The sequence below is a fragment of the Dermacentor variabilis genome, chromosome 10, assembly GCF_050947875.1.
Source record: "Dermacentor variabilis isolate Ectoservices chromosome 10, ASM5094787v1, whole genome shotgun sequence".
Taxonomy (NCBI): Eukaryota; Metazoa; Arthropoda; class Arachnida; order Ixodida; family Ixodidae; genus Dermacentor; species Dermacentor variabilis.
The window spans coordinates 94731178-94863102 of record NC_134577.1 but is presented as its reverse complement, the minus strand read 5'-3'; the positions used below and the strand labels follow the sequence as shown (position 1 = coordinate 94863102).

General features: G+C 46.3%; 2 protein-coding genes across 3 annotated transcripts; both read right to left on the bottom strand.

The window, feature by feature from the left end:
- Nucleotides 1–7340: 7340 nt before the first annotated feature.
- Nucleotides 7341–8567, bottom strand: LOC142559667 (uncharacterized). Its single transcript, XM_075671236.1, has one exon. It carries the CDS (start codon nucleotides 8411–8413, stop codon nucleotides 7433–7435), a length of 981 nt encoding a protein of 326 aa, XP_075527351.1. The 5' UTR covers nucleotides 8414–8567; the 3' UTR covers nucleotides 7341–7432.
- Nucleotides 8568–41325: 32758 nt separating this feature from the next.
- Nucleotides 41326–103610, bottom strand: LOC142560830 (FGGY carbohydrate kinase domain-containing protein). Of its 2 annotated transcripts, XM_075673207.1 has the most exons (12): nucleotides 103119–103608; nucleotides 95585–95690; nucleotides 93511–93662; nucleotides 91101–91326; nucleotides 80772–80900; nucleotides 74485–74576; nucleotides 73319–73426; nucleotides 72190–72254; nucleotides 69543–69693; nucleotides 58569–58643; nucleotides 47294–47414; nucleotides 41326–43895 (listed from the first exon to the last, which is right to left on the bottom strand). In XM_075673207.1, the coding sequence occupies exons 1-12, from the start codon at nucleotides 103290–103292 to the stop codon at nucleotides 43633–43635; spliced, it is 1662 nt and encodes a 553-aa protein (XP_075529322.1). In that variant the 5' UTR covers nucleotides 103293–103608; the 3' UTR covers nucleotides 41326–43632. The 2 variants fall into 2 exon arrangements, with proteins under 2 accessions (XP_075529322.1, XP_075529323.1); XM_075673208.1 differs by lacking the exons at nucleotides 93511–93662; nucleotides 95585–95690 and having other exon boundaries at nucleotides 103119–103610.
- Between the last annotated feature and the right edge of the window lie 28315 nt (nucleotides 103611–131925).

Sequence of the window (131925 nt, the reverse complement as noted above, 5' to 3'; positions counted from 1 at the left end):
CCGATTCCTCAGCCACCTCGGCTCTGTTGGCTTTAATAAATCCGCTGACCTTAAGATCACCTTCTGAGTTCGCAGCAACGATAGACATATTCTGATTAGTAGCGTACGCTGCCGCGTCGACGTACACCACGTCCTGAGAGCGTTGGAATATCCTCTGTATAGCCCTAGCCCTTTCCTCCCGCCTTTCTCTGTGGTGTTCGGGACGCATGTTTTTGGGCACCGGTGGGGTAATAGGCTGCTTCCTTATGCCTTGGGGAATGTCTACTTTATGCTTTTTATGGTTTTTAAGCTTGGAAGATTATACGTTCGGTATATATTCATTCATCTGTAATTTCATGCAATTCGCATTTGAAAGTATCCCATAGTACATATACATTATGTTCTTCCGCCAGGCACCGAAAAACAGGCAGGTAATCAAAAAAAGTATTTTGTTTTTGCATTCGTAGTCGGCCTTATCACAGAAAAACGCCTTTCTGTTCTCACACGAGATAGATCGCTTAATCTGGTTCTAACTGTGGCAACTACAGCTTAATAATCGCTCATTACTATAGTGTAAGTGTAGCAGAACTTAAGTTACGCAAGCCTGAGAACAACACATCTCGGATACTGCCTCCGCGTGTTGGTTCGTGTACGCACTCTAACAGGATAGACGTGTCTACTACCTTTTTCATTTCAGTGTTTGCAGCTCAACGAACATCGATGTGACAGCGTTTATCACGCCAGCACAGGTTTCGCAGATTGAGATCACCACCGCACAATATGACTTCGCCAGACACCTCAGACACAACTTCGAGCAAAGTCTGCAATCTGCCCCAATCACAGTTCGGCGCTCGTTAAACAGCCCCAACAACAAACCTAGAACTGTTAGGTAACACAAGCGCTCACCAGACTGTTTCAATAGCGTCATGACACGTATACAGAGCACTAGAGCGTAATGTCCAATGAACAAAAAGAAAAAAACGCCTCCGCTGAGGCGAGGCCTATCTTTGTCATAGATTACCTAGCCTAGCGGAAATACTTCGCTATCACTAATTGTTGGATTGAGCTAAGATTCAGTGCCCATTACGATATCTGCCTTTACTGACTCTATCAAACCGATAAGCTCACTTTGTTCACTATGCTCCTGCAGTAAAGTAATAAGACCACTAGCACCCATTAGCACCATTTAACTAGCTCGTATTATTCATTGAAAATCAGCTAGTCAGATTGCGAAAACTGTAGTGAGCAAACGACGGCCTTGGATTTAAAGACAAACCCTGCAGGACAATGCCATTGCGTGAAAAAGTTAGATGGGGCGAGGGGAGCAAACCGCTTTTTTGAGATTCTGCACCCGCGTTCTCCAAGTGCGACTGGACCTCTTTGTACGCCTATCAACTCCAACAAAACTGCTGATTCGCACTCGATCAGCAGGCCGCTCGTTTAATGCGAGCGGCGAATAACAGATTAGACACTGCTGATTCTGCCTCTGTGGTGAAATTGTTGACGCGGTCCCGATTTTTTTTTGCTACGCGTTTTTTGTTTTCGTATAGTACGCTGCATGTGCCATTGCTATAATTTTGAATCTTGAATGTCCGTACATTGCATGGTGTCAACGGTTTGTCCGGAATTACTGGGGTTTTACTGCGAGTATACGAACAAGCGTCAGTGACCGGACGCAGACGACCTCATCACACGTATGAGCGAACTGTAAAAAGAAGGTGCACCCTGACCTAAAAAAACGAACACTCATTTCTTTTTATACCAAAACGGACTAACCATGTAACTTTACAGTTTCTAGCCTTTTCAGATCAGTGCAGAAAAGAAATATTTAGTTTCAGAGAGCACGACAGACGTTACTGCCTATATATTGCTAAACGTTTATGCGATATACTACAACACAAACGGCAGTGCGGAGTTGCCTATAAAGGTAGAAAACAGTTAAGCATCGTACCAGTACCAGTGGAGCAACGCCGCGAACAAGTCCTTGCACCTTTCGGAGATACTTTCTGCGCACCAACACTTCCCTGTTTTAGAGCGCTGGTCTTAATGGCCCGTTTCTGCGGCGGCGGCGGCGTAGCCGAGCGAACGCGCACAACAGCGAAAGTTGAAAGAGCGAATATGGAGTGGCAGATGAAAGAAGCGAGCCACGAACGGTGAGAGCGGCCTCTGCAGTGACATGTGCGTGGGAAACTGGTTTCATGTGGACCTGGACGACCACTCGATGCATACTTATATCTGATCTCAGCCGGACCGGTCGTTTCGTACTATCGCTTGCTCGCGTCAGCTCTCACTCGCCCTTGTTTGGTTTGCATGAATTAGAAGGGTTTCGGTGCAAGCTAGTTGGCACAGGTCATTCATTTTAAACAGCGCCAAAAAAGACATGGACAAGGAAGAACACAGGACCAGCGCTCACTGCCAACAACTTCTCTATTGAAGCTCGCACAAATACATACCATTCGGAACGGGCAGAAACAGAGAAAGGAAGAAAGGGAGAGCGAGTCATCGTCAATCCTCCTGCGCGTGTGTCACAAACATAAAACTATACAAATGCAAAGTACACAATGTGGACACAATCGTTAAGGACACAAAGTTAAGGACTTAAGCTCCTTAACTTTTAAGCAACTTAAGTTCCTTATCGCAAAGAGCTCCCCTAAGCTTACAATCATTCAGATGTTGTGGAGCGCTCCGTAGCCCTGGGAGCTCTAAGAAATAATGTCGTTCGCTCTTGCCCCAACGTGATATCCAGCTGCTTTGCTAACCAAGTCCGTCGGCTTAAGGCAAGTGGCTATACAGCAAAACTGAGGTCATCCTTGACGAAAATATTATTGCAAGAGGGTCGTTCCCCCATGAAACTGCGCGAAGTGGTAAAGGACATAAGCGAGGCTGTTGTGGTCCCCTGTATACGTTGTGTGTCTCACCACATCAAAAAAGCCGCCGGCCGGGCCGGTGTTAAGGTCGTGTTCACCGCTCCTAGCAAGTTGGGAAGGTTGTGCAAAACAGTCAGCTATAGCCGTCAAACGCCTGGACTGTATAGTGAGCGACCTACCACCAAGGCCGTAGATTGGAATGCTAATGCAGTTTATGCCATTCCCGCCTCTTGTGGCTGCACTTAAGGAAACGGGAGGCTGCCTTAATGAACTTTTACTTGAGCATGTGTACTGTGTCAATCTGAAGATTTGTAGTAATCCAGCTGTTCCTTGTGCAATGTGTGGCTGTTCATCCCACTTAATAGACACACGTGTGCTAAGAAGGTACAGCGATCAGATGGCCAGGGAAATTTTTTAGGCCTTTTTGATTTGTGAGTTAGGAGCCGCTTGAGTAAGCGCCCCTTCTATAGCTCTTTGCGTTAAGGAACTTATGTTTATGTTTATTTGTATAGCTTTACGTTTGTGACGCATGAGCAGCAGCAGTTGACTGACGCTTACTCGCCTTCCCTTTCTTCCTTTCTCTATTTCAGGCCATTGCGAATAATATATATTTGTGCGCGTCTCAATATGTTGTTGGCAGTCAGCGCTGGTCCTGTTTTCTTCTTTGTCCGCCTGTTTTTTGGTGCGGTTTAAAATTAATGGTTTGCATGATTTGGTCTCGTTCGCGCTTGTTTCGATTGCAATGGTTGCGATTTTTTGGGTAATCTGATGGTATGCGCAGCGTGAGTTCTGAAGTGCTTTCTGAAAGGCAAGAGCCACCGGTGATTGCACTGTAACCTTCGTTGAGTCATGTATAAAAGCCGACACGCTTCACCCCCAGATCAAATTTTCAACAACTGCCGACTCTGCTACATGCCTCTCTTAAATTGTTTGTCTCAGTATATCACGAAGTGAAAATACGCACAGAGCTGGGCTCAAATTCCGCTTTGGGGAGTACTGCAATCGTCCGAGAACTCCGGCTCGCTTAAAAGGTGCTTTGTTACTTAAAAAAAGAAAACCTGACGCGGCTAACTGGGCAGGTTGAAACTCGCGCAGCGCAACTATATCCGTCATTTCCTCACTGAAATCTTTGAGACCGATATAAATAAAGCGATTGGCAACACGGACCCCTTCCGTTTCCCCGAAACACGTTGATTCAAAGCCGCAAAAAAGAAACGTGACCGCAGCACCAAGCGAAAGAGCCACCGTGGCCCTGAATGTCGTAGCCATCGTTGTTTACTTGGACACTGTTAGATACTTTTTGTCGCACTCTACCTCTGACCCGAAATAAGCTGACATGGTCTTGCTGTGCGACGGTTTCTCTCGTTTCCCTTATGCGCCGCTTTCTACCCCGGCCTCGCATACTTACCCGGCCACTTTCTGACCACATTACTTCTTACCCGCCGTCATTTTTGATGGCTGTTGCTACCCGCCGCGATTGCTTAGTGGCTATGGTGTTGGGCTGCTAAGTACGAGGTAGCGGGATCTAATCCCAGCCATGGTGGCAGCATATAGATGGGGGCGAAAACACCCGTGTACTTAAATTTAGGTGCACGCTAAAGAAACTCAGGTGGTCCAGAGTCCCCACTACAGCTTGCCTCATAATCAGATTGTGGTTTTGGCAAGTAAAATAACTTTTTGAATGGCTGCTGCTAAAATATGGTCAGGAAAACGAAAAAAAGAAAAACTAGGAAGACCGCGCAAAACACCCAATCCTCGAAAAGAAAAAAAAGGTTTGACTAAAGCCGTATTTGCATGGTTCATGTGTCAACCTAAAACGTGTGGCCACAACGAATGGCATTACGCTGGTGCTTTATGCGCCGACAGAACTAGAAGGATTGTTCAAAGGCATAGCAGGATAGAAGAAAGAAGCCAGCAGTGGCTGTGGAAAAAGACAACACACCACCGTTTTCAGAAAATGCGCTTCTTATGTCGTTTATGATATACCTCCCCGTTGGAGTGGGTTCTAAGTTGGCCCAACATGCTGCTGGTGCATCAATGCGCCGAGGAGAGAGGGAGAATAGCGAGGAGATAGCGTGGTAAAACGGGAAGACAGATATATGAAGCTTTCTACATTAGAAACCTTGGCGCCAAGTTATGTGGGAGAGAATGATTAAGGCACTTGAATTCTGAAATCTACTTCTAAACATGCCACACTAATAACCTGCCGAGATCCAGGGGTAAGGGTGGAAGGGAGGAGGCTGTATGACCTAGTTTTCTTCCGTTTCTTTTTTTTTGCGTTGTTTTCAGGCATGCGTGGCGGCAATCTACGGAATTCGTTCGCAATAAACTTAGTTTGCGTTCAGCTTTATCCTGTGCGTTTCTTTTTTCGAAGTACTCGCGTCTTTACGTGCTGGAACCTTGACAATTTCGTCATGGACTAACTAGCTCACAAAACCACCCTACTCTACATTCCTCGCTTGATAAACTGCTAGCCGGAGCTAAGAAATTTCATTAAAATTATGCTCTGCGTCCATAGCAGCAAGGCACTGACGACCGTGAACGAAAATCGAATGGCGGTGAGTGGAGTCATCCCTGCGCGTGGGCAATGCACTTCTAAAAGCTTGACTCTGTCGACTTTTTGCGCGAATGAATTTCTTTTATTCTTGCACGGTTAAATTTTGCGCACGTTTTCTCGATGCTAATCTTGTTTTCCTTCTATGCTTGTAAGCGTCAATTTTTTTCACGTTTCTCTACGTAGTCAAATCGCGCATAACTGTTTCCGTGTTGTGGAATCGGTGCGAGGCCGCGCAAGCTGCTGTTTGACACATCGTTCATATTGCATCTTGCTGCGATAGCCCTGAAGCAATGCATAAGAAATGTGTAAGTACCATTTCATGTTGCATCATTAAGGAAAAATATCCTCCAAATGGTTTCCGTACCAAGAAGAACCAAAGAATTACAGCTTCTAAGTGTGCAGCCGCCACTTGGCCTCTCGCTAACTGAGCGCAAGCAGTCCTCGAGATCGCCTCTGTACGGCTGCTCGCTCAAAACGCGCCAGCGGAAGCCGAAACCCTAGCTACTCTCTCAAAATATTCCTTAAAGAACTTATGGGGTTTTCCGTGCCAAAATCACTTTCTGATTATGAGGCACGCCGTAGTGGGAGACTCCGGAAATTTGGACCACCTAGGGTTATTTAACGTGCATTTAAATCTATGTAAAAGCGTGTTTTCGCATTTGGCCCCCATCGAAATGCGGCCGCCATGGCCGGGATTAGATCCCGCGACCTTATGTTTAGCAGCCAAACACCAGAGCCACTAAGCAACCACGACGCCCCTCCCCCCCCCCCCCCAAATATTCCTTATGCGCTATCACTTGGCAGGAGCCGTTCATGCCAGGGGCGGTGGTGAAGCGTAGGAAGAAGAAAGATAAACTGCAGAAGTCAAACGGTGAGGATGGCATAGAATGCAGCATTAAAAATATTATTTGTAATCGCGATTCGAACCTAGGAACTTACAGTAATTAGCGCAATGCTATCGTGCGGCGCCACGAAAGACCCGCAGAGAGCGAGCCCCTCCGGGCTATTATACGCTGTCGCTTAGTGAAGCTCGGCTAGGGACAAACAGATCAAAGCGCGTTCTGCTCCGCGGTGCTGTAGTACCTAGTCTAATGCAGATTCTGAGAAACGAAAGTCCCCAAATGCCTATCTCGCCGCTGATGCATTCGCACGACGCTGGGACAATCACGAGAAAGGTGCCCCTCAACCGCGGCGGCCCTCACGAGGTGATTTCAAGGTTGACAACCATCCATTTATCCAATGTTTTGTTACAAAAGAAACGTAAATGGGAGCTGCATAGGTGAGTGTAGACTCTAGAATATGCATGGCATGCTACATTGAGTGCTTAGGGTTGCAGGAACAAAAGGCTGCGGTTTGGATGATAAGTCAGTGTAAACAGGCTGCGGTGCATAATACTGCCGGCGAAAAGTCTGAGTAAACTTGCGCAAAACTGCTGTAATCCGTTGGAAAATTTACTTCCGTTTAAAACACTTTCCATTTAACAGGCTTCAAGGTTGACAAAAAACCGCACTAAGATAACATTGCACGATAGTTAAGATATGCAAGACTAGATGGTGCTAGCAATAAATGAGGACTTTTACCCGCACGCAACCAGCATGACGTCAATACATTGGGCTAAAATATAGAAAACGAAAATGAACGGACACAGCGAATACAAACACGCAGCGTTATCTAATTGGCGGCGGCTGGTTCTCGCAAAGATGCTGGTTAGATTCGAGCACACGTGAGTAGCTTCTTACGAAATCAAATGGTCTTCAACTTGCACTGACATTTGTAAAAACGTTCGAAACTAATGTTCGCGGTGCGAAGTCATCTGTCCGTCACTCAAACTCGACAATGATGTTAAAGGCGTTCTTATGGATGAAACCTTCGAACTCAATGCGTTCCCAACTCTCGCCGTCAATCATGGGGTGACCTTCGTTGGAAGTGGCACCAAGTGGAGCAGGTTTCTCAACTCTGTCCCTCTTGAATATCCAGACCTGGAATCTCATGTCCTTTTCCTTATTGCTAGGGTGTGTAAGGATCACGGTCACGTCCTTGCTGAAGGGCCATTCGACGTAACTGTCCCACTCGCCGCTGCGCAAATAGAGAGAAAAGTACACTTCCACTCCCCCGTGCTCTTCTTCCTTGGTGAGTGTGCACTTGAGCGAAAAAGGGTAGGCGCCCTCCGCGCAACCCTTTGTGACAGCCGAAGCAGCGTACTTATATCGGAGCTCCTCATATTTCTCGTATATGTTGTCGAACCTGCACCACGTGCTGAATACACATGGCTTGGAAGTGGCGTGGTGAGCTCCGGGAGCAACATAGCTCGAAACAGGCCCGGCGGAGCATGTATCGGGCTGCTTCCGCTGGACGTTCTTTTGGCGCGAATAGAGTGTGTTCGGTGGTCAGTCACACATTCCGCCAAGCTGCTGTCAGCGTTTTTCTCGAATCCCTGCCGGTCGACTTGTTTCCCTGACGCGTGTTGGCGCCACTTCTCGACGTCCTCCACAACGGCTCCCGGGTCTCCCTCCGCCGCAGCGACTTCGGCAGCTTTTCCCGTAGGCCCCGCGAGCGGCATATCGGCGGAGCACTGTCGGGGGTGATCGACGGCCGCGTTTTGAGTGACGGCACTGTCGCAGTTCTCGCATTTCACCTCATCGTTGCCGCACTCGTACACGTGGGCGGGCAGCTCCAACAGCTTGCCGACGAAGTTGCAGCGTTGGCCGCTGCCGCCGCCATTGATGCAGAAGACGCGGAGGTGCTCCAAGTCAGGCAGCTCGACGGTCTGGGACGCGATGTCGTCCTCCTTGAACTGCATGCCTTCCACGGGGCACCTGACACCGTCACTCGCGATCTGACTTTTGCACAGCCGGCACAAGACGTGACTGCATGGCAGCCTCACGGACAGGGACGACACGAAACCGCATGCACAACAGACGTGGTTGCGAGGCAGCGGGTCGACGAAGGCGATGCGCTGTCGCTCGAAGAAGTCGCCGAAGCCTGTGAGGATGTATTGCGTACGCTCCATTTTTCACGGATCTTTCGCTCGACAGGAAGCGAAACGCGGGAAGCTAGCGTGCTGCACCCAAGATGCTCGGCGCGGACGCACAACCACAAGCGCGCAAATGGCGAACTTAAAGAAGACCGAAATCGTCACTGGCGGGAAGAGCACCGGCGTACGCCACCTATTTCCGCGACAGGCAATGAAGAGGACGTGATGGTTAGAGTGGCAAATCGAAGAAACGGGAGAGTGGGTGCAGGATGTGATGTCACTGGCGGTTTGAGAGGGTGGTTCCATTTCGCCCACGCTCTCCGGTGACGTGCCGTGATTCCTATATTCTATGCCGGGAGCGGAAAATCCTGTTGCGGAAGCAGAGAGATAGCTTTGTCTCTCGTTGGTTCACACTTCTGTGTACGTGATCGTTTCTGTTTGGTTGGGTGGCCTGAAAGTGAATATCCGGGGACTTTAGGTGTGCGTGCTTACGCACGTGATGGGTATTAGAAGAATCAATAACTAAAAAAAAACACCGCAACTAGTAAACTAGCATTCCCTTTCCTCAATTCGCACACAATATGTTCGTGCTGCTGGCCTCAAGAATGCAATGACGACTAATCCCAGTATGTTCGTGCTGCTCGCCTCAAGAATGCAATGATAAATAATCCTGCAAACAGCTCGGAACCAGCCAAAGTGCAGCCCCTGATCGGGCAATGTACACGTAGCGCGAACGTTCTACGATGCTGTGTGGCTGTGTTACCCTGTTACGTGTACCAAAGTCAATCACTCTCTGATGGTTAATGTAAACCAAAAGACGCCTGCAGGCCACGAACTAACGGTATGGTTTGAGCTTGTAGAAGTGTGCTTGATCATTTGTGCCTATGTATTCGTAAAGTCAAGTTAAGGAACCAATGCCCCCGGCTTCTAGGTGTGCGTGCTCGTGCGCGGGATGAGCAGAAAAAGAATGTCAGCTATGTAATGTGCTTTGTCTGGGAATGCACTGTTTGTCGCTCGACCTTTCTTCGATCTTTAAGTTGCTGCCGTATGATAATGCCTTACGTTGAGACCCAAGCATATATCTCGCTGATAGCTTACGTGAAGGGCATAGGCGCGTAGTGTAGCGGGCCCGCTTTATAGCACGATAGCGTCGTTGTGACGTGGCATTAGCATAAATGTAAATCTGAACAATTCCGAAACCACTCCATTGCGTCTTTCTGTTTACAGGTTCACCGGCGCTTGCAACACTTGCCCAACAGACACAGCAAAACATACACGTAGTACTACTGTATGCCTAGAAGCCGTTCTTCCATGACGTTCTTATGGGCAAAAGACGTCCTGATCAGTTTTCTTTCCGAGATCCAATTTTTGTTCCTTGTATATATTTTATGTGGTCACTGCTGCTCCGTCTGAAAGCTACTGATAAGTTGCTGACTGTTTTTATTCTGTAAGCCACTATATCTGATCAGAAACGACCAAAAGTTTTATTTATTTTTTTAGTACACCATATTGTTCGACGAATATTTAGATAACACATAAAAACTGCGCAGGCCAGTTGTTGGACTAGCTCTTTCAATGCGTTGAAGGAAAATGAATCGCGAGTATGAACAAATGAGCAAGAACGAACTAGCGGGAAAACTTTCAGCTGCTTCATTTCTATCTGAACTCAGAGACCGTTGATTTAAACAGTACATGTACGCAGCGCGGCAGGAAAGAATCACCGTTGTACAAACAACATAAACTGGGGATATAACACGGCACGGGATCGGTGTGTCACTGCAATATTAGACAAACGCCTTTAGAAAGAACTACTTAGGACCTCCGAAATCCTTCGTTTTACAGATGACTTTGCTGTATAGATAGCACACCGTACCCCTCACAACAGAGCGGGCTAAGTACATTATTTCCACGAGAAATTGAAATGCACTATCGACTAATAGGCAAAAGAAATTCACCAAATAACTTTCGAAGTAATTACTTAAGGGCACATGCTGCAATTTACTCACTGTAGCCGGTGAATTCCCAAGTAATACTTATCCACTTAGAACGAATTTTCAGGATGACCCAAGCTTTGAGATATTCACTTCCAAGGTCTGGAATGTTATGCATGGGCGTTGCAGTTACCGTTATGTTTGAATAAATAAAATGACGATTTGTCGAAAGGTAACTTGAACACTAGTGCATTTTTACCGCAACTTTTACGGCTTATATCTCGGATTCCATACAATCCTTAGAATTCCTAACAAGTACATCTGTTCCGCAAACTCCCCGGCTGAAACTTATAAATTGCAATATATGCTGTAAAGCAAGCACTTAAAAAGTCATTAGAGCATTCTTGTAAATTAGTCGATTATACATCTCCATTTATCCTGAGAGTATTGTCCTCCGCTTCGAGCCATCTACCTCCAGCAGACTCCCCTTACACTATCTTCCACAGGCTATGTAAATATATTGTCGCAGCACTACGCGGCTGAGGCAGAGAAAGAAGAAGTAGAGTGTGCGCGCGTGATCTCGGGATACTCTGCGCCGGCTGGGCCTGGCCTGTTGCTTCCCTCTCAGACCTTGTTTCCCCCTGTAAATCAATATCATTCGTAACATCTTTGGTAGAGGTGCGGGGTAAATCTTGGACGATCCTGGACGAGCGAGCTCTACTAACTGTGCGACGGAGTAGACGCTTGGCCGGTTTACGACCACAAGCAGTGGACATGGCTGATTCCGGAGAAGGCAATGACCACCCCACCTGCGGCGGACCAGACAGCAATCACCCAGGTCAGGCTGGCTACTAGACACCACTGCGAGAGCGATCCACCATATCGGGGAAGGCGATCGAAGACGACGACGACTGGCTTGAACACTACAACAGAGTGAGTCGCCACAATAACTGGAGCACTACGAAGCAGCTCGATAACGTGATTTTTTTTCTCGCTGGAACCGCGCTCCTCTGGTTTGAAAACCACGAGAGCGTTCTGACAAGCTGGGATAATTTTGTAGAAGAATTCACCAAGTGCTTCGGGGACTCAATCTCTAAGAAAAGAAGGGTGAGGAGACGCCTTCCTGGCGAGCTCAATTACCTGGCGAAACGTGAACAACGTATATAGAGGCTGTTCTGAAATTATGCGGAATCGTCAGCGCTACTATGACAGACGAAGACAAAGTAGGACTTCTGCTTAAAGGAATCGCTGAAGATGTTTATAATTTTCTTATAACGAAGAAAGATCTTAGTACTCCATCTGATCTGAAGAAACACTGCCGGGCGTTTGAAGCGCTGAAAATGAGAAGGATTGGACCAAAGTTTGGACGCTTGGATAATGTTACTACTGTTGCAAGTGTGTCCGTCCCAACAAACGACGACATCTCGGTGATTCGGCAAGTGGTTAAAGAAGAGCTTGAACGCCTTAAAGTTGTAGACGACGCTCATGTGTGCCATCAATGTGTATTTGATCATCGCTCTCTTGTACCACCGGCCACTTGGGCACCTCAGGTTACCGAGAACCTCGCAGGACCTATGCTGATCGTACGGAGAGCAGCAACTTGCCACCGCAACCGACAAGTCTGGGATGCCGACAAGATGCACCACAACGGTTTGTTCTCCGGGCTCTTCCCTCCTACAACCAGCCTGAGAGTACGTTTATACCTATGACACCCATGTCACCGGTGTCACCCGCGACAAGCCGCGACTCCCACATTTGCTACAGCTGCGGTATGCCTGGGCACATTGCTAGGTATTGCCACCGCCACCAGCAGCGTGCTCCATGGTTTAATCCCTACACACCCCGCGTGCCCGCTGACGAGCCCTGGCCGTATCCCAGTTCCTTCCAGCGGCTGCAGCAGGGACGCGCGAACCGCAGTGACTCCCCCGTTTCCGATCGCAGCCTCACACCAACACCGACACGACAACGACGCCCTCCATCACCTCGTCGTCGCTCGTTATCACCGCCGCCGCTGGGAAACTAGTTGGTGCGACCGACGGGGGTGAGGCCACAATATGTTCATCTTTATCAGGACCCCCTTGTGTAAAATCGTTTACAAACAAAGGGTGCGTTTTAGTTGACAATGTGAGTGCTTTTGCTTTCGTTGACACCGGGGCGGCAGTTTGTTATAAGCCTGTCCTTCAAAAATCGTCTTAGACAAACGGTTTTGTTTCCTTGGGATCGGAACGCTACCTTTCGTGGAGTTGGCGGGGAAATGTTACGCCCACTTGGGGTCTCTTCTGTTTATGTTACCATAGGGGACAAGACATTCCGAAGTGAATTTACTGTTCTTGCACGTACAACCCATGAGATTATTTTAGGAATTGATTTCTTGCTTAGTGGGGGCAACTTTGGATTGTGGAAGTGGCGCGATTTCTCTTCGCCGCGACGCACGAACTTCAATGACATATAGCACCAGCGATACCGCCGACGTTCTCTCCGTGTCACAAGATGTTTGTTTGCCCCCTCAGACTGCAATCTTTGTACCCGTCTATACTTCTCGCCCTCGTACAGGTTGTTGTTGTGGTTTAGCCGAGCCTGATTTTAACAATGAGCTCAAGAAAAATGCGATAGTCCCTCGCTCCCTCGTTGTCACCACTGATGGGTGTACACGTTTGTCGACAGTGGACGTTTCGACCCAATGCATAACATTGCCGCTAGGACTTAAACTGGCAAATGTTGATGAACAAGCCATTGTCAGCGTCTGAACGGTCGAAATGTCAACAGCCGAAAAAAAATCCACTCCCGATTCCAACCATGATAATTTTGCTGACTTTAAGCGCATGATTAACAAGTCGCTGTCTTCTAGTGGGCAGTGTCTGCTGGAAGCTGTGCTCGCTCCCTACGCCACAGTGTTTGATTTTGCTCAAGGCCAACGAGCGTCCCATACACCACCGGCGTCTCGTATCCAACACCGCATCCACACAGGGCAAGCAACGCCAATTCGTCAGAAGCCCTACCGTGTTGCACCGTCAGAGAGAAAAGTCATCGCCGAGCAGGTCGAATAAATGTTACAGAAAGGAGTGATCCAGGAATCATGTAGCCCTTGGGCTGCTCCTGTGATCCTAGTCAAGAAAAAAGACAACTCATGGAGATTCTGTGTGGACTATCGCCGCCTAAACACTGTCACAAAGAAAGACGCGTACCCCCTACTACGAATAGATGACGCCGTCGACTGCCTCCACTCCACGTCGTATTTCTCTTCTGTTGATTAATGGTCAGGATATTGGCAAATTCCCATGCACCCCTCAGACAAGGAGAAGACAGTCTTCGTGACACCTGACGGTGTCTTTGAGTTCAACGTTATGCCCTTTGGCTTATGCAACGCTCAAGCGACATGCGAGCGACTTATGGATACCGTGCTCCGCGGACTCAAATGGGAAATTTCCATGTGCTAATTAAACGACGTCATTGTCTACGGCGAGACATTTCACGAGCACAATCAGCGCCTGTCGATCGTTGGTGAGTGTATCCAGCAAGCTGGCCTTATTTTAAACTCGAAGAAATGTCATTTAGGTGAGCATCAAACACTCGTCTCGCCACTGTCTTTCGTCCCTTCTTGTGCGCTAAAAAACCTCAGTTATGGAATACCAACACGCCCTAGCCTACGCTCTTTCAAGTTACTCGTCTGGGCTTTCTGGTCGACAAAGACGGCATACGACCGGACCCTGAAAAGATAGCAGTGGTTCCCAACTTCCCACAGCCACAAACGGTGAAAGATATGCGAAGCTTTTTGGGCCTTTGCTCATATTTCCGGCGTTTTATCAAGCATTTCGCACAGCTTGCCTCTCCCCTCACGTCTCTCCTTCACAAACACACCCCATACTTGTGGACTGCAGACTGCAAGTCGGCATTTCAACAGCTGAAATTTTTGTTGACTTCTGGACCAGTACTGCGACATTTTGATCCGGAGGCATCAACTGAGCTGCACACTGACGCCAGCGGTGTGGGTATTGGAACTGTGCTTGTCCAGCTCTGCGGTACCCTGAGCATGTCATTGCCTACGCTAGTCGACCACTTACAAAAGCGGAGACAAACTACACCGCTACTGAACTCGAGTGCCTAGCAGTCGTCTTCGCCATTCAGAAGTTCCGTCCGTATCTACATGGCCGCGCATTCACAATAATGACTGACCATCATTCACTCTGTTGGCTGGTTGGGCTGCGTGACCCGTCTGGCCGGTTGGCCCGCTGGGCTTTGCGCCTTCAAGAGTACAGCTTTTCCGTTAACTACAAGAGGGGGCGCTGGTCACACGGATGCTGATTGCCTATCCCGTCTCCCTTCGCCGCACACTAAAGCTGAGGATGATGACTTCGATGACTACATAGTTTCCATCTCTTCGGACTTTCCAGACCTGCGTACCTTCGAGAGCGGGCAACGTTGCAACCCTACCTTGAAATCCCTACGGGCAGCTGCACATGAGCGAGCAGGAACAACACCGTTTACTTTTCGTAATGGCTTGCTTGCCACAAGGAAACGACGACGGTGCCAGCAGGCTATTTACAACCAGTTAGGCCACCGATGATACCGTATGAAAAAGTCGGCATCGACTTGCTTGGCCCGCTCCCAAAGACGTCAGCTGGCTACCGCTGGATTATAGTATGCGTAGATTATCTTACCCGCTGCACGGAAACGGCGGCACTTCCATCTGCTACTGCAGCAGACGTCTCTTGATTTTCGTGGCATCACGACATACTCCGTCACGGCGCTCGCCGTGTTGTCATCAGTGAACGTGGACGGCAATTCACCGCCGACGTCGTTGAAGAACTTTTACGGCTTTGTGGTTCTGCACATCGTCATTCCACTCCTTACCACCCACAAACCAATGGCCTCACGGAGCGGACGAATCGAACCCTTACAAACATGTTATCAATGTATGTTGCTGCTGACCACAATAATTGGGACGCCGTCTTATCTTTTGTAACGTACTTGTACAATAGTGCCAAGCACGAAGTTACTGGATATGCGCCGTTCTTTTTGCTGTACGCAAGCGCTCCCCAGAGCTTTCTGGACGCTATTCTATCTTTATCGTGCCTAGAAGACCCTTCCATTGCCCAAACTCTGTGTCGTGCTTAGGAAGCTCGTCGACTGGCGCATCTTAGGACGTTGTCCTCCCGAGGCTACAGCGAGATTCGCTATGATGCGCGGCATATCCCCGTCAGCTTTACTCCCGGTGATTATGTTTGGCTGTGGATACCTGTTCGTAAAAAGGGATTGTACCGCAAGTTTCTCGCCACTTACACCGGACAATTCGTTATACTCAGCCGCTTGAGTGATGTGAACTATGTCGTCGCCAAAGTGACGGCAAGTAATCGGCGTTCACGGGCGACGCAAGTTGTTCACGTGGCCAGACTCAAGGAGTGCCATCCCAGGTACCTTTAACTCGCTCAGCGAGCTTCGTCTGCCCCTGGGGATAATGTCCCAGCACTGCGTGGCTAAGGCAGAGAAAGAAGTAGAGTGTGCGCGCGTGACCTCGGGGTACTCTGCGCCGGCTGGGCCTGGCCTGTAGCTTCCCTCTCGGACCTCGTTTCACCCTGTAAATAAATATCATTCGTAACAAAATTCTGTATGGTCTAAAAGAAGAAAGGAAAACCCCCTCTATATTGTTGCAGTGCCACTTCCAATTTTCGAAGTCTACTTACGCTCCCGCTCACGTTGTAACTACGGGAAATGCCGATTTATTTTAGCGCGCGAAATTACCCGCAACCTGCGCCAGCCACCCGACTCCGACTATAGTGCACGTTTATCCCTAGAGCAATGACAAGCTTCAGTCCTGCACATGCGGCTTAGGTGAAGTTTAGGTGACAATGAAGGTTAATTGGCAAATTTAATTTCATTGTAGTGCGACTGTTTAGCGACCATCGCGTAATATCTCAGTGTAGCATTAATTTTTACTGTGCTGTTTTAAACGCCCAAATGAAAACCTGCGCAAAACCATGTAGTGTAGGATAAAGCGCGCTATTTTGCCAATGCCAAATAATTGACTCAACGAACGCTGGTTTTTATTTATGCTCTCGAGTTGTTTTAGCGTTTCGGTTGTTTCCTAATCTCTGCAGCAGGAGCGCAAGAGATCGTGGCTACAGCTGAGAACATAGTGCGAGCACGCGCACAAATTTTTAATGCGAGAGCATTACTTGGCTCACTGCGTGACCTCGCTATGATCAGGAACCCGCAGCCGAAAAACAGCACAAAGATTTCATCACCTTCATCTAACGAAAAATAAAACCGCTACTTGGCACTCGCCACCTGCGCCCACGTCGCATGCGTAGCAGCGGCGGCGTCGGCCGTGCGGGTGGACAGACACATAAAGAACCAGAAAGCTCACCAACGTTCATCCGCGGTTGCGCGGTAATGAGGAAGTAAGCGTTTCCTGTGGATTGCGCCACGTACGTACGCGTATGATGCCTCTGAAACCACGATGCGTTTAAGGCGTCTGTCGTACGGCGCTGCGGAGTCGTCACCGTGCACATTTGAATCACTCGCGTGTGCATCATCAGGTGAGACAGCAAAGCGTGGCCGGCGGCGCAAGTTCACTCCCGACAAAGTACAAGACCATCGCAACGCAGCGATGTTAGTACGATCACAAGGCCATGCTCCTGTTGATGAACATGGACTCGCAGATGCCGTCGTTGCGGCTCGTGGACGATTACGATGAATAAGATGCAACGCACTTCAGGAACCCATCGGATGACGACTACGACTCCCCCCCCCCCCCCCCCATCCCCCGATTATAAGGTGAACTTCGTCTATGACTCCGATGAAGAACTGTAATGCCAACACAATGACAGTACCGCTCGGAAAAGTACTGTCATCGCTCGGCACAGTGGCGTCATCGTGCTGAAAGTGGTGTCATCGAGAAATAACACTCAAAGCAATGTGTGTTCAATGCTACTTTAATCAGAACTGCGCAAATAACACTCAGCTGAGATCACAATAAGGCCGGTTTGTCATCTTGCGTTGTTTCGAACTCCTATTTAAGCAGCAACACTACTCTTGGAAGCACAGCAAAGCAGCACTAAACTCAGCAACATTTCGCCCCAACGCTACACTTGGCGACATAACTCAGCCACACACTCAGCGACAAATAATGCTCTCACATTTCTTTAGCTGCCCCATAGTTATTTACTTTTTTCTGCAGTAATGACCCAGGCGGTAAACTAATACCCGTTGTGCTAAGCAAGGGCCAATCATTCAACCGTGCTAGCGCCGGTGAATCATGGGTCGAGGAGGAAGGATTAAATGATTCATTGATTTATTCTTCCAGTCATTCATTCATTCAATTCAACGGCCTCAAACAAAATGCAAAATATTGAATGATCCTGTAGTGGACGAATCGGGATGACAACTCATGGCGTTCTTTTTACTCTCAACTGTGTGCGCGATGCGCGATGCGCGAGCGTTTCTGTGTTCCGCCGCCATCGTAATGCGGCTTCCGCTGCAGGAAATCGAACCTGCGACTTCGTGCTCAGCAGCAGGACGCCATAAGCCCACCGACATACCCATGCGAGTCGCTCGATGCGGCGAACGACTGAATTTTGAGAAAGTTGGCAGGCGCTCACGCTATGAAAAGTAAGGCGTGGTATAGGGATATGCGAAATTCTATAAATGAGCTTCTCCACACACATTGTCTGTCCTAACCAAGATAGCGGACCTCGTGCTAGACGTCGTGCTATGTGGCTACATGGCGTCGATGTGCTTACCGGTTCGCCATGTGTCCCCGCACCATCGAAACTTTCAAAAATTGCGTCTCAGCTTTAACTCTGCTTGCAACGGAAATGCACCCACGTTGGTGTGGACAAGTTATGCATGAGTAAAATCCCGCTTACATAATTTCGTGTACGCCTTACAGCATGAACATAACTACAGAAACGTCTATAGAATCATCTATGGTGCGTTTTCGCAGCACCCGTTGTAGTAATAACCTTGCGGCTCCGAGCAATTACTTCTTGCGATCGAGTAACTTACAAGTCTACTATTCCGACGAAGAAATAAAAATCAGGTTGTGAATTTTGTTGAATGTACGGAAAGTTGTTCTTTGCCTTTTGAAATAAAATAAAGGCTATATTATCCAGAATAATATAAATAACTTTTCCTGTAACTTAGGGAAGATATTCATTTGTGAAGTGGCGATTTTCTGCTTTGTGCAAATACGTTGAAAGCCTACGTGCTTCTGTTTTGCTGCAGTACTATTGTTTGCCATTGTGTATGTGGCCCCCAAATTAGGTACGCGATGTCAACAGAGAAAATCGGATTTGACAATGGTTCCACAATGTCGTAGGTGCGGCAAAGCTGAAGGTGCGGTACTCCCTGATCGCGTTCTGCAGCCGGCGCCTTCTAAAAAAAGGAAATTGCCACGTCGCAGGGCAGAGGCCGGCGCAATGCAGATGTGTTTTCGATTTGTGCGTGCACCAACGAGGCGCTCAGTAGTGTCTTCTACGAGTTCTTTGTGCTGGCATCGACAGGAGCCTTCTGCAGTGCATCCTGTTTCTCGATTTACGCCTCTAAAGCAGGGCTCGTTCACACCCATCGCACCACAGCGGGCGGCGTGGCGCAGGGTCTCGACGAACACAACCCTTTGAAGATACTGCCGCCAAAGAAATGACCTATTTGCCGTACACTTCCGTATTGTATGACTGTCGACAAGAGCAACTCGCCTCTTGTTACTCACGTTCCTCATGAGACAAAGCGCTATGGTTTCACGCAGTAGTAATAATTTTGGTGCCTGTGCATGTGATTATCTATACGTTGTTATCAGTAATTGAGGGCGTGCGTAAATGTGCGACAATCCCTCATTCGTTTCGTGAATTGATTGCGCTTTCCAAATAAACATAATTGCATAACTGGTACACTAATTGCACTTATTGCACTTACGACGCCCCCTATTTTAACCAAATGTAAACACGTGACGCAGAGTCATTTCGGAATATCCTTACGGGACATGGGAAAAGACAGCGCACAAAAGCCGCAAAGCGCATTCGAACACTTGATGATTAAATTTTCGGTGAAGGAATGAGGAGCTCCAAACAATGAACCTTGCAGACACGCTTTCGCATGTTCTCAACTTGGTCTACAATTTAGCGTACCGTTCCCCGTATTATCGTGGAATATAAACAAAGTAGCTGAAATAATTCACCGACGACATCGGTGAAACAGTCGACTAATGTCATGTAACGTAAAAAAAGGGAGAAAATGGGTCAGATATTTATTTGCAAAACACGTGACCAAGCCAGAAACGCTGAAGTTGCGCCAAACATTACCTTTAACTTCACCTTCTCTTGTCACCAAGTGAAAATTCTGTGCAATTTAGAATTCTCTCGCGACACATGTCGACATAGCTGGTATTGGCTACATTACGTTTTCGAGCAGTTACTTCATGATTTTTTTTTCGCGAAGGATGTAATTACCTCGCACTCTAAAAAAATCACCCAGCAGCTCCTGTGGGATTTGACATAGTAAGCATAAACAATGTGTCAGATGCTCATCTTCACGCAACCAGGTGTCATATCAATGTTAAAAACGTGATCCGGTCAATACAGCCGACAGCGCTGTGGCGACACGGACTGGTGCACACGCAAGTCCCAGTGTCGCTGATTACGTTTCAATCATTATAAGCCATTATCAATTTTTTGCGTCCTATCCATCCACGTCGAACGGTTGACAAAGCGTACTCGCGTGGCGGTTTCGCATGGCACCGTCGCGCAGCCCGCACCTTCATATTAAAAAGTTTACAACCTTAGGGGCGTTTCCTTGTCGCACTTGTAACAGGCTTACCGTTAATGGCTTGCAAAATTTTATAGAGGCCGACAACGAAGCTCTAACTAGACTTGCGATGACAAAAGACGTAGTTGGAAACTGTGTAATCATTCTGACAGCCTTGGGTGCATAGAAAAATCCGAGAAGAGAATTTTACAGTGAGATATGTGAAACTTTCCTGCTGGATATTTCTGTACGCCCAAAGCTGTCAGAATGACCACAGCTTTAAACTATGTCTTTTGTCATCACGCGCCTAGTCAGAGCTCCGTTGTCGTCCTCTATAAAATTTTGTAAGTCATTAACGGTACGACAAGAAAAGGCCCTTAAGGGTGTAAACACTTTTACGCTATTGAAAGCGATTTACACTGCTGACGAAGAATTCCGGGTGCTGATAGCTTCCCGCGCTGTGTTCTCGCCGCCTTCTTAGCGTTCAAGAGAGACGTGCAGGCTCGAACCTTGAAAGCGATCTCCGAAATTGGCACAGTCAGGCGGGTGCTGATATCCCGCTGAGTAGTGGCGTAGCCAGAAATTTCGTTCGGGGGGGGGGGGGGGGGGAGGGGGGGATCACTTTGCAGCTCGGCCTCCTCCTTATATAACTTATCGAGGGATGAAATACATTAAACAATAATGACAGCCGCGTTGCCATTGGCAAAGAGACTACAAATGAATTCTTGAACGCTACGCACTCTCAAGACAAGTAAAATATGATTTTTTCGTAACAGAATATACTCGTAAGTTTAAAAAATTGTGCCCGTAATAACTGATATCAATGCTTCTATGTTTTCTGTATATTTAAGAAGTAAAGCAAATATCACACGAACTTTAAAACTATATCAATTTGAAACCAGCAAAGCAGTGCATGGCGCTGGTATTAAAAATGCAAAGGTCATGAAATGAACAAGTTGAGGACAAATATTAAAAAAAACTTTGTTAGCCTCCCTGCATTTCTCACATTTGCATCTCTCTCTCTGACATTCAAGGACCTTTTTTACATTTCTGTACGTATGCAACGACCAGGGAAAAATCTCACTGACGCTGTCTTTTGTTAGAATGTATTCCACAGGAGCAGCTGCCAGCGGTCGTGTATTGTGAGTAATTCCTCCGGTTGTGTAATGCGAGTAATAGCGAGCACATATACGAGTTTTGAATGAGTTTGAATGAGTATCATTTTTTTCTCCTGTTTACAACAGAAAGGAAGCAGAAGCTAAAGCAGAAGTTTTGCAAAATATGCGAGGGCGAGTCAAATGAAAGTGAGCCAATGCAAATATATGACAAACGCGGTACTTATTCAAAAGTAGCCTCCATGAGCATTTAGGCATTTGTCCCGCTGACTAACGAGTTGCGCGATTCCCGAATGATAAAACTGCTTGCGTTGCTCTTTCAAGAAAAGTCTGTAACTGATTTTTTCACGTCATCGTCTGACACGAATTTCATTCCCTTAAGCTGTCTTCTTTTTTTTTTCTCAAATGCTCCAAAATGTGGAAGTTGCAAGGCGACAAGACTGGGATGTAGTGCGGATTTTGAAGCGTGTCCCACTTGAACTTTGCCAGTTTCGTATTAACCACATCAGCGACGTGGGAACGGGCATTTTCGTGGCGCAAGATGACCCCATTCCTCAATTTTCCACGTCGTTTGTTCTTGATTGCGACAAGGAGCCGATTCAACGTTTCACAATATCGGAAACGATTAATAGCCTCTCCAGGTTTTGCAAATTCGATACAACAATGGCCCCTGACGATCTAAAAAAAAAGTCAACAACACCTTACCGTCAGAAATGACGAAATTTGCTTTTCTTGGGGCGATGAATTCAAATCTTCCCACTGTAAGCTTTGCTGTCGTGTTTCAGGCTCGTAGTAGTGGCACCATGATTCGTCCCCGGTCCCAATTGCAGACAAAAAGTGCTCACCCTCATCGTGATACCGGATTGGATGAGTCAAGAGCGCCGAATCTCTAGGTCGCCTGCTGTCGGCAGTTCAAAATCTAGGGAATCCATTGCGCACACGAGAGCCGATAACCGAGATGTTCATGAATAATGGTTTGACCCGAATTGTGACTGATGTTCACAAGCCCTGCCCGTTCATCGATGCTTATCCTCCGTTTTTGTCTAGCCAGCCTTTGCAATGGTGTCGGGGGTGGTTGCACGGTGGCTATGACCTGTATGGTCTTGGATCGTCTTTTAAACTTTCACGTCCTTCTGTGAACCGTTTGCTCCAATGCTTCACAGTGGAAAATGAAATGCAATGTTCAAAGTACACTGCAGCCATACGGCGGCTAATTTCTTTTTGGGAAACATCTTCAACTGTCAAAAACCTCATGACATCACGCTGTTCAACTTTTGGAGTGTCCATTATGTCACACAAACATGTCCAACCCAGTGTATGAGAGCATTAAAGAACCTTGAACCTCACACCTGCGTGTCACTTTTGTAAATAAGAGACGCCTCTGTGCCACGTGCATGCCTCGCAGATAGTGAACCGAGCCATTATTGCGCAGGGTGAGTGGCTCACTTTCATTTGGCTCGCCTTCGTACATTAGAAATGCGAAGATACAATGGAATATAAAAATGCGAAGTAACAGCTTGATAAAGGTCAGAAAAGTGTCACTGGAAACAAAGTTCATTGCACATATACACAAAGCCTCTCAACAAGATATTTAAATATACGTATAAGTCTCCAATAAATATACGTATCTAAGAAAAAGTCACTATATATGATGCGTCAAACAAGGCGAATAAACATGTTGCTTGTGGTCGGGGTAACACGAGAAAAACGCATGCGCTCTGGCTGGCTCTCACAGCACGCGCGCAGCGAGAACAAGAAAATTGAAGGGGCTCAGTGTATCCTCGCGAAAAAAAGTCCAAGTAGAAAAATAAATACGAACATAGTTACCTTTGCTGGCTTTAGTGTCCTGACATGGATGCTTTGGCGCAGATGAAAATAAATGTCGATATTCTTTTCTGTGGACTGACGGCACAAATGAACCACAACAACGCTTCGTCTCATCAGACCTCGCCGCGTGATTTGTCAGCTTGTCTCATAGTGTGTTGATTTCGCTTGTTTCGTTGTATGGTCCGATGTACGACTTTAGAAAAGTCAATGCACCTTTGGCGTCATATGTTTATAACGACGGCCTTATAATGTAAAACCATTCCAATATGTTTTTATTCCAATTTCCTGACGTCAAGTTTGCATAACCGTCGACGCAAGCACCGGGCGGTCACCCACAGGGTTGTCTGAACAGACCACTCAAATGCTCCCCTCGTTCATAGGAGGTAATTTTTCCTTGTTTGAAAAACGAATAACATTGCCTACATCAAGCAGCTTGACTTATCTAATTGTCTCACAAGAGGCCAGGAGCACGCTCAAGTGGAGAGGGATTCGATGGGGCCAAGCCACTGCACTGAAAATTGATAACCGGTGAAGAGGGTGGTGCCGACATCTGCGATTGGTCCGCTCTCTATTACTTAGCTTGCGGTGGCACGTCGTCAATAGCGGCCGCATGCAACGGAAGCTTAACAATACCGCTAAAACGGATCGTCAGCAAAGAATAGTAGGCAGAACGAGGTCGTAAACGGGCCTAAAATGCTCGAAAACGTTACCCGGATACGCGAAAACCTTTATTACACGCAAATAAACCCGTGCTCTCCGGCAGGTGCGAATTCAGTGCCTGAGTGATCGGCGGCAGCCATCTTTTATTCCTTTCGGAACGGGACAGCCTGCAACTATTCAGAAGAATATTCAGCTTTGTTCGGCATATTAATGCATCTTTAACGCGTACACGTCACTTTGACGCGGTGAGTTTTTGCAGTTTTGTTACGTCGCGTGAGAGACAGGCCAAGTGGGTGCAGCCCGAAAACTTTTGACGAGTAACCAAGGGGTAATGGAGAAAAGGCGCCGAATCAGAAATAAATAGTTTTCTTTTGTTCGGTCAAATCATGCATAGTCATTTTGTACACGCCATATCAGATGGGGAGACCTATGCGCTTTTCGTGACGTCGCGTGAGAGACAGGTGAATTGGGGGTGGTCCAAAAAAGTATTTGTCCAATCGCAGAGGGCTGATTGCTGAATTTAGGAATAGAAATGTTTGGAATAGTGTTACGTTATAGCGCTCCAACAATAAACTCGCATAGTTCCGGAGTTCAATATCTAAAGCACGACTTTGGAAAAGTCAATGCGCCTTTCGCATCAAAAGTTTATGAGAACTTTATACCCATAAAGTTTCATAGTTTAAATCCAAGCGCTCCCTATAGATTCCGCGACCCTCGCGAAATGCCGCTATGAGCCCGCTCGCCATCCAAACGCCTCTGAAACTTTGTGCTCTGATGGAGCTCCTTGGCGTTAGAATATGTGACTTCCGGTGCATGGGCGTTGCCGCGAAATCCAGCCCGATTGGGCAATGTTCGCCCTAAAATGTCTTTTAGAGCGTGAAAAGGACATTCAAGACAAAATCGAGCATGATTTCCGGCGCCGGGGGTTGTTTTGGTCGGCGGGGCATGAGAGTACTACATCATTTCGGGGGGAAGAGGTGAAGCCCCATTAGCCACCTTAGCCTCCCTGGCTAAGCCCATGCCCGTGAGCGGCGTGTTCTCCCCGCTTCGTTGGCGTTGAAGCGAGCGGCTGCACGAAGGTGAATCCGCTCTCTGCTGCGGCACTATCTCGAACGCGGTCGTCTTACAGGACGGACGGAGAATGCTTTTATCGTTGGGCAAGCATAGAAATGCTCACGCACTTACAATATCGCGATGCATTACACATAACGCGCCCCATTTTTCACGAAAATGTCAACTTTGTGGCGGTCGAGTTCTTTCAATATATTGGGCAAAATTCCTGTGTGGTTCGTAAAATGCACTTGTAAAGCTCTATCCCCCATGCCAGGGTGCCGATTCTGTGCAAATGTAGAATTTCTTACACCTTTCAGTGTTTTAGGGCGTCCAGGAAACTTTGTGAGCGCTTGAATAACAACCTCTACACAGCTCCAAATAAACCACAACAAAACAGCCAAAGTTCAATGATCGTTAATTAGTCAATAATGAAGTAACACACTTGAAACTTTTCTGTCTACTACAGCTATTGCTCCCCACATTTCTTCTATCCCGGTGTCGCAGCCAACCTGAAGCAAGATTCAAAAAGAAAAAACAGAAACGAACCAAGATCACTTTAGAAATTATAACGACTACGAATTACCGGTAATCGTGTGCACTTAAAAGCAACTTTTCTTTATCACTGAGCATTAAATAATTATTTTTATTGGGTCGAATTTTCATTTATTGCTTGAATCTCAAGCGCGTCAATTATAAAGACGCAAAGAGCCTCAAATAACCTCGGATTCGAAAATTTTTTGTGCTTAGGTTTGTCTTGTTCTTTTTGCAGAGATTGGCCTGCAGAGATAAGTCTGATATGCCTGTTTTGGCAATGTTTCTATTGGCTCAGTGTTCCATGCTCGAGAGGTGTCCAGATTATCTTCAAGTATTCACAGATGCATCTGTACACAACGACGGTCAAGGCGCCTCTGCAGCTTTTTCTGCCCTTCGACTCAAGTACGGCGAATCGTTCAAATACCTCATCCAATTTCGTCAACTGCGGAGCTAGCAGCGATTAATGTTGCACTGAAATACGTGCAAGAGGAGTTAACTACATCGAAGATTGCCATCTTTACGGACTCGCGCGCTGCCCTGAGCAGGTTACAACGCAGTGAGGTTGATTGCCCTGTTGTGCGCAGCATTACCGACTCTGCAAGCAAAATTTCATCACGTCGGCTATCTCTCGTTGCTCAATGGATACCTTCACACGCAGGAATCGCCGGAAATGAAGAGACTGATCAACTCGCTTCAACTTGCGCTCATAACAACTGTGACTGCCCAAAAATTTTTTGCGAGCTTGATGACGCTCGTCTGCTGATTCGTCACCACCTACTCAAGGAGCATCCAGACCAGCGCATCGCAAATGGAACGTTCCAGCCGCGTGTTCGCGGTCGAGGCTTGCCTCTTCGCGCTAGAGCACCACTACTCAAGCTGAGGGTTGGCTGCGTGAAAGTGCATGAATGTTTATACAGACAAGGACGTGGGGCAAGTCCATTGTGTACGTCTTGTGGCTGCTGCGAGACACTTCAGCACCTTATATTTGAGTGTCCCGCTTTGAGTGCGCAGCGCATGTTGCTAGTGAGAGACTATCATCTCCTTGGCCTGCGGTGTACGACACTCGACGAATGTTTGTACTCCAGTGGTTGTGCGTCTAAACCAGATTAGGCGCATTGCATTCGACTTACCTTTATAGATTTAACTAATTTATGTTGATATTTGTAGCATCGAAACTATTCTATTAAAGATTCTGTAGTAGCGTGACCTTCAGTTACAGGTCCTACTCTGTGTGATCGGTACTGTGTTTTACTTTATCCTTTCGATTTGTCCTGTTGATCTTCCTTTCCTCTTTCCTCCCCTCCTTCCTATCTTCCATTTCTGTGTTGCTGTCACCTCCCTTCTGTTGAGTAGGCAAGTGTTGTGCCCTTTCCACGGGCAGTCCCTAGCCTTCTCCTCGCTTTTCCTTCCTTCTTCGTTGTATATATGCGTTCAAAACAAATTTGCACAGGAAAAACGAAAGCCTACGGAACGTGACAAATAACTTCACCAACGATTACAATACTCCCTAATGCGAAATTTGAGCGCAGCTGTATAATTGTTTCCATTTCGCGATATATAATGGCTGGCGCAGACAATATGTCGCGAGCGGCACGCTGCAAAGGGAGTGAATTGTGGCGCGACTACCTCGCTAATCGGGAGATCGCGAAAGGAAGCACGTGAGTAAAGCTTGGGCACGATCACCGCAGCCGCCGCAGACAACCTCCGCTCTTGCAGCGCTTTTGTTTCCTTTGAGACGACCCGCGCTACTCTGACGCCGTCTCTTAGCCATGGTAGCCGCAAAGCCCCTCGTGCGCGGCAGTACGATTTTCTTCTGACACTTTCGCCATACCCTCCCCCTCCGCTTTCCTCCTCGCCTTCTATTCGCTCTCGGCGCTTTTTTCATCCCTCGCTTCCCATTCGTTCTCATCTTCCGCTGTGCTCGTTTGCTCGGTCGGTTACAAGGTAGGACACCGACGCTCGCCGCAGGAACGGGCGCTCAAGACCTGCGCTCTCAAATACCCGAGAATTACGATGCTGCTAAAGCGCGATTTGAGCGCAGCTCTATACGTGTTTTCATTTCGCGATATAGTGTACTGAGGCATCGCACCGATTACCGCACCTAACGGTGGAGCCACTACGCGCGGCCCAATATGTAGACCGGCTACACAGTAGCCGTAATCTGCCCCAAGGTGAACTTTCTGGTTCTTTTATTTTCTGAGCTGCAGGTAGCGCGGCGATAAATATGATGATGATGATAATTAATTGGCATCCCCTTTGAAATGGTGCCCTGACAAATAGTCACCTAGCCTGCTTGAATTGGTCAGGTAAACTTTAGATTTCTTTTTAAAATCTTAGCATTTTTGATTACATCTCCTTCATCTCTTTTTTTCTCGAAACTTCTCTATCGACCATGTACCGCTACTTATGTCGGTACATGTTCCTGACATTGTCTCTTCCCTGCTTTTTTTTTTCACTAATTCTCTGAATGTCTCATGCCTATCTCAGCTACTAACCGGTTGATCCTTCCATCCACTTTAATTTCAAGCGCTTCTGGAAACTGTACGTTGCGTATTGGTTTCGCTGGGTAAATCCCGTCGCATGCCACTAGGATGTGCTCAAAGATCTCCGGATTTTTTCCTTTTTTTTTGCAGTATAAACATGCCTCATCTAATTGCGAATATTTGATGCGCGGAGGGGAGCACCATCTAGCGGTGCTTCAAAGTGGCTTCCTTCGCTTTCCTCCTCGTGCTTCCGCTGCAAACTCCTTCATTGCTTTCCTCCTCAAGCTATCTTTGCCCTCGCCATATCTCATCACCCGCTTGCCTCCACGTACGATTTTTTATCTTTGGCTGTGCTCGTTCGCCTAGTTACGCCGCCGAGGCACGCCGATGCTCAAAACAGGAACGCGCGCATCCAGGACGGGCCAAGCAGGAAAGCAGGGAGCGGCACAAACCAAGCTGCTTTTCAATGCGCCGTGGCGGGGTCTGCACGCGGAGTTGTTCAGACCGCCCGCCGGGACTAGCAGCCTGCCGCCACCCCTCATGCCAATTAAGTTACGACATCCGATTTTGACGTGGTCTAGAGGCGCACGGTGCCATGCATATACAGAGACCTTCACCGTGTTGCGTCACACAAGGACGGAAGCCTGCGTGTGCTGGTTTAGCCCGAATGTCGATGGTTCCGCTGATGGCTACGCATGCACTGAACAACCTCTTAACCACACGGATAAAACGTATCTATGCGACGACGCGACAAACAAAAGCATGTATAGGGACGGGTTCCCTGTGGACTTACCATTAACGCCAAGATCTTATGCTATTTTCTTCCATATTCGATTCTTATATTCAATGTCCTTGTACTTGTCGTGTGTCTTGTGATACAGCGTCGGGTAACTTGATTCTATTGTCAAGAAGAAGAAGCGTCTCGCTGTTGTGCCATCGTATAAGGAATACCATAGAGCCGCATCGCCAACGCCCGGCTCGGCTCTGCTAACGCTGCTGGTTGCTGGTGTCATTTTGGACATTTCTTCGGGCTGCCTCACCGCTCCCGGTAGCTGTGCCCTTTGCATATAGAGCTGCTAATAAACCTCTTCTCAAATTGTCGAGGTGCTTGGCTTCAAACCCCGTCGCTTGAAACCCTGGAGCTGCGATAAAGAACGCTACCGCCCGCCATGACCGACAGCTCATCCCAAATGGCGCCGACACCACAATCCGTCACCTGCTCCGGCGTTCCACAACGGGACCCTAAGATTTTCAGTAGTTCCTCCTCCCACCCTCTATTCCATTGCCCCCTTCCCTTTAAACAGGGATAAATAAAGTTTTTAATCATCATCATCAGCTGTGCAGACGACGAAGACGTTGAAAACTGGCATACGTCCAACGAACAGGTGAGAGCGCACAACAATGGATGACCCAGATACGTTAACCCACGTCATCTTTGATCTGGCTGCTCCTGACAAGGACAGTCTAATTTCATTTCACGAACTAACCCACCATTTCCGCCTTCAACGAAGGAGGTTTCCGCCCCACATAATAACCTCAATAAAGAGCAGCAAAAAACTTGGTGGAGACTACAAACACACTCCTTCCATAACCGGGTAGTTCTCTCCCATATGTTTTGCATCACAGTTTTCTTCCGATTGCATACTGTGCCATGAGACAGCCACCCTCAACCGTATACTCTCGGGGTGCAAGGAAGATCGCCCACCTCCACAATTAGGGTAAATCCTGCTTGCAGAAGACTGGATGACGCCGCTGCGCAGCTCGGATCCGGGCATCCAACACCGGATCCTCAAGCGCGTCCATGAGGTCGCCAGTAGGCTTGACCTGCTTGCCATCTAGTAGGGCAATGTACTCCGGCCCTACATAAGCATCCGGCTCAATAAATGTTTCTTCTGTCTCTCTCTCTCTCCCTCTCTGGCATTGCTTAACTCTGGTTGAACAACGCCAATGCGCCAAGGCCAGCGCTAGATGCGATGGGTGGCATCGGAGCCATCTATGGAAGAAGGCGACGACGAAGGCGCGAATAGTGGCACGGGCGCGAGAGGCAGTGCGGAAAAGAGAGAGAGAGAATCAACTTTTGTGCTGAGCCCTTAGTGACGGTTGGTGCGCGCTGGCACCAGATGGGGTGGAACCTTCTTCTCAGGTCCCATATGCGTCCAGCAGTTCCTGGCCCCTAGCCTAGCCGCAGTGCGGAAACGCTGGCACGATAAGTGGCATCGGCGCCAGCTGTGGCAGACGATGATAACGAAGGCGCGAGTGATATATTGAGGCAAATAATTTTGCACCGAAATCACCGCACTGACTGGCAGTGGGTCACTGCCGTCAGTGCCGACAGCGCCTTCGCTGTGCTAGAAGACAATGACGAACGCGCCACTAGTGGCACGCGCGCGTTTGCGCGGTTATGCAGACGCTGAGACAGTGAAGAAAAAACTATCTTCAGTGATAAAATAGATTATTTTCATGGTGGAGCCGTAGTCGAAAGCCCCACTGGCCTCAGCCGCCCGTCCATCCCGGTTGATCAGCGATTGCTGCTCGACAAAGTCAGAGCTGGACAGTCGCGCCTCCCACAGATCCAACCTGCGTTGTGCTGCCGAATCTGTGTCTTTCAGGTGTGGGGGCTGTCTTTAGCAGCCCCAGGTAATTTCATAAAGTGTAGGGCTGCCTTCGTACCAGGGACAGGAACCTCAATTGCAAGTGGGGAACATGGCGCATACTCTTTTTAAGTGTGGATAAACCAAAGTTTCATTTTTGTTCTTCAATTGGTGGCATCCTCTCCTGTTAGATATTTATGGGGAATGGTGTGTACTTGTCGTGTAAAACTCTGATAGGCGATCAAATCCCTTGCGATTATACTGTTATAATTATTGATTAGGGGATGTGGTTTGGAAGTGTTCTGAGGGGGCCAATGTTGCTCCTCGGAAATTTAAGACGTGAGCCGGGGCGTCTGCCCTCTAATTTCCCCCAACCCCTGGTTTTCTGGGCACCAGAAGATCGAGTGGTGGTTACGGAAGCGATGTTGCATTACAAGGCTACAGCCTTTGGCAATTGTGCCTCGTAGTAAAAGGTAACATGCCGCCTGAGAGTCCATGACGATGGTACTGTCAGGTCCTCTACTTTGACTCGTGTGTATGGCAAGCGCGATATCTCTTGTCTCCGCTTCCATCACTGAGGCCTCTCTGATTGAGATAGCATTTAATGTTTCGCAGTGTTCGTTGACCACCACAACGACTAAGTGTTCGTAGTCATGGCGTGTCCTCTGTGGATTATCTTGTGTGTTGGGAGCGACTTCGATCTAGTAAACGTCCTTCCAAGTCAGGCGGCATAGTATTGCTTGTAGCTACACTGTGCGAGCCCTAAATATCCCTTTGTGACGCTTTGGGTGCGTGTTCCTCGGCGAAAGGGCCAAGTATAAGTGGTGCCTGTCGAGGGACCAAGCTTCCCGAGCTTCTTTGCCACGTGCTGTGGGTAGGGCGTTATTGCAATCTCCTTTAACATGTCTCGACCCGCTGTGGTCTGGCTGAGTTTGTAGCGCTGAGTGATCAGAGTTGCCGCAGCGAGTTAACTGTAGGTATCGTAATTGCCCAGCGCACGTAACTTTTACCTTGATGTGTTTTGGGGATGGCTGAGTGCCATTTTTAAGGTGGTCTAATTATGGTGTCGGCGTGGGATTCTTCGTCTTTGACGCGTGATAGGGAAGGTTATAGATGACCTGTTGAATATTAAGGCCTGCACCAGCGTGGTGGTGTCTGCCTCTTTCATTCATAGTTTGTGATAGGTAAATCGAGGTATAATTTTCGCTACGCTCTTGGTCGCCGTTCGTATGGCCCCGATCGCATAAGTGGCCCGCCCATTCTGCTGCAACCAGAAGTCCAGTATTCCGAGTTTGGGTACCTCCTGTATGCGGTGGCCTCTAACGAAAATCTCCACAATTTCCATAGTATTTTTAATAATGCTACGCGGGGGCAGTATACGGATGAATTCGGAGTTTTGCTGTGCAAATTGCAGACCACTCTGACGCGCAACGGTAGACACTGTGTCAGCGTCCTCATGTCCATTACTTGTCTCCAAGCGAGCCTTTAGAAGTCCATGAGATATCATTTGCTTATGGGGTGTAGCCTAGGTCTGGTATTTGATCTAGTCGTATACAGATATGGCACTTTGCTTAATTGAAAGGCAAAGCTGTTAAGATGGCCCCCTGATTAGGTTCCCATGTGTGGCATTTCAACATTTTCTAACCGAATGCTTCCTAGGCCTATCGCTGCAGTTGTTCCCGCGAGGAAGTTGTGGATATGCGTGAAGACGCGTTCACCACAATTTATATCCTCGCGCGCACGCAGAATGGCCCCGTGAGAGACTGTCAAATGCGCCTTTCAAATCCAGCGCTAGTATTAGGTTTTCTTTTCCAGGTATTGCATTGTTAAGCGCTTGCTCCCTCAATAGAAAGAAGGCATCAACCCAGAAACTACCGCCAAATGGCTGCGCACTAAAAATCAGGGAAAAGATTGAAACTACCGGATCGTGTACCTGCGTAGGTAGCGGTACAAGGTAGATAGAGAAGATTTGAGCAAGAAAATAGAGATTAAGGAGATGTATACAAATATGATACGATGAAAAACATGCATGGCATGCTTGATTTAATCATTCAGGCTAGGTGACAATTTGTCACCGCCCTGTTTCAAGAGACATGCCAGTGAATCATCATCATCATCATCCCCGCAGGTTGAAACCATCTTGACTCGCCCATACCGTGTGACAGCAGTATTACGGTTCCTTACCCTATGACATCACTCTACTCTTGCGTTCGCTTATTAAGCTAGCGCTATTACACTACGTAGCGCTTGCACATGGCTTTTTACGAAGTGTTTTCTGCTGCCTGCAGGCTCATATTTATCGGTGCTGCATGTAGGGCGCCCTTCTATTGTCTTATTGGTAAACGAGGATGTCTGCTAAGTTGACACCATCCGAAGATGCATGCACTTGTACTTCTCCCTTGCATGTGGTTCAGGGAGGAAATGCACACCTGTTTCCATGAGCCCTTCTATTACTATTTAAGAAAAAAGAATAGCGCCCGTAATGAGTTGCTATATTTTTCGTTGTTCTGTGCTGTGTCATCAATGTACCAAAGGCTAATGACATCAAGAGACTTATTTCGTGCTAGCGAAATTCTTAAGTCTTCTATTCATTGTGTTGGTCCCATGTTAGTGGCCTGCTGCCATGGCCCAGGCATGAAAATGGGTTCCGAGCGCAAGTATTGCCTTGTGTATGTCTTGCCCCGCTGTATGGTCCTTCTTATAGTGGCAGGCGTCATCACGTTACCGCCAGGCCATATGCCGAGTGGTCCCGGTATAAGATATTCGCAAAGTACTACAACTCAACTACTTTGAAGAATGGCCATGCGATGTACTGAGGCAGGACTGCTACGATGATCACCTCCGTGCAATGGCGTTCTAGAGCAGCGACTCTTGGGACAACCTTTAGAAGTTTTGAATCCAATGTAGCTGCTCTCGTCACAAGCGGTCCCTCAAGATATCAACCAGCGGCATGGGTTTCATTATTAGGTTAACAGCTGTTTCCTGACCTTTATTTGAGCAACTGTGCACCTCAGTGTAGGGGCTAGGCAGTATTGAAGATTTGGAAATATGTGTATCAGCAGATGCATTATCAATACATCAACTGAAGTATCGTTTATTTTAATATACAAGATACACCTATCGCAAAATCAAGGAAGATGGTCAGAGTCACTGAAGACTCGCGAATGTCAGAAATAAAGCTTATTCGAAAGGACGACGATCTAAGAAATCAACGAGACCATGAATATGCAAAAATAACAAAACAGTGCTAAATTAAAGATCCTCATTTTCCATCTCTAGGGACGTCGACGGCGAGCCACATCACTTCATAATAAGATTAGCATTTGAGGGTATTTTACACATTTTTAGGGTTTACAGTGTCAGCCTCGGTGCCTAACCTCTTTCTTGGCTACTTAGGCCGCTGGGTAAGTTCGATTACATGGCCTAATAGGTAAAACGTCTGGCTGCTGCACGCGGCGCTCCCAGTTCGAAACCAACCGTCAGACGAACTTGGGCCTCTTGGTACGTGATATTGGGCATGTGCATGTGATGTCAAGATCGTCGAGTACGATTTATTCAACTGAGGCAGAGCATCATTCCCGGAAAGACGAAAGAATTTTTTCTCAAAAGCAAAACTTATACTCATTACGATAAAAAAGAAAAGAAGAGAATAACAAAGAGCACACAAAAAGTACAAGATAACAAAAGTACACTTGGCCGCGTTAGTCCAAGCTATGAGTTCAAATTACTCACGGTGTGAAACAAGAAAAAGGAACTCGGCATCGGCAGTCTTAGTTACTTGGGTGGCGATGCGTTGACAGCGATTGCACTTGCGCTGACGGCGGTAGCGCCGTGGCGGCCCATGGCGAACGAGGGACGCGGACACACTGCAAATCCAACCCGAGATTTCCGAGTCCAAGGCCAAAGTCCAAGGCCAAAGCTGTCGGAGCCCAAGGCCATCGAAGTGCGACCGCTACAGTTGAGCACCACCTGTACCGGTTCCTTGGCTCACGGTTCTTCCCGAGCACTTCTCGCTAGCGTTGCCTCAGGCCTCTGGTCGCCTCCAGGCAAGCTCCACTCTCCGCACGGTGGCTAAGGATCAGGACCACGACCAGGATCAGGATCAGCACAAACAGCACCAGGTGCAGCTGGAACAGCTGAGCCCTCCGCTCGGTGGATCTCTCCAAGAACAGGCGAGGTCATCCTGGTTCTGTTGAGGCTTTCGGGTTCGGGTCTGGGCCCCTACAACAGCGACCACGACACCAGCTATCTTCCAGCCCCGTTCTCGAGCGTTCTCTTTTTTTAACTGGTATTCGTGACGTTTTTCTCTGCTCGTCCGTGTTCAATTGTACGCTGGAACGATGTTTCATAATGCGTTCTCTTCTCCCCACATTCCAGTCTGGGCTCCTTTCTTCTCCTGTTTCCTTATCCCGCTAGTTTCGTGTCGCCGCCTGATTGAGTGATGTTACTTCTCCCTCGTCCGACATCTCGCGCCATCGCCCGCCAACATCATCTTTTTTGTGAGCCACTCGAGGGTATTTGGAGCTACCGGTGTTCCGCAGTGGTTTGTGACCGCACTTTTAAACAGTCTGCAGCAGACGCTTTCTACACACTCATAACAGTGTACTACTTGTGTGACTGGTTAAGTGACACTTCGTATGTACCGCTGTTCAATCTTTCCTCCTAACATTGGTCACTGGGCAATGTTTCGAACTTCAATAGACCTCTTTCATGACAACGTGTCACTAGGAACGTAGAATTTATGTTCCACTCTTCAATTAACTTCTTTGCATCGCTTGGTGTATGCCGTTTAGTACGAGCCCTTCTTTAATGACAAGAAACATTTGTTTAATATCTCTCCAGTGGTGGGCGGAATGAAACCAGGGAAACAAATATTCAGATAAATTTGTCTTAATATGGATACAAAGAAGAACTATGGCGCGTCTTTGTATACGAAGTCCGCGTATGCATGCACGGACTTCGTGGGTGGTGGTGCTAGATAATACAGCATGCCCATAAGTTGCACTTTGCGGCTACATTATATACGAGGTGGTGGGAAGACATCGGGAAAGTGTAAAGCTACCAGCGCTATAATACACAAATGCTATTATGTGCTATATGTCGGAAATCTTGTCGGGGTTAGAGATTTAACAGATGGCAGTGGCCCGACAAACTTTGCTTGGGGCCCACAGTAAGATAGGAAATGAGGCATTGGAAAGATGACATGGGCTGACCTTCTTTCGACGTAAGAGAAGCTCAGAGCAAGAATAGTTTTGAAGGAAGACTAATAAATGTAAATTAAAAATAAATGGCCGGCTAAATTTCACGAATATCTGGACCTGAAAAGGGTTGATGTAAGAGGTCAAGAAAGTTGGCAACCAAGTATAGGGTAACTAGACGTGTGTATAAACAACCAGAAGTCATTAAAGACGTACGAAATAGAATGGCGGTAAACTGGATGCAAAGGATGGAAACAAAGAAAATGATAGTGGTTTACTGAAAATGGCAAAAAAGAAATCGGGAGGGAAAATCTGAATAATAACGCATAATGTTTTGCCTCACTGTTTGGGACCCGAGCTGGCTGCCTGAGGACATAACGTACTGAAGGAAATATGCACTATACAGGATGAGGCAACGACTCGGCCCACAGTAAAGGAATGCGACCCGGCGACACCCGTAGAGAGCATCCACCTTGAACAATTGTTGGGATTCAAAGAAGATGGAAAGAATAACTGGTGGGCAGTCAAGTAAGAAAATACTATTGTATTGGTGGAAGAAAAGCAGAAAAGAGTTTGAAACAACCGGAGTCATTACAAGTGTAGGTAACGGTACAGTAGGGTGATGAATGTTTTGTATAAGAAATGTAAGATAAAGATCAGATACCGAAAGGCTCTAGCCTTTCGTTATCGACAGATGTAGTAAAACGTGATAAAATCAAGCAGGCTTTGGGACTGTTTGCCCCCGCCTTATTTTGCAGGGAATGCCAATAAACATCATCATCGTCCTCGGAAGCGCGAAAAAGGAGCCAAGCTTCATACACGCCTCATACAAGATGCATTTCGTCAGTAGAAATATGGTCTGTCGATGCATGCCTTCAATTTTTATCTCATAATGTCGACATTGATCGTGACATTGGCTCTGTTGTAAGTTTTTTTTTATTTGCATTAGCTTTCTCGTGACATCTAACGCTATTTTCGGGTATGCTTTCGGGTGTTCGTAGACGTCTACTAATTTATGTCGCCAACCGTATTGCCGGAACCTTCAGTCTTAGGTAGTCCATGGTAGAATGGACAGTGCGTTGGGCCACTCTGCTGAGAGAACATGATTCGAAACCAACCTTTGTATCAACTCGATTCACTTGGTATGAGGCCCAATGCACCTATGCACGCTGTTTCAACAAACCTGTTTGGGCCCACATAGTTCTCTGAGGATAAGGGGACTGCCGATATGTGGCTCTTGCAATAATCTCTTTGATGCTGACTTCTAACAATCTGTGTGTGTGATTCGGCCTGTGCTGCTCATCAATGAACCTCTTTGATACCAACTTGGGTCACTAAGGTTGTAGCCGTAGGTGCGTGCATCGCTCCATAAACGTCCTTGACGCCAACTTGGGTAACTAGGAGCCCTATAACGTAAAACTATTCCAATCGTTTTTTTTATTTCTATCTCCTGACATCAAATTTATGTAAGCACCAACGCAAGCATCTGGCAGTAACCCGCAGCGTTGTTTGAAAAGCCCAATCAAAATCGCTTCTCGTTTATAGGATGTCTCTTTCGTTTGCTTTCAAATCGAATAGAACTGCATACGTTGAGCAGTTTTTCGTATCTAATTGGCTGAGAAGAGGCGAGGAGCACGCTCAAATTAAGTATTTCGATAGGGCCGAGCCAGCGCAGTGAAAGTAGATAGCCGGATGAAGAGGGTGGTGCCGGCGTCTGCGATTGGCCCGCTTCCCCCTTGCTTAGCTTGCACTGGCTGGTCGAAATTAGCAGCGGCGTGTAACGGAAGGCTAAAAATGCCATTGAAACGGATCCTCAAGAAAGTAAAGTCGAAAGAGCTATGTTGTATGCGTGCCCAAAGGTCTAGATAGCGCTATACTAACACACAAAATTTTATACGGAAATAAATTCATGCTCCCCGCTGATCCGAGCAGCCAGTGCCACAGCGATCGGCAGGCAGCCAACTTATATTCCTTTTGGAACGGGGCAGTGTCCGACTATTCAGAACATTTTTCAGTTTTGTTCGTCGCATTAATGCGTCTTCGACGCGTACACGTCAATTTTACATGGTGAGTTTTCATGGTTTTGGGATGTCGCGTGACGGACAGGTACAGTGCACGTAGCCCGAAAACGTTTGACCAATAGAAATTGCCTAGACGACGCTTTTTTCGCAATGGCGAAAAAAGGCGTCGAACCAGAAATTATTTTCTTTCGTTCGGCCTAATCATGCTTAATCAATGTACACATATCGTATCAAATGGGACGTTTTCGCATTTTGCGTAAAATCGCGTGACAGGAACAGTGGGTGCTGACTGAAAAATTTTTGACCAATCGTGGAGGCATCACTGCAGAATTGGAAACGCTTGGAATAGCTTTGCGTTATAGCGCCTCAGGCCATTGGGAAGTGGAAATGGGAGACTGGGATTATGTCGCTTTGCAATGATAAAAAAGACCCTTTTGTTTCTCCGATGCTTGGCGGAATCAATCCTGCCCCCAGCGTCAACTTTACGGCGGCATCGCTAAATGGCGCAGCGTGTGCAGTGGAAGCGCTGGATAGGAGTGTGGCTGCATTTCAACGAGCGTCACCACCCGATTGTCGTCATGCTGTCGTCCTACGCCGCCGTCATCACACCGCTGCCATCCTTCCAGAGTAATCATCCCATTGCTGTTATGCCGCGGTCGGTGCTCCATTGCTGTCGTTCCTGCTTGGTCATTTCATTCTCGTGATGCCGTAAAAGTCCTGAATAGTTGGCGCTCTGTCGCAGTCATTTCGGTATCTTTACGTCGTTGTCTTCATCCCATCGTTATCACTTAACTGTCGGAACGCCGTTGTCGTCACACGTACGTCGAAATACGTGGGATTCTCATGTTCGAGCGCCACATCTGTGATACACGCGTTTTTTTTTTTTGGGGGGGGGGTCAGAATTTGTCCAACGTGATGATTGGATCTATGCTTGGAAAAAGCCGCTATACAAGACCCCAGTTCTTTTCAAGCACCCAATGAAAGCTTCGCGTTGACCTTTTCCTATAGTGCGTGTGATCCCCCCTTTTCTTTGAATATAGGCTATGGCCAGGGGGGGGGGGGACACTCCCCAGTTCCGGTGGCACAGGAAATTGGCGCCATCTCTGTAATGGGCCACGCAAAAATCCGTTTCCCTTGAACGGCCTCGTAGATTGTCGCGCGCACGCGCGCCGATCCAGGTGGCCAAGCCCTTCTCCTCGCTCAACTCCTCTCCCTACGCCCTCTCTCGTAATACCCTCTCAACTCCCTCTCCTTCGACTGTCTACGCGCCCGCGCCGCCGTGCCATCCCCGCCGGCCCGGCTGCTGCTTAGTCCGCTACGTAACGCTTTATTTTTGTTATCTACTGTCATCGAGATGCGTGCGCTGCTGTGCGTTGACCGACGTGGCTAGTTTCGTCAGTTCTGTGGTCCTCGGTAGCTGTGTGCTTGTGCTCCGCGATGTTTCACCCGTTTCACGGCTCGTACCGCTCGTGCATCGTGCAGTGGTGCACAAATACCTCAAAAACAAGTCCTGCAAGGTTGTTCCGGATGCTTAAAGACAACAGGTGAGCGCTCAGACCCAAGGTCATCAAAAGGCGCATGTACACGAATACAGCCCTGTCCATTTGTGTACTCCATGAGGCTCCGGACGTCGTTGCGCCTTGATTGTGCTACACCAATTGCCTCTTCCGGGTAGAGAAAGCTGACAAATAGATGTTCCTCCTCATTGTCACCTGGTCTGTGACTTGTGATTTTCTGTGCCAAGTCTCATTCTGCAACTTCAGTAACTTGCCCAGCTTTCCATACCGCCCTCAGTGCTTTTTCTGTGTATCACGTTCTACAAACCAACAAACAGCTGAAAAATTACTGTTAGTCTTTGTGTACTATCTCAGTAACCCCCGATGGGAAAGCCGCGCGAAAAACCTTCATGTGTAGGCATGATACGCTTTTTTTCCTCTGGAAAGCATGAGCATTGCAAGTGTCCTACATGCAGATTTTTGCAGTGCGTGTTTATTATACAAGGGAGAGCCCAGTAGGTACGACTTAGTGCCTTAAGGGACGTAATTTTATTGCTAAGCATTGCATTCGGGTAGAAAGAAAAGTCGTGTTGGCCTGTTTTACCTGGTCTTTGATTGAGGAATAAGCCTTTCTGCGAATGTTTTCTATGTGCTGCTGCAAAAGCCGACTATCTTCTGTTCCCCTTGCCACCGTTACTCAAGTTGTGGCCAAGTGCAAAATAATGTGATAATGTGTGTTTGTTTTTAGTACAATGTTATTTTTTTCTGCCATGTTTTTTTTTTCACTTTGTTCAGCAGTAATGAACATGTCAAGCATTTCATATACTTTCGTGCAGATTTATAAGTAAGCTTTCTTTTGGTATGACTCTCAATCAAACAATGTTAGCATTTTATTCTATCTTTCAGGTATTTTGCGTGTCATTGTTTTTGCCATTACTAGTGAGTTTTCCCTTTTTATAGTTGTCATGACTATGTCATACACGTCATCCAATTTAGTGCAATATCTGAGTGCACATATCAGGAGCTCGTCTACATTTAGATCTTGAGGACGTTATATAAAAATCTTGTTTTATATGTGTGTACATGAAATGGCCTTCGCGTTTTCTAGCACTTTCTTTTATTATTTCACCATCTGTGAACTCTTGTCTTTAGTACTCTTGCATATGTCATGCGCCTCTCACTTTTGCTCATTTTTTGAGCGTGTATCACACCACGTTGTAAGAAAAATCTCTTTTCGGAAACTAAGTCAATAAAGCGAGACTAAACATCTGTTTTGTTGGAAGTGGAATTTTTTTTTTTATGTCCCGGCACATGCTGGTATAATATAAGTATGGGCAAGACTACGTGCGTGCCAACGCATAGCCCACGGCGCACCACGCGCCAGCTCGCAAGCAATGCCAATGCGCGGCGTAGCGCGCGCATTGCTTGCGAGCTGGCGCGTGGCGCGCGGTAACAAGCGCGCTATAAAAAAAGAAAAAACGCGCCGTTTACGGGTAAAAACAAAAAAAAAGTGAGCGGCGCGCGCGGCATGGGGGAAAGGGGGAAAGGGAGTGGAGCGGGTCGGCATAATAAAAACAAAAAGGAAAGAAAAACGTTTGGGAGAGGAGGTGCCGCGCGGCTGCTGTTGCTGTTGCCATGACAACGTAAACAATCATGTGCGCCGCCATTTTGCTTAATGCGTCGCCCATTGGTTAGGGCCGTAACTGAAGGGGACCTTGGCGCTAGCGTCGAAAGAGCGTCTGCTCGAAAACGGCCAATGGGATGTATACGGAGTGTCCCCCCCCTGCTATGGCTTCTTGCCTACAGCAGAAATGAACATTGTTTCGCGATTAGCGCATGCGTTTTCTGGTGTACGGGATCTCATGCAATATATTTTGTAAAGTTCAACTCTCACTGTCTGCCGTGTAAACGAGGGATCGAAAATTGTCAATTAGATTGGCACAATTTTTTTACGTTTGCTTTGTACAAAAATTTGCGGATCGAATAAAATTGAAATTGCTATATAAGTTACTGTCACAATTCAAGACACCATTAAATTTGCGACTGGATGCGCTGGTACCAAGTAATATCTTGCTTTGAGAATTTTTTTTTCATCATCCGTGTTTACATTTGCTTGCATTCTATTCGCAGGCATAATTTTGAGTCGCATTCTTTACACTTACGCTATAGTCCCTCTGGACTGTCTGTTGTACAGGATTGCATAACTACAAAATAAATTAACAAATAAATAACTAGATAAATGTCCATAAGTTGATCAATTGGTGTACGTATAATTAGAAAAAAGGACAAGGACAACACGGGGACAATATAGTTAAGTTTATTTTTATCAGATTGTTGGTCCGTTGGTTATCGTAGGCAGCAGATGAATATCACCATGAAATTGTTTAGACAGGGTCATTCACCCATACTTCGGTGCTTCTGAAGAGCTACGGCTCCTCGACGGTAAACGTTTAGAGAAACCAAAGTTCATGAAAGCGCCTTTTCATACGTATAGTCCAGGCATACTGCGGCGGCAGCCGCAGAACTGCAGAAATGCACAACATCTTTATTCCCTTGTAGAAACGTATACCTCTACAGAAAGAGTAAACAGTAGTAATATTTTCGCCAAACTAATGAACCATGACATCGCAATCGTTCGCAAACTATTTCTTGGTGTATGTTTTGTGTTTTCTTTCGTTTCTTTAACTCTAGTGTTCAAGTAAAGACCAAGTGCACAGAGTTTGCAATGTAATGAACCTTTTTAATCTGAGGCACGCTAAATGTTTCTGCGCATACAAGAAGTACCTTGCAGAGAACAGGTATGCACATAACATTTTTATTATGTGTAGTGTATGAAAATTAACTCGACTGGCATAGCTATTTATTTAGAGAGGTTCTTCCCTGAAATGAGGTGTCTTGCAGCCACTAGCGAAACGCTGCCGTTAGGCATGTCCGACATCCTCATTGAGCACTTCGGTTTCTTTTGTTACGTCATATCTGGATCTGATGATCTCATGGAATTAATGACACCAGCTAGACGAACAATTGGGAAGCTACGCTCTATTTTGGCACCATTTCTGCATGTTCCCTTCAGGGGCACTCTCCTTGAACAGGTGCATGTAAATGGCTATCATTATTTGCAATAAAGAGTACCTTCCGTTCGTGCAGGCGTCATCGAAACGACTTAGCCACACAGATTGATGATGAACACCACAGTCGCTAAAATTGTCCAGCGCTAGTTTTGTTGGCATTGGTTGGCACACTGTGGCGTGAAGTCAAATAGTGACGAAATTTACTCACGTAGCAAATACACCGCGGACATGTTAAGGATAATCTTGGTGCCAGAAAATTGTCAAGCTATATAATTTCCTGATCTACGTAGTTTACGTTGGTTAGTGCACGGATTTTCTGACTGCACTGAAAAGCTCACCTCATCTTCCAATCCTCCCTTTGCAAGAGACGACACTACTTGCATGAAATGGCTGTTTCCCCGTTGCAAATCTTGCCTTTCAGGAGCAATTTCTTCACACCGATACATATCTAAGCTGACTTGTCACTGACGGCGTCCCTGCCACTCCGTGTGCTCTTACAAGCGAAAGCATTTGTACTATCAAGAAATTTCAGGAAAAGTATTATTTAGGCGCATGTTTCAGGAACGTCAAAAATATCTTCTCTTCAAGGAGCATCACGTTATACCAATCAGTGTCAAGCAACGCCAGCACTCAAGAAGTAATAGAGCCGTTTTTCCCTGAAAGTTATGAGAAAGCGTCACTATGCCATTCATGGTTGCCCCTCATGAGTGTCCAGCTAAGCAGCAAAGATGTTGCCAAGTCGAGAATCAGTTGCAAGCAAGCTACGATGACAATCCAATTAGTATGACATCCCGGAAACTATTTTCATTCGGTTTCGCAAACGTGCACATATTGTAGCATCATGTTGCAGATAGCTGCGCAATGTGACGAGACGGAGGAATATCATAAAAACTGGAGAGAAACGACCGATTGAAAATTAACGACAATCAAAATCCTTGTGTGCTTGAGACAGAAGGAAGGCTAGGAATGTGTACTGTAATGGGTTGTGGCTGCAACGCACGTACGCATATGTGTTTTTCTGTAACAGCTTCAGCTTCTCATAATGGTGTTACAATCTGCGCAGATTAACATGACAGTACAAGCTGATCACAATGACTTAAGCATCGACGCACTCACGGGTGGCTTCGGCACAAACGTCCGTGACAGATTAAGCATGAACACGTTCAGGAGTGGAACGCTTAAATGATACCGCTTTTCAGACTGAGGTATAGCTCCTTACACAGCAATCCATATTAGAAGAGAAGCAGCTGCGAGCGCGCCTCCGTGATGATAAGGCATTCTCTTTCACACTGCTTGCACTCAAGTTTCTTTTGTCCACAACTTACAACTGGGAATGTAGAATAACCATGGAATAAGCTCATCACAAAGATATCTGCTGTCCGAGAGAGTAAGAAAAAAAGGACTTCTTGGTTGACTGCGCGACTGAACGATCAGGAGGCCTCCATCGGCGCCACGCATTCGTATTCTTCCTTTGGATGCCGAGTGAGGGGGTAGGGGGGCTGCATCGAGGTCGTAAAAATAGGAGCGAGAATTAAGGTCAAGAACACGAGGATGATGGTCTCCCACCGGGCGACATGATCTCCCTGAGGCGTAGTTGGCAGTCGAGGAGCGCGCGGAAAGCGGCGTACTTGGCATCGTGGAACCGCCGCTCGCTCGAACGCGGCGCCAACACTTTGCCCGAGCCGCCCATGCGGAGCATAGCCTCCGTGACGCTGGAGTAGCGACCACTTGCGCTGGCCGCCAGGATGGCGCCACCGAGCAGCACCGACTCTGTCTCTGAGGGTAGTAACACCGGCAACCCTGCGTAGAGAGGGCAGCCATGGTATTAGAGAATTTTTGTACGTTCAGTATTCCGGCAAGCAGGGGCGGTTTGCCGGATGAGCGGGCGCGTAAACGGGAGTGACCAGATCGGTGGCTCCATCTGGTGGTGCAAAGGTCAGCCACATAAACACAGAGGCAATTACTATACTCTGCTTAACTCTTGGTGTAAATTTTCGAAAGCGACGCAATCGTGTTGCCGAAAATTTGCACCAGCTGCGAAACAGAATATAGTAGGTTACTGCAACTTTAGCTGAGCTCTACGCCACCAGGCGACTGCACCGCTCTGCCGCTCACGTTTACGCCCCCGATCATCCGGCAATCCGCCCAAACGACCCCCGTTTGCCGGAATAGTGGACACTTAAGAGTCTATTACTTTGGACGTCTAAACAGCGTGCACAAGTAAACTTGCGCTGATGGCAATGGCCATTGTCAGTACGGAAGTTTAGCCGCCATTCTGGCAGTTGCCTCTAGCATTCGATGTGGGCCTAGAAGCTGCCGTAGTGCCACCACAGCATGTGATACTGTAGTTAAGCGTACACGAAGCATGGGCAAATCAATCGCTGCTCTTTTGATTGCCCGTTGAATCCACTGAAGGTTTCTGCAACATATGTTATTCATTAGGGCAAGTATTCCGCTGTACCAGTATTGGCTATGATTTTTTCATGCAGAATCAAGGGAGAAAATAAGCATATTTATTAATTTGTAAGCATTCTTAGGCATGTACCCCGGCAATTTCGTAAGCTAAATCCTATCCGCAACGCGTAAAGCATGACACTTTACCACTAGCGATGCGTACGGCTGCCTCCAAAATGCACGGGGAAGCCTATAGTACGGGCGGGCCAACAAAATTTGGGGGCGGGTCAGCTTTAAATTTGGAAGAGACCCAACTTAAATGTTAAGGTGGACTAACTTGAAGTTTTGGGTTGGGGCAACTAAAATTTCGGAAACAAAAGGAAATGCTAAGCAAAACCGACCAAAAGAGTTCTTAGGCATTAGCGGTCAAATCTCAGAATTCCTGTATAATTTTTTAACGTCGGAATCCTTATTATTCGGGTAGCTGAAAGCAATAGCTGTGGCCGATAGAGCAGTTGCGCTTTGCACGGATTCAATAAGGCAACCCTAACGTAGTGCAGAACATATAGAGCTTGTATCCCTTGTGATGCAAGGTCCATAGAGCCAATTATTGCCCATCTGTACTTTTCTTCCGGGTAATGTGAAAGTTCTTCAGAGACAGAACCCTGCATACCATCCTATACGTTCGCTAATCTTTACAAATGGTAACATTCTAATATCAGAGTTTCATGACTCATTCTCTTTGGGTGCCGATTTATGCCCCGCAGATTGCCTCCTATTATGGCATGGTAAAGTACAAGCAATGAAATATATGCAAATATACATCATGGCAGTCTAGAATGGCACACAAAAGAGATTATTATTTTAATCGTGAGCTGGAAATGCTTGTCTGCCCATCCACCTAGCACGCTTGCTGAGAGGTTGGGCAAAAGTTATAATATACACAAAGGACGTAGAAATGGAAACAGCACACCCAATTCACGAACACACACACGAAAGCTATGATCAGTCTCTTTTACATTTGCAAAGAAAGCAGTTGGCTCACATGAAGATGGAGGCGATGTTATTAGCACAGGATAAACAAGGGAATCCTCAGACACCAGTAATGCACATTGGTTGAAGTCCTGGACCCATAGGCCCGGTTCAGGTTTGGACAAGCTGAAGTATCTACGCCAACTATAAAAAGGTACAGCCGTGAATTATGCGCAAAAAAATAAAATTTGTAAAATTATTCGTGTCGATACGATCATTGTAAACAAGTTTTGCAAACGATGCATTTTGCGAAAACATCTTAAACGTTGGCTCGTTTTACTGCCACGGCGAAAATATGCAGTAGTAAATGTCGCAGAAGTTTCGAGGACAAAGTTCTTGAGGCGAGCTCACACATAATGCAGTGCCACTGTGCTCCTTGTGTGAGTGGAGGATTCCCATTTTATGAAGGTCTCCATCTCCCTAAAGGTATCACAGAGAAATAGAAACATCGCCGAAGAGCACGGCATCCGCAACACACCAATGTGTAGGAGCTCGTCGCGGGTGGTTCGGCCTGGGAACTCCTGCTAAATATGACTGGAGATTCAATTCGTGCCACATCAGCCAGACATGAAGTGGTATCACCAGGTCGCCACCCCGCCAGTGGAATGAACATGCTGACTTAGGGCGACAACACTCTGCAAATATGCTACTAATATATGATTATACTTGTTATTGCTAATACAAATCAAATACTATGGCTTGACAACTAACATATAGATTCAAAAAATTCGTTGTGCGTGCAACGGGTGGTTTTCCAGACCAGAACACTCTTTTATTGTTCTTGCACACGACGTAAATGATCGCAAATGTTGTTTCTTTCACTCTTCATTTTTCATGCGAAGGCATGATGTTTCGTAATTATGACACTCTGCTGTGTTGGAGCTATCTGGTGTATGGATCCACCATTGTGTCTTCTCGTATATTTTCCTAACAACTCCCCCGGCTTTCTCTCTGCAATGTTCAATGTCGGAAATAAACAAAGTAAGCTAAACGAGACATTCGCCTCCTTTGAGAGTCTGTTTATGTGCCTGCCTAATGCGAAAAGGCAGGATTAGGCGACTTTGCTGGCCACTAAAAAAGCATGACATGAATATAGTAGCTCGTAAGCCAACCACGAAATAGTTGACGCCTCATATTTTCCAATTCTACAGGCAGTCCTCAAATAAATGACCGCGGCGAAGCGTGGCACATAACAAACGAAATAAAACAGTTACATATTTCGCACCTTTGACTACCTTTCTACATACAAAGCTTGCATCGTTCGAAAAACTCAGTATAGAAACAGCATTCTTTGGACATTCGAACAGATCCTAAATTTTTGCGGACGAACTTACCAAAGCGCCACACTGAAATACTATAGACGCAATCGGCTTCTTTCGATTCATTAGAATTGTTTCGTTTATTTAACGTGCACTGAAAACGCACTGCAAAGACGTTTTTCTTTACTCACCTCCCTCCCATCCACAGTGGGAGGCGGTAGCTATGGGCAGGCAATGAAACGGCTACCGCATGCTAAGCAGGAGGCGGTCGTGGCGGCTGGGACGCCTCGGAGAGTACTGGGTTTTTCCAGGATCGTAATTATCGAAACACCTGCTGGAAACATGTTGAATGTACTAAACGCTTAGCGTCACCTTTATCATCACCTTTCTTTACAAACACCTCCCACTAGCGTATGAGCGAGTACTGTTGCAAGTTGCGCAGCACTCGTTCATACGGATGATGATGACGACGACGACGATGATGATGCAAGTGCATTTATGTCTTCCACTCACCCGTAGCGTCTGCGTGCAGCTCAACGTAGAGCGGATTCTTGGCCAGGCCCCCGCACATGAGCAGGCTGGACACTGAGTGACCCGTGTCGGCCAGTGCGTCCATGATGTGGCGTGTCCCGTACTGCGAACGAGCCAGATTTCGAAGTAGAGAAAACTGGCACTCTATTCGGAAACAGTGCCCTATGAAAGAGAACGCACGCGAATTACACAAAGCAGGGTGAAATGCCGGACGCGGCGGCCGCATTGGCATGGGAGCGAAATGCAAAAACCTTCCGTCAAAGATCCCCTGGTGGTCATAATTATTCCGGGGTCATCCGCTACGGCGTGGTTAATGATGAAATCGTAAAACACTTGATTTTTGAATTAAATTCAACTACAGGTGTTACAGTTAACAATGAGGCTGCTTGAACAACAAATTCAGATAGTGAACAATTGTATAGCGAAGCCGTCTTGCAGGTATCGGTAAATGTTGGTGGAAGGTTCAATTCTAAAGAACTATACTGAGCCAAATTATTCATTTACGGCTATGTTCGGACAAATATGGCCCATTAAAACAGAAGACAGGTCTTCGAAGAAAGCTACAGAAATCGATCCGAGTTACAGTTTCCCTGGCCTCGAAAACAGCACTGCGAAAAGGAGGCGGGAAGGGAAGGCACTGGTCGAGGTGCACGCCAAATGTCGAACATATTGAAGTTTTTGTACTGCCGCGTTTACAATGCAGGCTAACGTTCTAGGTCTTGAAAAGACCACAGTTTTGGAGATTATTGATCATGCCAAGTACTCAAGATGAAGTTACAGAGGCCTTAATCGCAGGAACCGCCATTGGCCCATTTCCCATACTGGGGAGACTACGCGAAACAGGTGTTCCAGCTAGGAACACAATGTTTCGATTTCGAATGCCGTTGCTACAACGGATAGGATGTCGACAGCGCCTGGTGAACGCGACGCAGAGCAAATGCAATGCACCACACTTGTTCGCCCATGCTTGCACTCGGGAGACGGCCGGAATTTGATTCAACGGTTAAAATGCGGTACATCACATGGCGCTCCAGGGAATTTGTATACAGTCGAGAAAAGCCATCCGCCATTCAGAGGAATCATCAAAATTATGCTCGCTTAAGCGTCTACCGGCTCATTATCGATCATCCCACGGTGCGTACGTATTAAGTGAGGGATTACATGTTCGGAATTTTTTGTGTGCGTATCGTCAAGCTGTGTTCAACCATAAATATGAGTGTCGTCACAAAAGCCAATAATGCAATAAATAGCCGGCTGGCTGGCTTAAATTTATTCCACGTGCATAGCGGCTCGTCGCAGAGAAAAAGAACAGCTTCCCGGATAGCGAGTGGGCTTTAAGCAGTGAAACAGATGTGTTCAATCAAGAAGCGCTGTATCTTGATCAACTCATAGGAAGAAGGAAGACGAAAATCGCAGTTGAGGCAGACAGTATGACAAGCCCATCAATTAATACCTCAATGCTAACATCGAACGTCATCGCGATGTGAAACAGTGTATGTAGAGGACTGTACACAGGACTTGTTCACAAGTGCAGGTATCAGAATCCTCTCCAAACTTCGATGCAGTACGCATGCGAAAGCGTTCTGGGAGTGTCAACGTGAGCAATGCGCAAAGCTCCTATGGTTTTGCATACGGAGATGCGCGGGCACTAAAGACGTCGTTTCTAACAGAGAGCGGCATCCTGGCGCGTTTGCCAAAGACACTCGGGAGCACGGAGACCGAAACGGCCATGGGAGCGCGCATGCCGGAGCACAAGACGAATTCATGACGCCGCCGCTACCAAAGACTTCCTTTCCAAAGGACGGCTTGTGCCTACAAACCAAGCAGAGCAGCCCACGAGAAGCGTCGCGTGGGACTGTGCATGTGCAGCGTGGCTCGTGACGAGCTGGTAGTGAAACTGGTAGTGAAATGAAGTGGTAGTAGAGGTTGTGGTGCCCGTAATGGTTCCATACCAGAGTTGTAGAGCCGTGTGATCTTCCTGACAGACCGGCGTCAACAGATTAAGTGCGACAATGCGTCGGGCGCCCTTCAGTGAGGCGCCGCTTCGGCAACAAGCACAAACCACGGTAGTGTGGATGTAGTAGTTTTATTGAAGACATTTTGGCGTGCAGGAGCACGCGCAGTTGTTTGCAGGGGAGATGTGGTAGCAATGAAAAAGAAAATGATGCATTTTCTGCTTAAAGACGAAACATCGACGGCGATAGCAAATTATCAGACAGCTGTAAGAAGAAAGGATAGCTTTATAGGCCGTCCAAGCGTCTTAATTTCGCTTACTAACTAAACTAAGAAGCATGCTGTCACGTGTACACAGGCAAACACGAACGAATTTCACTCGACGACCCCGGCCGCTAGCTCTCTAAGCACTGACGTCAGGAAGAGCGTAGCAACAATTTCCCTTGGTACTGCACCTTGTTTTAACGCGAACAAAGCGGCGAGAACACGGCGCACACAAGCCGTCAGTCCTCGGCACGCCTAGACTGCATTCACCGCAGATCGCTTTCGCTTAGCCGCGCAGTATGCAGCGGCAGCCGGAGTAGATGTGACTGGTGGAAGACGCTGCGCTTCCTCCGCGCTTTTGTCCCATGTGCGCGCGAAGTCAAGCCACCTTCCTTCTCGGTTCACTCTCGCAAGCTTTCACTCTCACCCACAGCACACGGCGCACGAACGCTGCGTTATCGCACTTAAATTTTATACAGAAGCTCAAGGTGACGGCGACGACGGAAATGTGCCTGAATTGTGCATATAGTTGCTGTCGCAATAAGAGCTTTCGCAAGTGTATGACAATCAGGGTAACTGATGCGTCAAGTAGAGCGCAGCTGGGTCTCAAGTTAATAGAACTTTATTTCTGCAACGCCAGTATAAAGCCTGCGCCGTCCTAGCCCAATCATACAGCACTCCTCTTTAGATTTTGTCACGCCAGAAACATGACACAGCGGCTGAATTCCGTTTCCGTATCAGTGGTCATTTGCAGGCGAATATGAGAAGCGCCATCATTTCCGCAGCACCATGGCAGGCGCCGTCACTCACACGCCGTCTAGCACCGCACTCGACTGTCACGTAAATGCACATGCAACCACACGCCACAAACTCACACAAACCCAACACGCTTCCCCCTTTGAGGAAAGCCACCTCTAAAGTTAGACATACACTTAACGCTTGTTGATCGCCTCGGAACCACGACCTAATGTTGCTCCGAGGGCATCTGTGCTCGGTTTAGCTGCCAGTCGAAATCTATATCCCACGAAAGGTTCGGCGTTGGTTCGATTTCTGCCTGTTATATCACCTCGGTACATCTTTAGTCGATTCAGAGGTTGTCTACAGGTGGTTGTGCCACCTGTAGACATGATCCATGTCTACATGATCGGCGACCTAAAGGTTTCAAGAGAAGATCCGGGCCCCAGTATGCACCCTTTCCGAATTGTTTTACGAATAAGAGTTCATCTGCCTGAAATCTTGTTCTTGGAGAGCAATTAATTTTCGTCGGCAGTTCTAACTTCCTGCACGAGGAGATTAATGAGTGTCGGTATTTTGCGGCCAAACATAGCTCCAGCTGGTGTAGCTCCAATTGTTTTATGCACCGTAGTATGAAGCCGAAATAAGAATCGCGAAACTCGAAGGTTAAGAAATGGTGATCTTTCTCTCGGCCGGCCCACTGCTTTCTTCAGCTCACCAGGATATATTTCACCTTGACAGTTGGTTGCGGGCAGATGAAGTTCATAGGTGACAGCTTGCATTCCTTTTTTCTGTACAAATCTTAGATTTCTCAGAGAACTAAATGAGCAATGGGGCTCGTGATCTCACACTACCTTGCGAGGTCAGATAAAACACGACAAGGTGGGAGAGAGAAATTCTAGAAGATGAGCAACCCGAGAACAAGGGGAGAGCAGGAGCGAACGTTTCAACAAGTTAACTTCTCGAAACGTTGGCTCCTGCTCTGACATTCTTCTCGTGTTGCTCACTACCTTTCGAGGCATTTCTAACGTCGCAAAAAGTGATCGCAGCTCACAAATGAGCGCTACTGAAGTCAGGTGGTTAATTTCCTCACTTCCACCCACTTGGTAAAGACGTACACAACTACGAAAAGGGTGTGCCCTTCTATAGGCCCTTCAAAATGTACGTGCACAGTGCGCAACGACGTTGGTGGCTGTGTCCAGTGAGGAATCGGAATTTTGGCTCGATCTCCTTCTCTGTGCTGGCACAGCGCAAGCTCGAACGTTTGTTCCAAGGCTCGGCCACCACAAGTAACTAAGTGCACAGGCATTCATCGCAGCTTCTCCGCGATAACCTGCATGAACAAAATCCATTGCTTACTCTGGTGCGGCTGCTGGTACAAGAACCCTACGGTCCCAGGCAATGCACCCGTTGTGAACGGCGAACTGTGTGGCTCTTCCTCGATACGGAGCAAAGTCGTCTCCTTCTATCTGTGTGTGGTTTAGAGTGTCTTGTTCAAGAGCAGTGTAGGCTCTCGAGAGAACTTCATTCTCAGTCAAGGTGGCTAACTGCTCCGAAGTAAGACGTGGTGCTGAAAGAGCCTTGAATGTCGCCATGGGCATGCAGTTATTCAAAGTACGCTGGAAATGGTAGGCTACTGAGGCCATTCAAATTCTGATGACGTTTCCCTGATCAATATTTCATCTCATAATCGTACGTTGCAAGTTTGAGACACCACAGAGCCATGAACTAAGACAACAACACTGGTTTCGAAGGGCCAACTATTCCTAGAAAGGGCTGTTGGTCCATGAAGAATCTGACCTTCCGCCTTGCGATGTACGCGTGAAAATGAGTTCACGATTGCCAGTCCACGATTTATTTGAACGTTATTCGGTTCTGCAGCACCCAAGGTTCGTAAGGCGAAGGCGAAAACAATCGTTGCCTTCCTACCCAGAACGTTCACGTGAACTGACACTGCTATGACATGATAGGGTGAAGCATGACAAGAAATGAATAGCGGCTTGTACTAATGGTACTCAGAGAGAACAGTTGTTTCAATAAGAGTACTTCGATTTATTGAAAGCCTCTTGGTGTCTTGGCTCGAGCGCCATGGTACGTCCTTCTGTATCAACTCACATTGCGGGAATTCGGCCACTGCTTTTCCTTCTAAGGAATGATCCTAGAAGGCGAACATCCCCATAAATGACTGGAGTGTATGGTTACTTGTAGTAGCCGGCGCCTTCAGCTGTCGAGCATATTTCAAATGGAACAAAGTGTGCCTCCAAGAGCTTGGGCTTCGCCTTTTTCAGTCAGTTACAGGTTACACTGCTGCTCCTACGTGTCCTGCGATTTCTTAAGAGAACACAGACTGATATTTCTGAAGCATCTGTGTCAGGTTGACACTAAGGATTGTCAGTTGTGTGCCACTCACTGTCATTCCTCGCTTTTCAAACACAGTTGCCTCCCAGTAGGTCGCAACCACTTCCTTGGTTTACAAGCAATGACAACTTGTTTGACTAATGCTTGCGGCACTCAGTCACCACGATAGATCCGGGCACTCTGAAAGATTTTGGTGACCACTTGCGAAGATGGACGCCCTCCATTTCAAGATGGGGTGGGTTCGTAGGCCAGGTAGCGCAATATGTGTTATGGCTGACCACACAGCAAGCCGCGCCTGATCCAACCTAAAAGATCACCGATTCACTATTCACACAGCCTGACTGCAATCTTCGGGGCAGTCCACTCGCCTGTTATAGCGTTCGGTAATGAAGCGTAGACAGCTGTTGCTCGATCGGGCGTTCTACAGAAATATTGTGCTGCGAGTTTTTCTTCGAAGTTTTTTATTTTTATTGTGTCCCTTTTCGATCTGTGCTTTTATTCGACTGCGGCCACACGCGTCTTTCCCTAACTAGCACATATTTGGATTATGCCAATCATTACAGTGCCAACATCGCTGACACAACTTCAACTGGCTTAGTTGGGGAGCTTTTGCAGCGTTTCCGTGTGTTCTGCTTCTCGCAGCCTTGCTTATACAGGTAGTCCTGTCCTCCCTTGTCGCTGAACAGTGGGCTCCGCGCTGACAGCAGCATCAAAAACCTTGTCACAGGTGAGATCTTCCCCAAGTAACCATCACTGAGCATTTGCGCCACGTAGGCCACACACATACCCGTCACGGAGAAATTCATTTAAATGGTAAAATTGTCGAAGTCCACACCAAAGCAGCTGATGTAGCTGTTGATATCAACGTTGACTCAGCAGTAAAGTGTCCAGTTGGCGTTGTCGTTGTTGGAATCGCCGTCGTTGCTATCATCTGTGGTTGAATACCCAAGTTGGAGCGCGTTGCTAGCTTACGTAGCACTGTTATGTAGTCGCTCACAGATTTACCCGGCCGCTGATAACGTTTCTGGAATATCGCTCTGCTCCATTGCTATGACGGCCTGTGGAAGGAGTGTTGATCAAGTGTTGCGGCATGTGCTCTTACCTTACGGCGGCTGGCGTGCTTGGCTGTACAAGAGCATACACAATATTGTAGCTGTGCTCACACCGCACACGAGTTCCACGTGATCAAACTCGCAACCACACGTCACGAACAGAAACGAGCGAACGCAACACTGCCTAAAGCAAGGGCTCATTCACACCGGCGACTGGCAGCGGTTGCGTGCCCAAGCTGGCCGACGTTTGTTGTGCAATTGACAATACAGCCATCGCAAGTACTGTCAAATGGTCTTTTTTTCATAAACTTGCAGTTTGGCCCAAAAGGCGGACCATTGATTGCGATAGCAAATGAGTAGACAGCTATACGAAGCAATTAAAAAATTATGGGGTTTTACGTGCCAAAACCACTTTCTGATTATGAGGCACGCCGTAGTGGAGGACTCCGGAAATTTCGACCACCTGGGGTTCTTTCATCATCATCGTCATCATCATCATCATCATCTGCCTGGTTAAGCCCACTGCAGGGCAAAGGCCTCTCCCATACTTCGAAAACCCCGGTCATGCACTAATTGTGACCATGCCATGCCTGCAAACTTCTTAATCTTATTCGCCCACCTAACTTTCTGCCGCCCCCTGCTACGCTTCCCTTCCCTTGGGATCCAGTGCGTAACCCTTAATGACCATCGGTTATCTTCCCTCCTCATTACATGTCCTGCCCATGCGCATTTCTTTTTCTTGATTTCAACTAAGATTTCATTAACTCGCGTTTGTTCCCTCACCAAATCTGCTCTTTTCTTATCCTTTAACGTTACACCCATCATTCTTCTTTCCATAGATCGTTGCGTCGTTGTCAATTTAGGTAGAACCATTTTCGTAAGCCTCCAGGTTTCTGGCCCCGTAGGTGAGTACTGGTAAGACACAGCTATTATACACTTTTCTCTTGAGGGTTAATGGTAATCTGCTGTTCAGATCTCAGAATGCATGCCAAACGCTCTCCAACCCATTCTTATTCTTCTGATTATTTCCGTCTCATGATCTGGATCTGCGGTCACTAGCTGCCTTAAGTAGATGTATTCCCTTGCCACTTCCAGTGCCTCGCTACCTATTGTAAATTGTTGTTTTCTTCCGAGAATGTTAAACATTACTTTAGTTTCCTGCAGATAAATTTTTAGGCCCACTCTTCTGCTTTGCCACTCCAGATCATTGAGCATGAATTGCAATTGGACCACTGAGTTACTAAGCAAGGCAAGATCAGCGAATCGCCAGTTACTAAGGTGTTCTTCATTAACTCTTATCCCCAATTCTTCCCAATCCAGGTCTCTGAATACCTCCTGTAAACACGCTGTGAATAGCATTGGAGATATATCTCCCTGCGTGACGCCTTTCTTTATTGGGATTTTGTTGCTTGCTTTATGGAGGACTACGGTGGCTGTGGAGCCGCTATAGATATCTTTCAGTATTTTTACATACGGCTCCTCTACACCCTGATTCCGTAATGCCTCTATGACTGCTGGGGTTTCGACAGAATCAAATGCTTTCTCATAATCAATGAAAGCTATATATAAGGGTTGGTTATATTCCGCACATTTCTCTATCACCTGATTGATAGTGTGAATATGATCTATTGTTGAGTAGCCTTTAAGGAATCCTGCCTGGTCCTTTGCTTGGCAAAAGTCTACGGTGCTCCTGATTCTGTTTGCGATTACCTTAGGAAATACTTTGTAGGCAACGGACAGTAAGCTGATCGGTCTATAATTTTTCAAGTCTTTGGCATCCCCTTTCTTATGGATTAGGATTACGTTAGCGTTTTTCCAAGATTCCGGTACGCTCGACGTCATGAGGCATTGCGTATACAGGGTGGCCAGTTTCTCTAGAACAATCTGCCCACCATCCTTCAACAAATCTGCTGTTACCTGATCCTCCCCAGCTGCCTTCCCCCTTTCCATAGCTCCCAAGGCTTTCTTCCAGCGTTACCTGTGGAATTTCGAATTCCTCTAGACTATTCTCTCTTCCGATATCATCGTGGTTGTCACTGGTACTGCATAAATCTCTGTAGAACTATTCTGCCACTTGAACTATCTCATCCATATTAGTAATGATATTGCCGGCTTTGTCTCTTAACGCATACATCTGATTCTTGCCAATTGCTAGTTTCTTCTTCACTGTTTTTAGGCTTCCTCCGTTCCTGAGAGCATGTTCAATTCTATTCATATTATACTTCCTTATGTCAGCTGTCTTACGCTTGTTGATTAACTGCGAAGGTTCTGCCAATTCTATTCTAGCCATAAGGTTAGATGCTTTCGTACATTGGCGTTTCTTGATCAGATCTTTCGTCTCCTGCGATAGATTGCTGGTATCCTGCCTAACGGAGTTACCACCGACTTCCATTGCACATTCCTTAATGATGCCCGCAAGATTGTCGTTCGTTGCTTCAACACTAAGGTCCTCTTCCGGAGTTAAAGCCGAATACCTGTTCTGTAGCTTGATCTGGAATTCCTCTATTTTCCCTCTTACCGCTAACTCATTAATCGGCTTCTTATGTACCAGTTTCTTCCGTTCCCTCCTCAAGTCTAGGCTAATTCGAGTTCTTACCATTCTGTGGTCACTGCAGCGAACCTTGACGAGCACGTCCACATCTTGTATAATGCCAGGGTTAGCGCAGAGTATGAAGTCTATTTCATTTCTAGTCTCGCCGTTAGGGCTCCTCCAGGTCCACTTTCGGCTGTCCCGCTTGCGGAAGAAGGTATTCATTATCCTCATATTATTCTGTTCTGCATACTCTACTAATAACTCTCCCCTGCTATTCCTAGTGCCTATGCCATATTCCCCCACTGCTTTGTCTCCAGCCTGCTTCTTGCCTACCTTGGCATTAAAGTCGCCCATTAGTATAGTGTATTTAGTTTTCACTCTACCCATCGCCGATTCCACGTCTTCACAGAAGCTTTCGACTTCCTGGTCATCATGACTGGATGTAGGGGCGTAGACCTGTACAATCTTCATTTTGTACTTCTTATTAAGTTTCACAACAAGACCTGCCACCCTCTCGTTAATGCTATAGAATTCCTGTATGTTACAATCTATATTCTTATTAATCAGGAATCCGACTCCTAGTTCTCTTCTCTCCGCTAAGCCCCGGTAGCACAGGACGTGCCCGCTTTTTAGCACTGTATAGGCTTCTTTCTGCCTCCTAACTTCACTGAGCCCTATTATATCCCATTTACTGCCCTCTAATTCCTCCAATAGCACTGCTAGACTCGCCTCACTAGATAACGTTCTAGCGTTAAAAGTTGCCAGGTTCATATTCCAATGGCGGCCTGTACACGGGTGTTTTCGCATTTCGCCCCCATCGAAATGCGGCCGCCGTGGCCGGGATTCGATCCCGCGACCTCGTGCTCAGCAGCCTAACACCATAGCCACTGAGCAAGCGCGGTGATTGTATACGAAGTAGGGATAGTAGCTTTATCAGCTCTATAAACATGTACGCATTCGCTTACTGACGAAATTATCAAGCAAGGTAGCATGAATTGCAAATTGACCTTCGTGCGGCCTCTCGCTTCAGCGTGAACGAAGTGGCGAGAACACAGACCACATGACGCTATGAGGCCTAGGTGCACCCAGACTCTGTACTCATCGCAGATCGCTATCAACATCGTGTCCGCGCGGCCGCGCCATACGCCGCAGCCGCCAAAGTCGGCGGAGGTCTTTGCTGGGTTCACACGGGTCAAAGTACAATGCTTTCGTGACTACATTTGGCTTTTGAAATGCGGTATCTATCACGGGTGGGCAGCGCGGGGCGACAGGAAAGGACTGTGGCAGCGTTGGGTCTACAAAGGAGCGCACACAAGTGAAGAGTCTAGCAGTACCTAGAACCACCGAAAGCGCCCGATATGCTTCCGCATTTGCTCCGTATGATGACCGGCAAAGTGTAAGGCTAAGCATATGCAAAGAGCTTGACCATAATTCTTGCAAGTGTTGCCAGATTTAAACATCTGAATCGAAGGTTTCCTTGTGCAGTTGAGTGCAATCTTGTGGTTTGGATGTCAGCTGGTGTCTCAGCCCTCAGCCAATCCTTTTGTCAAGGTTACGGATCCGTTTTGCCGACTTCCCTTGCCTACATTGGTCTATCGACTAGAGGCTGTTCACCTTAGAGACCTGCTGCAGATGTGGGTAAGGTCCGGCACGAAAATCACACTCCTCACTCAGATTTTCAAGAGCTGACAGGCATGCACCGGACAGCGCAAGAGCGGCACTGCTCTACGGAGCCACCGTCCCTACATCGGCGTGAACCCAATACAGGTACTCGATCTCCTTACAGAGAAAACTGCTCCCGGGGCTCCCACCGGCGTCACCGAGCTGTTTTCTGCGTTTCTAGGATTACTGGAGATGTCATCTTAAGAGCGAAGTTTTCTATACGTCCGATGGGTTAAAATGCTCTGGTGGCAAGTGGACTTTTGAGAAGAATGTGCGGAGGGTTAAAAGAGAGAGAGAGGGGCAGACCGGGAGGAAGAATGCGGCACGACAAGACCCGCGACTATTGGCTGGCGCAGATGCTTCTGTAATAGAGCTATTGCGGTGCAGATTTCACCGAAAATACGTTGAGGTGATGTGCTGCACTGGTTCGGTCAAGGCGGCAGGAAAACACGTAAGCTTACTTACACCAATTCCAACAGTAGGCGCGATTTGCATATCTTATTATTAGGTTATGTTCACGAACATTAGTATATAATAGGGTTTTGCATAAAAAGGAAATCTCCGAGTCTTCCACACCTTTGACTGAGCATGGCAATAGGTAAACCCTGCTTGAAAAGTTGCACCATTCCAATTCACTTTCATACGCACGTAATATAAGGGCTGTTGTAGGTTTTGTTGTGGACGTTCTATGTTCGCTCACCGCAAGTGCCTGCAGAGTAGCGAGGTACAGCTTCGCGAGGTCCTCTTCGCCAGTCGACAGCGTCAGTCCGCTTATCTGCAAAAAAAAAGAATATCCAGCGTAGGCTCATATCTTCTTAACAAGATAGGTATGCACATTCCATGTTCATCCCACCTATATAGACATTATATATATATATATATATATATATATATATATATAACATTTACAACTTGCAAACACAATGAAATAGTACTCATAATAGATCGTGATCTGAATTAAGGAGGGACGCAGGTCTTTGGGACCAACAAACAGCGAAAAAACTGACTTTCTGGAAGTGGTGCTTCTGAAATCTACAGCCCTTTTTACACAACCAGACCGAATATCTAAACTATTCGATCGGTATTTTAGCCGCAGTATTACTTCAATTCATTGACACTAGCAAAATTTGAGCCGAAATTATTACTAATACGGCACTTCTACGAAACGCAGCTCCCGTTTCACGCGTAGTAGCTCGGACATCTTGGTCTCATTTCAAAGAGCGGTGTTTTTTCTTCACTTTCCCTCCAACGCAGGCTCTATGCAGCCATTGGATTCTTTCAGTTACGGCGCCAAAGAAGGGTCCCTGCGAGCTCTCTTATTCGTTGTTGAGTGCCCGTGACATAAGGGCGCCATACGATTGGCGGAATTCCTTTCTCGACGTCTCCTCCCCGCTTCAGTCGGCAGTGCGCCATCCGCCATATTGCCCTGGCATCGATATTTGCTGCGCGATGGCCCGTTTGGGAAGAAAATTCCACACGAGGAACACGTTTGGTGGAAGGAAGGTGCGACGTACATTGATTGAGAACTGAACATTAGTGAGGCATCACACACTTAAGTTGCCACATGGCATGAGAATTGCCACAGCAGACACAAACGTGCTTATTATCATGTTTAAAGGAAACTATGCCAAACGAGGGTTCTGTTCATAATTGTGTTAAACCAGAGGGCCAACACAATTTGCAAGCGCTACCAGCTATTCAGTTTCATTGCACTTGTTCCAGAATTCGTAGTGCTTTCTGTTGTAAAGTTTTTTACCGTGGTTGAGTGTGTGTAAACGTTCGCAGGATTAGCGAAGCATATCGTGTGAAACGCAAACTTTGTATCCGAACAACCCACTTTGAGCTAAAGCTGCGATTTGCTTTCGGAAATATTTGTTTCGCATCGCAACTGAGTTGTGAGCACTATTGCGATGACGTCCTCGTCATGGCCTACTGGACACTGCACCCGGGCACAAGGCTACAGCTGTCTTGCCCTGGTGCCTAAGCAAGACTCCGCCGATTAAAGTGGCGTGTTCGAAAAGTGGAGTCGCAAGCTATTGAAACCGCAAAAAAATAATCTGCTTCAAAGTTGAGGAATATCACCTGCTTTGATAGACGAATGTGACATAGCCTTGAATTGGGTCCTGCCTAGTGTGAGCAAGACACCATTGTGTATATTGACGTTGCTGTTCCCGTCACCACTCGTGTTCACGCTGCTCTTCGGGAGTCTCAACTACACATGGCCTTTCCATAGCAATATCAGAAGCCAAATTAAGTGAGATCCTACGCGGGTTTTTTTTTTCTTTTGGAGATGAAAGTGTAGTTACGTCACTCCCTGCTTCGCATGCTACAGTTGCCGTTTCCCGGGAACTGCAGCTTATGCAGCGGTAATCTTTACCGGGAAGCGCTTGCGGCGAACGCTAAGCGCGGAGGTTAGCTTTCTGGTTCTTTTTTCTTTTTCCACGGCATGGCCGGCGCCGCCGCAGACAATGGCGCCACCTGATTTCATTTTATTTCCTTAAAGACCCCGCAGTAGGCGTATTACATAAGAGATGGGAATACAGCATATACAAACAAGTGTTATAATGCAGTCAATTCAGTCGATAAAAAGTTGTTGCATCTTAAAGAAATTGTGAAGAGCCGGTGATGGTAGCGACTTGATGAGGAAGGCCATTCCAGTCTGATGGTATTGCAAGGAACCCAGCGGCGCACGCGGCATGCGCCTCCCGCAGTCATTGGTACAGGCGAAAAAATCCAAAGGTTTTAGTCATGTACAGCTTCACTGCAAAAGGCGGCACAAGACGCCTCGGCATGCGCAGGCTGATCCGAGGAACTGGTACTTCAAGGGCGTCGAACCTGTGTAAGGGAGTTCTCACAGCCACACGAAGTCCTAGGTGTCTGTTTCGACACTGCAAGAAATCTACCTGAGACAAGACTCTCGATGCCTTCTATATTTTCCGTGTAATTGCTTAACATTACCAAAGTTTTTTTCATATGTTGGGCTATATACAGACAAACAGGAACGTGTATATCTCGCTTAAAATCTTAGAAATGATATTGTGTCATGACCGCTGCTGTGTTCCTGCCAAAATTCTCATTTTGGGTATCTTTGTTCATTGTAACTCGCCTATCATGGAAGATTGCCGCGTGCTTCAGAGGAGACCGCAACACGCGGCTACCCTCATTGAACGACTGCTTTCTGCATCTACCCACAGGCGGAAACACAAGCTTACGCTTGTGTCGATGTGCCCTGCTTGTGTGACACAAGCAGTGTGCATAGTCTTAAACAAAGACAACTTTCAATTCTTTCCTTAATAACTAGGCATGTAACTGTGTCAAGAGTTAGATTCAACAGTGCAATCACCATCATCATCAGCCTATTTTATGTCCACTTTAGGACGAAGGTCTTTCCCTGAGATCTCCAAACACCCCTGTCTTGCGCCAGCCGATTCTAACTAGCGCTTGCGAATTTCCTTATTTCATCGCCTCACCTAGTGTTCTGCCGACATCGACTGCATTTCCCTACGCTTCGTACCCATTCTTTAACTCTAATGGTGCAACGGTTATCTAACCTGCGCATTACAAGACCTGCCCAGCTCCATTTTTTTTCTCTTATTGTCAAATAGAATATGGGCTACACCCTTTTGCCCTCAGACCTTCGTTTCATCGTTCTTTGCTCGCTTCTTGACTTGTTCTCAAGCTTCTTTGTCAGTCTTCAAGTCTCTGCCCCATAGGTCACCACCGGTAAAGTGCCCTGATTGTAGTCCTTCACAAACTAGAGGCTGAATGCCGATCCTGAACTCGTGTAGCCTTGCCTGGCTATTGATAATTATGTTTGTCTTCTGCATATTATTCTTCAACCCCATTCTTATACTCTCTCTGTTAAGGCCCTTGATGATTTGTTATACAGGAAGATGGCCTTTAAGGAGGGTCTCGACAACGTTTTCGTTGCAACGAACCAACGTTTTCCGTTGCAGAGTGCGACCAGCAACGAAAACGTCAAATAGAGCCAAACAGTTATAGGCTCGAATAAACAGTTTCTGTCTTACTATCTATTAAGTATTAGTGTTTTTCAGCTTACTGCGGATGGCCGCGAAATAAAAAAAACATAGCGTGACATGCCCGCTTGCGAGTCGTGATTGCACTTCTCCCAAGCCTTTCACGCATAAACGAATCTAGCATTCACCTGGTGTGAACACCCGTCTGCTTATCACTATTATGAACGGCCGCGAGGGAAGCACATCGCTGGCGTAAATAGCACAGCTAACGTCTTCGTCACTGCCCTGTTGCTTTTTAAGCGGCCGCACGCCCTGCTAAACGCCATGTTCATTTGTACGCGGACAATTTGGGAGCACTGCAATCACTGCGCGCAAGCGGGTATGTCACGTGGTATTTTTTAGATATTTTGCGGGGAACCACAGTAAGGCGAAAAATACTAATCCTAAATGGATAGGCTAGAAATTGCCTAATCGGTCGTGTTGCAAAGTGCTTACATCTTTTTAATTTGAATTTTACACGCGTAACGTTGTTGCTTCATAAGCTCCTTAACAAATCTTGAACAATTATCTAATTAAGAAAAATAGAAAAATTACGCGACGCGCTACATACAAAAGCGAGAAACATGCATGCGGTGACGTCGTCTTTGACTGAATCGGCGTATTCCTAAACTCGATGTAAAGTTAGCTGAAACGCCCTGTATGAGAAAGAATGCGCGTGAAAGAGAAAAAGGTGTTTTTCAAGATATGCAACAGCTTTCCAAATAAAACCATGCGGCAACCAGACATGCCTCTATTCAGAAGTCATATATACGTACTTATGTGTGTGTGCGCGCGCACAGGGTGTTTTCCGTAACTTTACATGTAAATGAGAAAATTGTAGAAAGACATGACAGACTCCTGATACAGCTTTTTGTTGCTCAATACGTGGTACATAAAAGTGTTTTTCCAAAAGTGAAAGAAGCCCGCGAATACACGCAGACTACTGCCTCGAGGCGCGGCAAGTTTGCGTGCATTTGCGGGCTACTTTCACGCTCGCCATCAACTTTTCAAATAAAACCTTGCCGCAGCCGTAGATTCTTACATCATGACGTCATATATATATATATATATATATATATATATATATATATATGTGTGTGTGTGTGTGTGTGTGTATGTATATATATATATGTGTGTGTGTGTGTGTGTATGTATGTATGTGCGTGTGTATGTATGTATGTGCGTGTGTATGTATGTATGTATGTATGTATGTATGTATGTATGTATGTATGTATGTATGTATGTATGCGTGTGTGCGTGTGCGCGTGTGTGCGCGCGCGCGTGTGTGTGCGCGCGCGTGTGCGCGCGCGTGTGCGCGCGTGTGTGCGCGTGTGTGCGCGCGTGTGTGCGCGCGTGTGCGCGCGTGTGCGCGCGTGTGCGCGCGTGTGCGCGCGTGTGCGCGCGTGTGCGCGTGTGCGCGTGTGTGTGCGCGTGTGCGCGTGTGTGCGTGTGTGCGTGTGTGTGCGTGTGTGTGCGTGTGTGCTTGTGTGCTTGTGCGCGTGTGCGCGTGTGCGCGTGCGTGCGTGCGTGCGCGTGCGTGCGTGCGTGCGCGTGCGCGCGCGTGCGCGTGTGCGTGTGTGTGCGTGTGTGTGTGTGTGTGTGTGTGTGCCCAACCAGTAAAGTGATGGGGCATAACCTCTCCCACATTCTCAGAAAGTGGTCAGGGGGACAGTGTCCCGCTGCCCACTCGGTAGATGCGTCTATGCTTTAAGTAACGTGAAACACCCTGGCACGGCACCGCATCGAGTATGCAGCGTACTGAGCTACTGCTATTGCAGGTGACCGTCACTTGGGCCGTTTGCTCAGCACTTCCCGGCACGTGCAGACTGCGCACCGATGACGCGACACCACCTCGGCTTGCCTAGGTAATCGCAGCGCCGAATCCAGACAAGACCTTCGCGCACATCTGGCAACGGCGATTGGGTACTACAACGGACACCACCGGAAGAGGATTTAAAAACCAGCCAGCAAGCGTCCACTTCGGGCACGGCACCGCATCGAGTATGCAGCGTACTGAGCTACTGCTATTGCAGGTTAGTTACGTGCGGTGTGCTTCATGCATTAGGAGTAACAACTGCTGTTTGATCGCGGTGTCGTGCCCAGTTGAGTGGATTGATGTTTTAAAGCGTTCTAATTTACTTCTGTGTTCGCTCTACTCTGCAATGTTTGAGTTGCTCCTCTTGCTTTCTGGCGACGTTGAGTCAAACCCAGGTCCAATGTCAAAAGCTGAGGCAGATGCGTTTGCCTCCGCTCTTGAGGCGATACAGAAACTAGAGGCCGCACAAGAGGCGCTTTTGGCGGAATTAAAAAGCGCAAAGGACAAACAAGCTTCCACTGATAATGAACTCGTCATTCTAACAGCCAGGGTTGCGGCGCTTGAGTTAGCCACTTCCTCAGAAAGCGTTGCAGACTCAGGCGTGAAGGAAAAAGGGAGTAAGACTTTACGTGATGTCTCAGATCAGCTGCAAAGGATAACTTCAAGATGTGAGGACGCAGAAAACAGGCTCGGACGAAGTAATTTACTGTTTTTCGGGATAAAAGATGACCCTAAAGAAGACAGGGCTACCCCTGAAAAGAAAGTCATAAAACTGTGCTCTGAAAAACTGCAAATTACAACAATCAGTTCGCAATTTGAACGCGTACATAGGCTTGGGAAATACCAAGAAGGAAAGAACAGACCTATAATAGCTAAACTAATATTTTTTAAAGACAAGCAACGCATCTAGTCATCTGCATACAAATTAAAAGGCTTAGAATATTCAATCGCTGAAGATTTCTCGCGAGCTACGCGACAAGTTAGAAGGAAGCTGCTTGACTTCGCGAAACCTCAAAATGTGTCTTTTAAGCTGTCAGTAGATCGGCTGCTTATAAATAACCAGACTTACACGTACGACAAAGTCACTGATACCGCTGTCATGTCGCAAAGATAGCTAGACATAAGCACTTGCCCACGGGCTCTTCCACAGTCAAAGCTACCTATCACTGGGTTTTTTGTTGACACTATTTTACGCAAACATACGAAGCATCATGCCCAAGCGCGAATTAGTTTGCTCCCTGCTTGACGATAACGAATCTAATATTCTTGTTCTTACCGAAACTTGGCTAAATCCTGACATTACAGACGACGAAATTCTTCCTGATAACCATTCTTATAATATTTACCGCAAAGATCGAACTAGCAAGAGAGGCGGTGGCGTTCTGCTCGGTGTTAAAAAATCATTATCTTCTCTTATTATCGACTCGAACTCATCTCTTGAAATTGTGTGGGTTGAAGTAATCATAAATACGACCAAACTACTGGTAGGTGCCTGTTACCGTCCACCTGACTACAGCACTTATTTCGTTACAGAACTACGCAATAGCATAAACACGGCCCTCCAGCTCTGTCCAGCGCATTCTGTTTACTTATTCGGTGATTTTAACTTTCCGCTCATAAATTGGAGTAATCTATCATCATCCTGTCGAACATCAGTGGATTTTCTTAACTTAACTTTAGATCTTAACCTATTCCAGGTCATTAACAAACCTACCCGTGGTACTAACATTCTAGTCCTTATACTCACCAACACTCCTGAAGCGATTGAATCCGTAATTCATCTAAACGGCTTTAGTGATCACGATCTACTTCAGGTAACAATCAGTGTTCCACTACCCTTTTCAGGGATCTCAAAGAAAACAATACGTGATTATAACAAAGCAAACTACTCTAAAATAAACGATGAACTTGAAGTATTTTTCAACCGCACGCTACTTCCTTCTTTTTATAGTCGCTCGGTGGAAGATAACTGGGTATGTTTCAAGAATAAAATGTCTGCTCTAATTAACAAATATATCCCGTTGATCTCGATAACAAATGACAAAACAAATCCTTGGTTTACTAAGGCCCTACGTAAGCTCAGGAATAAAAAGAAACGTCTGTACAATACCGCTAAACGTGTCAATAATGCTCCTTCGTGGGAAAGTTACAGGATTTGCTTAAAAACGTACTGTTCCGTCTTAGCTGCAGCTAAAGATAAATATTTCTCCACAGATTTACCTTCTCTCTTACATTCGAATCCGAAAAAGTTTTGGCGAGTTATATCACCTGACCGTGACTCAAACCGGATAGCCTTACATAGCGATACAAATACTCCTCTCTCTGACAATGAATGCCCCTCTGCGTTTAATACGTTTTTTTCATCGATTTTCAGCCGCGAGGATCATACCATTGTACCTGATGTTGCTGATTATGACTGGCCATTCATGGAAGGTATTGAAATCTCGGTGGAGGGAGTTGCATGTCTTATTAATAATTTGAAGTTATCTACTTCATCTGGTATTGATAATATTAGTTCCAAGATATTAAAAAATACCATTTCTATATCCAGTAACATTCTGTACCATATACTCAAGCAGTCTTTGTCATCGGGACAGCTGCCCAATGACTGGAAAATGGCCAAAATTACACCCATATTTAAAACTGGGAATAAAAACTCCCCGGAAAATTACCGTCCAATTTCATTGACCTGCATTTGCTGCAAGATGCTCGAGCATATAATTGCTTCTCATATTTTTAATCACCTAGAGTCCAATAATTTCTTTTTTCGCCATCAACATGGTTTCAGGAAAGGATTATCATGTGAGACACAGTTACTCGAATTCACGACTGACCTGCACCTTAACATAAACAATAACCACCAGACCGATTGCATTTTTCTTGACTTTTCCAAAGCATTTGATCGTGTAGCTCATTGTCGCCTTATTGCAAAATTAACTGCACTTCGAATTCACTCCTTCACTCTAACATGGCTTCGTAATTTTCTTTCGAATCGTCAACAGTTCACAGTAGTTAACAATATCGCTTCGTCTCCTACTTACGTTACTTCTGGTGTGCCTCAGGGCAGCGTTTTGGGCCCTTTACTCTTCCTAATTTACATAAATGATTTGCCACTTAATGTTTCTTCTCACTTACGTATTTTCGCTGACGACTGCATTATTTACAGATCAATTAACAGTACTGACGACCACCTGGCCCTTCAAAATGACCTTAGCCAAATTCATATTTGGTGTAACACCTGGTTAATGGCTTTAAATGTATCAAAATGTCAGGTAATTTCTTTTAGTCATAAGCGTGACAACTCATTTTTTATACAACGTCAATAATAAACAATTGTTACATACAGTATCGTATAAATATTTGGGTGTTCACCTAACCGAAAACCTCTCCTGGACAGACCACATTGCAGCCGTTTGCGCAAAAGCTTCAAGGACTTTAGGTGACCTACGTCGTAATCTGGGTAATTCACCTTCCAACATTCGCAAATTGGCTTATCAGACATTTGTTCGTCCACAGCTCGAGTATGCATCATCCATTTGGTCCCCGCATCCTACATACTTAATCGACATGCTTGAATCAGTCCAAAACCGAGCTGCCCGTTTCATTACACGTAATTATAGCCATCACTCCAGCGTAACGCAAATGAAACTCGATCGTTCCATACAGCCTTTAGTTCTTCGCCGTAATATCGCTCTGTTATCCCTGTTTCACAAATATGTTTACAATGCCACACAATCCACACTACATATCCAGATCGCCTCGAACACGTCTCGCCGATTAAATAACCAGTTTAGTTTTGCGCGCATGTACGGTACGACACATGCTTTTAACTTTTCCGCGCTCCCTACGGCCACTCGCTTGTGGAACAATCTGCCTGATCACATTGCTTCCGAGTCAGATCAAGAAAAATTTCGTCATCTCCTACACAAGCATTTTTCATAATAGCACTTACAAATCACTTTATCTTGTTTCTTACGCTTGGCAATGTGCTTCGAACTTCTTGTGATTTTTTTTATTGATGCATTGCTATCTCGCTCCTATGAATTGCTATTTTATGCTGCGCCACGTGTTCACTTGTATGCCTTGTATATATTATAGCTTTTTTGCGTCTATTTCCCTAAATATCCCTTCAAGAATTGTACTCCCTGATATGTTCATTTTTCGTGTATTTTACTTTATAGTATTAGTACCTTACGTTGAGTTTTATTCGTGTTATTTCCTTAAGCGTACCTTTGTGGCCTTTCATTACTTCAGTTGTTCCTTTTACATGTTTTGGTAGTAATGAGCCCTGCATTGAGGCGTATCTTTTGTATTACACTTTAGAAGGCTGTTTACTCTTTCTTTTCCCCCTTGATTTTGTACCCCCCTTACACAATGCCCGCATAGGGCCTGTAAGGTATTTTAAATAAATAAATAAATAAATAAATATCCAATGGTGACTAAGTAATCAATAAAGCTATATATGTGCAACAGACGCACACATACGCATGTGCTTGTGATTTACACATATTTCGAAAATCAACAGTACTCAATAAGAGTCAATGTTCAACAATAGGTCAAGAGCATTTAGTCAACGACTTTGTTGTTGTGAACACTCAACAATGGCTTAATAATGCTCATTATCACTCAACAATGTCACCTAAATTTAGTCAACGACTTTACTGTTCTGAACTACTTAACAATGGCTCAATAATGCTCAATAATATTCAACTATGTGGCAACAGCATTTACTCAAGTACTTTTGTTGTGAACAACAACACAACTTTATTGTTAAATTATTGTTGTGTGCTTTGAATAATTTGAGGTAATGTTGAAAGGCTATTGAGTCAACAATTAATCAACAATATGGCAACAATATCTCAATAGTAATTCTTGTGAGGATGGTTTTCGGAAACGTACAACGAAATAACTAAACGCACCCTGGATACCTATAACAGCGGCTAAACATGCTCTGTATGCCTAATTTCCTGCTAGCGGCAGGCCTTGTGTCTGAGCAAATGACATTTCGTGACAGCGATGAGGCGGCTGCCGATGCCAAATTATTAGCACTCGAAGCGCACGCTATCAATTTGGTACGCGTGGTCAACCCGAACTTGGCCGCGAATGTAACAGCCACGCTGAGAAAAATTTTGCACTTCATACGGATTTCTAGGTCCCAATATCCTGTTTATTTGTAGGCATCCTGACTTACAATTGTGTTTACCACCTCATTACCATGACGTGAATAAACCCTCTTGTGCCATTTGTGACTCGGCGTCGCGTTTCTGAACTCGTATGCATTTCTCACTAAGATGACTTACAGTCCTACATGGTACACATGCAACTCTGGCGAGACGCTTGCACTCATTATCTGTGTTTGACCTCGCTGAGATGACAGAAGCAAGTGATTTGCGCAAACCTCGAAAGGGGCGACAATTGGGTCTGGCAAAAAGCCTCGGGTCAGTGCTCCCAAAGAGTCGGTGCATTGAACGCAATACCTGTGTTGCTGAAGCGCATAAGGTTCACGATGCTGTCGTGCTATCGCTAGACGATGTACGTGGCTGACTTCGTTTGTGCAGCGCTTCCTCTTTCCTTCACCTTTCTCACCGAGCAGGGTAGGCAATCACTAGTTCTACTTGACCTCCATGGCTTAATGTGTAACCTTTCCTTTTGTTACAGATTCTTCCTCAGTCAAGGTCTTAAATTGTACAGTAAGACATTTTATGTGTGCTCAACAAAGTGCTTCCAAGTTTCTCTCCAAAGGAAACGCAGAGAAATATTAGGCAACGAAATGTTAGCAGCTGCTATCTGCAAAAAGTGCAGGGGTATGCAGTTCTCAAGGAAGAAAGGATAACGTGCGCACCATTCCCCGTATGTTGGGATCTGCGACCGGAGACCGGTTCCCGTGAAAGTCGGGCCACACGTGCAAGTCAGCCACCAACTGCGACGGGGAATCGAGGCCGCGTTGCTCGCACATAGTCCGCAGCAAAGCGTTGAGTGTGTCCTCTGGCCTCCTGAGAAGCGAAAAAATCCTCTGACGATTAAGACACTCCGTATTGCGAAATTTCAGCGCAGCTCTATACATGTTTTCATTTCGCGATAAATTGGCTGGCGCGGACATTGTGTCTCGTGCGGCAAGTTGCGAATGCAGCCGAGTGTGGCCCGACTGCCTCAGTAATCGGGAGATCACGAGAGGCAGCACGTGGGTTAAGCGGCGCGGGCACGATTTGACAGGAGCAGCCGCAGACAATCCCCGCTCATGCAGCGATAGTGTCCATACAGACAACGCGCGCTACCCTGGCGCAATCTCGTAGCCACAGTAGCTGCAAAGCCCCTCGCGCGCGGCACTACGCTTTTCTTCTCGCGATTTCACCATACCCCCCACCTCCGCTCTCTTCCTTGCGCTCTCTTCACTATGGCCGCTTTTTTCATGTGTCGCTGCGCTGCATGTTCGGTCTCACCTTTATCTGTGCTCGTTCCCTCGGTTACGAGGTAGGACGCCGACGCTCGCCGAAGGAACGAGCGCCCAAGAGCTACACTATTAAATGAAGCCCTTTTCAAGCCTAGTCATAACAAAATAAGAAGCTTAAAAGGGGCGGGGGCGCGCTGATGCTTCGCACAGTGTCTTGGATGCTGTACTGTGCTGTAAGAGGCAACCTGCTGTCGGCGACACGAATCGGAGTGTTCATGAAAGAGAAAAGTGTCATCCACTTGACGTCCTATTATGAGGAGCTAACAAACACTGACACCAAGGACAACATGCAAATTACTCGTGCTTAATAAATGAAATAATGAAATGATAAGGTAATGGAAATTAAAGTGGATGAAAAAACAAGCTTCCGCAGGGGGAACTGAAGCCACAACCATCGCATTTCACGTGGGATGCTCTACCAGTCTTCCTTGGTAGAGCATCGCACGTGAAATGCGAAGGTTGTGGGTTCGGTTCCCACCTCCGGCAAATTGTTTTTTCATCCACTTTATTTACCATTAATTTATCATTTCTTTATTTCATTTACTAAGCACAAGTAATTTACCCTATGTTGTCATTGGTGTCAGTGTTTGTTGGCTTCTCATGATATGACTAATAAAAATTGGGCCCCTCGGTTAACCCCCTTTCTTCTCGTTCATCCACTTGACGTGTACGACGAAGCTACAAGGGAGCCCCCAAGCAGATTTCTTGGATCAATAGTTTAGCACACGAAATAAAATTTGTTTTGGTCCGGGGACCGCCACCGGGACGAAAGCCTGTTCGTGGCAATAGCTCTACCATCTGAGCTAACCAGGAAGCTAGTATATCGTAGAGCGACGTAGAAATATCAATGGCAACACCTATCAAGGCAACGTGACATCTTTATTATGCATAAATGATTGGAATTGTAGTCGAACACGTAACTCTAGTCGTAGCTATTGACGGAAAGCGTGAAAAGAAAATGCATAAATATAGAAGAGAAAACGCAACAGTTTGGCGTCCACTTTCGCTGCTTTTTCCATCGCCATTTATATTTCGCTATGGCATCCGTTCAGGTTTTTATAGCACCCTCAAAGCCTCACTGTGAAGGAACAAATACTGAAATCAATTCTCTATGCTTTTTCAATAACTAGAGAACTGGTGGCATAAGATCTGCAGTGCGCGACAACATGCCTCTTACCCAGCCAGCTACCAACTGACTACTCCTGTAAATTTTACTCCAATAGATTTGCTTTCACAGTCACACAACTATTACGAGACGTTCCACAAGAGCTTTTTATGCTGATCATTAAAAGGCTTTTGAATGTGAATCCGAAGTTGTGCGGAGTTGTAAAACTTATTACGATACAAGCAAAAACTCGCATTTGTGACTCATCAACGACCTCCTGTTCGACAGGAACCCGAAGCCATCTCCTTCGCATTATTTGTCATTCAATAGCCTAGAAGTACCTATTTTGTAGACTTCAAATCGATAAGCAATTCGATCAGGGACCACTGATTCTGTAGAGTTATGCTTGGCGCAAAGGACGCAGGGCACCAGTGTTCTTCGCGCTATGAAAAAATCATGTTTCGATTATTGCTGCTTTGTTCTTTCCCCTAATTGGCATTAAGATTGCATTTTCTGATCGGGATCGTTCAGTAAAGTACTTGGCATTGTAACTTGCATAGATTATCAATGAAAAATTGCAAGTTGCCTCCGCCTTTGCTCCTAGCAGTGAGTGACATGCCAAAGATGGTGGCTATGACGTTTTTATTCGTCGTTTTCAGCGCCTGTAGCGGGGTAAAGCGTGACCTACCAGACCGGTTGCCATTATGTCGCTCGGGTGCGATGCAACCTGAAACAGGGGCGCAGACGACTACATGCTCTCATTTTTCTTGTGGAAAAATACAGTGCCAATAGTTATATCTAACAATTCTGATCATAAAATGCAATCTCATAGCAAAATCTGACCAAGAACTGGGCATACAATAACTACACTATCTTCTTTTTACGAAGTGAATTAAAAACACCGGCGCTCTCACAGTGATTAGAATCACTCACCGGCCTGACTTCGTTTTCGCTTGTATCTGCGCGTATGCCGGGTGCGTCGAAATCACGTGGTCCACCTGCAGCGAAAGCATGCAATAGAAAACGTCAGAGCCGGTGTTCGGCACTGTATCATCTTCGTGTCTTTACTTTCGCGTTTCCGCTCGCGGCCATTTGCAAGTGACAAAATCACGTGCAAACGGCAATAAAATTGTACGTTATGCTATTTTAGGTTGACGAATGTTCATTGAAAAGTTTGATCATCTCCAAACATAAACTTTGCAAAAATATAACTAAATGACCACCGAATGCTTTATGAGCTTCTCGGGAGGTCGCGCTCACCCTAGAACGTCGGAGCCTTGATTCGGGTAAACCAAAGTGTTAACGCTGACCTTATATTACCTTAGTTTGCGTGTCGCGTCGAGACATCCATCATAACATCATAACGCGAGCAATCATTTCGTTGTTGTAGCAGTAAAAATAAATGGCACTCAGTACACGGGCTTTTGTTTTCGTCTCGCTTTGCGGAGACCAGGCGAAGGCTTGGCGAAATTCAGTTGACGTAACCTCTGATGGCTCCAAGCTGCGGTAACATTTTCATCGCCTTTCATTTCCCTTTATTTCACCCGTTCACTTGAAATGGGCACCTAATTTGCCATATGCTTTGCTTAGATTCATTCCTTTTCTCAATTATGCTAAATATATGAGTTATACTAGCACCCATATCGCACTTTTACACGAAATGGTCTAGCGAATTGGAAACCGCCTCCCTTTGTTTAACACGCTTTTAAATACTAACGAAATCGCAATACTTTGCTAAGCAGATGCCATTCGCGGCAGTGCATTCAAGAAAACCAAGAAAGGTGGCCTGTAACTTATTAGTGTTCAGGCAATGATAGTATTTCTCACCCACTACTCAAATCGAGGGCTAGTGAGCCAAAGCTGCGGATAATTGCTTGCAACAATGTGTTTACTTTAACCCAACCTTTGCAACGCCGTTATAACTAAATTTAGAGATGTTGCGACAGAATCTAATTACTAGTAATGAACTTATCCGATTGCTACTGTCATTCATTCGCGTGCGTTAGTGGTCACCCAAGCAAGACGAATGCAAAAACGTACGTGGAGAACACGTGATACTCACCAATGCACCGGCAGCGCTTTGCCCCGCTTCGCTCAGCCACATGCCCGGAACCATAGCCGAGAAGTAGGGGCCCCACACGCCTGGAGTAAAGATGCAGTTCTCGTTCGCCTGCACACACACGTTTCGCGAGCATGCCTAAACAGCCTACAAACTAAATAGGCGCGCAAAACTCCACTGCCTTACAGATGAACTTTAACTGCAAAAGCGATGAGAAGCGCACACATACGTGGAACAAGACGAATGATGGACGCAGTTGAAGCTTAATTTTCAATGAGAAGATTGATATTTTTTTCTAATTTGTTCCACACTTTAATCTTAGGATTCTGTAGCCCTCGTATTTACTCTGAGTCAGTTAACGCGGTTGCCAAGGCTCAGAGTGCCTTTGAATTTCCGGCACGCGTGTGGGGATGGAGCCACTTTCCAGGCGTCTTTTGTCAAGCGCAGCGGTGTTACACCGGCGACACCGTCCTGCTGCTGGGAACTAGGTCATGGGATAGAGTGCCGACCTCGGTGGTCCCATATCAATGGGGGCCACCGTGTTCTTTATCTTGGGTGCCCTTTCAAAAATCGGACATAGTCAAAACTATCCCGAAATCCCTACCCGCACGTTTTTATGGTAGCTAACAAATTAATGTTAACTTTTTCTTCCAAGACAGTGGAGCATTTCTCCCTGTAGCACATTTGACATGACACAGACAGTCACAGCCACTATACTGTTGTTTTTTGTGCTGCTCCGTTCTGGTATTTTGTTGCTGTGGAGAGGCTCAGGCAAATAATATGCATCGGCTACTTCACTCCTCGCGGTTCTTCTGTCAGTGATGCCCTGCGGTAATCATGATAGGTGGTCCACCACAGTTTCTCCGGCGGTGGCACCACTCGGACCATTCTGCTAAACGCCGTATTAGCGGCATCGAGATAATTAGGCGTAGCTCATATCAAGCTGTGAAAATGACTCCAGAGTCCGCAATCTCAGCCCGGAATGAAACCGGATATAAAAACCAAGCTTATAAATTACGACTAATATTCGGCTTTATTGCTGTGGAAAAACGAAAGCTGGCAAGTGCCATTATTTGCTACATGGCTAACCGACACGGTAGCTGTGCTAAAATCACAAATAGGCAGGTAGCAGCGCACCTGCCTAAGACATGCCCGTCTCGGTCACTCACCAGCATGTGACAGGTGGATGTCCCGGCGATTACGGCCAGGCGACGAGAGAATGACTTGCAGAATTCGCCTTCAGCCTCACAGCCAAGCAATCCTGCGGACGAGTGCAGAATGCAAGGCGAGAATTTGACAGCTGTAGTATAACAAGATTTTAGATTGGAACTTCAGGAATGTTTACATTTTGATTGGTCGTGCTGCCCTGCTATTGCAAATTACTTATAGACTGGTTGTCGATCGATATGCCTCATCAGGACGTCTCTTTACCTTCATAAGGTGATACTGTTTACAGACAAAACCTGCTGACAAGTTTGTTTCGACAAGTACGATGCACTTTCTACAGCTCCAGACGTGTCTTTCACGCATATTTTATAGACTTTCGTCGATAAAACGTGCCGAGTCAAAAGTCAGGCCGTTGCTTAGAGACTTTCTATTAAATCCACTGAAAAAATTGAGCTTTGGATATAGTGTAAACACCACACAAATAAATTATCTGCGAGACGTAGATATCGCTGAAGAACAACAACGCTTCAATTAAAAGTAGAGTAGTACACTGCAGCAGGCTCTTTTATGACAGCACACACACACTCTCTCTCTCTCTCCACAGAATGGTGTGACCAGAGTAGCCCAATATAAGTCATTTGTCACTTTTTCTCATCTTTGTCATTTATTTGCATAATAATAAGGTTACAAATGGGGATTATACATACATACAGAGAGAGGTCCCTTAGTCAACAGGCTGTACAGGGGACCTCCCATTACAAATGAGTAGGATATATAAATACAACGCAGCTATATGCAAACACAAAAGACACCATCTTAACCCATCAGGGACCGGTTTCTTTTTTTTTCTTGCTATCTTAAAATAAATCTAATATATTAACTTACCTTTATACTAATAACTCACATGCAAAAAAAATATTACTCTTTTCTAATAAGTTTTTGAAGTATAGCCCGTGACCATGTGGTCACACTGGACCCTTACGCTACAGCAAAATACGCGAAGTGAAAAACATTCATTTCAAGCCATGAAACGTCACAAAAAACATACATAGCGAATAGTCGAGCACTTGTGTAGTGTGATATGGTTTAAATCTTGGAATACATATGCCGACATCATAATTTGTGCGTTTCGGGTGCACCGCGTTGTTGCAATTATCTCATGCACACCTCCACCTCTTGCCGTTAGGTATTAGTGCAACAAAGTGGGCCACTTGGTCATACCCTGTACCAGTCAGGACACCACCAGTCTTTGGGATTGTGCGTTGACCAGGTCCTCTAGGCTTAATGTCCCATCGCATCAGGTAGCTTTGTGCAATTTGCCTGCGGTATTCCACCTGCGTGACGTTGAACCCTGTGCTACGAATTAGCGCCCAAATGTTGCTAATAGATACATCACAAAGTCAAATGAAAATCGGCCACCACCACTTTTTGCCACGGATTGGAAACCTGTAGGCGCCTACATTTGCATCCATCTGGTCCGTACCTCCCATAAATCTTGTACTGAGCAACAGTGTTTGGACGGGCCACCTTGATTCGCTTCTTCTGAACACGAGAGTACCTGTCTGCAGATGACATTGGCTCTACGCCGTGAATCGATCGTTACTACAGAATTGTCCATCCAGCGGACAACAATTATCCCATTTTCGCTCAGCACGGGCTCTTCGTGCCCGCGGGGTTGGCGCTTGTCGAATTCTGGTCCAGCGATAGGGCATTCTTTGGGAACACGGTTCTGCTTCGCTGTGCCCGTGCCTTCGTAGCCCTGTGCCTTGAGATGCCCGAGTAGCTGCATGCTTTTGACTAAATTATCAAAATAGAAAAAGAAAGGAAGGTCGTGCGTCTCTGCTGCGAGTTCATCCACCATTTGAAAAAGTGGCGCCGCTGCTTTTCCCAAGTCCTTTTCATATTTATCAGGTGTTCCGTAATCCCCTGCTTGCCTTGATACACTTTGACGTTTACAAGGTATCCGTTCTTGGTATTTAGCCACCATACTTTATACCTAAAGCGGATAGGCTTTCCGCGTATGAACTGTTTACAGACATGACGACCATAATACTCAATCATACTTTCGTCATAGCTCAGGTGACGCACAGGTTGAAAGCGCTCCAGAAACCTTGTTTTCAATAGTGCCATCAATGGACGCAAATTTGCCAACTTGTCACTAAGTGTTAGGCTTGCATTTCGCTCAGTGCAGGAATCGCATTATCTGTACGAAGCGATTTCTTCGCATAGCATTCTAGGCCATCGTGTTGCGCATATCCGTGCCGCTGTCCCAATAGCACTTTTTATCTGGCAAGCGGTTATAGCCGGAAAAAACAATTCATTCTTCTTTGGTAACCTCCGGATCACGCATATTCAAAATAACGTTTCTTGTTTGTTCGACTAGTCGCTCCACGACGGCTTCGTCAAAAAAAGAGTTCGAACAACTCAACATGTGAAAAGTCCCTGTAAGCAGCAAAGTTTGGGTCGGGAAATATGCCCATGCTTTTCTGGAGATCACCCTTCATTCACTTAGCTGTGGATAATTTCGCAGGAATGGCCACATCAACTGCAGCAGAAGAAACCTCTGATGCTCCGTCACTTGGCCCGCCGGGGTCGTTGTGGTCAGACTCGCATCCACCAATGCGGCGTCCGTCAGAGAAAACAGTTTGAGCGCCGGCTCATAGCTACCGCCCGCTTAGATTGTCAATGAGCCCGTCTGAGTCTTCATCGGCCAAGTGTTCATCCGAATAGGTGCTAGCCTCTGGCAGCTCGATATAAATCACTGACACGTCGTCATCTTCCTCTTCGAGTATTTTCGCTATTTCTTCCAACATCTACCTATTCAGACAATAAATTAAAGAATAACCACTGCGGGAACGCGCCAACAGCCGTGCAAGAGACGAGAATGCAGTATAAAAAAATAAAAAGTTAGGTATCCTAAAGGCCCAGCGTGACCATATGGCAACGCACAAGATAAGGTACTGGTTCATGGATAAATCAAACATAATTCTTTCACAAATGCTCATCGACGGTCACATATTGAAAGAGCAATATGGAGGTAATGATATTTGACTATTGCCTAAACAAGTATTGAAAAAAAAACTTAACCTTTTGAGCGATGCATCGCGACACTACTCGGAGAGCAACACTTATTCCCGCCTTTGCGAGGGGCTTACACAAAAAGACTGACAGCTGCTAACACTCGATATCCATAAAGGGGACTCTAATCTGTCAATCGGCATGTCAAAGGCGATTTTGGTGCCGTTTTGTTATTCTTAATTAATTGAAATTTGAACGCGTAAAAGTGAGAGAATATCTTAATATGACACGGTAATGAGTTCCAAAGTAGTGTGGCTGAAAAATTAGTAGTAAATTTACCATAATTAGTTCTAGGTTTTGGTAGTAAATAGCCGTTGGTAGAAGCAAAACGGGTAGGCGTGGAATATGGATACTGGCTGGTAGTAATTATAGGGAATGGGAGCATTCCGTTAACAGATTTATAAACAAGTATTTCAAGTGAGTATTTATTTGGTTCCTGTAACGATAAAATTCCATTAGATCTGAGCAATGGAGATGCTTCCGATGTGTATCTGCTACGTGTAATGATGCGAATTGCTTGATTTTGGGTATCTGTAGAGGAGATAAATGTGTGGGATACGTGTTTCCCCATGATGATATGGAATAATTAATATTCGTGTGAATAAAAGAGTAGTAGAGGGAGATGAGTGTCTTCCCATATTAAAGAAATTGCGAACTTTAATTAATATTCTAATTCCATATGCTGCCTTCTTTGTTGAGGATAAAACATGCTCGTCACATTATAGGTGTTTATCTAATATGACGCCAAGAAACAGTACACTATCAGTAGGATAAAGTACACTGGAAGCAAAAGTTAGCGATGGATGCACTGAGATATGTTTTTGTTTAGCTGAGAAGATGACGAAGTAGGATTTGGCAGTATTAATGTGTAGCCTGTTTACTTGGCACCAGGTTACAGTATTCGCCGCGTCGTGATTAAGCTTACACATCGATGAATCAAGACTTTTGTATGAGGAGAAGATGGTAGTGTCGTCAGCGTAAAGGACACAGTCGGAGGACTTTAGGTACTTTGGGAGGTCATTAATGTATATTAAAAACAAGAGAGGCCCTAATATAGATCCTTGTGGTACACCAATCTTAGTTGTGTATTTCTATCATGAAAAAAAGAACGCAAGCTAATGTTAAACAGAGGCAAGTTGCTGTTAAAGGAAAGAAGTCACCCTGTAACAGCCAACCAACACGCCCACAATAAAGGCACTTCAGGAGCGCGTTTCCTGGACCAACGAGAATAATATTACTGTTTTTACAGGCGGAAGGATGTTACTAAATCACAATGTCCGGGCAGTGCTGCCTTTTCTCTTCATTCATATCGTACTATACATTCGTTGAATTTTCTTTGCTTTCGCTTACCCCTCTGCAAAATGCGTGATTGCATGTCAATTTTCTCATGCTTGTTTCCAATCACTCCGACATTGCTTTCGTTTCCTATTGCCAATCTTTAATAATAACTAAGCTTTTCATGTTAGCCCTCCAGGGTTTCTCTTCATTAATGACTTTTTGTGGCTCAGCTATCAAAATTACATCCTTGCCAACTTCATCTTTTCTGGCGAAACCGAGCACATCAAAACAGAACCATTTTTACACGTGACTTTTTTTGCCTTTGTTGTCTACTACCAATAAAGAAACGTAGAAAAAATCTACCCTTTCAGATGTTTTATGTATACCTCTAGCTTGAGCATAGCTTACTCGTTTCTACCAACTTTGGCTAATCCCCCCTAGTGTGATAGCGTGCTATATCATAAAAACTAGCACGAAAACAGTTGTTTCTCTGAGAAAAACAATTGTTGGGAAGCTTTGGCTCGGGAGCTCCCGTCTGAATACGTAGGAAGAGAAGAATAATTTTTCTCGGCAACCACTGCGCCCAATAGGATGATCATTGTTGCATTTAGGTGAAAAACTGCAAGTCTGGTTGCTGAACGAAATCGATTTTCTTATATAAGAGGTAGAAGTTTTTCGGCAAGAAGTACTGAAATTTGCAATTATTGTAAGGTCGATTATCAGGTTTAAACTGGGTAACTCAGAAATAAATAAAATAATACAATTCTGTAAAGTGAACCTGATAATACATTCAAAGTGACAGTATTTTCTTATTTATTCTGTGCTGAAATAAACTCTACTTCCTAAGTGGGACTCTCGCAAAACCATCGTAAACATTTTAACTTATTCGTGTAAGGTGCATACTCATAAATCAAGTTAATTCCCTTTAAATTACTCTAACACATGCATTTTTCTGAACTACGATATCTGTATCGGTTCACAGTCACAGATTTGTAACCATCGCTCTTCAATTTTTTGTCCAAATCTCGAATTTTAGTGACTATTTGTGAAAAAATGGATGGCCCTAGTTTTGATCTGTTCTTTAAGGTCGCTTGAATGTAACTATTCTATCAAATGCAACATTTTTTTCTTTTATGTCGGTCCAGTGGTTATCACATAACTATTCCTGCTTTTTACATGTATTAGGACGAGAAAACTGTTGTTGGTCGCGAGCAAAACCTTCTTAATTAAGTCCGTTTGTTGAAATGTTACTCTTGTTAGCGCACTGGCGATTGCTTGTCATGTCGTGGAGTCCGTAGCTTTGCCTTTCATGTTCTTCGTGTAACCCCTAGCTTTCCTAGTTAGCGATATCATAAGCCCTTGAGTGTTGAGGACAATTCGCACTTCCAAAGACGTCCGCACATAAAAAGATGGAGAGACGACCACTCCCTCGCCATCTTTCGTCGTACGCATATGATTTTACGGTAATTCCGCTCAAAAGCTAACAACACTAATTCGCCCACAGTTTAGTTCGCTAACACAAAAACATTCGGCACTGCGGAATAAAAGCCTTTGAAATTGCATATTGCCAGTGCCGGACAAAAAGCCCTTGCATGTTTTTGCAATGCCAAAATATAAATTGAACTAATGCAAGTTCAGTGCATCATTCCTGGTGCCAACAGATTCCATACAATTTGCGCATATGCAATAGTACAAGCTAGGACAAGAGTCCAATTCCGTGCGCACACGTTACGCATATAAGAACTTAAATCTTTTCACGGATACATTCAGATACACAATGCGCCAAATACACGGTCCCAAAATACATTGCTTGTGGAAATAGGAAAAAATAACCAATATGAGGCAACAAATATTTTGTTTAGATTTTGTTTAGCCCGTCTTCGACAATCCCTTAATTTGTTTACGTTCAGTGAAGCATCTCGAACTTACTCACCAAGGCCTCCGGCATGCGCATCGATGATGGAGGTGGCGACGGGCGTGCCTTTCTTTAGTCCCAGTTGCAGCCCCGCTTCCATGCTGAGCCCGCGGCCGCATGGGGCACCGGGTGGCCAGAACTCCTGCCCTGTCACCCCAAATAGGTTTGCTTAATAGGTTTGCCGAGTACAGCAGCCACGGTAGCCCCTATAATGGCTGTTCAGGCATATGCTGATATTGACAACGAGGCCGAAAGTTCGATGCCTGGTCTCGGCTGCTATGTTTCGATAGTGGCAGAATCAGAAAACGCGTGTGTTCCTATAATTGCGTGCATGGTGACGAAAGTAGGGCGGTGGAAATAATCAAGGACATTTTGCAACAGCGTCTTGCATGAGCACCGTTGCAACTATTCTATGATCAATACAAGAAAATCATAGGGTTTTACGTGCCAAAACAACGCTCTAATTATAAGACATGCCGTAGTGGGGGACCTTGGAGTAATTACGACCGTATGGGGTTCTCTAGCTTGCACATAAATTTAAGTATACGTGTGTTTTCGCATTTCGTTCCCATCGAAATGCAACCGCCGTGGGAGAGTCAATCCCAGGACCTCGTGCTCACCAATCCAACACCATAGCCACTAAGCAGCCACGGAGGGCTTGATCGATACAAAAATTAATCCAGTAAACTAATGAAATGTCGATGTTTTATTGCACACGATGTCACAGCAGAGACATAAAAGGTTTCCTAAAGAGTGCACAGCGGAGGCAAAATAATGGTTTCATCGGGAACAAATTGTTCAAGCAAGCAAATATCTTAACATAGCTCACAACCAGCGTAATATAATTAAACATCCAATGTAAGCTATGTAGGTTTTCTTTATAAACTCAAGAAACGTTTCAGTCAGTTCTAAATTGAAGTAAAAAAAAAACGGTTCACTCCTCTTTCAAAGGCAGTGGTCATGAGTCCTCATAACACTGAAGTGAAAGTTGTGTTCTAAGAACCAGTGCCAGTTTCGTTGGACATCCACAAACAGAAGTCCATAAAGCTGCAGTCTTTCATTATTTATAGTTTCGCTCGACGGAGGAATCGGCGGCAGCGATAGCAAACGCTCCACGACTGTGGTGCGGTTCAGCTGAAACGGAACGCCGGCATGTCCTATGCGACCGGTCATGCAGTACGTGGCGAGAGCGCATCGCGCGCTCGCCCATAGACACCTCAAACGTTGAGCCGACGCGGCGCCGCCCAGCGGTGACGGGTGTAACCAAGCGGGAACGCCGACTGAGCTGTGTACGTACTTACTCAGTGATAAAATAAACGATACGTAAGTCTCATATTGCAAGAATTACTGTCGTGAAGAGATGATTTCCTTTGATAACATTTCTATACCTACTAGGCGAACTATTGGGCATGTACAAAGTGACAAAATATAGCCGGAAATGCACCTTTAAGCATTACTATCTTTACTACTTTTCTAAGTGTACAGGCTGCTCGGCATAATGCCTGCAATTTTACTCTGGGATAAAACAAATCATAGCTAAAGTCTACGTTGCAACAACTTTTTGAGGAGCACAATTCTTTCAAGAAACCAAGTCGTTTTAACCTGCCTGCGCCTACTATCATAACCAATAGGTAGATAAATTAACGTCATCTCACAGATTTGCGCGATGTTCAGAGCGTGACGCATGTATACCGAACAGATTTTCCGTGAGGCCCGGCATATAACACTTTGTGTTAAAATAGCGCGCCGCAAATAGAAGGATGGGATCACGAAATACAGGATGATCATCGGGGTCGCAACATTGTTGAATATAATTATGATAGTGTTAATTAAAGTTCACTGTGTAAACTGCATAGTTTACAGCAAGCACAACTCGCAAATGGCTTTATACGTAGCTAAGACGTGAACTGTCTTGTGAGTTAATAAGTGAATTTTGTTCACGTGTACACCGAATCGAATATTGTTTTCTGTGCAAGTACTGCTTTCTTGCCTAGGTATTGTTTTTCATAATCAGAATCACGCTTTCATCCACGGCACTTGTAAAAAAAAAATCATTTTCTGAACATACAAGGTAAAGCTGGAGCGAAATCAGTTTTCACTACCATTACGGAATTTCTGATGGAGTATGCTCCTATTTCAGGCTTTATCAATACATTCACTACAAAGCACAGGTGCGGTTGCATCAGCCGTGCGACAAGGCGAACACTTTCGAAGCAAGTTGCTCCGCCTGATTCGATTTCGATGGCAAAATCCAACGCCTCATTTCTAAACCGGCGTTTCTAACTGGCGTTGCAACTGCCAGTAGGAAACGCCGGTTGCAAGTGCCAGTTGCGAGAGTGGCAGGATACAAGGAAAATTGCTGACATCGCATTTATCCAAACTGACCCCAATAATAGGCTTGTTTCCTCGTAAACGCACATAATACGTGACAAGAGCCGTTGAAAGGACGTTTGGCGGCTGCAATCTTCGTCACTACCCTGTTGACCGCTACCAGGGTTAGTGTTGTACGGGGGCGGGCCCGGCTCAGCAGCTAAATTGACAAAGAAACGTAACCGCAAGACGGAAGACGCGGGTTAAGCTCCCCTCGGCCGCAAGTCGTCAGTTCGTCGATTTACAGTACACGTTACCTTGTCATTTCTACATTTCAATTAAACACAGCAATAATTGACCCCTATGGTTTTGTTTGCTTCCTTGTCTCTTACTTCGTATGGTTGTGAGCAAACACTCGCGCCTATTGAATCCTCTTGTCCTCTTTGCTCACTGGTGTTCGCAGTGCCTACCTTGACCTGTCCAATTCCAAATCAATGATAACTACGCACTGTGAATTACCACGTTTTGAATATCGTGCCGGAAACAGCGGTGTAGAATGTACACCCTGCTAGAAATACCTTTGCGCAATACTTTTCACAATACTTCTTGGCAACCGCAAATACCACAAGTTACAACCCGAAGCTTACCAGATGTACGGGATTTTAACGGAGAATGTTTTTTTTTCTTTATCGCATCTTCATTCCTTTAAATATAACGAGACAACCTATATCCAGCCTCATAATATGCCTCAACATTATGCAACACTGGTCGAGTAACCTTAACTGTTTGAACAGTTCGAAACAATGATTCATTTAAGCCATAACAATGTTACTATACTGGAAATCTTTTCGTCACTAAATTTATTTTCTAGCTTACTATGTTTGCGTATGTACTGCGTAGGGCAGATAACCAGTATACCGTTAGAGCGACAGAATGGGTGCCACGAAAAAGGAAGGGCTGTCGTGAACAGCAGAAATTAGAATGGGGTAATGAAATTAGGAACCTTGCAGGCGTAATTTGGAAATAGCTAGCGTGAGGTAGGAATATTTAGAGATTGCAGTAGACCTAACAGTAGGCTGATCATGATGTTTTTGTTCAAGGAACTGCAATAAAAGTATCCCGTGTACGACTGTTCAACAAAATTTGTTTGCAGATGGTGTGCAATGTTCACGCTAGACAGCCCCAGCATATTATATTTCTGCCGCAGTGTACCTTTATCCCAAGGAGAGCATTCCCTCCCCCATATACAAGTGGCCAATCTTCTTTTTTTTCATAAACCAACCATGACTCCAATCACCTGTCGGGCTAAATGGCTTCCATTATTTACGCTGATGAACTTCGCAAACCACCTATTATGTTTATTCTTTGTTCCAACTATCGGAAACTAACTTCAGTTGTACCTTCGTCGCCGCTGATTAGACCAGATTAGTCTGATTAGACTAGTTTCGAAGAAAAACTAGACAACACATATAACCAGCGAAGACAATGTTCTGTGACATGCAGGCGCGTCTTGCACTTAGTGGTAACTTTTGACATTTTGTTAACCTAGCCAAACGTAGCGACCGTAAAATTATAAACAACTACATGTACCAATAGATAATATTCTTATAAGGCGTAGATGCCATGTCACTACTCATTTAAGCACCTATACTGTAAGCCTCAGTGCAATCTGTGAAATTATAATAAATAAATGAAGCGCAAAACACAATACGCCAAATTCACCATAAAACTTTTTCCTCGGACGTACAATCACGCGTCTGCTGCGACTCCGGGAGCGGGTCTTGGCATCGCGCTTTCTGCACGCGAGGCAAATAAGTGCCAGCACAGCCAGCCGGGATGAGTTCATCTGGGCTCGCGGAAGCTGTGGTGCATACTACGAACAGTTGAGAAATGTGGACGCGTTCCAAGTGCCCCACGATCAGGCGCACGTTAAGTAAACGCCGCTGCGGTAATGGAAGTCGCAGAATTTGCAAGAACACCGGGGAAGAGACACCCGCCAATTTGAGTGAAAGGCAAGAGAAAGAAAAGAAAGAACCACCGAAACAACACATACACTAGAACCGCTAAACACAACGTCCAATGTAGAAGTTAGAGACGCGCCAGTTCTACAAGCGCTGAACGTGCCCAATGCTGTTCAATGTTTATAATCGATTGCACTACCATTTTTTGTACCGATAAGCAGTTAACCAGCAGTTAACTGACTACTAGACAAAAAACAGACAAAAGCCAGGTCGGACCGCGGACGCTGTTCTTCCCACTGCTCGATTCTGTTATGGTTATTTGGCCTATATAAGCGCTTAGTGTACACCCAGTTTTCATGTATTAGGGCGGGCATGCCACCGGGGTGGTTGGCCTTTTAGCGAGTGATATAGATTATGTTTAGCAATTTTAGATGGAAGAATAGCACTATATTGCGCCAATCGGTTGCCTCTTCCATGCTGACTTGTGGGTGAGGCAGCGGGTATCTTCTGCGGTCACTGCACTGATGGGCAAGAGTGTCTTTGGCCTTTAAATTGATTGGATTTTGAAAGGGATAGTGCTAATGGTTGATGTTAGAAGCGGACGCCGTCACCCGGTTAGTACGCCCTCGAGCTAACGCGTTAGCCTGCTCGTTTTCTTCTCCTTGATAGTGGTTGAAAGGCTTGGGAATCATCGCGAGGCTCGCCGCAGCCACGTGCCCCTTGAGAAACATGCGACATGTCTCCCTGGTGTCCGTGACCACAACCGAGTCCTTTTGCGAACGCTTCTCGTGATCGAGTTCGATCGCCACTGCTAACATTCCTGTCGAAGTGGGGATCTCTTCGTGGTCAACGCGGTTATTTGCTGCTGGCAGATCACGTTCACGACGTCCAATGCGTAGCTCCTTCGGTAGTGCGGCCTGGTCGCCTCTGCATACGCAGCAGCTTCCGTTTATTACGTGTTGCACCTATGGATATTGTAGCACATCGATTTGTTTGTGCTGTGCGCTTGCTTTTCGCCTTACCTTGTTGTACTCAGGATGCATATTATTAGGAATGTTAGCTACTCTAATATTGGAACTCGCTGAAGGACGGAAAGCTATGGAATGTTCAGCGAGATAAATGCGGTATGCTGGGATATTGAGTCGAGGCAATATTGGCCTAGCAGTTTTTGTGAAGCTGATGCGTTGCCTCCGTCCCATCAGAGTGGCCTGCTTCAGTTCGTCAAATGTATTGTGTACTCCCAAAGATATCATGCGCTTCGTGGAGGATACATATAGGCAGACCCAGAGTCGCCTTGAAAGTGGTTCGGATTATCGTGCTGGTCTGGCTTTCGTCCTCCCGGTTCAGGATCTCGTAAGGTACGCCACACGTGATTCGGCTAACCACTAAGCCCTGTACGAGCCTTAGGGTATCTTCTTATCGCATTCCCACCTTTCGATACGTCACTCGACGTTTCATTTGGGCTGGGTTCTGGGTTGCGGATTTCAGTGTTTTAAGTGTGTGTACTGCTCTCCCGTTGCTCTGAAGCCGCAAACCCAGGACTCGCACCGTGGACAGCTCTCGGACCAGTTGGCCCTGAACCACGATGTTAATTGGCCCTCCAAATTTGTAGCCTTTCGCGTGTATCCGGGTGACCTCGGATTTGTCGGGCGCGCAATTTATCCAGCTTGATCGGGCAAATTTCTCCACCGATTATGCTTTATCTTTATCCCCTAGGGAAACTATGCTCGTCCACAGAGCGATCTCGTCCGCGTAGAGTGTGTAACCTAGGTCTGGTATCCGATCCAGGTCACGTGCGAGGCGACACATCGCCATGTCAAAGAGGAGATGCGATACTCTCGCTCCTTGCGGTGTTCCATGTTTAGGCATTTCAAGTATCGCCGATGTGCTTCCGCCAATACTGATGTCCGCCCCTCGGCTGGAAAGAAACGCCCTCACCTGGGGTTGTGTGATAGTTGTGCTCGCCACAACCAGCGAGCTCGAGTTCCGCGAGTACTGTGGCGTGAGGCATGTTGCCGAACGCTTCTTTGAGGCCTAGTGCTAGGACTGGTATCTTGTCACCATACGGTGTATTATTTAGAATTTCGTTTCTGAGTAGGGGGAACGCGTCTCGACAAGACAAATCTGTGCGAACTCCTACATGAAGTCAGGGATCCAGCTACGCTCTTATAAATATTGCTGCAGTCAACTATTGACCAACCTTTCATAGAACTTAACCCGGCAGGACGTGCACAATGCCGGACGGTGTATGTCGATTGAGAGATTATTGTTTTCCTTTGGGGATCTTAATTATTTTAGAGAATTTCGTTTCTTCGGGACAAGTTTCCCTTGGTCCAGTACTCGCTATTGAATATCTTATTTTCACTAGGGCTGCCGGATTCATGTTTAGAATTCTTGAACTTTTGATTCAGTCCCGGCCCGGTGCCAAGCGGTTAACTGCGGCTAGTGCCGGCTCGTACACCTCCAATCATTTTATTTCTTCGTCTGATTAGCATTGGCCTCCCCCGCGTATAGTCTCGTCTCGTAGGGCGGTTCCGTCGCGGGTGAGGGTCCTATGTATTTGTTTCGAAATACATCGACGAGTTCTTTGCTGTATCGTCGGAGTTGCATACTACATTTTGAAGCTTCTTGTTATTATCCCTACGCATGGTTATCGGGTCTAGCATGCTCCGTATTAATCGCCAAGTACTGGTCGTTCTCAGAGTTGCTGATAGGGTTCCGCAGAACGTCGCTCACTCGTTTTTAGCTAGCTCGTTGGCGTTTCCTTCGGCTTTCTCTGCCAAGAGAGGTATGCGTTGTTTCAGGTGGTTCTTTAGGTACTGTCTTTCCCACCTCTTGGCCAGTTTCCTTCACTCTTCCCCTAGGCTCACCAAGTGAGCGTCTATCACCGGCGCCTCCGCTGCGCTCTAATTGGCTTCGGTGGTGTCCCCGTGTACTTTCTGAAGGAATTGAGTCCAATACCGCATGTTGGTCGGGGCCGTATCCGACTCCTTCCGCGCTGTCACAAGTTCTCTATAACGAAACCAGTCGGTTAACTTAGTAGTTCCCATCAGTCTCCGTATGTTGGGCGTGGAGAGCGCTATTCTGATTATCTCCTGATTGCTTGCCAGGGTTTTCGTCAAAGAAAACCCCTTGTGCGTCTCTGACGTTCCTTGTAAATACGCGGCCCTGCACCGTGTCTTCTGCTGATGCTGTTACCCGTGCGCGTTGGTTTGCCGATTTGGTGTATTGCCCGTAAGCCCCAGGCCGCGGCGGTGTACTTAAGTAGGAACCCTTTGGGCGACGTGTTCGCGTATCCTCGTAGTATGCGGGGTGCGTTAAACCCACCCACTATAATCGCCTTATCCATGTTGCCCGTTAAACCTTTTGTTGCCGAGGTAATTTGTGGTAGGTCATATTATTTGCACTTGGGGGGACTGTACACGTTTTTGATTATTGTGTGCTTTATTTCGTTACTCTGTCATGACATTGATATTTATAGAGTTAGTGTCGCCCTCAATTTGTGGAAGTGTTAATAATTGAGCGTTTATCGACTTGCTCACCATGTCATCATGGTCATGTTGATGCAGGTGTCTCGCGAGAGATTGGAAAGACAGACATAGAAACCGTTTAACGAAAACTGGAGATGTGATCCGTCCTTTATATAGCACTTGCTGCTTCAGGTGAAGTAATTAAAGAAAAAGATGAAAACAACCAGATGATGCATACTAATTAAGCAATAAACAAACTCATCAAATGTAGATATTAAAATATCAAAGGATGTCTATAAGTCGTGAATGGCGTAAACAAAACGGAAACTCATCCGTGACTCCAGTTCTGTCTACATTAATGTCCCAAAGCCATTGAAAATTATTCTGTTCGTCCCTGTTCATCAAGTAAATATTTTGTTTTAACTGCGTATTGACGTAGTCAACGCAGTGACAAAGCACAACTTAATGTCCTGAAGTAGCTTACAGTTGGTACACAGAGGCGAATTGAGTGGCCCGGGCTTGAACGAAAGCTTTTGCTGAAGGCTACACAAAGTCCCCATCCGCCAATGATGGTATCAGCATGCCTGTTCATTATCGCCAGACACTGCAGGCACAATGCGGCTTACTGCTGCCCAATGCAAAATAGCGGGGCGTACTAACTATCAGGATCGGTCCAACATGAACCCCCATTTCGCCAACTCTTGTATAAGAAAAGAGTTCTGCAGCATTTGCTTGAATATAGTATCTAGTAGGACCCACCGAAATGCATTTAGCATTGAGTCAATATAGCGACACAACTTACTGTCACTGTCGAAATGAGTTATGTATGAGGCGTGTAAAGCAGCGGCATTCATGTTTTGCACATGCATGGGTCGAAGGATGGATGGATCGATGCTATGAGCGTTCGCTTTGGCACGGAGAGATTGGTTGCGCCACCAAGCTCTTATTATGGCCTAATGAACTACCTACACCAAAAAAAAAATGTACCCGAAGAATTCTCATCACCTAACTTTCTGAACCCTCATTGGGAATTTTGTTTTTGTACATTACCGTTGTTTGCCGTTTCCCTACTTATGTCGTTCCAATCTTTCAATCGCCATTGCTAATCTCTGTTGCGGACATTTTACTTTCCCTCTGCTCTCGCTGAATCCAAGGGCTTCAAGGAGGCCAGAGATGCCTAAATGGACCGCTGGGCAGATATCTTCACATTCTACGAAAACATGCTCCATCGGTTCCCCCATATTTACCGCAGCAAACACATGCTTCTTCTTCCTTGTTGTATCTAGCTATTTAAGTGCGTGTTCTAAGGCATGCTGATCTCGCTTCGAAAACTAAACAGCTTCCCTTAAACTATTAAAAATTGTTTCTTTCCTGATTTAGTTTTTTTTCCCACTTGAGTAGTTACTCATAACAGGTTTCCTTCCCATCGAGGCCACCGATGAGATTGTCTAAGCCTCTCCCACTCTCCACTTGACGTTTTTCGTTGCCATGTTGCTCACCATACCGGTCGCATGCTTGCTGGTAAGCTTTTTAGTTCTTTTCCTCCACTGTAAATCAATGTTCTACCGATGCAAATACCTGAACACTCCAGCAGCCCATTTAGCTTATTTCATGTCCCTCAGTCATTCGTCATTATCATTTTTACTGTGAGCTTCCCTCATTTGTCTAAAAGCAGTCGTCGCCATCTAGTGGTGCCTAAGCGAAGCCTGCGTGTGGCCCCCAAAAAGCCTGGTACGGCGGTGAGTGCGAACGCTGAGAAGCGCCTCATGCGGCAGCCGGGCTCCTCTCTTGTGCTTATTTTTCGACACGATGCACCACCTAGTGGTGTAGCCGTAAAGTCCGCACGTGGCCTCCGATGCGAGAAGCGAGTGCGCCTGTGCATGCAAACGATAGTGATTGCTCCCTCGCTTGCCGGACGCCCAGCGTCACCCAGTGTGACCGAAGTTAGCGAGATGTTCATTGAAGTGTGGCAAACGCCAGTGCATTCATGACGGAGTTTGCTAAAGCGTTGGCCTGAAAGACGTTCACCGAAAAGCGACATCTACTCAGTGCATTTGTGGCGCCGCTTGCTACATGCTAAAGCACCTGGTTGCTATCCCTGAAAAACCCCTGTGACGAAGGTTTCACTCCGCCCAGCATCAGACAAGTTTAAAGCATTTCTTTTACCATTGTAAAACGGCGCATTTCTAGTGGCACATAATTACACAAGTTGGCTTCAAGGCATTTCATTGAAGAGCATCACGCAGTTAATGGTGCTTTCTCAGTGCTCCAAGTCGGCGTCAAAAAGATTCATTGAACAGCTGTACTACCCACTCCCAAAGCAACAATAACCCAAGTTGGCGTGAAGGAGGTTCGTTTAAGAGTGGCACAATGTCTACTCATTGCGACATACTCAGTGGCTGAAGTTGGTCAGACGGCTGGCTTCGAACCCTGTTTCCTCAGCACAGCAGCCTGAAGTTTGAACCATTTCACCATAGACTACGCAGTGAGCCAGGTCGGAGGGAAAAGAGACAGATGCACACAACAACAGATACCTAGCCCCCTGAAATCGTTCAGTATCGCTAATTCATTAAAGCATTGTTACGAACGGTGCACTGGCTACTCACCTATGATGCGATATTTATCACGCGTGAGGTCCTCGAGACCGATACGAATCCAGAAGGATTCCTGCCAGCCGGGCTCCATGTCCGAACCCGGAGCTGAGCCCGCCTGATAGGTCCACTTGCACACCGCCGAACAAAGGGAGCGGGACGCACAGCCTGTGGCGCGCCACGTCAGGAAGTCAGGCAGGTCCATGGCGAGACCTAGGCGCTCCCACGTTGAAGGCAGATTCTGGCATCGCGGTAATAAAAAGAGAAAGAAAGGCGAAAAAAATGGACACAGGAGAACTTTAAGCACGCTAACCGTGCAGCGAAAATTGACCAGCGTGGACGCTGGGGCTGGTTGGTTCAGAATTAGGAATGGCACAGCAGAGCAAAAGACAAACCAAAACAATTAACCGAGTAAATTCACTTTACTTGGTTACACGTAAATGCAGTTGAGGTTAGAACAATGGCATTATTATTGTGATTACGCAGTGGTTTTTGTTGCCTTCTTGTTTCCTTGCACCATGACATACATATATGAATATATAAAAACTAATCATAATTCAGCGTTTCCAACGTCGTCGTTTGCGTAAATTGTTGAATAAACCCTAAGTAAAAAGGGTAACCAAACAAGGCTTGTGGTGTGTGTCATTTGTTCTATCCGTCATCGTTTTTGCGCGCTGTTTTATTTCATGATGTTATGTCGTTTCATGTGTTCAACGGTACTGTTCGATCGTAAAGAAAGTTACGATAAGCTCACTGGTATATTACTTGCTTATGTTATCTATATTGACGTTTTAATATCTTTTATTATCTTTTTGTTGTTCTGAAACTGCGAGTGTCTTCGTTGCGATATTTATTTGTGCAATACACACGAAATCTTGACTAATCTATAATACCGATTTGCTTGGTAGTCTCTGCTGTCAGTGCAATTATTCATCATCATCAGCAGCAGCAGCACCCCGGTTAAGCCCACTGCAGGGCAAGAAGGTCTCTACCATACTTCTCCAACTACCCCGGTCATGTACTAAACGTGGTCATGTTGTTCCTGCAAACTTCTTAATCTCATCCGCCCATCAAACTTTCCGCCGCCCCCTGCTACGTTTCCCTTCTCTTGGAATCCAGTCCATAACACTTAATGACCATTCGTTATCTACCCTCCTCATTACATGTCCGGTCCATGCCCCCCATTTATTCTTCTTGATTTCAACTAAGATGTCATTAACTCGCGTTTGTTCCCTCACCCGATATGCTCTTTTTTTATGCCTTAACGTTACACCTATTATTCTTCTTTCCCTAGCTCGTTGCGTCGTCCTCAATTTAAGTAGAACCCTTTTCGTAAGCCTCCAGGTTTCTGCCCGGTACGCGAGTACAGGTAAGAGACAGCTTTATTGCAATCATTAGTTCAGTTATTAGCCTCTGCCTAATAACTGGCTACTTTGAAACGCTGTCCGACATTCATTTATGCACCTCGCATCACAGACAAGTTGTTAGCGCGATAGCGTTAAGGGCCCCGTGTCGTAGAAAATCCGGTGTCGGCGTCGGCGTTTGGCGCCGGCGCCTCCGTGAGCGAAAGCTGGCGTATATATTTAGGTATACATAATACCACGCCTTGGTAAATCTCATGCCGTAAATGCGGGTTATATTGCCGCACCCTTCTGCTAGTAAGTTACTCATACATTGCCTTACATCCTTGACAAAGTTATTCCTCCTAATTTTGAGAATGACAGCCCACAAACAAATGTCATGAAACAAAACACGGAGAGCGCATGTCTCTTATGCTACACCTTTTCAGACTTAAATAGTAAAACTGCGATCGAAAGAATAACAGAAACCTGAAAATGGCGCAATTCTTTTGGCGCGGCTGTGCACTACCTCCGGGATCGGCCCACGCAAGAGGCCGCGCCGCGTATGTGGCAGAAAGCTCGATTTCGTGCCTAGCGTTCGCCGCCAGCGTTTCGCGTGAACATTGCGGTTACATACGCTGCAGTTACCGTGAAGCAGTTAGGGGTCTTTGAATGCTATCGCGTTCCTCTCTTGAAGACGAAGCTTAAGCGTCCTCCAAGGCTGCTTTTCTTTTTTTTTTTGGACTTACTTCGTTGGGTTATATGTGTTATTGTTCGGTTTCATTGAAAAACTTGCTTAACGTTATTTTTTTATCCATTCGTGTGTCACTTCAGTGTTATGTATTTGATTTTCTTCCTACTGGAGTTTACTTAAATATTTGTTTCAATTTATAGCAGTTTCACTGTACACGTTATTTTGTGGTTAAATGGATCTACAACTTCGTTAACTAAGCCCTTTCCTTCTATATTGCTTCATAGCGAAGACACGAGGCTAACACTAGTAACACGCCAATAAGTATCAAGGGCGGAACATTAATATAGCGGACGGAACGTGAAGAGAGAAAACTTGCTGAGCTGCCACCTACCTGTTTGAGCCACAGCAGCTTTGGTGGCTGCATCTCAGGCGACATTGTTCCCCCGATGAACCGAAGTACGGAATGTCCCGTTGCGCTGATAGCCTCGGCCTCCAACACGGCACGGTGGTCCATCCATAGCACTACGTTTTGCTCGGGCTCACCTGCGAGTACGAGCGGTCCAAGCGGTAACAGATTTTTGCCGAATTCAAGAAAGTGTGCACTAAAATCTTGGTATCAACGGTGGCTTTTTTCCTTCGGAATGCTCCTTTTTCTTCAAGATAATTTCCTTGGCAAAATGCCCGCCAAACGGCATATGTACAGTGCCCGAAAAGGTATTGCTACCCTTACTGGAGCACAAGAATGAATCAGGCTTAAGAAAAACGAACACATCAAATAAAATAAACATAAAACAGTTGTGATGCAGTCGTTATTAGTAACTGCCATGCTTTTCACGAAGCCTTGCCGAATTCTGAACAACTGCATGAATTCATTGAGAATCGCGTTAAACGAAGCTGCACACATAAGAATGTGACTCGCAGTTGACTTTTTTCAAGACGTCTACCTTACCTATTATGATCAGTGCATCTATGTTAGTACATCGAATTTTCGGTGCACGTTTAGCAGAAGCATCCTGTCTTGTGTGTACGCCTTCCCAATGCGGTGACCATCAAAGTTTAATGTGTACTATGTTCGAGCTATTCGTTCCAAAATAAACCAAAGTCCGCAGTAAACTACAGCTCCCATAGGCACCCCTACAGCGTTTCTACTCATGCTACTCTTTTATTCTTCGCTGACCTGTGTTGCTCGTGTTTGCATGTTCCACCCCCTTCCGTGCTTTTTTTTCATACTACAACATTAAATAATGGGTTCGCGTTCTACCTGGCTGTGCCTTGCGCGTGTGAATTATCATCATCACCCCTATAATACCCTTATTTGCGCCCATTCCACAATGAAACCTCTCCCAGTGATCTGCCCCTTACGCCTGTCTTACGGCTGCAGCCTGCATCCTTTTGCTCCCCGCGATTGTAATTTTTTCCTCTTGCAATCGTCGTCCAATGGAGTCTGTAGTGCTTGCTTCAACAATCCCGGCCCGCTAGATCCATCTGTGGCGAGTCTAGCCCCAAACATACACTAAGAGAAGCCGCTACAGTGAACGTCTGCGAGGTGGGCAAAACTGCGCACATTTTACAAAGCACCAAAGCTGAGCGCCAGCTCCGAACATAGCATTTCCACAGGGAGATAGCATTACCCCACTGACCACCAGGCACGGTGGTGAGTGTTCTACTTCATGAAGAAGTAGAATAAAGTAGAAATTCATATAAACTTCATAGAATGAAGTTTCTACGAAGTTCTTCATAGAACTTCATAGAAGTAGAAACTTCATAGAATGAAGTTTTCTACTTCATTCAATGGCGAGGGTGAAGGTTAGGATGAGCAAGTGACGTGACTACGACGCCCACCTTCGTTGTCAGGCACCCTCGTCGTCAAGAATACTGAAGACAGCAAAGCCAGTTTGAAATTTTTAGCTGCTGTATAAAACAAAGGTGAACTTAACGAACAAACGAGATTTATTTGAGAGGGCATCACAAGCCCATATGCAGCAATCCTAGCACACAATGATGGATGCAAAGCCGACGTATTGAGGAACACTAATTTTCTTCAAATGCACGGGTATTTCTGAAATCTTGCACCTTGAAGCTCCCTGTAGCCGCCTCGGGAAACTTGGTAACATCGGCTGAATAATTCCACACTTACCTAGAAGTAAAACCGTAAATTGAATGCTGAAAATGTAAATTCTCATGACCTCTTGTAAGCATAACATCGCGAATTTCATCAACACAACGGAAGTTCAGCGAGAGGAATTAAATGTATTAGTTAAATTCTTCCGGCTCCCGACGAGTTTTCGGTGCTATAAGTGTCGTGCGTTGCATCATAAGAGAGATACAGCTGGATGCCTACTCCCCAGTAGCGAGAATCGGGAAATCGGGCTACGTGCAACGATGGCCCTCGGTAAAAATAATTTTCTTTTTGTAGAACTACCGCTTGGCTTGCCAACGATGGTTTCGCCGCCGTCGGCGTTTACCTTTCGGGCTGACGGTGAGCGGCCGACCGGCGTCGTCCAGGAGCACAAGCGAACAGGTGGCGTCGAAACCGATGCCGCGCACATCCTTGGCTTCCCGGCATACCTCCTGGGCAGGGGTTTGACTGCACATCAGACTAATGTTTACGGCTCATCGCAAAACGCTGCTCTTCTCTCACCTATGCTCAAAGGTTCCTTTGTAGTCATAGGCTGTGACAGAGTATCTGTAACGACAGGCTGCCGCGACAGTGTCAACAATGTGACGTTTTATCCATTCATCCCCCTCCTTCTTTCTTATCTTTCGTTTGCATTTCCTCGCTCCCTCGTACAGGACAGCCGACCGCAGATATCCTCTGATTAAGCCTTTACGTTCTTCATTCACTTTTATCTGCCATTCTCTCTGCGATTTGAGGGATATTAATTTAGTTCCATTACCTTTTGCACGTTCAGGAAAAAAAATTGGGTAGAAAAGCTGGTCGCGGTAGTCTGTCGTGCCCTGAATTCTTTAATACTGGCAGGAGCAGCGGCAAATCATGAAATAAAAAAGTTGTAATTTGGTTACTAGTGCAACATACAGGCACTAGTCGGACAAAAATTACGTAAGGCTCGTGTTCTAAAAAGACCCTAACAAGGGCTGCGCATAGCAAGGAATATAAAACATTTTACTGAAACGAAACCAAGGTGTACAAGTAGAGGTGAGTACAATGGCACGACAATAAGAAGCAAACAAAAATTTAACAAATGTGTGACCAACAAGAAGCCGCCGAATGAAAGCCTATTTTCAAAAGCTTGTCTGTTATGAGAGATGCAGAAACAAACTAGGAACTGCAGGAACAGTAATAGTCAAGCAAATAAGTGGTGGCTGAAATATGGGCTATAACATTGCTTTAATATGGGTCATCTGAACACGTAGGAAGAGTATCAAATGATTTCTTTTCCGAGAATAATTCGTTGAAGCAGGAGCATATAATGCAACATTTAGCATTTATGTCAGCAGTGAAGAAGTGCTGGCTTCGGTAAACGTGTGATTGTGTGGCACGAATAGCGCGGCAATGTTTTGAAAATGTTCGTAATCATGTCTTTTTAGGCACGTTCTTTCATGGCTGGTACAATTCCTTGGCACGTGGGTCAAAGCAGCTGAATAAATGGAACACAACTGAATGTTGGCCGAGCTGGTAACTGTTTGATATTGTACTGCAACACATACTAAACACTAGGACACAGTTCACTGGACAAGCATGCGCTGATTCACAACTGAGTTGTTTTTTGGAAAAGGCGGAACATGAATGTTCCATCTTTATTCTAAAGATTAAACTCACGCATGATCATAAAGCTAAAACGATGCGTAAGGGCAACTCCAGGTGAAATCAACCGCTCTCCGGATAAATGTACTAGCTTAAGCGGGCTTATACCTGCTGGCGTACTGTTGTCCAGATTGTGCGGCGGCGGCAGCCACATTTCGATGAGAGCTAAATGCGAGAACGCCCGTGTACCTTAACGCGCGCCCGTGTAGCGGGCGCGCGTTAAAGAACCCCAGGTGGTCGAAATTAATCTGGAATCGCCTCCTACGGCGTGCCTCAGAATCAGGTTATAGTTATGTCACGTACAACCGACGGATCTACTTTCATTTTACGAAATTGCGTGGTACATCGCGATCACTGTCAGTATTTTAAATATTTGAATACCGCACATCTTTGCAAATGAAGTGGTATTATATTCACTGTCTTAGAGAAATGTCTGTGCTGTTCGGTGTATTTGGCGGCGCATACTACTGCTTCGTCAGCCACTCTAACTTCGAGTGCTACGTTCCAATCCAAGGGTTGTATACAGGTGGGTGCTTTTTTTTAGGCAACACAATGACGCAACCCGTCGCCTAGGTTAGTGGCTATGGTGCTATACTGCGAAGCTCCTCATTGCAGCATCGGGCCGAGAAATCCAATTGATGTGAAATTACTAACAAAAGACGAGCAATACAGCTTATAGGACAACACCTACTCAGACACATCGACAACTCCTATATCAAATTTTGTTGACTCTTCATTGTCGTTTTTCTTTCTGCGATGTATTATTTAACACACTGCTACATGCGGGACGCCAGGTAAACTAAGGTATACATTAGTGGTGCTCCGACTAAGAGAAACATCTTGCTATGCCTTGCAATGCTTCAAGCCTTTGTGCCGTGTGGATAATTCCGAGTTTCACTTAGCCCTTTCACAGCTTTGTGGGGCTGCTATTCACCGCACCTGATGAAATGCCGTCTTCCCAGCAGGTACAAATCAATTATTCTATCACTACGTAGCAGTTAGAAACATTAAGCTAATGAATGCTTAAAAAAATAGCACATTTAACGAATGATTAAGCGCATTACGCAAATACTATCATGAACAATAAATGAAATATATTCCAAGCATTCTGAAATTCTATGTTGTTTGTAGCATTTCTGCTGGTGGCCGGCTAGCCAGCATCGTTTCAAGTCACCAAATGGACCAACATGTTTCTTTAGGACGTTTGTCTGAAGCGAGCGTGTGTGTATTAACAACAGCAAGACGACTGTGACGACGATCGTGTGATACCGGCGTCATATTTCCTACTGCGGGTGTTCGATGTGAACTTACGACATGCCACTAGACCTCTTCTGGCCTACGTCACAAGGAGTCGGCCACGTGATCTCCCAGCACACGCGGGAGTGTTTGGTGGGCAAAAGTGACAGAGCACACGCGTTCTCAAACGCGGACAGCTTCGTGTATCACGGGTGTTCTGGCATTTATTGTCTGTTTTGTGCGCGTATGCTGTACCGATTCGTCATGGTGACATGTTATTTCGCGGTCCATTGCGTAAATCGCACGAAAAAATGCTGTGAGGAACAGCGTTTCCCTTTCCCAAGACCCGAGAAGCGACAACAAAAGTGGTTTCACGCAATGAAACACGACAAATGGCTGCTGTCAGACGCCGACTGAATCTGGTGAGTTCACTCGAGCTTTTCTCGAGAACTAGAAACAAGCGGCTGCTGCCTTGGCAGTGTCCTGCTGCTTTCATGCTTGGCGATGTTATTTAGAGCCCGAACGAAACCACGGGGGCAAATGCGGTCACGCTTGCATTTACGAGATGAAAACAGCGTATGTTATTTCGAAAATTTCGTAGGCAGCTGTTTACTTGACGCGTCGTAATAGATTAGATTGAATTACATGAAAAGTAGTTTGATACTGTAGCGAACAATTGTTTAAGCCACCTGCCGCCTCGATTGATGCGCCAAGCCCACGAGCACTTTCGGTCATTGCCGAGCCAGATCCGGATAGAGTGCTGCTACAGGACCATTTCCGATCGCAATTTTGCTGAATGCGGAATAATTGAATCGTGATTTGGTTTTTTGATCGCGATCGTAGATGTCAATCGTCTGTATCCTTAATGCTCAGTAAGCTCGTCCAAATGTCCGCGCATGTCTCCCCATGGCAAGGCCGTACGCCTTAAGCGCGAAGTCGGATTTCATTGCTTCCTTAGTGTATAGTAAATGCGTCTTCACGATGTAAGCAAATACGTCGCCGAATCACCTGTTCGGCCAGCACCTCGGCTCACTTTTCCAGCCATCTATCAGGAAAGAACAGGAGTGCTGCTCACCGCAAACGAGCAGCTCTTCGGCTTGCCGCTGATGGACTGAATCTAGCCGCTAAATCACGTATTTGGACAAATTAAGCGCAGCAAATGTCACAGTAGCCATGGAGGGCGGGAAATGTTTCTCCCAACAGCTCCTGGAACATGTTTCGATCTTTAGCACGTGGTCCGTAATGTCCTGCTGTCTACAAAAGAGAGAGGTCCATCGTTGCGTTCTGCATAGGCACTGGCCGAGCGTAAGAGAGAAGCTAGGGCTGTGACGTCATCAGCGTCTACTTCGTATACAAGGCCATATGTTACGTGGTCTATTTCAAACTGACAATGGCATTTGTACTCCGAGAATGAATGGTTAAAACTTGTTGAACCTGCAATCGTGAAGGCGGTACAGCGTCGCACAGTTTCTACATAGCGTTGGCTGCTACCAGGAAAGTACTGGGGAATGTGAGCGTTTTCTGGGGGCGGTGCAGTCAAACATGCGTTTCAAGGTGTGCGCCCTCATGAAGAAAGAACACAAGAAACTCGCTCGTGACGCATGTGCCAAAGATCTGAAAGGGCTAGTCGGCTTTGGAACCAAAGGAATATGTATGCGACGTGGCCTAGTGGTTAAATAATGGGGTTGCTGCACTCGAAGGCAAATGTTTCTGTCGGTCATGCATTCCTTTCATTACAGATGTGCGGCGTGTGGTGAGACAGAAAATATTTACTGACCTCCCGCAAAGTGCCTGGAATAAAGCAACGAGTGCTTGATTAATAAGCACTCCCATGCCCACAGAGAACCTAAGGTATACCAGATAAATGAATGGTGTCGCACGCAGTACGTTCTAAACGTCATCGGTAACAGAAAAGTGTGCGATCCATCGGTCACTTCAACAACTCGCAAAAATAGCTCGTATGGCTATCCGCAGCTCCCCCGCAACAAGTTCAATGCGATTAGCCGGTCCGAAGAGTCGTCGCGTGGAGCAGGTTGAGAAAATAGAAACCCACGCTGAAACAAAAATAGTACGAAGGTAGGGCCGGGCCTCGATTGGCTGCCAACGTTTCAACGAGTGCACATGTCATTGTCACGGCCCTGACCGAGGCAGGTCCACTTGTCGATGCGTTGGCACCGAACTCAAACTGTCGCTTTTGAGTAGGCCTCGTTCCACTGAGCAAAATTTAGCTGCAGGAAGTTGTTCAGCTCTGCATGTTTTACGACATTGCGAAAAGGTTGTTCAACACACACGGAGTTACCCGAAAGGACGGGGCCGTTGCATTTAAACGGGTCATGGCTATCGATAATTTTTTTTAGTAGACCGGTGCATTATTTCTGTTGAATGCTTAGTACATATGAAAGAAGACCTACATAAAAATGGAAGAAAAAAATTAAAAGCTCTCCAGCTTCTCTTGTGGACGCCTTTCAGCCAAGCCCGATAGTGTAGGCAGAAAATTCTGTGCGCGTCTAACGTTATTTCGGGAACGCATTTGAACCGACAAGAACCTCCTGTTTGCTTTAAGACTAGACGTTTGCCAGTACCACGTCTGTGTATTGAGCTTGCTGCCAGTTAAAGAAAAGATAAGCTATTTTTGTGTGGAATTAATATTGACATGTGTACTTATCTACCCTTTTCTCAGTGTCTCCATTTCGCCCTCTCACAACTTAAGGCCTGCGTAATTTAGAACTTAGACGAATGTTATCTTTGATTCTACGTGTTTTGTATACCCTCGCCGAACCTTGTGCAGTCAGAGTGCACGTGTGACATGAATTGCATGGTAGTTTTTGTAAACCGCGCAGGCACCGCCGGTTACACTGGAACCTTCGACTAGTGGTGTGCAAAAGCCGACGCGCTTGACCCGCTGATCAGATTTCGAGGATCGCCGACTGGGTTCGCCGCTATTGTTGTGCATTGAGTGCAACTTGCTTATGTGGGCACAGCTTCAGCCACTTACAATTTATTTTCTGCATTCACAGTTTTGCTGCTGTGTCCTTCAGTCGTCCCTACTAAGTGACAATATTGAGAAGAGCTCGTTATGTGGTATTTTAAAAAAAAAGCTAACTGTGGTGTAATATGCAAACTAACCGTGTGAACCCGGCTGCACATACTCCTTGTAGCAAATGCATAATTTGAGGCGGAGCTTATAAAAAAAAATAAAAACCTTGATGCCGTCTATAGTAAGTTCATCAAAACAATTGTGTAGGTACAACAGACTGCATTACGCAAACCGTTTTGCAAGTACCTCACTATCCAGCGTAGTTCGAGTTTCCGCAAAACGATACCAGGTGGACGAATATGCTCCTGCATATTGAGCAGTTGTGCATGTGGGTCGTGAGCGTGCGTGTGCACGTGTGACGACAGGAGCACGACGACAACCACGCTGTCAAAGTCGTAGGACGGCAGTGACAATTTCTACGCCGGCCGCTCGACGGGAGCGACGACATGGCGATAGTTGGATTCAACACGGTTATTGGATGAACGTAAGCGCGGGAAAACCGGATTGAGATGTGATCAGCCACTGCGTGTTATGAAAGCGTAAGTACATCAGGTTACTTCGTGTGATCTATCGACGATGACATTTCTACTTCGCCGAAGGAAATATCGCAGTTTCGTCATAAGGACGAAATAATTGCGACAGCAACATGTCAATATATTATGCGAAGTGCAAGAATTGTAACAGTAGTGGCTGTACGAATTGAAGTAAACCTAAGCAGACTAAGTTAAAACCAACTGTTGCACTAGGGTCCTATTTCAATTCTGCCATCGGACAATTTCGCTAATATATATAGCTAAATTAATTCTGAAAAACGTACATTTCAAAAGGTTCTGTTGGAATAAATAGCTTAGCATCCTCATTTTTTCCATGTAACTCGAAATATAACGCATAAGTAGACGCAGTCGAAGCACTTCAGTTTACATAGTTATGTCTAATATTCTTGTGTTGTAAAGACAGCAGTTATTATGTTGTGAGAAACAGTACACATTACAAGGTGGCGAAAACGTCCATTTTTCAGACGCGTTAATACTTCTGCACCGGATGTGCTCACTTGTTTCGCATCGAGGAATACATAGTACTGCAGCAATGACCAGATGTTTGTTTTGATATGCTTTTTATGCACAGTGACAAAAGGTGGATGTATTGCACTGTCCGCCAGCGAAACGCATCACCTACATTTGGAAATTTTAAGCTGGAACTTAAGCGCGCATGATCCGCACTTATTATTCCGCTTTTGATTTGGCTGTTCGGTGCTCTACAAACTTCTACAAAAAGGAAGCAACCATGTCACACGCCGAATTAACAGTTCGATCCACAAGTACTCAAGAAGACTGCGAGCACTACTCACCGGACGCTTTCTTTCAGTGCACAACGTTTGGTTCGTCTTGAAGACGCACTTCGCTATACAGCCAGCAAGTTTCCTTCCAGCAAGAACATCAAAAAATGACTGATTTCTGCCACGCGCATTAGTTTTTGTCAACAAGCTGATATGGGGTCAGGCGACTGGGACACATCGTAAGTCCCTCTCCTACCTAAATTAAGTTAATCCAGCCTTTTTTCACGGTTACGTCTAGACAGTAAGCGTAAGGAACTAACTATTGATACGGCAGGAGACTTAAAAGCAACTGATGTCTGTCTGTTCATGGTGATCACAGCACAAAGACCGTTACACACAGAGACAGAAGCGCAGCAAAAGACGCTGAACAATTAACTAAATGTTTGCCGCACTGACGTTGGCATGATTGCATTAGAGTTAGTTGATAAACTTGTCCCATCTGCTACTGCTTTCTCTGCAAGTCGCGCTCTTGCGTGCTCTGCCGATCATCACGAACATAAGCTAGCTCGCTTAAGATTTCGGCTTGATTGCCCTCGTCTAAGCCCAAGTCCACAGCTTTAGCGCTCGTCTGGGCGACGCATAAAACAACAACAACGAAAAAAAAAACACTCGCTGGTCACGTACCTTGACGGCCTCGCAGCAGGCCTTCCATATCTGGTCGGACGACTGCTGGTAAAACTCCGGCTGCGGGTTCCACGTCTCCAGCGGCCGGGACGCCGTCTTCAGGAAGCGGCCCTTCTCCGTGACGAGCGCAGCGCGGACGCTCTGCGTGCCCACGTCCACGGACACGAACTGCATGGTCGCCTTCTCCGCCGCGCGCGATGCCGGTCGCTGCTGCGGCGAGCTCGCACCGTCGCGCGCCCCTTGCGTGGCGGCGGCCGTCCTGGGGCTGGGAGCCAGCGTGCGACGCGGCGTGTGTCTCGAGTTGCCGGAGGGGGGCGTGTGCCGTTGGCGGCGCGCTTATCTCGGCGTGGCTGCTGTCACACTAAACTGCGGCGCCCGCTCGGCAGGCTCTCGGAGACCGACCTTGGGCGGCGGTTTCTGCAGTCTCCCGCACCGCAGGCTTCGCGCACTACGTTCAGCGCCCCCATGCCCCGACCGCCCCATCCCCCTCCTTTTTCTTTCTCTGTTCCCCGTGCTGTCGCTTAACGCTCGCTTCGTGTTTCCTTTTTTTTTTTTCGTACATTTTGGCTTTCTCTCTGCTCTCCCCCAGCGCACACCTGCTCGTGAGGGTCCGGCGCTGCCGCCGTCTGTGCAATGTTTACCTTGCGCTGAGGGAAGCCAGGTGCCGTGTTGCGCGGTCGCACCTGGGAGAACGCAGAAGAAAGGGTGAAGGATACACGGCCGTGTCGCACCAGCGTGTTTGGGCCGGAACGCTCTCCTTGTAGCCTTGCACCGTAGTGCTCACATTTGCAGGGGGATCGCAGTAATTTGCTCGTCTTGGAACCTCAGCAACAGTAGAAGCCGACACTGCCGTCCCTTCGTTTCATTGCGCGGCCTGCGGAGCGATTTTACGTTTGGCGTGCCGTACTTCGCCGGGTTGTGCACGGCTGCCGGCCTTGTTTGGCTTTCCACACGCTATCGCTCTGGTTATCGCGGCAAGTATTTGCAGTTCTCGCTTATCATTTTTTTTTCTTTTTTGGCATTTGCGTGCACGTTCTTGATAAGAAATCCCTGATTGACCTGCGCTGTAGCGTACTTGGCATATTGGTCATGTGTTGCAGAATTCCCACCCGGCACCCTTTTTCGTACCTCTTTCTCTTAAGTTTAAATAAACGTTGACACTAAAAGCGTTTGTACCCTTAGTGCTATGTCCTCTCCTCTAATAGAAACCATCATTTGGGTCGGTTGCATTTCCTTTCTTGAAAACTCTGCGCTCGCTGCTTTGTTGTCACACCCGCCGTGGTTGCTCAGTGGCTATGGTGTGGGGCTGCTGAGCACGAGGTCGCGGGATTGAATCCCGGCCACGGCGGCCGCATTTCGATGGGGGCGAAATGCGAAAACACCCGTGTGCTTAGATTTAGGCGCACGTTAAAGAACCCCAGGTGGTCAAAATTTCCGGAGTCCTCCACTACGGCGTGCCTCATAATCAGAAAGTGGTTTTGGCACGTAAAACCCCAAATATTATTATATTATTTGTTATCATGTATTCTATGTGGCACAGCTAACAGGCAGGCCATTCGTGACCCGGAAGCATCAGGCACATAACGGTGATGAAATGCACGCAAGACAGGTGACGATTATTGTTGTGGGAAAAGATTACCAGAGGGTAGAAACTTTTTCAGAGTGTTTATTCCTCGTACATGAATTCAAAGTTTGGGCATGAAATTCACGGGTATATACACAAATTATTTAGGAGCTTAAAGAAAAACATAAAAGAAAGGTGCTCCAGTCGGAACGAAAATGACAAGAACGTCAACTATCAACTGGGAGGCAGTAGAGTGGCAGAAAACAAATAAGACACAGGGAAACCCGCGCACACAGGCGTAGCGAGAAAAAGCATGCTCCAAAAAACGCAGCGCCAATCATGGACACGCGTGTACACTCTCACTCGGTATCGGTTCAGAGGTGGTAGCTTTATGGATGTGAAAACAACCTTACAGTATATATGGAATCGAAGTTACAAGGAGTATGGCTCGCTTCGAACAGCAGATGTAATTCTTAGTTGGTGTCTATCTATCTTTACGGCTACACTTAAACTAAGAAAGGTATTCGCCGCCGTACAGAGAAAGAAAGCCTTTGAGAAGAAAGGCCTGGCGTGGCTTTATGCATGAAATACTCATATATTTATATACCACCCTGCAGAAGTACTTTGAAAGATTTTTTTTTTGCGCACAGGTTATGGAACGCTGACAGGTCGCTAACTCAATCAGAGATTCAATGAGGCCCAAAGATCGGTAACCACTTAGACGAAATCTAACGTTTTTGTTTTACTGTTGCTACTGAAAATGATGTAACCCATACTGTCGAAATAGTGGGCTACTATTTAAACACAGGAATGATTGAATGAGTATTATGTTCGAGGCGATCCATATCAGTGATTGCGGTAGCATGTGTGTAAGCCATCATTTAATTATTCCTTGGAGAGAACCGCCATGCCTGAACCGATATTTACCGAAAGTACACGCATGTATACAGATTGAATGGTTTCAGCTGCCTTTCTCTGAGTAAGAGGAGCTCTCACTCTCTCTACTTCCCTGACTCTGGGTTAGTTCATGCGTGCGTTTCTTTTCAGCCATTTCCTCCACGCTGCTGAACTTTTACTGTTCTTTTTGTTGCTATGGCGTCCGTGTTTTACGCCTAACATTTAAGAACATGCACGAATATCAAATGGGTGGAAACTCACTGCATTTTGTAGAACTTCTGGATTCATATGCAAGGAAGAAGTTACAAGAAATGCGGCCCTGTAGAACCTCTGCAATGTCGACCATGCACTCCCAGCACGGTGCAGTGCGGGTCAATAGAAATTACTAAGAGTTATCAAGAAATGGGAAGTAAACGCGGGAATACCAAATAGAGAGGGGGTCGATTAAACTGTGGTACTTAACGTCTCGAAACAGCACACTTGGTTATGAGGGGCGCCGTATACACGTCGACACACTCCAAACTTAATTAGAACACGCAGGGCTGCTTAAGTACGCCTCTATAATCGAACCAGCGACTTCTTGATCGGCAGTACAACACCTTAGCCACTGAGCAAGCACGACAACTTAGATTGGTGTAAATATCCGTTTCTATAACCTAAAGGCATAAACCCAGTGAAACGAGCTGGAAGCCGTGGCCACACAGGTATTTTCACCATCATCGTCAACAATAACCTCTATGTGCCTAGTACAGGACGAAGCCCACGCCTAGCAATATGCAGTTATCCCTGTCTTGCCCAACGCGCACTTGACACGATACGTCACTCGACGAACATCGACGCGACACGCCTTGATGGCGCCGCAATCATATGGAAGGCACGTTCGATCATCACTTACCTCTGGTAATCGTCACTGTTGCGCTTCTGGGGCTCAAATTGACGCAACAAGGGCGTGTCACTTTTTCTGACTTTCACAACACATTGACAATGTCGATAGTGTTGCCGATGAGACTCATAAACGTGGCATGTGGCCTAGCGTTAGCTTCGTTGCCTTCTTTTGCATTCAGCGAGTTCCACGTAGTTAAAAATGCTGCTGTGCCTGACAGCGTTGCTAAGACCAGCGCACTTTTTTTTATTTGTGGTCTACGCATCGCCATGATTGCTCCAATGGAAAAGAAAGGGACAGGCGTAACGATGAGACGCAGGAAGACGGTTCCGTACAGATTAGAGGTGGGTAGAGCACATTCTTCTTTAACATAAAGTGTAAGACTTGAAGAGGCAAGGTCGCAGTATCGAGAGTAAGACAGATTGAAATACAGGGAAGTTAACCCTAAAGTCATTTTGCTTGCCGCACTTCACGCCACACGGTTAGGGAGGTCACGGGTTGACCCGAACTAGCAGTGAATGTATAGGGTAGCACGACCGGTGTTGAGGAATAAAGGTGCGAACGACAGTGGTAGAAACTTACGTAGTGTGTTCAATTTGGAAATATGTAGGCGTTAGCTTCCGTCAGCTGACATAAGGGTAGGATGTTTCAAGGTCGCTGGTAAATGCATTCATCCTGTACAAGAACTCAAATACGTGGCGCAGGCACGGTCGTATCATTATGCTTAGCAAGGAATTCGAAAGTATTTCGCAGTCTACTTTTGCGTATCTCGCATTACGTCAGCTTGTTTGTGTTTCCACACTGCGCTGTGCAGCGAACCACGCAACCAACTGCTGTGTGCCAGCGCCGAGTAAGCACTGCCGAGGCTAGATGCCAAGAGGAAGCATCCCCTGACAGAAGCGTAACGCAGGCAGCAAGTCGGAGCAGCCGAAGTTAAATGACAGCAGCGGGTAGCCGACGCCGGGGCATCAAGCCAGCGCTGAACAGGCGAGCAAGAGCGCAGAAGCAGCGAACTGGGCCTTGGAGAGGCTCATTTTGGCACGCTAATCACCTGCCGGCGGTTCGAAGGGATTTACAGGCACTGTAATTTATTCGTTTTGAACCGCCTGATTAATTTCTTGAGGCACATTATCACCTCGATGTGGATATCTCATTGTCGTGGTGATGTTAAAGTATATACAAACAACGGTAAAAAGGTGCCGAATATTTCTTTTGTTTTATTTTGACTAGTTGCTCAATGAGGAAATTGGACCGCATTCTTAAATGTAAGGCAAACGGTAAATTAAATCACTGACACTTTCTCGTAAACCGCCGTGCTTGCTCAGTGCCGATGGTGTTGGGCTGCTGAGCATGAGGTCGCGGGATCGAATTCCGGCCACGGCGGCCGCATTTCGATGGGGCCGAAATGCAAAAACACCCGTGCACTTAGATTTAGGTGCACGTTAACGAACTCCAGGTGGTCCAAATTAGCGGAGTCCTCCACTACGGCGTGCCTCATAATCAGAAAGTGGTTTTGACATGTTATATGCCGTAATTTTTTACTTTCTCGTAATGAATAATTGCGGCGCCCTTCTGCGAAATACCACGCGAGGATACAAAGATAGGACGACGATGATACTTCACACGTGCGAAGTGACAACTGTTTTAATGCGTTAGCATTGTTATGGCACATTGCGCACTTTCTGAGGTCTGTCTATCTATCTATCTATCTATCTATCTATCTATCTATCTATCTATCTATCTATCTATCTATCTATCTATCTATCTATCTATCTATCTATCTATCTATCTATCTATCTATCTATCTATCTATCTATCTATCTCTGTTTGTTTGTTTGTATCTAACCGCTTTCCCGTGTACTTGGGTAGCTGGATAGCGGCGCTAGATGCAGCCGAGTAGTGTTAGGGAAGCGCGACAGAGAAATCCTACTACAGTACACGCTTCACGCATAACTTCGACGGTGGCAATACGTTGTGTTGCTATATTGATTTGATGCTAACGGATTACCGTCGACAGTCATCGTGAGATGAGTTCTGCCAAAATTTTAATTCTACACAACCCTTGCGTACGTCGAGGCGCTGACATTAGGAAGTCTAAACATGGCACGTGCAAAAAACTACAAGTCAAGCGTACAAGAACACGCACAAGAGAGAATCAGAATCAGAATCAGAATCGGTTTTTATTAAGATCATTACAATGATTACAAGTTGTTAATATTCAGGATTCAGGTTAATAATAGAGTATTAGAGTATGCATCTCTAAAACATACACATTCATCAATGCCTTCTATCATATTTTCCCCCCAAAAATAAACGTCACACAATCATCAGGGAGCAGAACCGATGGCAGCATGGTGCATAATATAGGTAACTATCTGTAACGTTGTAAAGGCTCCTTTTTTTCGTCCTAGCGTATTTTTTTCAGAGTAGCGCACTACAATAATTTATTATAGATTCCTAATATTCCAAGCGTTTGCTATTGCGGTTTGGTCATTCCTTTTTTTGCAAGCATCGAACTATCTTCCTACGCCTATGTGACTCACCCAGAAACGACTTCTGCTTACGCGGCATGTATGTATGTATGTATGTATGTATGTATGTATGTATGTATGTATGTATGTATGTATGTATGTATGTATGTATGTATGTATGTATGTATGTATGTATGTGTGTGTGTGTGTGTGTGTGTGTGTGTGTGTGTGTGTGTGTGTGTGTGTGTGTGTGTGTGTGTGTGTGTGTGTGTGTGTGTGTGTGTGTGTGTGTGTGTGTGTGTGTGTGTGTGTGTGTGTGTGTGTGTGTGTGTGTGTGTATGTATGTATGTATGTATGTATGTATGTATGTATGTATCGATGCTGGGGCAGGTTTGTTTATCATGAAAGCAAGAAGTAGGCACTACCCGATACACACATGGCGCGAGGTGTGTATGGTAACCTTCCTTGCATCCATGTCTTTCGTCGCCTATTTGCTGCGATTATTCAGCAAAAGAGAGCGGTGACTGGCCTATATTTTCCACAGTTATTTGAAATATGTGAATAGATAACATCTTTTAGCTCCGAGTTGCATATATGAGATTTCTTGGCTACTGTGATAGGCCGCATTGCCGTGAGCGGCATTGCTAACAATCACGTCACAGCTAATCGTGTACGCACGCACAAATACCCGTGAAAGTTCACGGTGGAATGGCATATGCGGTATTCTGATTGGTAAATACCTTCGCGCCTAAAGCGAACTACGCAGGTATGGCTGCCGCCTGTGTGTATCGTTATGTTAACTTTCATTTCTGTTTACGTAAGTAGCCGCCGTGGTTGCTCAGTGGCTATGGTGTTGGGCTGCTGAGCACGAGGTCGCGCGATCGAATCCCGGCCACGGCGCCCGCATTTCGGTGGGGTCGAAATGCGAAAACACCCGTGTACTTAGATTTAGGTGCACGTTAAAGAACATAATAAAATAAATATGAAAATCAACTTGCGCATGCTTTTTCTGTCTTCATTCCATGTTACTTCATGTGGTAGTGAATAACAAATAAATGAAAACTTGGTTTACCCCGCTATCGCTGTTCTTGCTTCTTGTTCTTTGTTTGTCGATGAACGATACGAAAGAACACGTATACTTGTAAAAATACATATCGATGAAAATATTTGCATTGTCGGGCAGGTTGCACAGTGACCATGTTTAAAGAAGATAGCTCCAAGAGTCGAGAAACGATTAGGGCGGTGGGCACTTTGAACCTAAATGCTTGACAGGATAACATAATCGCCTAATTCTTTGCCTATATTGTAAACCAGAATAATCGTAGTCATCACTAATTGCATATTGTTTAGTGAGGCTGAAACACGCGGTTCTTACGTGTTCACACGAGCGTAATATATTTAAAGCAGGTTAGGAGGAGTAGATTTTAATGAAGAGAAAGGACGAGAGGTCGGCCTGGAGAGCGTGTCTCTAGCCTGCTACTCCTCACTGGGGAAAAGGGAAGGGGGAAATACAGGGAAAGGCAGGTGGCGGGTGATTATGTTATGGTACAATGAGCTACTATGTACACGTTGTCCAATATGCGGATGAGCACTGTACACGCAATACACGCAAGAGTAATCTTGTCCACGCAAAAGTACTCTTAATTGTTATGTTAACTTAAATCTGTTATCCTAAATGTTATATATATATATATATATATATATATATATATATAGATATATATATATACTATTGAATCAATTTGACAACGCTCATTCGTGAGATTTCGGAAAGTTCGTCGGAAACTGTGGGGCAGTTGGTGAGCTTCACCCCGCACAGATCTGCACTGCGGTGTACGTGTGCAAGTATCGGCGTGCAAGTGTTGGCAAGTGTTGAGGCGAGATCAATTAGCATACTAGAATAAAAAAAAAGATATAAAATGCCGGCAAACAGAGGCCTCGGGATAGCACCTGAGTCTCTAGCGAAGGGTAGAGACTCAGTACCGGCATGGCACCAGCAGGTAGCGGGGAAACGCAAAAAAAAAAAAAGAATTGTAGGGGGACCCTAATCTTTTACATAGGTGTCTCTTAGCGGCACTCGCAACTCGGCGTCGATCTTCTTAAGATTAAGCAAGCGAAATTTTTTCCCCTGGCCTGATGTGCTGGCGAAGAGTGAAGGAGGGCGAGGAGGAAGGGCGAGGCGTAGCCGTCTAGAAAGCAGCGCGCGAAACTCACGCGCCCACTCCGGTGCCGACGTCAGAGCACGTAACGAGCGCGCGCGGGAAGCTGTAGCCAGCTCGCGAACAAGCGGCCCGGTGGCTTCGGGAGAGGAGAAGCAGGAGAGGAAGGAGAGACGTCACATGCGCTCTGCTAGGCAGACGTTCAGTCTTAGCTATGCAACAGTTTTCCATTAATTATCCGGTTAAATATATTGCCGCCTTCTCTTTGACGTCACTAGCGACGTCATTACTTACGTTTTCTACTTGCGGGTTCCCAGGAGTTTCGACAGAGTTGTGCTCCCGTGGCGTGGCGGGTCTCCTAAGTATATAATTCCGTGATTTCGTGTTGGGTAATCAATCATTTCTAATTATACTCTAATTATTCCTCAGACTTGAGTAACTCAACTGCTAACTAAACTTATGCTCTGATATCATATCTATAAGGAAACCCATGAATTTCGTATGGCACTATTTTTTTTCTATTCCCATTTATATTGTGTTTCGTCCCCAGTAGTCTCACGAGGTGAACCGGAGGTGCTGCGCAAGAAAAAATAGTAATTTGATGCTCGTGCCACTAAACATGTCGCAGTTTCGACCAAAAGGTGAAGCATCGATTGTGATGAGAAATTAGTAGACAGCTATACGCAATAAGGGTAGTAGACTTATCGGCCGTGTAAACTTGCTAACATTCACTTACTAAGTTAACAAGCATAGCATCAGCGCTCACAGGCAAACATTCCCATATAACACTCGATTACCGCGGACCGTCGCTGTCAAAACGCTGGCGTAAGGAAGCGCGGGAGCAGCAGCGAGCGAAGTGACCTTCGTGCTGTCCATCGCTTCCACGCAAACTGAGTGGTGAGAACACAACACGCACACAAGTGTGTGCTCTCAACACACCTATCCTCCGCAGATCGCTTTCAAGATACTACAACGCCGACCCTCTCCCCTACCCCCCCCCCCCCCCGGGACGGAAGACAGAGCGCTGCCTCCCCACTTTCTTCCCTTGTGCGCGCGAGATTGAGCCACGATGGTCGGCTCCCTTCGGGCGCAGCCGCGAAATCTGCCGTTTCTTCCGAAGTACCACACCACCCTGCTACATCCCGCTTCGGACGATGGAAAAACGGCGGGTTTAATTCCAGTTTTGCACGCCAGATTGAGCCCCAATCGTCAGCTTCCCTTGCGTGCTTTCGCTTGCAGATACAGTATACGGTGCTCGGCGACGGATTATCACCCTTAGAGTTTATATGGATCATCACGGCGATGGCGACGCCGACAGAAAAGTTTGCCTGGAGTGTCTACATAATTGCTATCGGAACAAAAAACTAGGACCTGTTTGGTCTGTGAGTTAGGTGCGCGCAGACCAACAAGTCCTAGTGGCTGTTGGCATAGAACATTTAGGCTGTCAGCGATGGCGGACATTGAATAATGTACTACACCCATGGCACGGGGAGACACGAACCGTTAGCATTAATCATATCATAATATAGCATTAGAATATCACAACAATAACCGTACCTTAACATAACCAACCATAAACATTAGCCTTAAAGACCTCCAAGCCTTACCCCTTCACGCTTTGTAGAGAATGAGCGAGTGTCTTTCTGAACCCTTCAGTCCCAGCCAGCTGGCTGGTCCATTCCGAGGCGCTGACACAATGTGTTGGCTTCGGGTGCCAATTCTCCGGACGAAAGACAACACGCGTCCGTCTAACTTGTTGGCTGAACGATCGTGCCCACTTCGTGGAGGCAGCGGCGCCGGGCGGGCTGGCGGGTTGCAGCTCTGAGTGGTGGCTCGGCCCCGGGGCTGCCGGCGGCTATTTAAAGACCGCGCACACCTCGACGGCGCGTGCGGAAGGGTGCGAAAGAAAGCGGATCCCTGTTCCAACGCCCACGGCATGCCAGGCGTTCCGCCGGCATGAAGCAGCCATCGCGGTCGTGTGACGCCGGCGTGCCGCTGGAGCGGACCCAGGTGGGGCACTGGGGAAGAAGGCGCGCGGCGGGGCACCGCCAAAGCGACCGCCGCGGGATGACTCACGACTGTCACCACACAGATAGCGCAATAGCTTCGAGCAGGAACGTCCCAGAAGAGTACGGAGCAACTCGCAAGAGCACCACACAGACAGCGCATGACTTTCGGGCTCTGTTCAGTGACGTCATATGAGAGTCCGCTAAACACAACGTTGCTACATCCCATCAGAGGGCTAGAGAGATCGCGCAAGAGCTGTAGCTTGGAGCCGTGAGATCACACGAGCGAATGGTAGTTCCGAGGATTAACTAAAGCGACAACTGAAACCTGGATTAACTGAAGCGCGAAGAAGTGAATGCTGACTATTACGTATGGCTAATTTCCTTTGGAGATTTTCTGACACTTAAGATATGGGCACACTCCACACTTTGACATATTTTCACCAGTTAGAGGACATACTTAAAAGGAACAGGTCCGGACACCGACCAAAGTAGCTTAAAATAGGTATTTGTGAAAAGCGTAAGCCCTGATGCAATGAAGCATAACAAGCATCATGTCAGGTTTACTTTAAATCTGATTGCATATCGCGTCGCAAGAAAAGAAAGAAGGGAGAAAGAAGACGAAGAAAAAGAAACCTTATATGTGGGTGCACTGTAATATGAAAGCTGCTCACTGCAAGGATAACCTGTCATCAATACATAGTCTGTATTTCGCTCCACTCCCTTCTGTAACGCCCTCGGGCCTTGAAGGTACAATGAGTGTTGACATACATGTATTGCTCCGTTGCGAGTACACCCCAGAAATTTCGGACATCGCTTTTAGTACACATCTTTCAAACCGCGTGGCGTTCAGCCCAAGATAGAAAACTGGTGCGATGACACAAACAGTGCATTGCACAAAAACGGAGTAGACATAAAACAAAAACAAATACATGACCATGCAAGAAGCTTTCACCACCGATTGCGAATCAGGAATGGCTTATCTTATAAGCGCCGCTCGCATAAGACGAGGGGCGGCTCATTTACTGTGAATCGGCAGTTTTGTTGCAATTGATAGACGTGAAAAGAGGCTCAGTCGCGCCTTGAGAATGCAGCAGTACAATCTAAAAAAAACCAGCCCAACATAGAGATTATTCTGAAATTGGTCAATGTTCAAAGGCTTGCTTCACTGATGCACATCAAGTAAGGCGCGTTACTTTAAACAACATGGGATAGTTCCGTTCTTTTCGCAAGCTCACCTTAAAGGCAGACGTCCAAAGTCATTTATTTCCTTGCATAGATGACATGCTATGCAGCACGCTCTTGCCTCTTTCCTAAGGGTTGTAAAAATCGTAATTAAACTGAATATAGACGGATGTGCAGGACCAATTTAAAACTCGCGATTCCCACCCCATATGAGGTCGCGGGTTGAAACAAACTATTCCGGACGGCTTTCTTTTAAGGAAAACTGCACTAACGTGTATCTTTACGCTCCAACGAACTTCAGGAAATTCTAAATGATCAAAATTATTCCGTCACATCGACTACGGCATCCCGCATTGACCCTTGTGCAGATTCGGGGGCGCTAAAATCAATCATTGAACACTACGAGTATTTGATTCCGTGCAACAGAATTCGAGAAATTGTTTCTCGTGGTGTCTGTGTCTTCTTTTGTTGTCTCAAGGCCTGAGAAACCCACAACATAATTAGGTACCTAAAATGGGCGCGGGTTATGTCGCGTATGCCAGCGCACCAGCGTTAAATGTTCAAACAGCTTGAATGGAAAATTCTTCGCTTTATTTTTACCAATAAAATACAACAGAAACCATCAGAACACCAGCTACATTGCGTTGGCAATCACACAGCATGCAGTTTTAGCTTGATTGGCTAATTTCACCAGCACTTACGGCGTGGGAGGCTAGGCTACGTGAAATCCTGGTAAACGGATACTCAGTCAGCTAAGACACGACCACGACCTACTGTATAAAGACCCTTATACAGTAGGTCGTGGACACGACCTTCATTCCTTCGTACTTAGCGCTACTTTCAGGAGTCAAAGAGACGCGTCTGTTAACGCAAGAAACAGTAAGCATACAAAATAGCCTAACGCAGCTCAAATGAACTTTAACATCAAAAGCGATATTTTGGAGGATGGTTAAGCTTCGCCATTTTGAGTGGAACACGGCAGCGTTAAAAGATCCCCGACTGCTTCTCACGCTTCCCGGCAACTGCCGCTTATGTAAGCGCAATCTTTCGCGGGTAATGCTGGCGGCGAACGCTATGCTTTGTGGTAGAAACGCGGCATATTTTGCATGGGCCGATCCCGGAGCTAGTGCAAAGCTGCGCCAAAAAAAAAGAAAAAGAAACCTTTTGAGGATTCTGTTATTGTTTCGCACTTTCCCTATTTAATTCTGAGAAAATTAAACATAAAATGCATGTGCAGTCGGTGTTTTGCTTCATGGCATTTGTTCAGGGGCTGTCATTATCAAAATTCCGTGGAAACCCTTCGTCAAGAATGTGTGACAAGGTATAAGCAACTCCAGCGATAGAATGGTCTGGAAATAAAACGCGAATATACTGCATTTACCCAAATATATACGAAAAATTTGCGCTCACGTACAGCTCCGCCGCCGTCGATGCCGGCACCAACGCCGGATTTTTAGCGACAAGGGGCACTTAACGCTGCAGGTCGCGCTAAAATTATTTCCTTTCGCACAGCCATTGTGCTTTGCATTGTTTTATGTAAAGTTCCTCGATGCGTTCCTTTCTTTGCCAGCAGCAGCCTCACTTTTACTGCGTTTAAGCTCACCTTCATTGCAGCGCAGTACCTTATCCGCAGTATCTCTGAGCATGACGGGGTGATGTACACTGAGGCAGCAGGAATCGCTCTGAAAGAGGGAAGGCTTTTTACTCCGTGCCGTTCCGAGGGACCGTTCTCGCGTACAGCAGTCATTGTATGTGGGCTACAAAAGGGCTATCAATTTAAAACCCACTATGCCGACTACCCACCATATTTTTCTTTAGAGTAAGCCTTCGCTATAAAAATAGCGCTGACAACCTAACGTTGACCTCTACTGAATTTGGCTACGACAGCGTGCACACCTATTCCTTTAGAATCAACCGTCCTCTAAATCTACAGCGTAAACCTTCGACATATCTAATAAGTATAGCAACACAACGGCAAGCCCCTTTGAATTTCGCTAGCTTTCACTGAAGCAACGGTTGTGAAAGCAACTGCGCATCCATACACTCAAAGGACACACAAGGCGAGAGCTGTCACTTTGCAAGTTTAATACATTTTTGGGCACACATTTACATAGACAAACAATTTTTAACGCAAAGGATAATCGCAAGTCATGCCGCATCACATCGCCTGGTTTACGTTCGCCGTGTCTTTTCCCAAATCATATAAGGCTAATACTGCGTGGTAAGTGCAATACCCCACGAACCACCCCGAAACCGCGCGTGAAAGGCCGATAAACCTATTCCCATTAAACGGTTTTGCATTCAGACACGGAATAAGCAAAACACGGGAGATATAGGAAAACTTAGGTGATAGAAACGAGATAGCGTGGGCCCACCGCCACGTCCGCGCTGCACCCGCAGCACACGTGTTTCGACCCTTCGCCGAAACACCAGCTGCACTCGTCGAAGCCAGACGTGCCTGACAACCGCTCCGCTCCGAGACCCCGCAAACGCACTTTGACTGGCGCCTGCAGCTGGGTCCCTCGAGGTGTCGCCCGTACTTTAACTGGGAGCCTCGCGTCACGAGTGTTATCGGCTCGGAGCTTCCACTGAGGAATTTCATCGGTGGCGGCAGGCGTGCGCTGCCAAGTAATGGTCTCTACAAAAGGCGAAAACATCAGCAGCATAGCTGACGCAGGAGATTTGAAATATAATAATAATAATAATAATACAAATTTGAAGAACACTTAAGCTTCGCCTTTAAAAGTGGAACGCGTTCAAAGATCCCCGACTACTTCTGACACTTCCCTGCAGCGTTTTTGCAATTGCTAGTACGTACAGCGGGGCGTGGCGTTTCTCACGGTGTTCGACGTTTCTACGCAGGCGCGAGTAATTGCGGGTGCGAGAGAAGGTCTGGGAGCATTTGCTCCTTGAATATGTGGCTCTGCCTAGGCCCTATGGAGGAGGTTTCTTAGCGCGTGATGTATGCGTTTGTCCCCTAGACATGCCAGCATTGCGGAGTGCGGTCGAGTTTGTTTATGCACCGCAGCTGGATGCCCACTCGGTGAGGTAATGGCAATATGGCCACCCCATTTGGTGATCGCTGTGTCTGAAGTGGCAAGGTTCTGACTGCTGTTGTATAAGTCGCGGGTGGCTTTTTCTGTCGCTACGATAGATTGCATTTTTTACAAGCACTGCTCCAGGAGGGCACATGTAACCGGCAAATGGAGGCCTGAGATGAGCACCTGAGGTTATAATAATGCAGGCGGCGCAGGATCTCCAGGACACCCAAAGGGTAGCGGGGGAATCAAAGCTGGAAGCAGGGCGGCCCGTGGGTTGGGGCCGCGGAGGCCGAAGCATGCCAGGGGGTGCTCGCATAAAGAAATGGCTGTCCGCGATAGCGGACAGCCGATCCTATACACCCCTGGCACGCGCAGCCTTCGGCGAGCCCCAACCCAAAGAACAGTCCACGTTCCAGCTTTGATGTCCCCGTTGCCGCTTTGGTGTTCTGGAGGAGCCGCCAATAATGCCAAATAATGACACATTGTTTCAACTAGCGAAAAATACGATTGCATAAATGTAATTACCTCCAGCCGCCAACTTGTGACGCAAAGTTCAGCACAACCGCGCCCCGCGACTTCTGCAGGCACGCCTAGCGACAAACGCATACAACACGCGCTAGAAATTCCTCTGCAGTGAATAGGCAGAGTCCTCTTAAAAGAGGAAAAGTCCCCGCATTTCCTCTCTCGCACCCACTCTTACTAGCGCATGCGCGCAAACCTCTGCCGCCTCCGCAAGTGCCACGCCCCGCTGTACCTACTAGCGATTGGAAATACGCTCCCCGGTCACTGCAGCCTTTGTAACCCTAATACTTACCGGGAAATGCTCGCGGCTCACGCCATGCACGAAGGCGGGATTTGCGGTAGAAACACTGCCTCTTGCGTAGGCCGCGATGCGGTATTTAGGGGCATTACGATACGGTGGAGGCGAGCGCCATCTGGAAGTGTTTCAAGAAGCGGGCGCGCCGCTACATGCACTCGGAGATATTCACGCACTGGCGCGCACAAATGGCGAAGGCCATCGGTGGTCTATGAGTGGCAGAAACGCTTGAAAAAGGGTCTGTTTGAGATTTCGCATAACAGAATGATGTTTCCTGGTATAGTCAAATTACATTCCCAGAGCTATCATGCCGTTAAGTGGTAGTTTACAATGCTTATGCATATTTTAGCTTGCGAAATTCAATTACTTCAGTAAATTCCATGCGCAAATGAAGGGCCTGCGTATGATAGAGACCGTGGTTACACAAGCAAAATAGAGAAATACCCGGGCACAGTTTTCATTTTAAGTATATCGACAGCTATAAGCGTTAAATTTTCACCATGCAATTGATATATCATGGCCCCATTTTCGCGACATGTACGCTCGAAGCTACGTAGAAATTTCTCATGATACTCGTAAAAGTGGCTGATAAACGCCCTATAAAGAATCACGCAATTTTGTGCTGCACGTAACGAATTACATGATATGATTTAGGTTTATACATTTACGCATTTTTCTAATTTTGTAACTTCACTGTTATTTTCTTTACTAGGTAACGCTTACTGTAATAGAGTTATTTTATTTCAGCCATCAATTACACCAAGTTGTCCTGAGTTACAGTTTGTGGCCAAAAGTGCTTAACTGGAGACGCTGCCTTGAGCACTTATATTTGGCGGTAACTTCTGCGTCCAAAGGGATGGAAACATATGCATAATTTACTCCATTCCCATAATGAGTGTCCTGCAGCTTTCCTTTCCTTTGATTTTACCCCTCTTTTCCTGCAGATACACCTCGATCACCTCAGCGTAGCAGGATTTTCAGATGTGCTAACCTCTCGTGGAGATGACTGGAGATGAGATGAGATTCGCAGATGAGTTTTTTGCCTTCTTTCTTTTTTCGCCTCAGGGCTCCCTTGAGTTGATAGCCGGCGTTCGTGTTGTCCACTTCTCTACTCTTGTTTCCTGTCTGCACGCCTCACCTATTTTTTGCATAACGACTCTCGTGGAAGTCCGACCTCAGATAGTCTCGCGTAAAAAAATTCTCACTCTCTCTCCTCGAATCGCTTTCAAGCGGCCTTCGTGGTGGACTTGTAGAAGGGGGTACCAGCGAAAGGTGTTAGACACGGACGGACGCTGGACTTTTAACTGTACTTCATTGAAATTTACATTGCCGCACATGACCTCCAACGCATGCGCATCTTCAACTCCTCCCAAGACATGTGCAGAGATAACACCTCGAAGATACATTACCATGTGAAAAACAGCCAACGTATGCGCAACTTCTACTACTCCCAAGACCTGCGCATGAATGTCAGTTTTTTCTTAATCATATTTAGGTTCTTATGATTAAGAAAAAACTGACATTCATGCACAGGTCTTGCATGAATGTCACGTTATTTTTCTTAATCCTATTTGGAATTTGCTGCTAGCCTGTCTGAGTAGCTCTGCCTACATTTATCGTTATTTTCGTAATTTTCTGGTAATATTACTGGTCAGAACGGTTCAAGACGTCTGTCGATTCGAAAAGGTACCTTCCGTATAGGAAACCGACGGGTGCTGCGCCACCCATCGCCTCACAAGGTGCTCGAAGGAACCAAGCTGGCACCGACGTGCACGCCGCCATGACCTCCCAAGGGGCTGACACCAGGTCAGAAACGCCAGCGTTTGTACAAGCCAGCCTGACTGCAAGCGACAAGACACTGGTGAATCTGAAGACGAGTCAACTATCATCGAGGACGACAACCTGGCGAACGCTTCAGACCTAGACATGGAAGAGGGTGGTTTCCGAATTGTGCGCTATCGTAAAGACAGGACGGAGGGCATTCCAGTGTAAATCACTGCAGCATTGGAAAGCGATGATTTAAGGCAAGTAAACCCTATTCTCCTGTATTCTGAGCTTGAGAATATTCTCGGTGGAGCACCAGTGAAGAGCCACTTCACAGCACAGGGAGCGTTGCTCTTAGATGTAGAGACAGAAGGACAAGCCAACGTTCTTCTAGAGACCAAGAATATCGGCGGCATAGTCATATCTGCCTGTGTCCCACACAGTTATACAAAAAACACGTGCATTGTTAGAGGAGTCCCTAAATGGTACTCGGATGAAGAGCAGCTCACCCACCCGAGACCTCAGGGAGTATTCCATGCAAGAAGAATCATCCGTCGGGCCCAAACCTCGTCAGAAGTCAGAAGTCACCGACATCAGAGCGAAAAAAGCAACTCGAAGTAATACCATGCATTCATAAAATCTCCCACACCAGTAAGAAGATGGCAAAAAGGCAGGGTGTACACTCTTAAAAAAAAGGTAGTCGCAAGCGATTATTTTCGGGGTGTATCTGCTCGTCGCACATATGATGACCTTTTGGGTGGTAACACGTACTCTCTTGGAAATACAGTGCAGGCGACTCCCTCACAGTACCGGTGACTCTCTCCCGCAAGACCTACTGAGGTGTATGTATTACTCCCAAAGCATGAGCTGATGCGAGTACCTCAGTGGTCCGTGCAAGTACCCCTTGGTAGTCGGCGGTGCCCCTTTGGAATGGCAACAATGACCCTTCCTAGGGTAATCATCTGAAGACTCACAATGGTGGTGTACATCACTACCATGGCAAGAGTTGGTTAAACTACCTTTTCGGTGGTAACACGTACTCTCTTGGAAATACAGTGTGGGCGACTACTTCCGTACCAGTGACTCTCCCGCAAGAACTACTGAGGTGCATGTATTACCCCCAAAGCAGGAGTTGATGTGACTACCTCAGTGGTCCATGCAAGTACCCCTTGGTAGTCAGTGGTATCCTTTGGAATGACAACAATGACCCTTCCTAGGGTAGTCATCTGAAGACTGACAATGGTGGTGTACATGATCACCATCACAAGAGTTGGTGAAACTAACTCCTGGTACTTAACCAGACCCTTTGCAGCAACTGCTGTGACCTCTGCCTGGGTAGTCAATAGACTATCTCTACACTCTTAAGCTTTTAACATAATAGATTTTAGTTTGCATGTGCAACAAATGCCTAGTTATTCAGCCACCATCATAAGTTATGATAAACTGCAATACTATAAGCAACTAAAAAAACACTGAGCACATAGCACTACAGTGAGTGAAACACCAAGAGCAAATATTTCACTGGTATCACTGTATTAACCTCAAATGCATCAATGGACTATACCTGGCAAAAAAAGAAGACAACCATCTGATTTGCTAAATTGGAATCAAAGGCCAACCTTGAGAAACATTATGCTTCAGTTTACGAGGCATACTAAACAGCTGCAATATGTCCAAACTTATGAGGTAATTTAGCATTTCAGACATTTGAACAAAGATTTAATCCGTTGCCACGACAAAGGTCTCATTTATTTCAATATGCCATGGAGGCATACATGGACAGAGGAATTAAATTTCAATATTGATATTAAGCGACAAATTTACAATCTCACCAAATCAAAGCAATCATACAGCATCGATGCTAATGGAAGAAAAAAAATATGCCTAAATGCCAGATAAATGCAAAACAGGACATTATAAATAGCGCCAGTTCCATATCCCCGTGCTGCCGGCATAGTAAGTACATCCCATAATGTTTCAAAAGTGCAACTTCTTGGCCATCATTTCATGCAATCTGTCAAAAAAGACTGTTGTCTCACCCCCTAAATGTTTCCATTAGCACTGCCTCCATGTCTGCGTCAAATGCTGCCTGCTCCGGTTAAGATCAGAAAGAACAGCACAACTATTAAAACTTTGTAAACATTTTGTTCAATAAGAACATGAACACATCACAGTAACATTTAGCAAGAGCACATATAGTAATCACAAGGAACACTTATTTCTTATAAGCAGAGAATCCAGTTTACAGCAGGAAGAGAGGAGCCTGAGAATACCTATAATGCATCCGTAGATGTTCTCTTTGAACGAACCACAAATGGCCTTGCCATCAGGGCATATCACAAGCCCGCACATGTGGATACACAATAGGCAGAACATATTTAAATAAGTATAAGGATATAAGTATAAGTTCATTTTCCAGATGAAACTGGAGGGTAGGTTTTTGGCAAAAAGCTGCCTGCACAGCTTGACTGTGTCCAGAAAACCCCTACAAGCAGTAGCTCACGACTGGTGCAGGAAATCTTCAACAGACACACATAGAATAGTCACAATCAATAAAGAGAAACATTCACCATTTATGCATACAGGGTCAAATATTCTTTGCACAAAATTTGAACAGTAAAATCGAAACGCTGAAATGGTCACACATATGTTCAGAAATAATAAAAGTAATAACCAAGCAAACATGCAGCATCTACTAGTAAAGACATAAAATCACATTTCAACGAAATATTTTCGCAGCTCAGCTTTGGTATACCCTTTTGTATGTTTACACGTGTTTAGAACATGGGGCAGGTTATAAGACAACATTTGTAATTTATAATTAGCGCGAAATTATGGTTTATTCCATGAATTAATAGGTCTTGTGTGTATGTTAGCACGACACATGTCCAAAGATGCCAGAGTAGAATAAAAATCGGCAGTGGATGCCATTGAGAAATAAATTTTTTGTAACAACTTAAAGTTATACAAATGATTGACGCGGACAATGTTATGTGCTTCAAAAGCACACTTGGAAGTAGTTGCATTATCAACATTAGCGATTATTCGAACAATTTTCTTTTGCAATACGAGAACCTTATTTATGTTTCTTTTGATCATTGTGGCCCATACTAAACTGCAGTAGTTAAGGCGAGAATGTACATGGCTTCACTTTGCTGTAAGTAATTTGAGAAAACAGCTGTCTTCCAATAATGGGGCTCACTGCTGTGAACTTATAGCATAATGCCCTCCAATGTCACATTTTCACATGAAATCTACAGAATGTTTCTGTTATACATGAATGAAATGCAAGCTGTGATTATATAGGGGAATGGCACTGAGCTACTGCCTACTAAAGAATCTGCGTAAGTGTGAATGACAGCATCATTAACAGGACTACCCTGCTGCTTTGCAAGGAGTCACTCCATCTCAGTAACATCAAAAGCGGGTTGCGCGCATCACAGAGATAAGACAAAGTTCCAAATAAGGGCCAGAATTATGTAGTATTGTTTATTGATCAAATAATGCTCACTATGTTCTGGCAAGTTAACGATGCCACAGAAAACAGCTAATTATAATGGCCGCCGGCAACTCAGTGCTGTAACATACCACGTCTAGCGACTGCCTCATAACACATGATCCTTATGTACTACTCTAATGGCACTTTCCTTTTGCAGCAAGCAGTTAAAGTATTAAAGTACTGCAATGCACTTGCAAAGCAGAGTTATTTCCCCATGGTGGGATCAAGACCACATAATAAAAAGGACACCACAGGTACAGCACAGAAGAAGTGTATTCTGCAGCACTGTATAAGTGCTGAAGCTTCCTTCTTGGTACTGCTGAGTGATTTTCATGCTGCCTAGTTCCTGTTTCGTGGTCTCACAAAGATTGTGGATTGATCAACACATTGCGACTAGAGTCGCTAAAGTTATACATTCACATTCATTGGAACCACTTTCTTTGTTTAACCCTTTAATGACCACGCATATTAATACAAAATAAATTATTTTATGCCTAAATGTGCAAAAGATATTGAGAATAAGCATAATCAACGAAAATAAAGGATATTTTGTAGAAACTCCTTTAGTAGTATGGGGGAAGAAGTGGGCTTCTCCCCATACTACTAAGTGGGCATTGTGTGTCTGAGGTCACTAGAGCAGATCTTGCACTGGTCTGTCTCCCCTGACCGTGCTTTCCAAAGAAAACGAGTCCCATGTCTCTTTTTCCCATCCTGTGTTCCTGCTCTAAACTGACAAATGATACTTGCTGCCAGTCATTCAGTGTTGGCTCAATACATTTAACAAGAAACTTCTTACTGAATGCCAAAAATCAGCAAGAAAAATTAATATTTTTTGGTATGCTGTATGCAGAACTAATCAATGAAGGATTAAAACAACTGAAGTGTCAGAGCAGCATAGACACACACTTTTCGCTACGTCTTAGCATGTATATTAATATACATTACAGTACGAATGCTGCATTACTAGTCTATAAATGCATCTACCACTACATCTTGAACTAATGTTTCACTCTAGGTTCAAGGTGGCGATGCGATATGATATTTCGCTTCTTTGATCACCTACAAAATCTCTGATGACAGCATTACAGATATAGTTGCTATAGCTGGATTGCATGTTTGCACTTGTTAAAGAAAAAAATGTAAATGAAACGAACAAGTACATCAAGAGAAGCAACTAAATGTTTCAACTAAGCCACATAACAAGGAAAGGAGAGTCAGTTTATCTAGTGAAATATGCATGCAAATTTGCAGCTGATCACCCGTCTTCAAAATCCAGATTTTTAGCATGTGTCACAAATTCGTTTGCCTTTCTTGCTTTCACTTCTGCATCGACTTCAGGGCATCCTGGTGGCATTCACTTTCGCATGTTTTTGTACTTGTTTCTTAGGCACATATACCATGAGAACTGGAATGAAATGAAAGCAATCGACTTTACATACCTAATCAACAGTTCAATGACTTCCAGTTTTCAGGTTTTGAAAGAAACTGCAAACACAGTACAGTTAAACATGGAGTTGCCCTAACCTTAGCTTGCTTTTTGCACTGTTTCCTTCATGTTCCAAATGTACCGAGTGAGCTATTTTAGCACACCTTCCAACACAATATCTGAGAATTACTTTCAGTATTGGTGTTGGTCAAAACTTTAATGCATCAAAACGGCTACAGGTACAAAAATATGTTATTTAGCTGAGCATGCAATTATTTTACAAGAGGTGGCCATATGCATGCCAGATGCAGAGGTGCTGTTGATATCTTCATATTTAGTTAACCTGCAGAGCTTTAAAACCACCACATCTCTACTCAATCACAAGCACACATACCTGAACAGCTGCAAGCAAGGATGGCCATAAACTTTACAAAGTACAAAGGCTTTGGCAGCATGCTTAATGTAAAAAAAATTATGGGGTTTTATGCGCCAAAACCACGATCTGATTAAGAGGCATGACGTAGAGGAGCACTCCGGAATTTCGGATCACCTGGGGTTCTTTAACGTACACCTAAATCTAAATACACGGGTGTTTTTGCATTATGCCCCCATCGAAATGCGGCTGCCTTGGCCAGGATATGCTTAACATCTAAAAGTGCAAAAGAAATAAAAAAAGTTATAAGAAAATGCTCTTACATGGCAAGGTGCAATGTGTCCCTCAGTGCCGGGTACTGGTTTACGAGGCTCCTTGCAGCAACATTGCACAATTTATTTGGGTACCTGATGTTTAAAAAAGCATGCATTAACCTTCGACATCAGACAATACCCAAAAAACAATATGCAACCGCACTGCAGCGCAACCATTTCTATGAAATAATATCAAACAGTTGAACTGTGAGTCGTCAGATGGGGGAATTTAAGTAAACTGCACCATGAAAGCATTAGGTGCCTGACAAGACCGAGGTTAGGGAATTGATCAGATGGATTTTACACAGGACAGGGGTAACATTTAATCCTTTCGTCCTGCAATAGCCAAGATAAACGGATAATCATGACCAGAGTTCACAAACTCTTAAAATACTTTAACCGAACAAGATGTTATAAAAGGTTTTAATTAATATTTCAAATTATCTTATTACTATAACATGCACACAAGGGAAAATTAGCCATGAATACAAACTTGAAGGAGCATCTCTTTAAGAATATACAAGGGCAGCTTATTAAGCTAGTTGTTGATCCATTATCGTGAGTGTACAGCGCAAATGTTAAACGAGGATATAGACACAAGCACTGACCACCAATGGAGGTTTTATTGCTGAATACACAGAATAGTGATACAGCTATCTGAAGAATAACTACTAAAAAGGAGAACAAAGCAGACCATCAAGAGGCACACGAAGAAATGTAGAGTTGCGTAAAAAATGCTGGCCGTAGGTTTGACTTCCCTGAAAGTAGAGCTCTCTTTCTGATAAGGCAATGGATGGCTTGCTGATGCATGCACTCTGCTCCCATGCCAACTGTGCTACTTCACGTATGATATGGGTAAGACCATCCCTTTGCTTGTGAATAACGGACATTCTTTCAAACCAAGGAGTGCAGCCACGCATGCTAGTGTGATGTGCCAAAAAAACTAGCGGTGGTTCGCAGCTGTTCGGCGCAGAAGATAAGCAATCGCGCTTTGTCAAATACAGTTTTTGAGCAATCACTGCGTTTTTACAGCAAAGTTGTATGTCTCTATCGTCCAAGCAAATTTCCGCGTCGTTGGCGTGGTAAGGAAAAGCTCCCCATACGTGGGCTCATTCCGTAGATAGTTCAAGGCCGGGCCGACCCGCGGCGGCGGTGAAGCACGCGTTAAGCACTCCACACACAGCTCTGCTGTTCGGCTATATTCACGGACTGGAAGGGGTCGTGTTTTGGCTGAAACTGTGTGGCTGAAACATTGGCTGAAATTGTTTGCGGCTCGTGAACACTGAAGCTTGTACCTCGAACAATGCATCACCACTTTCGAACCATCACTCGCCCTTTCACAGGGAACGTAACTTCTGGCGACAGCAACAACTCACGCCAAAGCGTTCCTCGCGATTGTCGACTTGTTGAAGTTATCGTCTATCAATAATTCCCAGCGTGCTCAGGTTTTACCGCTATTTACCTCATAACAAAGGGCGACCAATAACGTAGGAGAAGGCATCTGCTTTCAGACAATCAGACAAGAAATTACAGCAACTCTCAACCCCGCTGTTCTGAAAACATGGCGCCATGGCGGCCGCATTTCGTTGGTGGGGAAATACGAGAACACCCGCGGACCCTAAATTTAGGTGCGCGTTAAAGAACCACAGGAGGTCTAAATTTCCGGAGTCCTCCACTACGGCGTGCCTCATAATCGGAAAGTGGTCTTGGCACGTAAAAGGCACGTAAAACCGTATAATATAGTATTTTTTTTGAAATATTGCGACGCGCATGCACAGAGTAACGTTCGCACTCAATTTTACTCACATCCATGGAACTCGCGAATTCGAGGGAGTTGACTATTGAACGTAAACGGTTAAGCGCAGAGTAATAAATGAAGTTCAGTGTAGAGTGGTGGAGGTATCCGTGAGACAAAGTACCTATACTATTCTGATAACTTCTTTGTGTCTTTTGTCCCTAATGCCCCTCACCTATTCAATACTAGCCCAACATAGAGAAGGCACAAATTTCGCGGTAGGTACAGGAAAAAATTCTGACGCCTACCATACTATATTTTTTTATATGAAATGTACATAAGGAGATGCTGACGCCTCGTTGAATCAATATTGTCACGTCGTGGTGACGTTGAAGAACACAGTAGCAATTTAGTGAAAGACAAAACTAATTTTTATTGGGTCAACCTGTGCCCAAAAGAACAGGCTACACTTAAAGCGCAACGATAGCGGCGAATACAGTCGGCGATCGTCGAAAATCTGATCAACGGGTCAAGCGCGTCGGCTTTTATACATCAATCGTCGAACGTTCCAAACTAATCGCTGGGACCTGCGTGTCTTCCGCAAAGTTCTACACTATTCGCGTCGCGCATACATGCAATCAGATTACACAAGGTTCGGTGACAGACAGCGGATGGAACCATCGATAACATTCGAGAAACTTCCTGTACGTGCACGAGCGTCCTGCGCTGCGTGATAACATTTGTTAAGCACTGAAACGTGGTCACCCGAGAAAGATAAACATGTACACGTGTCAATATCAATAAATGTGACTGAATAATTTATTAGTTTGTAGCGGCAGCAGCATCTGCGTCGCACGAGGGATGACGTAGACGCTCGCGTCTACACGAGGTTCGAGCGGCTGGCGCTCCGGCACGGGCTAGCGTTCCGAAGGAGATCATTAAAAAGAATGCTACGCTAAGAGACGGTCTGTCGGTTCTTCCTCTCCTGCGAGAGCCCGAGACTTTAACGGTCTACGTGGTCGCTCGTCGCCACAGTTTGGTGACCCGGACGTGATACTGCCATACGCTCCTGTGGTAGAGACGACCATGGACCAGACCGACGCTACGACAGCTCAAGGCCAGAACCCATCCGAGGAACGCGGTGAGCCCTCCTGTTCCGCCATCGCTGTCCGCCTCCCACAGTACTGGGACCAGCATCCTTCGGCGTGGTTTCTTCAGGCCGAAGCGCAATTTCAAGTCGCTGGTATCCGCTCTCAAGCCTCGATGTTCCATTACGCCGTCGCAGCGCTATCGCCCGCCGCCATTGACGAGGTGGCAGATTTGCTGAACCCCCCACTGTCTGCCGCCGCCTATGACGATCTCAAGGCAGCACTGCTACAGCGCACAGCAGCTTCACAACGTTCTCGCATCCAGCAGCTTCTGTCCGCTGAAGAACTCGGCGACCGACGCCCTAGTCAACTTCTTCGCCGAATGAGCCAGCTGCTCGGAAACAACGCGAGATCCATCGACGACACGCTGTTGCGCGAACTGTTTTTGCAGCGAATCCCGGCTAACGTGCAGATGGTCCTGGCGACAGCCTCTACCATGGACCTTACCGGACTTGCCGCTTTGGCCGACAAAGTCATGCAAGTAGCCACCCCAACCATCGCAGCCACGTCACCGTCTCCGGGTGACAATACAACCGCTCTGCAAACTCTTCCCTGCTCTTCCGCAGTGCAATCTCCGCTCGACTCCTTGTGTGAGCGCCTGGAACGCATCATCTGTGGAGCGGAACTTCGCCGCGCGTCTCATCGCCCACGCAGCCGTAGTTCCAGCAGATCAAGACGCACGGGCACTCAAAATGAAACCTCAACTACAGCGCCTGGCGTTTGCTACTACCACCGCCGTTTTGGAAACGACGCTCGTCACTGTCGGCGTCCCTGCGCTTGGCAGGGAAACAGGCCGGCCGACCTCTAACGGCGACGAGTGGTCCGGCCCAACACACAAGTCGCCTTTTCTACGTGACGGACAGAGTTACGGGACAACGATTCTTAGTCGACACAGGTGCTGACGTCAGCATTCTCCGCGCCCAGCGCTCCGACCGAAAAGCGACTCCTGTGTCGTTTTTGCAAGCCGTCAACGGCACCAGGATTCCAGTTTTCTCGTCACGCTCCGTCATGCTAAACCTTGGCCTTCGGGGCAGCATTCCGCTGGATCTTCCTGGTTCCAGACGTCCGTCATGCAGTCATTGGAGCAGACTTCTTGCATAACTACGGACTCCTTGTGGACATCCAACGACGCCGTCTCATCGACTCCGTGACCCAGCTATCCGTTCCCGGCGTCCCACCATCAGGCACATCGCCCATAGCGCCTATTTCTGCCATGTTGGACGAATCTTTCGCCGCGCTCCTACGCGAGTTTCCCACTTTGACGCGCCTGCCGGACTGGACGCAACTGGTAGAACATGACGTGTGCCATCACATCGTCACCTTCGGCCCACCGGTCTACTTCCGACCCCGGCGTTTGTCCCCGGAGAAACTCAAGATCGCTCGCGCGGAGTTCGAACACATGCTGCAACTTGGCATCATCCGCCCTTCCTCCAGTAACTGGGCATCACCACTTCACATGGTGCCTAAGAAGACGGGAGGCTGGCGCCCATGCGGTGATTAGCGGGCACTAAACAACGTCACCGTTTCTGATCGCTACCCTCTACCGAACATTCAGGACTTCACGGTAGCGTTGCGCGGTGCGACGATCTTTTCTAAGATCGATCTCGTTCGCGCCTACCATCAACTACCGGTCGCTGAAGAAGACATTCCCAAGACCGCCATCACCACACCCTTCGGTCTTTTCGAATTTCTCCTCATGCCTTTCGGTTTACGGAATGCGGGCCAATCCTTTCAGCGTTTCATCGATTCCGTCACCCGAGGTTTGCCTTTCGTTTTTGCATACATTGACGACCTTCTCGTCGCAAGCTCTTCCGCAGAAGAACATCTTCACCACTTGCGGTTGTTGTTTTCAAGCCTTGCCAGTAAAGGAATTGTCATCAACGCCGCCAAGAGTGAATTCGGTCAAACCGAACTCGAGTTCCTCGGTCATATCATCGACGCTAACGGCATTCGACCACTGCGTCCAAGATTCGCGTCATCGAAAACCTTCCCCGACCGACCACACTCAACAAGCTTCGCCAGTTTCTCGGTTTCGTCAATTTCTACCGCCGATTCATTCCCGAGTGCGCACGACTTATGGCTCCGCTAGACGCCCTCCTGGTAAACAAACGCAAACAAGTGCTTCAGTGGACTGAAGAGGCCACCGACGCTTTCACAAGAGTCAAGTCTGCCCTCGCCGACGCCACGCTGCTTAGACACCCAAAGCCAGACGCACCCACTGCCATCATGACCGACGCTTCAAACAACGCCGTTGGTGCCGTTCTGCAGCAACTCATCGACAATGCGTGGCATCCACTCGCTTTTTTCTCCAAGAAACTGAAGCCTGCGCAGTCCCGCTACAGCGTGTTCGGCCGTGAATTACTCGCTGTTTACCTGGCTATCAAGCATTTTCGCCATTTCCTCGAAGGCCGTGCATTCACTGTCTTGACGGACCACAAGCCCCTTGTGCACGCAATGAATCGTTCGGCGTCCTGTTACTCGCCCCGCGAGGTTCGACACCTTTCCTACATTTCCGAGTTTACAACAACGTTCCGCCACATCAAGGGCACCGACAACGTTCCAGCCGACGTCCTCAGTCGTGTCAATGTCGTTTCCACGTTGACATCGGAACCTTTCATCATCGAGGCCGACTTACTCGCCAGTCAACAGCGTGACGACACTGAACTTCGTACACTCCGGAATTCTTCAACGTCCCTGAAATTGGAAGACGTCGTTGTGACCCCAGATGGTACATCCGTCGTCTGCGACACTTCTAACGACACACCTAGACCATACATTCCGGCATCCCTTCGCAGACGTCTATTCGAAACCGTGCACAACCTGTCGCACCCTGGCATACGCGCGACACAGAAGCTCCTTTCCAGTCGTTTCGTTTGGCCTCGGCTAAACGCGCAATTTCGTGACTGCGTTCGCTGCTGTTTGTCGTGTCAACGTTCGAAGATCCAGCGTCACCCCATTCCGCCTGCCAAGTCTTTTCTTCCACCGGATGCTCGTTTTGACACCGTACACCTGGACCTCGTCGGCCCTCTCCCACCCTCGAAAGTATACTGCGACATACTGACATGCATCGACCGTTATACACGGTGGCCAGAAGCTACACCTATATCTGACATCTCAGCGCCCACTGTTGCAGCAGCTTTCATGTCTACGTGGATCGCAAGGTTCGGCTGCCCATCCACAATAATCACAGATCGCGGTCGGCAGTTTGACTCAGCACTTTTCAACGAGCTACTCAAACTACTCGGAACGACACGTTTTCGCACAACTGCTTACCACCCTCAGTCCAATGGACTAGTTGAACGTTTTCATCGGCATCTCAAGGCCTCCCTTATGGCACACGAATCGCCGGAGAAGTGGGTCCTACATTTGCCCCTTGTCTTACTTGGCATCAGAGCCGCACTCAAGAGTGACCTAGGTTGCTCCTGTGCTCAGCTAGTCTACGGCACCCACCTACGCCTTCCGTGCGATTTCTTTGTCGCCACCCCCCAAACGCCTATGCCATCACCTGCCGACTACGTTGCCGAA

Coding starts and splice junctions, on each gene's coding strand:
- LOC142559667 (XM_075671236.1), bottom strand. CDS start 8,413: ATGGAGCGTACGCAATACATCCTCACAGGCTTCGGCGACTTCTTCGAG.
- LOC142560830 (XM_075673207.1), bottom strand. CDS start 103,292: ATGCAGTTCGTGTCCGTGGACGTGGGCACGCAGAGCGTCCGCGCTGCG. Junction 80,901..91,100: donor TGATAAATATCGCATCATAG/GTGAGTAGCCAG, acceptor TTGGGGTGACAG/GGCAGGAGTTCTGGCCACCC. Junction 43,896..47,293: donor GCTGCACGCAGACGCTACGG/GTGAGTGGAAGA, acceptor CTCTCTACGCAG/GGTTGCCGGTGTTACTACCC.